The sequence below is a fragment of the Tenrec ecaudatus genome, chromosome 11, assembly GCF_050624435.1.
Source record: "Tenrec ecaudatus isolate mTenEca1 chromosome 11, mTenEca1.hap1, whole genome shotgun sequence".
Lineage (NCBI taxonomy): Eukaryota > Metazoa > Chordata > Mammalia > Afrosoricida > Tenrecidae > Tenrec > Tenrec ecaudatus.
Window position 1 is genome coordinate 67,724,949 of NC_134540.1, and position 144,179 is coordinate 67,869,127.

A 144,179-nucleotide genomic window follows, 5' to 3' on the forward strand; every position below is an offset into this window, starting at 1 on the left:
AGAGAAGATTCCTGGATGGGGGACAATATTGGGTCCTCAATGTATTAATCCCTGGGTACAGGAGACATAATTACTGTGTACTACAGCCAAACAGAAGGGAAAACACCTTCTTCCAACGCAGCCTGGGATGGGTTCCATTTGCAAGTTCTTACACAAAGAGGGGTATATGGTTACGCGAACTTCTGATTTTAAATGCTGAAAATATACTAAAACAAAGCATCACATTTTCAGATAGATGTTAATAGAAATAGTTTTATTTAAAGTCAGACAATAAAGGTGTCACAGAAAATTTTTTTTCCAGAAATTTGCAAGAGAACAGACTGCAACTTGAAAAAAAATTAGTACATGAGTAGGGAAAAAAGATATTCCTGAAATTACCAAGTGATTTTTACTCTTTTAGTAAAATAACTTAGCATCTCAGCAAATCCCACCCCTTGCTGGTATCTTTTGAATAGATGAAAGTTGTTAATCTGCTCATTTGTTATCTACTAAAACCTTCCAAAGAGAAATATCTAAGGCAGCATTTCTCTAACTTTTGAGATACAACCTAGAAGGCTGACAGAGGAACACTAGAAAGATCAAAGGGAAAGGACCCCATATTAGAGATGCAACCTAGACTTCAGCTTAGCGATTTAACAGAAAACAGGTGATCACAGTCTGGGTGTAAGCCTGCAAGCCCACCCACCCCCACCCCTCCACAGACATGTCACATCCCCATACACAAGTGCCGTTGATGCTCCTGGCAGTCACACACAGGGCTAAACCAATACGGCCCGGGTCGTGGGAATCAGGATCTATGCTGAGACCTTTCTGAATCCTGGGTAGGTGAGGCAATGGTTTAAGGTAATAGATGTATATATATATATATATTAAAAAAATTAACTTTGGTAAGTATACAAATGACTCTTTCTTGATTGTCTCTTACAAGGAAATGTCATTCCACCTCCTGAACAGATGGATACCCTATCTTATTTGACGTCCCTCTGAAATATTTGGAAGGCAAACTCTTGTAAAACAGGAGGGAACTAAAGCATCTTTATGATATTCACTTATAATAATGATTATTACATATTCACTTTCTCTATTCATAAAGGCATATAAAATGTACAATCTATCATTGACAATGAAATTCAAGATATTGCTGGCAATGGAGGTTTAGGAACCACATGGTTGTTTTATTTAAAGAAATTTGGCCTCTATATACAAGGGGGTTACAAAACGTTGGAGGGAAAAACTCAATTATCTTCTCATTTTTCCATCCAGTTTTTGAAGGCCCCTCATAATTATTTTACAGTAATAAACTGTGCATCATGCTCCTGATGAAATAACATCCTCTCGGTCAGTGTATCATCACAGATTGTCAGTGGAGTGCTGAGCCGAGAAGTACGGGCCTGATAACTCACGGAGCGGGTCTGTTCTAAAGTGCTATGATAAGTTCCATATTCACTTTTTCTTAGAGTCTTAAGTTCAAACACCAAGATTCAATAACACTAGAAAATATCATTCTAACAACTCACAGCTCATTCACAGTTAAGAAACACCTTTATGCTCACATATGCTGCTGCTAATGGGGCACGAGTGCTCGACGCATAACGAAAGGCATTTAAAGGTCAGATACAAGAGCAGTCAACTGTGACTCGAAAGCATACGTTACTGTATTCCTGGTGTCAGGATAAAAGGAAGTTTAAATGCTGCTGATAAGTCAGGTTTTGCTAAGCCTCTTTATCGTCATAAGGCTGGCTGATAATTTTTAGTACAACAGGAAGGGAAAATTAGAGAAAATATGTTTAAAAATAAAATACATGACTGGTTATGTGTTCCTTTTCTGGTGACAGAAAGAATACTTTATAGAGCTGCAGGAACACGCTAGGCTGATCTGTCAAACTTCCACCAGAGTAAGTGTTGTTAGAAGTCTGGAGGACTCTTAACCGTTAGGGATTCGTGTAGAACTTGACTCCTAAATGAAGAACCTTACCTTGCTTGGTAGGGGAAAAAGAAAAAGGAAGCAGATGTCTTATCTCTAGAGAAAGAGGTAACATTCAGAAGTTGCACACTTACCAGTACACTCATGGATTGGCTCTACCACATCTGTGTAATAGTTGACAGCACAGGGAAATCTGTCCTCAGATGTATGTGAGAGAACGACAAACAAGCAGTTACTCACTCACTGTGTCCCTAGAGTTGGGCTTGTTTCTATGGGAAGTACTCTCTCCCAAAGCACAAAATACTGTTTACAATGTGCTTACTTATTTAAAAATCAGAAGTCACAAAAACTATATTGAAGTCAACCTATATGGTCCTTTGCTAAGTCTGTATTCCTTCTAAGAAAAGTAGGCTCTTTTGGACTTTTGTTATAAAAGACAGGTAGTACTGATGACAACATACTCAAACCAGAAACTCCACAATATAGGATTGGTACCCATCAAAACTCGTTCTGAAAATCCCATGAAGGCTATGTGGGGTACAGGCATTACATAAATGCTCAATCGTAACACATTGTGGGAACAGCTTGAAGCACTAAAGCCTTGCTGGGCTGTTACATTTTCTCAGAGCATGAGTTCTTAAAATAAGCCTTAATTTGCTGTAGTTTATTAAAGGCATATATATTTTTAGACTTAATTTTGAACATATTATCAAGTGCTTCCAAACTCTATGTGAAAAGCTAATTTCAGTTCTTCACATAGAAATTCACAGAAACTACAATTTTTGAGGCGGCAGGGGAATTTACAGACTGCTTGACTATAGACTGTAGACCACTCCTCCCGGGTACAGCCATCAGCACCGACTGAGCTGAGGGAAGCATCTCTTGACTCAAGGCTGTGTGTCATGCAGAGAGATTTGGATGGCCACACCTAGACTCCCATTTAGATCCCTAAGAACTTACAAAGTTCTAGGCAATTAATATGTTCTGTTGACCTTAACCAAAGGAAATGATATGTTTATTAAGTGATCACTCAGAAATGACTGCCACATGCCTACACGGTAAACAGTAAGGTACAGGAGAAAATATACTTATTGCTTCCAAAACCCGATGGCTCTTATTTTGCCAACATGCTGTTATTTAAGCAAGCACACCATGCAACATTAACTCTTGTAGCATTTTAAAACTTTCATCAATTTCTAGCCTGTATGAAATGGATATATGGGTCAAATTTAGAACAGACACAAGTCTATGTAGCTCTAAAACAGGGAAAGCCTGTGTTTTTCTGATAAACTATTTTAAATTGTTAATTTGATGGGCTAATATTCTCTCAAACTTCTCACTCTATTGTGTCCTCAGTGGCCATCACATGAAATGTTATAAAAATTGGTGAATACCACAAAGTGGTTTTTAAAAAATCTATACAACTTAAGAAAAAACAAAGAACGATTGCCTTTGATTATCATGTGGGTGAAAAATATTAAATATATCATGAACGCCAGAAAAACGAACCAATCTGTCTTGGAAAAAGGATAGCCAGAATAATACAAGCAAGAATGTCAAGACTTCTTCCCATGTCCTGTGGACATGTTACCAGGAGGGACCAATTCCTGGAAAGTATGTGGGAAATGGTCAGCAAAAAAGCGGGAGACCCTTAGTGAAATGGATGATCACAGTGGGTGCAACAGTCAACTCAAACCCAGCAACGATTGGGAGTGAGGACGGGGCAGGCTGACCATGCAGTTTCATGCTGTTGTAAACTGAGTCACTATAGGTCGGCACCAGCCTGTCACCACCCAACAATATGAATTCCCATGGTAGTGTCACTGTCTCACAAAATTTATAAAGCATCTTTCCTATTTAAAATACTTTTGTAGCATTCATTCACCACTCCTTACATCTAGCGTGTGAACAGCCAAATCATTTCTCACAGGTCAAAGAAAAAGAACTAGCCATTCAGCTAAAAAGTTAGAAATAAACTTGGAACGATATGAATTGATTATATTTAAACTTCCAGACCTCCTAAGTGCTTTCTTCCATCTCTAATTTAGCATGTGGTGTAGATGACAGCTCATGACTGGCTTTTTATTTTTTAATTTCACTTTTCAATTGTTCTCCCACTCCTACAAGCAGCAGCAGCAGCAGCAAGAAACACTTCCTAAGGTACGGGGCCTTTTACAGGGAGGTGTAAATGGATTGGCCTTTTACAGGGAGGTGTAAATGGATTGTACTGGTACACTAAACTACGAGTAGGTAGTTCGAACGTACCCAGTGGTACGACACACACACACACACACACACACACACACACACACACACACACACACACACACACACACACACACACACACACACACACACACCCCCACCCCCCCCCGACCACTTGCTTCCGAAAAATTTCAGCCCAGAAAACTACAGGACAGCTCAACTCTAGCACGAGGTCGCCACGAGTTGGAATTCAGCTGATAACAAAAGGCATGGTTTGATTTTGGTACAACACAAAGCAAAGCGAGCATCACTTTGTAACGGGGCTGCTTTGCTGCAGGGTGCCCTAGCATCTGGAGCCCAGCGGAGTGGACACAGGGTCTACAGAGACGGCTCCCGTTGCCAGGGCAGCTTCTATAATTACTCCAACGGCCCATTCATTTTCAAGTCCAGAACAGGTCCTAATTGGGAAACTCCAGAGACAGGAGTTTGGAGCAAAAGCTAGCGAAATATGGAAAGCTAGTTGTTAAATCTAAATGATAATCATCTAGGTTATTAATCAAATTCACTGATATATATATCCCATTCTATTCAACAATGTAATGTGTATGGATATAAAACTTCTGTCATAAACCAATATGAATAATTACATCTCAATTGAGTCCAACTTTTAAGGTAACAGTTGATTGTACTAGCTAAAAATGTCTGACCTCTAAGAACAGGAACATAATTCACTTCTACTGGCATAAAACACACAAATTCTAAAAAACACCAACTTACCTTTAAAAAGGCGCTCACTTAGTAAAGTGGTTACTTACTAAATTTTGGTGAGAAAATATGAAAAATGGAACATGAAAATAATTAGATGACAGGATGTAGGGGTAGTCTCTAGATTTGGCTCAATAAAAACAACCATTTGTAATAATCATTATTTCAAACCTAAACCATTTTTAATGGTTTCAATGTATTAAATTGGAAAGTCAGTCCAAACTTTGAAAGCAAGGACAATTCAAGCAGAGTGAATACATGGACACCAGACAATCGGCGTTAATGACTGGTAAACCTTACTTTCAATCCTCTTCGGTCTCTTTAAGTAGAAAAAACATCTGAGTTGGAATTCCATATAAAAGTATCCTCTCTTGTATAGTATTTAACATATAGACTACATTACTTTAACAGAAATGCATCTAAAGTGTAAGAATAAAGATTTCTTAAAATTTTCTAAAATCAACTTTGCTGACTTTATCTTGGTAAAAGAATAAATTATACTTTGGAATACAAAGCATATTTATGGGTCTCCTTTTTTCCCCGTCACACTTTTATCCACTTTGACCTTTAAATAAACAACTGTTTGTTCTGCCAGTAAACTTAAAAATACTTCCTGTGTTGGCATGCAAACTGCATTAAGTCCACCATGCCATGGAGGGCAGTTTTGGACAAGGCAGCACAGTATGGAGAGAAGGAGACCATTCTCCCTCGACTGTCACTCGTTACCAAAGCACCTCTTCCGGCTAGGGCGAAGTTTTTGCTCACTTAGCTACACCTTATCTTAGCACCTAATTGGAGCAAGGAAAGAAAAAGCAATGAACAGAGGGCATGTACTTCCCCCGCCCCCCTATGCTCTTATTAAGCATATGCTATGAAGAGGTTCTCACAAAAATACTTTGCTGTGAGTTTTTACAATCTCTTCTCAAGAGCTTTTTTTCCCCCTCAAGAATTTTCAGTTAAGAACTGAGTAAACTTAAAATCTCCATCTTTCTCTCCTTCCATTATCTTCCATAATTAATGTTACTCTCCCTTCAGAGCAGGCATCCTCACACTGCGGCCCGCCGAGGACATTCAGCCGCCCGCCAGTGTTTATGCCCCGTTTTGTTTTTACTTCAAAATAAGATATTGCAGTGCGCATAGGAATTTGTTCATAGTTTTTTTTTAAACGATAGTTCGGCCTTCCAACAGGTCTAGGGACAGTGAACTGGCCCCCTGTTTAAAAAGTCTGAGGAGCCCTGCTGTAAAGTTTCTTATTGGAGCAGTTCCTAGCAATCATGTCTGATGTACAAGTTCGGTTTGAAGTCTGAGTATTAGTATCACATTTAGTTTCAGTGATAGGTAATATATGTATAAAACAAATAGGAATGTCACCACATACTACAACAAATACACAAGGATGAATACAAGTTGTTTTCACACACACACACACACACACACACAAAACAATTTCTAATCAAGTTAGGCGAATAACAAACTCCCAAGACATCAAATACTTCAAACACTTGGCAGTCTCCATTACAGAATGCCAGTCGAGTGAAGCCCGAAGACTTTATTGGTAGTCATACACAGTTGACTATGCCAGCAATCTTGGTGTTTTCTTGCTATCTAAGTAAAAATATGGTACTTGGACATTTAAAATATCAATGTAATAATCACTACAGTCTCACTGGATCTTTTAAAATTTTGTTAAAATTTGCCAAAGTCATGATGAAATACAATTATTGCAGCTACATTATTTGAAAAAGTTAATATAAACTATGCTAATGACAAAAATACATTGAAATACATAAACATCACAATGTAACACAGCAGAAACTCATTAATATGAAAAAATTAAATTAAAAATGTTAGAGAACTTGGGAATTTTTTCACTTTAGCAAAACAATCTATATATTTTCAACTTCTTTTATACAGATTACAATAAAATACTTTTGAAAAGTTATGACATTCAAATGCTTTATTTACACAAATAATATTGCCAATACTAATAAAATTGATGCCCTTAGCGAGAACTGTTCTGCTAATCATGATTTTAAGATGATTTCTTTACTTCATTTTATATTTTAATTAGCAGCTAACATTATATATTAATCAGTTCTGTGCTGACAAACAGAATCCTAGCCAAAATACTGGTTCTCAAAAGTAATGTACATCATATTGCTTGGAGCTAAACAACCATATAAAAGAGGTCATTTTTTTAATCTAACCATTGATTATGAAAGATGACTGTCATGTCCAGGCAGTGTTGAGTTCATGATGCTTTTATTTACAATCAATATACTTTATTGAAGCTAACATGATTTATAAGTTTCTATGTTGATTACTACAGTCTCTTAAAGTTACAAAAATATTATATAAAATACCACAGGCTTTAGGGGATCTAACTTCATGTGGTTCTAATACGAGCAGCTGAAAAGTGCTTATAATTTAAAAATAAATAAACTATCGAGGTAAACCAGTTACAAGACAGCAGAGGGCTGTAATCCTCGCTAGAGTGACAAGAATTGCTCAGTAACACAATTGCTAACAAAATGGGGAAGCAGTTGGGTCAAACGTTTTGAAAACCTCTTTCAGAGACTTGTCATCTGCTTCTTTATTGGGATCATGAGCTAGAGTTGGGCTCACCTGTCCCGGCTGCCGGGCCTGCCTTGGATCGCTGTATGGGGGTCTGATTAAGCCTGTTAATGCTGGGATGGGAAGACTATGCACTGCTGGGGCCTGAACCTTACCAGAACTCCTGACAGTCTCTGCCTGGGGGCCAACTCGCTCATCGCTCATGGCTTCCACATCTGAAGTGGTTTTCTGTGGCAGGATTGCTTCTGGAGGAGAAAGCTCCTTTTTGCCACCACTTTTCATACCACCACTCTTTTTCTGGTTGTCTGCATTTTCCCCTAAGGAGACGGTTGCTGGCTCTGATGTAGATGATAGACTGGGCTCCCGGGGATCATACAAACTAATACTACTTAGAACCGAACTTGAAGTTCCCAGTGGAAGGCCAGCTGAAGATGACAGTTTAGGGGCATATGGAGGCAGAACTCCCGACCCAGAATTGCTACTTACTGGCCCTGGAGGCTGTGATGAACCAGGGTTGGGTCTTGCTAAACCACACCCTTGCTTGCTGAACATACCCTTAGATGTGTGTGACTCCTTCGTAACCATCTGATGGGACTCGGTACTGGGCAATCTGTGAAGTCTAGGATCAAAATGTTTTTGAAGCCTGGGATCTCCTAATTTACTTCCTGGACTATGTAAGTCTCCAAATTGTTCTAGGCAACCTTCTCTGTGTGTGTTATTTTTGGCTTTGGCTGCTAACTTCATATCAGTGGGCACTGTGTTTTGATGAAGATCACTTTTTGTGTCCCATAACCTATTGAGCCTCTGGTCAGCTATGAGAGGGGGGAGAGGTAAATTGATTGAAGACACTGGATCAGGCTTAGGTAAAGGTACTGGCAGTAAGTCTTCTGGAGCCCACACGATGTGCTTTGCGAAGTTTGGCTTGCTTAGTGTAACATCCATTTTAATGTGACTGAACTGTCTCAGTTGCGACCTGGGATCGTGGAGAACTGCACCAGGTGAAGGATCCACTGGTATAAAGACAGCCTTTGCTCGCAGTTCTCTTTCTGCACCGTCATCATCGTCTCCTCCCTGGGGGTTGACACCAACATTTGCATGCCGTATATCACACTTGTTTCTACCAACAGAAGAGCTTCCATGACCACTTCCATTCCCTCTTAATTTCCTGGGATCCCACGCAAGCCTGGGATCCAGTGGAGTGCACTCAGAAGGTTTTCTAACACCTTGCCTTGGGAGAGCCCTAAGTCTAGGGTCAGCCACGTGGTGCACTTTACTTTTCTCTTTAGCAAGTCTTGGATCAGTAGGAGTGCTGACTTCGGTGGGAGGTTGTTGCTGATTCCTTAAGTTTTCTGTTTGTCTTTGTAATGTTTGCAGTATGGACTTGACACTGCTTCCTTCTTCCTCTTCACTGCTGGAATACCAGTTAACAGTATCATCTAAATGCAGAAAAGAAAGTTAATTATAACGAATGACGTATTCATATCTGGCCTTATTTAAAGAAAAAACCAGATTTCTGAAATAAATGTAGTCTAATTTCAAGTAAAAGAGCTTGGTTAAGCACTCTGCTGCTAAGTGAAAAGTTGTCACTTTAACCTACCAGCAGCACTCTCTGTGAAAGAGAAGGCCTGGCCATCTGCTCTGGGAAGGAATGCCCTGAGGGGCAAGTCTATCCTGTCCTATATATATTATTATAAGGGTGCATGGGGGAAATGCCAGTCTCAACAATGGTACTATTCAGATGTGACATGACCACTATTCTACTGTATACTATAAAGGAAGAGGTGTGACACATAAGTATGTGTGACAACCTTCCAGTCAGAGAAAAGAAATGAAAAGTCAGGTCTTCTCACTGCAACACTGAAGGGAATTCAGAAGTGAGAGGAGTGTATACGGAGGGATTGAGGGAGAAGCTGAAGATTCCTGGAAAGGAATCCTAAAATATTTGGATCTCTTTAAGCAACCCCTTAAACTTCAGAGCTCTGGATTGTTCAGGAAGAGGATGAGATATAAAAGCATTTTTGGAAAGAAAAGAAAACACTAAAAATGACGGTGAAAGGAATGTTGGAAACTGAGCAAATAAGAGATAAGGAGGGAAATCTTTCATTTATACCTTCTTATCTGTTTTGATATTTGACCCAAGTGGAATATTTAGCTTTTCAAACATTTAAAATTTAACAACAAAACTAATGTCCTAAAACTTATATGCTTCAACTTTATGAGAACACGTGGGTCTTATTCCTGCAGCTTACTGAATACCCTGCTCTGTCCAACAAGTTTCAGAAATTTAGCTACCAGGGGTCTTCTCTAGGAGAGTAGGAAGGGACTGTTCGCAGATGTTTCAGGGGAATGAGTCTACTTCTCCATTAAAATGCAGACAGGTCTGCACTAAATTGAGCCACAGAGTGAAGATCTGCCCTTCACATTCTTGTAGGAACGTACAGCCTTAGGCAAAGGTGGCAGGCTGGGGCAGAGGGTGGGCTGGCTTCCTAGAACATTTTCTATCTGTAGAATATCCTACATATTTTAGTTTTTACCTCATTTCATTACTCACAAATGTGTTTCCGCTACCTAGAACATCAATATATGTGTTTGAACAGAGCAGTGTTTATAAAACGAGCACTGATATTTAGGCTGGGGTGTGGTTTTAATTAGCATATGCTGTATCATAATGCAGAAAGTCTTAAAAACCTATTTTTAGAAACTAGAGCTCTTTTTTCTGTTTGCTGTCTAGGAAGCTTAGAGCTAGGCTTGTGATTTACTTTTTTACCTGATACAGTTATTTCAAATATTTCTGCATACTAATTTCACTCCTTAAAGGATTAGTTGCTTCTACATTTATTTTCCTTTTCACATCAATCTATTTTATAAGTAATCTTGAATCCTTTTAGAATGAACGTGCACGAATTAACGTAAGGAAAGTAGAAGAGTAAAGATAAGCAAATGGAAAACAAATTCCACACAGGAAATAAGAGTTCACAACTTTTAATCTAAAGAACCATCTATAATCTATTAAGGGGCCACAAGGGTTGGGGGGTGGGAAGAGGAGCTGATCCCAAGGGCTCAGTGGAAAGTAAATGTCTAGGAAAAAACAATGGAGTATATGCACTAATATGTCAGATACAATTGATGTGTGGATTGTAACAAGAGTTATAAGAGCTTCCCATAAAATTATCTTTAAAAAGAGATGAAATTCATAAAAGCCTTACCACGTCTAATAAAGACAAACATAAATGCACATTATTTCTCTATACAGAACAACCCTCATAGAAATATAAATTATTGTTATAAAATTTAACATCTAAAAAGTTTTAGTTTATAAACCATAAAATTCTAAGTTTATAAATTTACCATAAAATGTTTTTCTAAGTTTTTGCAATTAAAAAAGCAAATTTAAATAGTGATATTTCACTTTTTAGGATCAATTCATTCCTTGAGATATTAGATAAATGAAGAGCTAATGTTACCTTCTTTGAAAAGGTAACAAATTATGTTTGTGTAATACTTGGTTACAACTGGTTTCATCAAATTTTTACCTAGTTGTTGGTAAGTTTCATGTCTAAGAGTGGCCAAACATCAATTTTTTAATTCAGAAAAAGCCTCGACTGCTCAAAACTTTTCTCATGCTTATCTGAATTAATGAATCAATTATATAATTAAGTTATCAATTATAAATCAGCACAGTAATACAAAAAGAGAAACTATTATCTCCAAATATTTTTTATATATTAAAAGTAATGAGGGGGCTTTAAATGCTCATGGAAAAAATGTAACAATTTCATTCTCTCTTAATTTTTTTTCCATTAGCATTTTGAAGCTCCCAAGCATCTAACTAACACAGAACCTTAAGAACACAGTGTATGCTCAGAAACTTTTCTGCAATAACTGAAGCATTTTGAACTTGGGCTTCTAAAAGTCCATATCTCCTTATTGAAAGGTGTTATGTTCTGGTTCCATGTCTTTTCTTTCTAGAAAGGTGAAGGCATTCAATAGCAAGTCTACTGGTCCAGACCTAACAGTTCAGTTTTAGATCTAGCCACCGGTTCAAGCCAAGCCTTTTGCAATTATTTATTAACACAGTAGTGGAAATGGGAACCATAATTAATGCCAAGGAGATAGGGGCTGCAAGCTAAAATGGAAATAGAGAGTTCAGAGGAACACATCTGTACTATTTTAACTTATTCAAGACTATCTGGACCTAAATGACCCAAATAGGTCAAATGCTAATAGAACACCTGCCATACCTTCTTCCTTGCTTGGTGCCCTCTGCGGTTCGGTGCTGGTTGTTTCTTCATCTTCTTGGTATTTCTGAGTAAGTCTCACAAAAAGTGCTCTCTGCACGGCAGGGAGGAGGCCTGACGTGGTCACAGAGCTTTGGACCATTGCACTGCTGCCGTCAGACCCACTCCCTTGGTCATGTGCGTCTTGAGCAAGGGGAGGTGGATGCTGAGCAAATTCACCAGGCCACATCTCTTCTATGTCATTAACACAAAAAGAGAGAGATGTCAATTTAGCATGAAAACAAAACAATATAAATATCTATTGTTGTGGCATCGATTCTGACTCATAGAGACCCTTTGCGACAGAAAACAACTGCCCACGGGATTTCCAAGGCTGTACTCTTTACTGGAGCAGATTGTCACATTTTTCTGCTGCAGAGCAGCTGGGGGGTTGAAACACTGACCTTTTAGTTAGCAGCTGAGTACTGCATCATTGCACATTCAGCACCAGGGCTCCTTGATTTAGCACTACACATCGACCCACCCCCCACCACCCCCAAATGTCTTGCCATCGAGTCAATACTGACTCGGCGTCTGAGACTATAAATATGTTATGGGAGCACATAGTTCCATCTGTCTTCTGAAGAGGGGCTAATGGGTTTGAACCACTGACCTTGCAGGTAATGCAACCAAGGCTTTTTAGCACTGCTCCAACCACAGCCACTGAGTTGACTTCCACTCATAGTGGCCCTATGTAGGGTTTCTGAGGCTTATGGGAGCATCTTTCTCCTGCAGAGTGGCAGGTGAGGGTGAACTGCTATAATCCACTGCACCAGGAGCTCCTTAGCACTTGGAACCAAATGTACTGCTATAGAGTCCATTCTGACTCATAGGAGCCCTGGTGGATTATACACTGGGTTGCTAACTACAAGGTCGGCCACTCACAGAAGAAAGATGAGGCATTCTGCTCCCATAAACATTTTACTGCCTCACTCACAACATCCTTTATATGCCAGAAAGATTTTATGTTGAAACTCTAAGCAAATGGGGCTTGATCTCAAACTCACCTGCAGCAGATTTAAGGAAACTGACATACTCCCTTGGCCTTCAGGGAGAAGCAGCAGATGACTGCTATCCCAGGGTTATGGAATTGGGGGAGGGGGAGTCTTTGGGCTTTGGATCTCGTGTTTTGAGGGTGCCTAATGAATGTGACCTGGGACTACCATATATTTACTATTTTAATGCTCTCCTTTTCTTATGACATGTATCGATCTGGAAAACATGGCTCTGCCTTGGGAATGAGTTATTACAGAAAGTTTTGCCCTATCACTAACCCCATTGCTCATTAAATATTGTCTACTCACTTAAGCATTTAATCTGTACCAGTCAACAATCCATCTATTGTGGTCTGAAAAGACATCCTTTAGCTGTATAATTTCCTTTTATGAACAGTGCTTGAAATTCCATACCATTGACTAAATTAATGATATTATCAATAGAATGACATGCCTAAGGGCAGCGGTTGTCAACCTGTGGGTTGCAACCCTTTTGGGGGGTCTAATGACCTTTTCACAGGGGTCACCTGATTCATAATAGTAGCAAATTGCAGTTATGAATTAGCAATGAAAATGGTGGGGGGGAAAATTGGTGGGGGGGGGTGGTCACCACAGCATGAGGAACTGTATGAAAGGGTCATAGCATTAGGAAGGTTGAAAAGCACTACCCTAAGGGGATGATTTCTTATTTTCTCTCACAGAATGATAATGACCATTTTGATCAATTATAATGCTATATGATGTCTCTAGATTGAACCAGAGACATTTATAAAGCATAGATACACGGAAAGACTTGGGGTTCAACTTCAACTGTAGCACCAAGCTAAGAACAATTCCTTCTTATGGCCTGACCCTGCTTGATACTCTCCCTCGTGGACCACTGAAGAAATGGTGACAGAGCAAAGTGGGGTGTCCAAGGGGCCCGGCTCTCAGAATAACTTCTGGGGTCTTAAAGGCTTGTCTTGAAATGAGCGTTTTTTTTAAGTGTGGCGTCCCCTAAGCCCACATAGAAGCAACACAAGATTGTATGACACAAGGATAGTAAACAATAAATTCTAAATTTAAAAGAGGGAATGGCAACAGTTTAAATTCTGAAAATCTAGTTTGCAGAAAGTTATGGAAGACAGTAGAAGCTCAAAATTCATGAATAGGGTCCCCACACAGATGAAGCCTTTGGTGAGTCCTCTCTGGCCACAATGTGAATACCCTTGCTAACAGACAAAGAACACCATAAACTCAAATGATAGCAGATGTGATTAGGTTAAAATGTGGCATGTTATCATTTGATCTCCTTTTGACCCATTTTAAAGTTGTTTAGTATCTGGGATTTTCTGCTTTCTTTCAATTGAAGTTTTTCCTGTGTTTTTGTTTAGTCACTGTTGGGTTTTGTGTGTTTGTGAAATCCAGGATAGGTAAATGTATAGAAACAAGAACTGGATTAATAATTACCTAAGAATGTGGCAGAGTTGGTTTCGGGAAAATGGGAACTAACAACGAGAATGAGAAAGCAGAAAATGTTCTGAAATTGATTGTAGTAATGAGTGCACAACTCTTCCTAATATGACTGGATAATTTATATGGTATGTGAATCATATGCCAACAAAACCAGGAAAAAAAAGTACAACCTCCGAAACCAACGGGGCAGCTCTACTCTGTCCTGGAAAATCACTGTAAGTTCTTAGCACTAGAGAGTACTAAATTTTACTACTGTGAAATTGTACTAGTGTGAATTATGAGATTATAGTTATAATAACCACATTTCATTATCAAATTATAATAATTTCTATATATCTTTAAAAAGTTATAAAAATTCTATCATTTCACAAGTTTGGTTAAATTGAAAACCTATTTGAAGGTTTTGACTTTGTCACAATTTACTTAGTTTTATTTAAAAGATACGTTCCCACATATATTTGGCCTATTGCCTTTTCAGAAAAAATTATCCTCAGCACCCCTCTGGCTATGAAAAACGTTTGTACCATAACCCATAATCCAGGATAAAGTCTCTGCTTTTGTAAGCTTCTGGGTGACTGTAGCACCCCTCAAGGGACTGTAGCACCACTTTGGGAAACACTGGTTCAAAACATACATCTTTACCGTACCATTTTCTTTTGTCGAAAGCAAGTTTTAACTTGATTTTAGGTTAGAAATGAATAATTTTAAACTGTAAAACTTACCACTTGAGCTATTGGGAAGCTGGAAGTTTTGGATGGCGTGATGTGAGTAGTAATTATCGTAAAACTCAGCTGGGTTTTGTAGAGACTCATAATTGGTGCCGAGTTGCATTTCACTAGGGCTGTGCTGATGTGATGAACCTGGCGGAGAGTGGTTCTCTCGAGGTGCACTCATCACGTGTCCCTGAAAGGCTGCGCAGTGGTAAGCACCACTCATACTCGGTGGTGTCAAAGGTGGGCCTGGTTGAACAAGAACTCCAGATTGGTTGTGCGTGCCTGCGACTCCAGGTGGACCAGGAGGCAAAGGTGGGCTTGGTGACATTGGTAGACCAGGAGGTCCTGCACAAGGGTGATGGCCAGGGGAGCCTGGGTGCATCACAGGACTACTGCATCCCTGAGACATAGTAGGTATAGGACCTGGACTGGACCCAGAACTGTAGATGTGCTGATGGTGTGGGCTGCTTCCCTGAAATTGTGATCCTGGTGGTGAGGCACTGTTATAAAATGCTGGTGGCCTGTAGACAGAAAGAATATTTCTTAGTTCAAAGAAAAAATTTTTTAAGAATGTTGCATTCATAAATAGAGTGGTTCAATGTTTTTTCTGAATTAGAATAGAATACTATGTTTATAAGAAGCAATTTACTTTATATCTTCAACAAATGGAAATATGCACATGGGCCTTGTCTTCATTTTAGCCCACAGTTGTCTTCATTGCTACTTACTCTTATTGTGGAAAATACATGAGTATAATGAAAAATAAAAGTCACCTCTAATTCCACCACCTAGAGCCATATTTTGTAAATTGGTACTTGGGAGTTATTTTTCTAGAATGCAGACTTGAATAAGAAAATGAGGGCAAAAAGAAAAAAAAGAAAATGAGGGCACTGTTATATAAATACTTTTACACTCTTTTACTAACCAAAAGGCTGGCAGTTCAAGTCCACCTAGAGGCTAGTTCTCAGAGATCATTGGAATCCCCTGGGGATGTGATTAAACAACCAGTTCTCAGGGTTCTTTTCCCTAGAGATTGTGGTTAAGTTGCAAATAGAGTCCAGGTGATCCTCATAAGCAGCCAACTTTGGGTACCCAGGACCTGGAGGCACCCTGGAAGAAAGGTCTGCAGTTCTAATTCCAAAAATCATCCATGGAGAACACCACAGTGCACAGTTCTCCTCTGACCCACATGGGGTGCCGTGCATAACAGGAATCAAGTAAACCGCAACTGACTTAGAAAAATATGCTACTCTTCTTTTACAATTTCAAAGTGATTAGTGTTGGCGCACAAAGAGGCTTTTAGTCCTTAGAAGCTCTTTTTTCTGGACATCTTGCTAGCTCTATTATTATTATTTCCTGTGTTTGTAAATCTTTTTAGTCATTTTTATTGGGGGCTCGTACAACTCATCACAATCCATAGTTCCATCGTGTCAAGCACATTTGTACGTATGTTGCCATCTTTGTTTTCAAAGCATTTTCTTTCACTTGAGCCCTTGGTATCAGCTCATTTCCGCAACCCCCCTCCCTCATGAATCCGTGATAATTTATAAATTATTAATTTTCATGTCTTGCACTGTCCGATGTCTCCCTTTACCCCCTTGTCTGTTGTCCATCCCCCTGGAGGGGGTTATAGGTAAGTCATTGTGATTGGTTTTCCCTTTCTCCCCCCTACCATCTCCTTCCACTCCTACTATGGATACTCTCACTATTGGTCACTAGGAGTTTATCTGTCCTGTATTGCCTGTGTTTCCAGCTCTTATCTGTATATTATAATTTTAAGTCAACTGAAAGTAATCTAGTTTATTATTACTAAACCCAAAAATTGAGGGAAGAAAACTATTAAAACAGGAAAAATTAATAGCCATTCTTAATAGTAAACTTAAAAAGCCGTTTTTATCTAGTCATAAATAAATTTGTACAACAATTGGGTCCGTAGAAGATGAAAAAATAAATCAACATCTTATTTTGGTGCTTTGAATTATACATACAAACAACAATTACAGGGACTTGTTGACAAAGCACGTAGGTTTGAGAAAAGCCCACATGAACTCCTCAGCGGCAATGTGTTAACAGCGACTGCCGGGACTTGATGTTTTTTAAGGCTGAGGCCCACAGCTTGGGATGAATAATTTGCCTATGACTTTTTTGCCCTTTTCTTTTACTGCAGCAAAATGGGGCCAACGAAAGGAAACAAAACTGGCAGTTTATTCAGATATTAGACCTAGTTTCTTCTTAATTTCCACACTTCATTCTCCCAATAGCCTTAAAGTTCTTGGTGTCCTTCAGGCCTTTCTCACAACTCCCCAGATGCAATGAAGTCTTCCTCAAATGTACCAGATTTCTTACACACACACACACACACACACACACACACACACCCCACCCCCCCACTCCACCCCCTCTGGATTTCTTACACGTCAACCCTCCCCGACACACACACACACACACACACACACACACACACACACACACACACAGTACTGGAGACCCTGGCAAATAGGGAATAGGAGGCTTGTTCACAAACAGGGTTCAGATTTAGTGGCTGAGAAAACAGACACCACAATGACCTCCTTTTCAAACCTGGCAAAGATAATTTTGCTTTCTGTCTTTACAAACATATCCATCAGTTTTAGGCATCATGATACTGCTCTGGCAAAAAAGCAAGTAGAAAGGCTGGAGGGACTCTCACTTGGAGACCTTTAAGCATCGAGCTGGGAATCTAACCCATGGCAGGGACCATAATGGGAAGATGGTGAGGTCTAAAGAAGAGGCCGGATGCTCGGTGCATCAGTGTAGGTGTGGTCAGCATGTGGCTGAGGGAGACACGTGTCTGGAGAGGGCAGTGGGGTTAGAAGAGCTGTTCTTGGGGCAGTCCTCCAGCGTGTCATGAACCTGTTTGCACTTCTTGGACTTGCTAGACATTTTTCGGTTTCTGGTCTGGATTCCTTCCTTCCTCATAGTCAGAGATCTATTAATACTGTGCCCACAGGCGTTGCAGACCAGGTCTCCATTGGCATTCCTCCTCCAGAGGCCTACAGCCTTTCCTTAGGCTTAATGAGGGCTCAGTTTTGCTCATTCATTTTGTGGCGGAGGTCGCAGGCATTGCAAATGCAATGTCCTGTCCCATCTCTCTGCCCAGAACCTGCACAGAGAAAGGTGGTCTGGCTGGGAAGTTGCTGTGCTGGGAGGTTTACTGTTGTCATCGGTTGCCCTGCAGTTTACACACTCCCTGCTGATGCTGCATCTTGCCTTGGAACTCAACTTGAATCCAAAGCAGGTAGGCGAGTCTCCTAGCAGGCTGCTGGGAGGGAAGAGTCCAGAAATTTAGGAACCTAGGGCAGGTGGGTGGTGATGGAATGGTGGGTCAAGGAGGGGGCCTCTCCCAGTTAGTCATGCAGTCTCAGGAGTGCAGGGACTCATGCTGTCCAGCAGGGACACCTGGTCCTTATGCACTCCTTCTTATCCTGGCGGGCAGAGTCGGTGTGGAAAGGGACAGGACCAGAGTGGGTGGGAAGGTAAAGAGGTGGACTGGAATAGACTGCTGACAGGAAAGAAGAGGAGGCAGGGGTTAGGGGAGATAGATTGAGAGGAGGCCCGGGGAGCCATGATGGATGGATGTCTTGGATATGGTGCTGAGGTTCCAGGGCAAAGCGCTATGGTGGCTGCCTAGGGCTCTGCTGCCATCCAATCAGGACAGGAATCCGTGCAGCAGCGGAGGGCTGCACACCTGCCTCCCATGGTGGGTCGGAGAGTACTACTCCACAGCAGCCCTCACCGAGTTTCCATAGCAGGACGGGACATGGTTGGCTTGGTCATGGATGTTAAAAAGTACATCCACCTCGTCTGGCAAAGGGTACTGTGCCAGGCCCATGCAGGCGTGGCCGAGGCTTGGGTGGTGCGTGTCCAGGTGCAGTACATTGAGCACAGTGATGTGGTGGTTCTTCATCCAGAGTCGCTGGTTCACCTTCATAGACTGGGCCTGCGCTCACGTCCCTCTTGCTGGGCCCAGAACCTGCACAAAGAAGGGTGGTCTGGCTGGGAAGTTTACTGTCGTTGGATGGGGTGGTCTTTACATGATTTTTCAGTGGCAAAATGGGGAATGGGAAATTTTGGAAGGAAAAGTGAGGAAATAAGAGTTTTTTTCTTTAAATATATATGTTATATATTTAGGGGTATTTTAACAAAGAGAATGGGAAGAAAAATAAATTCAGAGGAGAAAAAATGGGGACCAAATATAAAGGAAGGTGAAGATAGCTTGAATTTTCTCAAGTGAGGCTTCCCTTACCCAGTGTGTCCTCTGGAGACTGGGTAGCGATGAACAGAAAGAAAGTGGAGGATCTGAGAGCAGATACAGCTCATCAGGTCACTTAGCTCGCTCTATTTAGCTCTCTCTGTCTCTTAGGATATACAGCATACCAAAACAAAACACACACCCAAAGTTCACCTTCAAAGTACTCTCCATTACACAATACATTTTTCAAATCTGCCATTCCATTCTTGTAAACATTTTTCAAACTCATCCATTTGGATGGCTGACAGCACCCCCCTCATTTTTTTCTTCACCTCTTCTATGTAGTCAAATCACTGTCCTTTCATGTCCCTCTTCATTCACGGAAACAAAAAGAAGTCACACAGAGCATGGTCAAGTGAGTCAGGTACAGTGGAGCAAGAGGCATGCTGGTTTTTGCCCCACGCTAGAGCACTGTGATGGCTACATGAGCAGGTACATTCTAGTGGTGGCAAAACCAGTCCCCCATCTGCCACAAATCAGATGTGATTTTTTTGTCACACGCTGTTAGGCAGTCTTTTCACAACCTCTAAATAGAAAGCTTGAGTAATAGTCTGACTTGGGGGAACAATCTCCAAATTCACTTTCTCCCTCACATCAAAAAACAAATGAGCAGCATCTTGATCTTTTATTTCATCTGACAAGCTTTTTTTGGGTGAGGTGACAATGGTCTCTTCCACTGGCTTGACTGATGTTTGGTTTTGGTGTCTGAAGAAAAGCACCATGTCTTATCACCAGTGATGACCTTGGGGAAAAGTCTGGGTCTCTTTGAAGTTGTTCTTTCAAAACACAGCGTGTTTCCACTCGACGCTCTGATTCCTGGTCAGTCAAAATCCGAGGCACAACTTTTGCAGCGACCCTTTTCATTCTCAAATCTTCTGTTAAAATTTGCTGAACGGAGCTCCAAGATAGTCCAGATAACTTCCTCATCTCTTCAGTGGTCTGTCGTTGGTTTTGGGCACAAGTGCAAGAATTTTATCAGCATTTTTGTCTCTTCAAGAAGTTAACGGATGTCCAGAATGAGGCTTGTCATCAATTGACATTTCACTTTTTGGAAACAGTAAAACCACGCTTGAGTTTTTTCCATAGCGCTGTCCTTGTAAACTGTGTTCAACATCACAACAGTTTCTGCGGCAAAATTTCACAACCGCATGTTGTTCTCTTAAATTGGTCATCCCAATAAAACGAGGCTTGCGTGAAACTGCTTGCATGAAAAAAATTCACTCTGCCTAAAGAGAGAATCTTCCCAAGCGACACCACTGGGTGCACCAACTCAGTGAGTTGGTTGATGCTAGCCCTGTGGGGAAAATGCATACTATGAAGGCTCCACCCAGTAGAACCATTTTTCTGTTTGTTTGTTTGTTTTTTTGGTACCGTGTGTGTGTGTGTGTGTGTGTGTGTGTGTGTGTGTGTGTGTGTAAATAATCAAAAGGTGCCAGGCAGTTCAGTGTTCCTCAGTTATTTCTAATAGTTTTGTCATTGGTTATTTTTAGATTTACTGGAGGAAGCTGACAATGAGTCAGCCTCTCCATTTTAGAAAATCTTTATCTTTTTTGTATCTTTCTTTCATTGCATTGATTAATACCTAATATACACTATTAACAAAATAGTGGATATCCTTGTCTTCATGATTTTAACAGAAATCTTTTTAATGATTCACATTAATTGTGAAATTGCTGTAAATTTCTTGTTTCTCTTTTGCTGAGATCCAGTACTTCTTCCCTGAGTGTTCAAGATTTTTAAAAAAGTCAAGAGTGGTATTTTATGCAAAACTGCAAACCTTGCTGGGCGGGGCTGAAGAGATGAAATGGTTTTGTTAGAAAATGCTAATCTAGATCTGAACAACTTACCCAGAAGTCTTACTCCAATAGCCTAAGGAAAGACATATCTTCAATAAATGTGATAGGGACAGAGAACCGATTGCAAATGATCAACGTATAACTCCCCCACCCCTGCCCCGGGGGACAAACAACAGAAACATGGGTGAAGGGAGACAGAGGACAGTGTTAGGAATGAAAATAACACTTTATAATTTATCAAGGGTTCACGGGGAGGGAGGAGGAGCTGGTACCAAGGGCTCAAGTAGAAAGAAAATGTTTTGAGAATGATGATGGCAACATATGTACACACGTTTGATACAATTGATTTACGAATTGTTTTAAGAGCTGTAATAGCCCTCAATAAAATGATTTGTTTAAAAAAATGTGACAGGCTGGAGGGATATTAACCCACTACTAGAAGAAATTAGATCAGCTGGCAAGTATGAGCATCCCACCCATGTGCGAATGGCCTTCAGGGTTACTTGAGAGAGAGGTTGCTGAAACTGTGTAAGGATCCCAGAGAAAAAAGCAAAGCACTTGGGTCAGTGGGTAGAACGTGGGACAAGAGGGAAGCAACTCTGTTGACAAGCCAGATGTCTGCTCTCTTTACCCGAGCTTCACTACATGATCATAAAATACAGGTTATTTCTAAAATGGGCCTTTTAGGGAAAAAAGTTCTGTCACTTTTGAAAACTTAAAACTTACTTCTTCCCAATCTTGTGTGCTAAATCCACAGTAGGCTTTACAACGATTTCAAAGAGAGATGGAATTTTTTTGAAATCATCAGAGAGATCTGTTGGAAAATCCTCTTCGGGTTCAGAGAAGGAAAAATGTTCTGCAGGGGTTGGTAGGAGCCCAACTCCCGGAGGCGGCTTGGGAAGAGGGGCTATGCCACGTCTCCTAAGCTCTTGTAATTCTCGTTCATCTTCATCTGTGGGTTCTTCATCAGTATTCAACACCTAAAGTTAATAGGTCCAGATTAGTGGTGCAAGTCAGCTGCTCTTCTTCACATTGAAAACAGTGAAGGCATTATTAGTAAACTAATTTTGCCAAGAACAAAAGTGCAATACCAACGGAAAAGGATCAGATATAGCTAAGTTTTAAAGTTGACAAAGAGAATGAGTTTCCAAGAAGAAAGGGTGTTGCTCAAGGTTAATCATCTAACATGCAATTTTAGGTTAAACAATTTTCAGAGGTCATAACAAACCATTTCTAATTCCCTATGCTTACTTTTCTAACACACTATAGTAACAGAATAAAACAAACTCTCAATTTGTCTGTAGGGTTTTGTAAAATAATCTAAGTTGTTATTACCCACTAATGTCTGAAAGTGATTCAAGTTAAATCTGTGGAGTTAAGAAGAGAGGTACAAAAATATTACTCACTTTGTCCAAAAGTTTCTTTGTTTCTTTAGTCAGATCATCATGAGAAAATTTACAGTTGTTTCCTTGGTAACATTTTGCTCCAGTATGATAGAACTTGCAGGGGAATTCACGTAAATAAAAATATTAAGGAACAGATCAAAAGTTAACTGTAAGACTGCATCAGTAAAACTATATTAGTAAGACTGTGTTAGTACTGGTTTCTAAAATTACATTAAACAACTTCTATTAAAATTTTTTACTAAGAATATACTTCAATTAAACAACAAAAAACTTTAAATCTATCGCGCTCTACTAAAACTAGAAAACTACTTTTATAAAACAAAGTGTTTATAATGGTTATAACAAATATTGTATTTTAATTGTGCAAAATGTTACTTTCCACAATAAAATAGTAACACAACAAATATTACAAGTGCTCATGCCTATGAAGAAAATAAGGGAATCTGATATGCCTTGTTAAAGTTCAATATCTGTTTAAGAGAAAACTAGATACAAATTTTAAGAGATTTTTAAGATACATTTATAAAGAAAATTTTAAATTGAGCAGTGAAAATTGTCCCACTCTCAAGTGTGCTGCTTAAAAAATTATTATATTGTTATGATAAAAGGGCTGAAAATATGATTATCATCACAGATACAAAAGCCAACTGATAAAATTAAACATAATTTTTGAGTGAAGAAAACCTCTTAGAAAATAATGTAATACAATATAACCTATTTATTGCAAGGTGTTGGAAACAATCCAAATTTCCATCAAATGATGAGTAGACAAAAAAACTATAGTACATACATACAACAGAGTACTACACATCACTAAAAAGCAGTGATAAACGTATGAAGCATAACGCTGCATGGGAAGAAATGGAGAAAATCATGCTAAGCCAAGTAAGTTAAAAGTTAAAAAAAATGCAAATGGGGCATAGGGAAAAAGCTACTGTATATAAACATTCCTGGGGTGACAACCAGGTAGTATGGCAGGGGCCAGACCAAATCCGGGGATACATTTGGTAGCCAATTAAAAAGGAGGGAGGGAAAGGAAAAAAAATGGGTTGGGGGGAACAGGGCACTAACTTACCCAAAGGGAGGGTTATTTTTTATATCTCCACAGGGAAAGAGGGACCAGACTTCAACCTAGTGCTCCAAGATGTGAATGCAACATGCCGGCCATGGAGTAGGGAATCAGTGGAGAGGTGAGGGCAGGCCCCAATCCCAACTATGTGGGCACCTGCCCCTCTCCCCAGAAGAATCTATTTCAGAGGACAGCACTGAGGGTGCAGCTCCGGGAGAGGGTCATGTCGGATCAGAGCACACAGGAGCAAATGAAGGGGAAGAAGAGAGAGTGGAGCACATCCTGGTCCCCCAAGACTTGAGGACGATATTACCACTCAGAGCAGTCAATCCACAGAGACGACCACATGACATCCCTCACTGATCCATGGCCCTACAGGGGACAACAGAGGAGACAGTGTGGGAATCCCGCCCGATCTGATCCCACCACACCGCAGCAAAACACTAAGGATGTGGAACAGAAGATCATGGGGAGCAAAGGAATGAAGTCCCCAGGGAACACCAAAAATAGACTTTGGGGCCAGGGCTTGGCGCCCCAACAGACTCAACTGGAAAACACTCCTAAAGGCCCACAAACAGTCCTTGAACTAACTCCAAGCTTTTCTTTCTTGCTGTGTTTTGTTTTATTTTTTTTTGTCATTGGCTTGTTGTTTTTGTTTTATTTTGTTGCTTAATTTTGCTATGTCTTGTTTTTGTGCTTGTTATTGTCTCTGCAGGTCTGTCTAAATGGATGAACAATCAGGAGGAGAAAACAATGGGATCGATGAGACATGGGAGAGGGGGATGTGGAGGGAAAGGAAGTGGTATTAACAAACCCAGGGACAAGGGAACAAGTGATCGCAGGGAGGACCAGCCAGTCAGGGTGCAGTGTAGGAACGATGAAACATGAAACTTTCCTCTAGTTCTTAAAAGCTTCCTGCCTACCCACTATCATGATCCCAATTCCACCTTACAAATCTAGCTAGACCAGAGGATGTACACTGGTACAGATAGGCACTGGAAACACAGGGAATCCAGGACGAATGATCCCTTCAGGACCAGTGGTGAGAGTGGCAATACTGGGAGCATGGAGGGAGGGTGGGGTGGAAAGGGGAACTTATTACAAGGATCTATATATAGCCTCCTCCCTGGGGGACGGACAACAGAAAAATGGATGAAGGGAGACATCAGACAGTGCAAGATATGACTAAATAATTTATAAATTATCAAGGGTTCATGAGGGAGGGGGGGCAGAGTGGGAAGGGAGGGGGGAAATGAGGATTTGATTGGAGAGCAAATGTTTTGAGAATGATGAGGGCAATGAATGTACAAATGTGCTTTACACAATTGATGTATATATGGATTGTGATAAGAGTTGTATGAGCCCCTAATAAAATGATTTAAAAAACAATACAACCTATGTAAGTCAGAACTTCTGAGGAAATTTAACAGAGGAGGAAAACTCAAATATCTTCCACTATGTAAGTGAAAGAAAAGTGATAACACTTGTTAAGACCTGGAAAAACAAAGGAGGCCTATTGAGTTTTGGCTCTCAAAGGTTTAGACAGTTCATATCCTTAACTTCATGCTAGAAGATAAATCTATCTTGAAACTATAATCAAAAGCTAATTCAAAAGAGGTATTTTAATTAAAACAAATAACATGCTTACTGGAATCATCTGTTTAACATTATTCTAGAAGTATAGCGTATATAACTAAAATTAAGTAGAAGGTATAAACATTGAGAATGAAGAAAACTATAACTATTTGCTGATGGCATGACAGTCAGTAAAAAAACCAAAAACAAAACTATACATAAGAATAAACTTTTAGAGGGAAAAAACCCTGCATGTTAGAATAGGGGCTTTTAGAAAAAGCGTTCAAAGAATTCAATAAGGTGTCTGTTTCCAAATAAATATCACTAAACCAAGTTCTCTTTCATCATGTGTGGGTGCTTCATCAGTATAAAGCTATTAAGTGTTAAGTGAAAAGTACAATTATAGATATTAATATTTTTTTAATTATGTGGATAAATATACACAAACATGAGGGGGCTACAAAAGGTTTGTGGAAAGGCAATTAAATGATAGATTTTTCTATGGGCTTTTTAAAGCCTCCTTATAATACATTCATGTACCTACCACCTTAGCAGAGAAGACATTTCTCAAATGACTTTAAGCCTTATTATTAACATAACATATCCCCAAAGGATTATAACATATTCCCAAAGGAAAAGATTACTTAGGATTGAAAAAAGAGTAAGTTTGGAAATTTTCAAAGTGAGTAGAGAGAATAATAAAATGAATTCCCTCATGCTGACCATATAGGTTCAATAATTTTCATCATTTAGCCAATTTTGTACCAGCAGTACATTCCTTCATGATTCTCGTTCCAAATACTGCAGTATTTTAAAGCATACTGCACATTACATAGGTACGTGTATACACACACGTTTTAAATGAGTAATTTTTCTTTATAATCATAATCCCATTATCAACCCAACAAAATTAGTATATTAATTTAATCTCCTATCCAATCAACATAAAATGTTAATGTTGTTTTAAAAATAATTGCTTTGTTTAAATCAGAATCCAAAAATAATCCACCAATTACCTCTAGTTCACGTACAAGTTTTTCAATCCCTCTGTAGGAATCCCCTCAGGGGCCCTGGTGGCATAAGTGGTTATTGAGCAGCAAAATCTATGGTCAGCAGTTCAAACCCGCATGTGAGGGACAAGTGAGGCTTTTTGCTCCTGGAAAGATGTAGTTTCAGAAATACTGTCAGGTTGCTCTGAGTTGGAATTGACCCAATGCTGGGTTACTTGTTTTGCTTTCAAAGTTTCCCATTTTTCTGTCATTTCTTTGTTGTTTTTATTTATTTATTTTTTCCATTTCTTTGTTAAAAGAAACTTGTCATTAGTGGTCTTGACAAATAAACTGGACTTTGGTTCATTGTACCGCTGTGATGTCCTATATATTCTGTCAGGTCCCCGGGTGGCACAAAGGGTCTCCACTCAACTATTAATCAAAAGATTTGTGGTTCATGTCTCTCCAGTGAAGAATAAATGTCTGGAAACGTTCTTGCATAAAGATTATAGCCAAGAAAACCCTATGGCGCACAGTTCTACTCTAGCCTGTCAGACTGACTCCAGCATTGTTTTCATCTCGAGTGTTTCCTACAGACCGGTCATTGGATTTAGACATTGGTTATATCCATACTCTGAATTTGAGCATTACTGCTTCACAGCGGGCATTTACTCCCAACTGCATCATATCAGGAGGTGTTTGTGTTCTTGTTCCTCCCTTTTCAGTGACTGATAACTTTGAACTGTTGACCTCTCAGCAAACAAGTGATTAACCTCTGGTTCCACTGGGGCTACAATCAGTTGATTCAGGTGATTACAGGCCTGATATATTCAACTTTTCACTTACTGATTTTAGCAACCATTAATAATAACTGCCTAGATTCATTAATTAACTATAGTTGTCTCTTGAACACAGGGGTTAGGGGTGCCAACTCTTCCACAGTCAAAATGCATATATAACTTTTAACTCTGCCCAAACTTATTTACACATAGCTTACTGTTGACGAGAAGCACTGGCGATGTAAGTGGTTACACATTGGGCTGCTAAGCACAGGCCAGCAGTTTGAAACCACCAGCTGCTCTTCAAGAGAAAGATGAGGCAAAGATAGGAAAGAATTATGGTCTCGGAACCCAACAGGGGGCAGGTTCTTTTTTTTCCTATAGGGTCACCATGATGTCAGAATCAACTTGACAGCAATGGGTTTGATTTTGGTTTAACTGTTGACTGGGAGCCTTACCAATAGGAAACAGTCAAGGAACACACGCTTTGTATGCTACAGGTAGTGTACACTGTATAATACAATGAAGTACATCAGAGAAATGAATATAGGTTGCTATGAGTTGGAATTGACTGGATGGCAGGGAGAGAAAACATTATTAAGAAAATGATGAGAAAGCACACGTAAAGTATAGTACTGTATTTTTTGATACAAGTTTATGTTGTATTTTTTTTAAATCACATACAGGTGGACCCACAGTTCAAATCCAAGTTGTTCAAGGGTCAACTGTAGTTAGAATTTGAAAATTGGTAGGATTGCTAGGTCAAAGGAAAAATGCCTGTGCAATATAGCTAGACACAGCCAAATTCCTCTCTATATAGTACACCATTTCTGCATTCCAACCTAGTACACCATTTCTGCATTCCAACCAAGCTAAGAGTATACCTATTCCTCATTTAGCTTGTTATCCAACATCTTGCATTTACAGAAGTTAAAAAAAAAAGGTACTATCTATTTTGTAAATTGACAATGCATGTCTAGCAGTAACAAATGTCAGAGTGCAAGGTGAGAGTAACACTGGCTGTGATGGCTAATGTTATGTGCCAACTTGGCTAGGCGATGATTCTCTGTGGCTTGGCAGTTATATCATGATTGATGTAATTTGCCAGTTATGTTATGATGTAGTCGTTCTCCCTTGTGGGAACTGATGTGATTATCCCCCATTTTTTGCATCATGCCTATTTCTGCTTGATGACCTGTATTTTTAGAACCTAACCATGTTGAAAAGTGAGGTATATGAGGGGGTAGCCCTCAAAACCAGATGTGATGTGGGGGGATAATGCATTTGGAGTTCATTCACTAGGTCCAACTGTTAATCAAGCTTTCTATTTAGAGGTTGTGAAAGGATTTTGGAACAGTGTGGAACAAAAAAAGGCCTGATTTTTAGTAGATGGGGGACTGGTTCTGCCACCGCAATGTACCTGCTCACATAGCCATCTCAGTGTGCTAGGGTTTTTGGCAAAAAACAACATGCCTTTCTTGGCTAGGGTGACCAGACATCCTGCGTTTTAACAATTTTTCAAAAAGTCCCGATTTTTGGAAAGAATGCACGACAAGCTAGGGTATACGGTTTTCAGCTGCCATGTGGCTATTTCGCCAGGATATGAATTTTATCAATGGTGTCCCGCTGGTGTCCTGCTTTACCAATGTTAAAATCTGGTCACCTTACTCTTGCCCCATGCACCTGACCTCAATCTGTGAGACTACTTTTTGTTTTCGTGAATACAGAGGGACATGAAAGGACAGCGATTTGATGACAGAAGAGGTGAAGAAAAAAAATGAGGGAGGTACAGTCAGTCATTCAAACAGATGACTTTGAAAAAGTTTCCAAGAATGGAATCACAGATTTGACAAAAGTACTAAGTGTAATGGAGAATACTTTGAAAAAATTTTAAATACATAGCTTTGGGGGGAAAATCCATTTTTTGTGGGGGTGGTCCCCTCATAGGTATATGTCTATATTCCCACAGCACTATCAACAAACTTTTCAGCCAGTTTTTACTTTTGGAAATTTGATAGCTGTACATGCTATCTTAAGTGTAGATGAATCCACATACTTCTTATGAATGTGACTGTCTTTTCAGGGTGATTTATGTTTTCCCCTAAACTATCTGTATCTCTTGCCCTGTGTTATCTCAGTTTTTAGAAACTCAGATACTAAGGATATGCCTCCTTTGTAAGTTATATACATTACCAATGATTGTTTTTAATATGTGCCTTTTTATTTTGGTTATGTCACTTTTGATATACAAATTTTAAAATTATGTAACTAAATGTTTAATCTCTTCCCTCATTGCTTCTGGATTTTGAGTCATAGTTAGGAAAATTTCTGCTTTCTGGAGTTAGAATTCATTCATGTATCCTCTGGCATTTTTTACATAGTAGAGTTTTTTATATTTAGAATCCTGGATAAAGATTGGGTTTTTTTGGTTTTTTTTGCTTTTCATTATATTCACTTCCCTTTAAAAAAAAACCAACAGAATTATCTTAAAATTTATCTGGAAAAATACACATGAGAATAAACTAAAAATAAAGAAAAAGACTTTGGAGCTAAGCTGCTCTACCAGACATCTTTGTATTATTATTGCAGATTTAACTACAGCAAAGCAATGCATGAGGGTGAATAGATGCTGGGAGTCATAGAGAAAGTTTAAGGAAAAAGCTCCACCATGTATTTAATCATTCAGGGTGTGATATAGAATTTCTAACACATGGGAAAGGTCCCACTACTCATAAATGCTAGTGAATGACTAGTTAGATATTTGAAGGGAAATTAACACAGAAAGATTCAGAATATATTATTTAAAATATAGTAAAACTCTAATTTTGGTGGGGTTAGGGGTATAGTTAAATGTATAGGTTTGTCAAAGGGCAATGTATGAAGGAATATAGTGTTTATTACTGAGTGGGAAGGCTTGATGATTTTCAACAATAATTTATTACTTCATTTTCCCTACAGGATAAAATTAATTTACTCTTTTGAAGTACAAAGGCTTTCAGGAATAGATTTATGCAATACATTATTGTAAATTTAAATGTAAACCAATATTCCCAGATTGTATTTATGAGTTAAAAAAATCCTCAATAATGTCTTAAAACCTCAATATTCTAGCTAAGACATATTTCATTAAAGGATATTATGCATATAAATACAGTTTTCTCCTTTGGTACAATATCCTTGTAAATAAAATTTGCAGATCTCTTTTCTCTTCTCCAATTCTGCATCATGGTCAAATTTGCACTGATCTCCCTGGTCACAAAGAACAGAAGAAAAAAAGTCAAACAAAGAAAAAAAATCAAGAAAACAAAGAACACTGAATTATTTTTGTCATCTTGTTTCAAAGAGAGACATCATCCAATCTTCAGTCTTTAAAATTAACTTAATTCAAATGATCCCTGAGAATTGTTGCCCAAAGGAATGGAGATGTTTAAGAGTCTATGCAGAGGTACCACTGTGAGGTGGTAAAGTGCATGGCCGCGGAGGTTATTGTCTGTGTTCTACCAAAATTTATCATTTCAAGTTCTTCTGTGAATACATAATTTAATCTTGGTACCATGGATAAAATAGGGATAATTATAGTAATTATTTAATAAAAATGCTGCAAGGATTAAATAATTTAATTTATTATAAATAATCCACTTAGAATCATACCTGCCATAATTAGATTTTACTTTGCAAGTAAAAATATGACTTCATTAAATTTTGCTACTGTCCCAGTATGTAATAAATGACCCCAATGAACAATACTCCATGCAAGACACATTTTTAAAAACCTGTTTCTTTAAATCTATGAGACAAAAAAAGATTAAACCCTCAAGCAATTTTATATTCTACTTACTTTGAAAATTTAAATATTTGACATTCTTTGATGTTCCAATAAATTTACCTTAATACATCTTCCTTCCAGAAAGTATTTACAGATTTGTTTTCCTTTGTGTTCCACTGTGTGCTGATTAATAAATTCCTGAGTCATGACCTTCCATTTTTTCCCTGGTTTATTATTCTGTAAGAACAACATTTGGGTATGAAACATTAGTAGGTATTAAAATGTATCGTCACATGGATTTGTAAAGCAATACAAATGAAAGATTAGACATTTTCTTGGAGAGAGGATACTTTTAGCAATCTGCTTGTTTCTATCAGTGATTGCGAAGAAGCTACTTCTTTCCACTTTAATGCAGATATATAACTATAATCTTTAGAATAAAATTTTGAAAATAGTACTGTGTTTACAAAAGTATATTAAAATCTGTACTTTTATGTATTATTGTTAGATATGTTATAAAAAGACTTTAAAATGTCTTTATCTTTTAGTGTAGGAGGATAGGCCCCTTGAGCCCAGGGCACCTATAACATGACTCAGAAGGAACTGTTTTCCTGGAGTGGAGTCGGCCATGATGATGTGAATGGAGTCAAACCTTTGAGTGGAGCCTTCGGAATCTTCATTTGCTGATGGACATGATGATGAAATTTAAGAAGAAACAGCTATAAACATCTGCTAATGATTGGAATTTTATGTGAGGAAATATGAATCTAGGAAAATTGGAACACGTAAAAAATGCAATGGGATGTATAAAGATTAATGTTCTAGGTATAGTGAGTGAAACTGGACTAGTTTGGGCCATTCTGAATCAGAAAATCATAAGATTTACTATGTTAGGAATAACACAATCAAGAGGAATGGAGTTACATTCATTGTCATAAAGGATATTTCAAAATCAATCTTGAAGTGCAATGCTGTGGTAGAAATTTATCTGCCTTCAAGGAAATCAAATCAACTATTATTCAAATTTATGCACCAATCACAAAAGCTAGTGAAGAACTGAAGAATTCTACCAATGTCTTCGGTCAGAAATTGATGAAACATGCAATCAAGTTACTGATAATAATTGGCGATTGGAATGCAAAAATTGGAAACAAAGAGGAAGGAACTGAAGTTGGAAAGTATAGTCTTGGTGATAGAAATAAGCTGAAGAATGTATGATAGAATTTTGCAAGACCAATGACTTGTTCATAGCAAATATCTTTTTTCAACACCACAAAAGGCAACTATACACATGAGCGTCTTCAGAAAAAATACACCGAAATTAAAGTGATTCCATCTGTGGGAAAACATTGGCAACTAAAATCAGGCCAGGGGCTGACTGTGGAACGTACCATCAATTGCTCATAGATAAGTTCAAGTTAAAGCTGAAGAAAATGAAAACAATTCCACTAGAGCCAAAACACAACCTTGAGTCTATCCCACCTGAATGTGGAGAACATCTCAAGAACATATTTGATACATTGAACATTAATGACAGCAGACTTGATGAACTGTGAGAGGATAAGAATATCATTCATGAAAAAAAGTAAAAGGTCATTTAAAAGACTGGAAAGAAAGATCAGTTGATGTGAGAAAACACTGAAAAACTCTTAATCATAGAGTAGCTGAAGTAGATGGAATAAATGATAAATTCAGAGTTGAATAGAAAATACAGATATATATACATATACATACATATGTATGTATATCCTCTAACATAAAACAGTGCACAAGAAATGGGAAGAGGAGATGTTAACCAATGATTGTAGGCAGCCTAGAGGGACATTAGACCAGATTTTATGTTCCCAGATAAACCCTACACAAATGTTTCTACCTAACCTTTGGTGAACCACACCATTGACTAAGCACTATGATGATCTTGGACACTGGCCTTGCAGGCAACATGGCATCCTCCAAAGGCCACACCAGAGAGACTCAACGTAGAGACCGGACTGAATGAACTGAGCCCTGCCTCACAGCTGTCTCTGAGGACGGGGATGCTCTGATGGGAGAGGGAGTGGATGGTGGATGCCCTCGGACTGTGGAAGTAGTGGTCATTGGACCCTGGGTGGGACTTCTGACCTGATGGGTGTCCAGTGGAAAGGAATCCAGAATCATCACATATTTAGTACCTTAATGCTCCCTTTGCATTGATATGACAAGTTTTGATCTGTTGGGCAGGGATCTGCACTTGTAAGAACTGACAAAGGAAGTTTCCTGCTGGCACCAACCCCATCAGTGTAAACAGAGATCAATTGACTGGGAGATCAATCTGTGCAGGGCAACAGCATACTGGTTGCGGTTTGAGGTTGAATTGTACTCCCATAGACTCCTCATATCAACAGTGTCTTGAGTTGTGTCATTGGAAAAATTGTTGATGTTATCAATGCAATTGCCTTAAGCCCCAGGGCAATGAGGAACAATATTTTTATTTGCTTTTTGTTTCTCTGCCTTTTGTTGTTGTTCTTGTGAGGTTTTTTTAAAAATCATTTTATTAGGAGCTCATGAAACTCTTATCACAATCCATACCTTGTGAGTTTTTGTATTTGTCATAATACGACCGTCAAAGTAAACCAGAGTTGTTCATAACCCACGGACAAGCAGATGGACTCTGGGCTCCCACTTAACTCCAGCCCCAATCCAAGAAGTTAGTTCTTATAATAAGGCCCTGCTCAATATACATCTTCAGTGAAATGATCACTGAAGATACGGATGCTACAGAAAAGTGGTGAAAAAAGCAGATGGTGCCTGGCTATCAGTTGGAATAGTGTCTGGGGTCGTAAAAGCTTATATGCAAACAAGCAACCATCTAAGGAAGGGAGGAGTCAACTAAGCCCACATGGAAAAAGCACACCAGTCTGTGTGATCCAGAGATGACGATAACAAAATCCAAATACGATGAGGGGGAAAGTATCAGAGCTTACATTGGGAACATCCAATTAGTAGAAGGCTGTGGAGGGCAGTGGAGGCCCAAATCCATCAGCAGAATATCCAGTTTGATCAAGTCTCTGGCAGATCCTCTCTAGGCAAGGGACTCCAGCAACTTTACCATCAGGCAGACATTATTGTAAACATGAGTCAAGTGGATCGAACACGGTATAATTTGATACTTGGTGAGAAGACCTCCCTGTTGACCCAACCTGAATTTATTCTAGCCTCCAGCATTTCTTGCTTGTTACACGACAGAAATTTCTTCTCTGGATTTTAAAATATTGATGGTGGCCTTTTCTTTCTTACTTATTACTTGTATTTTTATAATATTATTTTCTTCTTGCCATTTAAAAAAGTATTGTTTCTGTTGGATTTCCCAGTTTGGGAAGCACAGAAGGAGTAGATTAGAGACAGTAACTGATTGAAAAGGCTTATCATGGATATGAGGGGGGGCAAGGGGATTTGGGGAGCAAACAATGAATGCAGGAGGAGGGGAGCATAAGAACTGATGGTGATGCTGTATATCTAATTCATTTTAAAAGCGATTTAACCATGGGAGTGTATGATATATGAACACTGTATCAAGAAAACTATATATAAAACAAAGACATCCTTAGACGGGCCTTTATTGTTCTAGCTGCTTGCTCATGGTCCAAGTTGTTTCTCACAGTTACCGTGAAGCCTGGGTTATTGTAAAACATCTACAGGTGACTCTCCAATGTATAAATTCCAAAGGATCTTTATTCTCTATGTATCCTGATTTCAAACAGGACACCACAAAGACAGCTTTGCACTGCTGTGTCTCCTTGCTGTTATGCCTTCTAAATAAAACTTCTCTTTCAAAATAAGAGGGGGCATGGGGAATGAGAGAGGGAGGAAGACACAGAAGAAAATCAAACTATATACCTACCTGGAAAAGCAAAAATGAAGAAATGGTGAGGTCAAGAACTAAACAAAAAATTCAAAGAGGGGCTCAAAGTGCTCATTATAATGAGCACTCATTGTTTCTCCAGGTGGAAGCCTCAGAATGCAGTCTCAGAGGATTCCATGGGCAAAATTGGAGGGCTGGGTATGCTGTCAGCTAAATATTGGGGTGTTAACCACAAGTTAGCAGTTCAAACACACTAGCTGATCTATAGGAAAGAGAAGCCTATCTGCTCTTGTAAAGATCTACAGCCGTCAGCACCCGATAAGTCTGAATCAGCACAAGGCAGTGGTTTTGTTTTTGTGGGTGTTTTTGTTTTCAATAGTCAACCTATGAAACCATGACAGTATCATTGAAAGAACCTGGAACAAATACACAGAGTAACTGTATCCAAAAGATCAGTCGACTTCCAACCACTCCAAGAAGTACCAGAGGATCAATAACTAATGGTATTCATGCAAACATCAGTCTCTACAACCCAGAAATACATGGTGCCCACTTAGCACTACTAACGACTCTGAAAAGAATCACATTAGATGATCTTGGAAGAGTGGCAGGAAATATGGAACAAAACCCAAAATCACAAAAAAAGATTACTGTATATACTCGATATAAGCCAAGTTATTAAGCACGCTTTTTATGCAGTTTTTGTGGTAAAATTAGGTGCCTCGGTTGATATTCGGGTTGGCTTATACTAGAGTACATACGGTAATTAGGCTTCACAGTCAGACTGGAGAAATCCCTTAGTCACTTTTCAGGTCTAGAACTGCACTCACCTCCATGTCAGAATAATTACCATTTAAGATTTAAAGGGCAGCATTACACACCAGGGCAAAGGTACACAGGGTTAGGAAGCTGGTTTGATAGCAACAACAGTATAATCTCTGAAAGGCCTAGTATGGAAAGTACATATGGTGGCTACTCTAGTGGCAACCCCAAGTTCACTCTACTCGGGACTGGCCGCCTTCAGACTGTTCCTGCACTTAAGATGCTTTGGCACTCCCCTATTTCTTAGGAATTCTAAGAAATAGTTTTCCTGACAGCCAGTAAACAGGCATCATTTGTAATGTAGTTTAATGATGATCAACACATGGAAAAGGATTTTAAATGTGATAAATGCAAAAAATGAGAGAAGCACGCAAGCCTGTGTGCTCATGAGGTGTCAATGGGAAGAGGTCTAAGAAGTTCAAAAACAAGCAACCAAATCGATGTGAAAGGTTGTGACTGTAGTAGAGACTCAAAACCCACCTGTAAGATAATTGGACAGCCTGTAAGATAATTGGACAGACCCTCTCAGAATGGCCACCCAGGAAGGATGCTAAGTCCAGCAGCGGCATGGCACTGATGAACCACATTAACTGTCCTCTAGTTCTTTCATAGGCTTTCCCCTTTCTATTATGTTTTTTTATGTGTTTGACCTCAGTAAGTATCTCAGATTTGCATATTTTCATTTGTATATTTAAGACTGTTCGGGACATGAAAATCAAGATTAAAAACCCTTCAGGAACAGTAACAGGAATAATGGCTCTCTGAAAGGATGGGGGTGGGGAAGAAGAGGAAGGGAGAGCCCATAGTACTGAAGATTGTATAATTCCACTCGATGGGGCTGAGTAACAGAATTGTATGTGAATGGATGTATTGGATTGTGTAAGATATAGAAAATTAAAAAAAGAATAAGGGTTCCTAGGGGGTATGGTGGGAGAGGGAAGGGACAAGGGGGAAGCTGTTATCAAAAAAGAAAATGTTTTGAGACTAATTGTGGTAGCAATTTTATATTACTGCTTGATGTGATTTAGCTATGGAATGGTACGATATCTGTAAGAGTTCCCAATAAAATGATTATTTTTTTAAAAACAGCTATAATCCAGCAAACAAAGAAATTATTTTTTAAAATTACAACATCAAGTAACACATTCTTGCTCCATATAATTAAATCAAATGCTATTAGAACAGTAGCAGAATACAGGAATGGGACTACTTAATTCAGAAAGTGACTACAAAGTTGAAATATTTATGTCCAGAGTTCAATTTTTTCAAACATATTTATTCAATATCTACTATATGCAAGGTACTTCAATTCATCTTTCCAACCATTTATATCCCCCTTTTTGCTCTTTCAGTTCTAATATTTAAGTTAATTTCCCACCGCCTCCCTTCTTGGGCCTATTCCTTTACTCTTTGATTCCTCTGCAGCTGCACTTAGGAAGGTGCCTCCTGGAAAAAGGGAACATAGCCTGGGGTTAACACAGCATAGTGCTTTGCTTTCAAACATACCCATTTTATTTATGCCTACATATTAGTTTCATGATGAATTAAAGTAAAATCCTACAACTCAACTAATCTGAGACAGAAAGCTTTCATTTATTAGAAGAGTATTAAAACCACAATGCTTTCTTTGAAACCAAACAGGTTCAAAGATTTTAAAAAGCTCCTCTCATATGAGGAAGGGGAAATAGATATGTGAGGAATCGCTGAAACCGTGGTGGGGAATGAGCATGATAGTGGAACAAGAGAAAGGTGAAGGGAAATAGAGGAAAGAGCTGGGAGGCAAAGGGCATTTAGAGAGGTCTAAAGACATGTACATATGCAAATATATTTATATATGAGAATGGGGAAACAGATCTGTGTGCATATATTTATAGGTTTAGTATTAAGGTAACAGAAGGACATTGGGCCGATTACAAAGATCTACATATAACCTCCTCCATGGGGGAAGGACAACATGGAAGTGGGTGAAGGGAGTGGGTAAGATGTGACAAAATAATAATAATTATAAATTATCAAGGGTTCATGAGGGAGGGGGAGCAGGGAGGGAAAGGAAAAAATGAGGACCTGATACCAAGGGCTCAAGCAGAAAGCAAATGTTTTGAGAATGATGATGAAAACAAATGTACAAATGTGCTTGACACAAAGGATGTATGTATGGATTGTGATCAGAGTTGTATGAGCCCCCAATAAAATGATTTTTTTAAAGTTCCTCTCAGTACCTCGTGAAAGTCATCTACTCCTGAATAAATATTAGGGCCTTTATTGGATCTTCCCCCACGGTCTTTGCGTTTGATTTTCTTCTGCAGACCACGTCCTCGACCAACGTAACTTTTAATCCTGGGTTCTAGACCTAGAAAAGTTAAAACACATTTAACATAGTTTTAAAAAAATACATTTCAGTCTATTCGCTTACAAGAAACAGTGTATTTTATATAGTCAAGGATGTACAGTGTACATCCACCCGCCCCACCAAGGGCTGCTGAGTAAAGACTACACTGGCTAGCTGCAAGGCTGGCAGTTCAAGACCCCCAGTCACTTTGTGGGAGAAAAAAGAGGCTATCTGCTCCCATAAATATGTAGTCTTGGAAACCCTGTAGAGGGCTGATATGGGTTGGAATTGACTCAATAGCAGTGGCTTTGAGTTAGGGTTAGATTCATTGGGAAAGAAGTAATCTTTTTATTTTACTTACTAGGTTATTATTTTTGTCCCTGTTTGTTAAGGGATGACATATATATGCAAATCTAGTTTTATTGTTTTCAATCTTCCTCATAATACGATCACTAATAAGGTCCCAATGGTTTACTGTTGTTAAATGAATTAAATATTTTTATTTCTAAGGAAGACCTTATCGCTCTTATCCTCATGGCTATCAAGTTGATTATGACTCATAGTGACCCTAAGGACACAGAACTGCCCTGTGGGCGTCTGACTCTGTACATCCTTATGGGAGTACAAAGCATCTTTCTCCCACAGACCAGCTGGTGGTTTTGACATTAAAAGTAGTAATGGTTAATTTGTAGCAAACTCAGTTTCTATGTAACTTTAAAATGGAGCTTCAAAAAGTTCATGGAAAAATGGAATTGACAGATAAGGGAAAATATATTAACATTTAGCTTTAAAGAACTTTGTATTTCTAAATATCTAAAATGATACTAATTGATAAAAATTATGTAAAGTTACCAGATAATTGTTTTTTGTTTTACCCAAGTTGTATTAATCTAGTAAATTTTCTAATGCCCTTAAAACATAAAAGTTAACACAAAAGTTTCTTGGATTATATTATGATGTAAGAAAAACTAAATATCCAATGTGCTCCTTACTTTGAAAGCTGTGTATAAAAATCAATCTACTTAGAATGTATAAACCGCTTAGTATTATAATAACTTCAAAATGTTCATGGACAAATTCCACTCTTTTTATTCCAGTTTCTCTTGAACTTTGTGAAGCCCCCCTCATACAAGGAGAAGTGTTTTGGGGAAATACCAAACAGACCAGACCTGCTGCTGGTCAGTCGATTCTGACTCAGAACAACTTTATAGAACAAAGCGGGTTTCCAAGGCCGTCAATCTTTATTGAAAGTGACTGCCACATCCTTTTCCTGTGGGCTGAATGGTGGGTCTGAGCGCTAACCCTTTAGTTAGCAGGTAAGTGCTTCCCCACTGTGCCACCAGGTTGCCTTCTGGGGAAGACAGGAATGAGTACAGCCTCTCAAAATCAGAGTGAGAGACTTTCACACATTCATTTGATAGGGTTCATGATTAGGATCTTATACCACTATATCCTCTGACTGATCAAGAACTTTCCTGGATCATGTTTGTTATTTTTTTATAATGAATTTTTTATTGTGAATGAAGTGTAGGCCAGGCAGAACATGTCCCCCCCACCAGAATATGTTTTTATTAAATAAAAATATTCCTGATAGCATTCTTCAAATGAATTAAGTTTTTAATTCAGCATGAGCCATTCAAACATCTAGAACAGCAGTTCTCAACCTGTGGGTTGCAACCTTTTTGGGGGGCAAATGACCCTTTCACAGGGTTCATCTGAGACCACTGGAAAACATATTTCTGATGGTCTTAGGAACCGAGAAACAGCTCCTCTGTCTGTCTGCAGGTTGGTCTGCCCACATGCAGATATGTCCACATACGAGTACCTGGCAGGAAAACTATTACCCATGCTACACCATGCTTCAAGCCAAAATTTCATTTATTTGTATTTAGAAATAAATATTTCACAATATGATGACATGTTGTTTTTGTGATTAATCACTATGCTTTAATTATGTTCAATTGGTAGCAATGAAAATATATCCTGCATAGAAGATAGTTACATTACGATTCATAACAGTAGCAAAATTACAGTTATGAAGTAGCAACGAAAATAATTTTATGGTTTGGGGTCACCACAACATGAGGAACTATATTAAAGGGTTACAGCATTAGGAAGGCTGAGAACCACTGATCTAGAACAACATGGGCATCACTGAAGACCTTGTTAGAAAGGCAAACTGTGGGGTCCACCTTAATCAGAGTCAGACACTCTGGGCATGTCCAGCCAGCGTTGTCTTAGAAAGCTCTGCAGATTTCCATGCACTCTGTAGTTAGAGCCAGTAGTCTAGAAGAATTACTTGGATGGCTTATGTACAACTACCTGAAGACAAATATCAGGAGCTCTGGCGGTGTAGAGGTCACGAGTTGGGCTGCTATCCCCATGGTCAGCAGTTGGGTTTTCTACTACTGTAAATAGTCTCAGACACCCACAGAGGGTTGCTATGTGGCAGCACTGACTTGATGCAGTCAGTTTGGTTTGGGGCCTACATAAGCTTCCAAACCAAGCCATCTGTCATCAGTCAATTGCAACTCAGAGTAACACTGCATAGTGTTTCCAAGGCTGCACACCACCTTCAGGAGAGCAGACAGCCCAACATTCCAACATTTACCCAACCAGGGCTCCTGAGCTACTGTAAAAGAAGACTCTTTGAATCAGAAAGAGTATGAAGAAACATGATAGCAAAATTATCAACAAAGGCAACTGACAGAAAGGGGCAATTTGCTATATATAATTTGCTATTTATAGCAAATATAATGAATATTTTTTAATTGTTTCAAAGTAATTAAAAAATTTTATTATATCACTTTTTCACCTCAAACAGTAAACCTCTGTGTTGGGAGGATTTAGAGATACTCGGATTTACACACATTGGTGAGGGTATTGTAAGCTGGAATATCATCTTTGTGTAAATCAACTTGGTATATGGATAAAAAAAATTACATGTGTAACTATACCTTTCGATCCACCAATTCTACTTTTCAGAAATTACTTTGAAAAAAAAATTTGCCAAAATGTCTTCTGTGATATTTATAAAGAGTTTACTGAAACCCTTTTTGGTTTACAAACTAAACAAATTGAAGGTAACGTAAATGTGAAATGATTATAACCAACAAACCATACACTTGTTAAAACACATTATGGTATATGTTATTTAATCTAATACAATGAAGATATTAAAAATTATTCATTAACTTAAAAATAACAGATATAATTCACAATTAAGAGAAAAGTAAGTTGTACCATTATATGCAGTTTGGGGTTCAAAATAATGATTAGAAAATTTCTAATTTCTAAAAGAATATGAACCAAACATAGTGATAGCAATTATTTCTGCCATCATTGGAATTCCAATTATCTTTGTTTTAAGCTTGATTTTTACTATTGGCCCCTCCTCAGTTTTCCATATTAACCACATATTACTTTCAAAATTCAAGGGAAAAACAAATGGCGAAATAAAATGTGATACACAATTCCTTAAGGAACAAAGAAGAGCTTAGAAGGGTAAACCTCAGGTGAGAAGGGTGAGCACGTCCTCTCTACAAATGGACTGGTCTCAGACTCCACATCTGGACTCAAGGACAGTGATTACTACAGTGTAAGTCAGAGGAATTTTGTTAAGAAATAAAATCCTAAAAACAGTTTACTCAAGCTTAGTTATTTAATTAACAATAACTAAATGACAATTACATTAAGAGTGTCGCGACCCATTACTTCACCTCAAAGAGTAGAGAGAAGGGAAAAACATGACAGTTTGATACACTTTTAAAATATAAGTATCAAGGGGAGGGTACTGTTTATATCTCCACAGGGAAAGAGGGACCAGACTTTAACCCAGTACTCCAAGATGCGAATGCAACATGCCGGCATGGAGTAGGGAACCAGTGGAGAAGTCTGGGGGGCTGGCTCCTATCCCAAATACTACGTGGACACCTGCCCCTCCCCACAGAAGAATTTATTTCAAAGGACGGCATTGAATCTGCAGCTCCGGGAGAGGGACATGTCTGATCAGAGCACACGGGAGCAGATGAAAGGAGGAGTAGGAGAGAGTGGAGCACATCCTGGCCCACCAGCCCCTGAAGACGATGTTTCCGATTAGAGCAGCCAGTCCACAGAAAGGACCACATGGCCAGACATGACGTCCCTCACTAACCCATCGCCCTACAGGGGGCAAAACAGGAGACACAATGTGGGAATTGCACCCGATCAGATCCCGCAACACCGAGGTAAAACACTAAGGGGTGCAACAGAACAGCAAGGCAACGGAGCAGCGAGGTCCCCAGGGAATGCTGAAGGTGAACTTTGGGGCCAGGGCGTGGTGCCCCAACAGACTGGACTGGAAAACATTCCTAAAGGCCAACAAACAGTCCTTGAACTAACTACAAGCTTTTCTTTCTCGTTGTGTTTTGTTTGCTTTTTTGTCATTGGTTTGTTATTTGTTGTTGTTTTCTTATATATTGTTGCTTGATTTTAATCTGTCTTGTGTTTGTACATGTTATTATCTCCACAGGTCTGTCTACATAAGATAGGATGGATGAACAATCTGAAGGAGAAAACAACGGGATCGACAGTTCCACGGGGTCATGGGAGAGGGGGAGGTGCGGGGAAAGGTAGTGGTGTTGTTAAACCCAGGGACAAGGGAACAAGAAGTGATCCAAATCGGTGGTGAGGAGGGTGTAGGAGGCCTGGTAGGGCATGATCAAGGGTAATGTAACCAAGAGAAACTACTGAAACCCAAATGAAGACTGAGCATGATAGCAGGACAAGAGGAAAGTCAAAGGAAATAGAGGAAAGAGCTAGGAGGCAAAGAGCATGTACATATGCAAATATATAAGATGATGGGGAAATAGATCTATGTACCTTTATTTGTAGGTTTAGTATTAAGGTAGCAGGAGGACATTTGGCCTCCACTCAAGTACTCCCTCAATGTAAGAATACTTTCTTTGATTAAATTGGCATTCTGGGATGCTCACCTTCCCAACAATCGCTGAAGACACCACAAAGAGGGTGAACAAGCAAATGTGGTGGGTGCCCGGCTATCAAAAGAGATAGCGTGTGGGGTCTTAAAGGCTTGAAGGTACACAAGCGTCCATCTAGCTCAGAAGCAACAAAGCCCACATGGAAGCACACCAGCCTGTATGATCATGAGGTGTTGAAGGGATCAGCTATCAGGCATCATCGTAACAAAAAAATCATAGCATAGTGAATGAGAGGAGAAGTGCAGAGTGGAGACCCAAAGTCCATATGTCGGCCACTGGACGTCCCCTTACAGTAGGGTCTCAGGGAGGAGACAAGCCAGTCAGGGTGTGACGTAGCAATGATGAAACATACAACTTTCCTTTAGTTCCTAAAAGCTTCCTCCTCCCCCACTATCATGATCCCAATCCTACCTTGCAAATCTGGCTAGACCAGAGGATGTACACTGGTTCAGATAGGAACTGGAGACACAGGGAATCCAGAGCGGATGATCCCTACAGGACCAGTGGTGAGAGTCGCACTACCGGGAGGGTGGAGGGACGGTGTGTTGGAAAGGGGGAACCGATTACAAGGATCTACCTGTGACCTCCTCCCTGGGGGACAGACAACAGAAGAGTAGGTGAAGGGAGACATTGTTTAGGGCAAGTTATGACAAAAAAATAATTTATAAATTATCAAGGGTTCATGAGGGAGGGGACAGCCGGGAGGGAAGGGAAAAAATGAAGAGCTGATGCCAGGGCCTTAAGTGGCGAGCAAATGTTTTGAGAATGATGAGGGCAATGAATGTACAGATGTGCTTTACACAATTGATGTACGTATGGATAGTGATTAGAGTTGTATGAGCCCCTAATAAAATGACTTAAAAAAACAAACAAACAGGGATCAATAATTGATCCAAAATTAGTAGCAAGGAGGGTGTGAGTGGCCTGGTAGGGATTCAGCAAGGGCAAGGTAACAGAGAAATTACTGAAACCCACATGAAGGCTGAACATGATAGTGGGACAAGAGGAAAGTAAAAGGAACTAGAGGAAAGAACTAGGTGACAAAGGGTACATATAACTTTCCTCTAGTTCTTAAATGCTTCCTCCCTCCCCTCCCACCCCCACTATCATGATCCCAATTCCACCTTACAAATCTGGCTAGACCAGAAGATGTACATAGGTACAGAGAGCAACTGGAAACACAGGGAATCCAGGACAGATGACTCCTTCAGGACCAGTGCTGAGAGTGGCGATGCCGGGAGGGTGGAGGGAATGTGGGGTGGAAAGGGGGAACTGATTACAAGAATCTACGTACAGCCTCCTCCCTGGGGGATGGACAGCAGAGAAGAGAGTGAGGGGAGACGTCGGACAGTGTAATATATGACAAAATAATAATTTATGAATGATGAAGGGTTCATGAGGGGTGGGAGTGGAGAGGGAGGGGGAAACGAGCAGCAGATATTAAGGGCTCAAGTGGAAGGCAAATGTTTTGGGAATGATGATGGCAACAAATGTACATATGTTCTTGACACAATGGATGTATGCATAGATTATGATAAGAATTGTATAAGCCCACAATAAAATGATTAAAACAAACAAATAAACAAAAAAACAAACAAAAATATTAGTATCTTTTTCTAATTAAAGTATTAGGCCAAAATGCAGATCAATATATTTGTAGACTTTTATCCTCAAGAACTGGACATGGTCTATAAAAAACAAACAAAAATTCAGGTACAACAAAAGAAGCTGATCTTGAGAATGGGCAAGTCAAGTGTCTAAAGCTTTACTTGATCACTAACTGTTTTGGATAAAGAGTTAATAAATTGTTACTCTCATACTGACCTTGCTGGGGTGCTTTCATTCTCTTTTCCCCTGGAGCTTTAGAAAATGATGCTCCCACAGCAGAATTGGAGGTTTCTTTGGCTTGTCTATACTGCTTCAGTTGCTTGACAAAATCTCCCTCTGTTTCCTGGCTGTAGTTACCACAGTTGTCATCGCTGTAGGTACTGTATTCATCATATTCCTTATTTTTAAATTTTTTGTTATGTGGATCTTTGGGGGACGTCATGTACCCTCCTGATATATGGCCACGCTAAGTGAAAATGGACAATGAGGATTAGAATCTTTCACACATTCAATACAAGTTATCTTTCTTCCCAGAACCCTGGGAGGAAGAAGAGTGAACAGATAGTTATTTGTTCTGCCTCCTCATTAGTATTTATCTACAACACTATTAAAACTTGCCTCTGACACTAATAAACATTTTAATGTTCATGCTTTAGTGTTTTCACAGTATCTATATTTTCATGATACATAAGAATACTTAAAAATTCACATCATACAGGAACTCCTTCTTTTCAGTAATAAAAAGGTTCTTCTGACAATAAGACCAAGAATAGTTATGGGGAGTACTGGGTTGAAAGCCATGCACAGTCTCCTAACTTAGTGGTGCAGCGACTACACGTTGGGCTACTAACTGCAAGGTCAGCAGTGACAAGCCATCATGCGCTCTGAGGGAGAAAGATGAGGCTTTTTACTCTCCTAAAGGGGCACACAGTCTCAGAAACTCACAGGGGCAGGTCTAACCTCTCCTATATGGTCGCTAGGAGTCAGCGTTGGCTCAATGGCAGAATGTTTTGTTCTTGTTTAAATGTATGGAAAATTTTATTAAAAGGAAATGTTTACACTTGAAGTCTAACAGAAAAAGTAGCTCCTTTTCTATAGTTGAAAAAAAAAACCCTGATAAATAAATTAACAAAACCCAACGCCATCGATTCTGAATCAGCAACCCACAGGACAGGGAATGCTCCATGGGATTTCCAAAACTGTCAATCTCTACAGGACCACACAATCTCATTCTTCTACTGTGGGGTAGTTAGTGACTTTGGACCATTGACCACGCAGACAGCAGCCAGAATGTTTAACTAACTATACTGCCATTTCTCCGGAACTTGCCCATTAGTAACTGTTGATAACTAGATAAATAATTGTATTGCTCCTTTTCAAAACCAAATGAAAACAAAGAATATTCTTTAGACCTGGAAGTTTATTTAATAATAGTATTCAAGTACATCTTTAGTCATTAAAAAATTTTCATTAGTTCCACATGTCTTATGTCAGTTAAGAAGAAACTGCACATGCGTACAACCTGAGGGCCTGACAATGCCAAGACTATGACTTACTTTGACTTGGTGCATTTTAAATGTGACAGAATAACACTACCTGGGGGAAAAGACTTGTATGTTTAATTCAGAAAACCATTATGATCTTTACTCATCATAAAACAGATGGAAAATAAATGAAGAAAATCAATTAGCCTATCAATTTTAAACTGTAAAGGCACTGTCTCTTTTCTGACTTGTTTTAAGAACTTTTATTAAAAGCTTTAAAATTCTTTGTCTGTCTCTCTCACTGTCAAGTCAGTTGTGGCTCATGGTGCCCCTCTATGATAGAGCAGAACTGCCTGTGTCTGTTTCTGAGGCTGTACATCTTTAAGCGAGCAGAAAGTCTCATCTTTCCCCCACGGAGATGTTTTACATGCTCATCACTGAAATAACAAAATGCACTCATCAGCAAGGGTTTAGTAAGTGTTTTTTTTTTCAAACCTGACTAGGAGGACATAAAGGAAATTTTAAAAAGATTAATTCTGTCCAAATGTATAATTTATTTGTCTTTTCAGTAATTACTAAGTTCTATGTGCTACTAGAATATCTATGGGGACAGATGGTTTCTGTAAAACAGAAACTGAATCCATGATAATCAAGGGAAAAGAGTCCATTAGAAAGAAGAAAGAAGACAAGGGAAATTACGTAACGTCCTCTCATTTAACTACAGGCTATGACTTCAATATTCAATCTGGAATGATGCATGTTAGTTATATAACAGATACCTGTTATCCAACATAATGGAATTTTAAAATGTACTTGGGGTATTTTCTAATCCTCAGAGTCAACTCTAAAATACATGTGGAAGATATGCTACTGAATTTTCTCTCATCACAATGTAGACAGACTAAGTAGTTCAGACCTACCCCTAAAACAACAGGAAAAGTAGGAACCTGGGTGGTGTAGTGGTTACGCATTGGGCTGTGATCCACATGGTCTGCAGTTTGAAACCACCAGCAGCTCTGAGGGAGAAAGAATGGGCTCTCTACTCCCATAATCAGTGACAGTTTCAGAAACCTGTAGGGGGGGGTCACTATGAGTCAGCACTTACTTGATGGTTGTGAGTTTGGTTTAGTTTAAGACATACCAGAGAAGACAAATTAGTGATGGGTACTGAAAAAGGAGCACTAAAGAATCAATTGAACTGGATACCCCCTTACAGAAGGGTTGTGGGGAGGAGATGAGTCAGTCAGGGTGCAGTGTAGCACCAATGAAACATACAACTTTCCTCTAGTTCTTGAATGCTTCTTCCCCACCCCCCATCATGATCTCAGTTCTACCTTGCAAATCTGGCTAGACCAGAGGATGTACACTGGTACAGACAGGAACTGGAAACACAGGGAATCCAGGAGGGATGATCACCTCAGGGCCAGTGGTGAGAGTGGGGATACTGGGAGGGTGGAGGGAAAGAAGGGTGGAAAGGGGGAACCGATTACAAAGGTCTACATATAACCTCCTCCCTGGCGGACGGATGACAGAAAAGTGGGTGAAGGGAGACGTCGGACAGTGTAAGATATGGCAAAATAATAATTTATAATTATCAAGGGTTCATGGGAGGGGGGAACGGAGAGGGAGGGGAAAAATGAGGAGCTGACACCAGGGGCTTAAGTAGAGAGCAAATGTTATGAGAATGATGAGGGCAACGAACGTACAAATGTGCTTTATACAACTGATGTATGTATGGATTGTGATGAGTTGTATGAGCCCCCAATAAAATGATTAAAAACAAACAAAAAAGCATCAGTTGAAAAGCTGACTAGCACTTCTGACTCTCCCTCTACACACACACAAAAAAAAGAGTCCAACGTCTAGTGAGAATAGAAGTTGACAATGTGGGTGGAATTTCAAAGCATGAATCAAGGGCTGCAGCCCTATTTTAGATGCAAAAATTTTAGGAAAGGCCCAGAAGTCTCATATTCTGAAATTGTAATAAATTTAGTTCCCAGAAACCTGGCAAAAAGTGAAAATCCTCTCATGAAGAAAAAAAGTCATCCTAAGTCTCAAATTATTTTGAAAAATGCCATACACTCATTCCTCACTTATTGACTACCTTGTTGTCTGACACTCTGAATTTACGACCACAGTAAAAAATACCTATTACCCAAGTATTTTGCATATTTATGACATAAATCTGGCAGTAACAAATAGCAAGGAGCAAGGCAGGCGTACTGCATGGCTGAGATGCTTAAAGTTAGGTGTTCACTTGACTGGACCATGATTCTCAGTGATTTGGCAGTGTAATGATACAATCTGACATCTATGTAGTGATGTAGTTATTCTCCATTTTGTGATATGATGTGGTCATCCTCCATTTCCACATAATGCTTTTGCATAACAACCTTGTCTTTGGAAGCTAATCATGTTGGTAACTGAGCATTGCATTTCAATGCAACACTCACTGCGTACATCTGCAGACACACTCAGGCTTAAGACATGAGGTGAAAAAGACTATAAATGAAAAGAAAAAGAAAGAATCAAAGACTGATGACCAGATTGAGACTCAGATTAAAGGAAAGAATGAAGAACACTGAAAATGAATGTAGACCATTCTTTCTCCCTTTGGCAATTTCTTTAACTGGTTTTCTTAAAATAAAAGAGTAACACTGAATCTGGTGATATACTTGTATAGCAGCCAATGTTAAGATGACAATAAGTAACTGCATAATGCTGAAAGAATATTAGACATTTACAACAAATATACTATTGTTTATGCATGCAAATTAGCCTTGTCCTTCAGAAGAGTCACAACTGAAGGTTGTGTATTTATTACAATAATGCTTATGGGACACTGAGGAATGGGAAGAGAGTCTATGCGGACGAATTCTTTATTCTCATATTTAAGAAGCCTGGGAGGTCAGGGTTCTGGGTGGAGGGAGACCTACACACTTGTGAGTTAGAGATGATTAATCCCCACAATATCCTCACACAACAGTGCTACCTTAAAGTTGCCTCTTAAGGAAATGGTTGGTGACCATCAGGCAGGCAGCTTTAGTGCTGTTCTCCTGCTTTGGGGACAGTCCCTCACTCCCCTTACCTGCCCCTAGGTCTGGTTACTCCTCCAATGAGCTCAGGGGCCTTAGAGTAAAGGTACTTTCCACTTTGTTATGTAGGTATTACTTGCAAGTAAGGGGGCTTCCATGCTCTGAGACTATATAAATTGATGTGAGAACACATTTTCTCACTCTCTCCCGACCTAGCTCCTGATACCGTGGAAGAGGTGAGCACCTCAATACTTTTGTCTGCCTCTTAATTTCTTCCCTTCAATTATATAATCATCCCTTACGACCCATCTGCATGTGGGCTGGATCCCACAATGCTGCCCCTGTTTTAAATATTTTTTACTTCCTTCTTGGGATTTCTTACAGTAACTGCTATGAATCAGGAGCTTATAAATCTCATTACTTGATATTTTAAAATGTCCTCTTGTGTGAAATAGAAATGTCCATCATGAGCATCTTTTTATACACTGGAAGAGTCCACAAATAACTTCTATTTCTAAAAAAAAAAAATCCAACTGAAATTTGGGCCCCAAATTAATCATTGACGAATTCAATGGATTTAAAACAGTTCTAATGAATAATTATAAAAATGTTCTGAGTATAGCAGTACTCAAGGACGTCATATTGAATATAGATACATTCGAATGTTCACCTAACTTAATATAATTACTAATGAGAATATCATTCCTTCTCAAATTTTAAAGAGACATTTTTATAACGACTTATATTTTCAGTATTCACTTACTGAACAACTTCAAGCAAGTCAGAATTTAGAATTAACTCTAACTAGCACAGTGAAATATATTTAAGAAAGACAGAAAGTATGCTATGTTTTAAAATTAATTTTCAAAATACCTGAAATAATTGTTACACTTATAGAGGTAAATATCACCTAAATATCTTCAAATTTTAATACTATATCTCATTCCCTAATAGTTCTAGATTAAATAGTATTGTTATATAGTCTTTATCTTTAAAGACTTAAAGTTTCTAGCATATGTCTTATAAAACATTATTCAAAAATACCAAAAAGGACAGCCATAAAATGGAAAGCTTCGACATTCTCTTTAAGAGGTAATACCTGAGGAAATGGAATGTGATAATCCCTGTAGAAACCAGTTCCTTTTTTACGGGAGCTTTCTGTATGTTCAACATCTGAAGCAAAGCTGTCGTCTGAACTGTTATCACTAGATGGAGAATTGTGCTGAAAGGGAAAAAATAAATACATTACATGTACAAAAGGAAAAACATTTCATTAGTAACTAGATAAGCGTGTTTCACTCAGAGGTGCCAATTAAGATTGTAATGTTCGAATACACTCTGAAAGGCGAGCTGGAAAATTCTTACTCCATAGGCCATCATCACAGTGTATCTCCCTATCTGCTCCGAGGCTGTATGTCAGCATTCCTTTCACCGTCCCTTTGGCCCAAGGACTTCAAACAGAAATACTGAGAACCTACGCTCTAAAAAATCTAGATTAAAGCTCATTTTAATGGTAGTAAAAACTGGTTCCTTATCAACAGAATAATCCAATAATATCAGTAAAGTATGCACACACAGGCTTCAAATAGTTCACAGCAAATTTCACTGTTTCTTAATTTCATTTTTCCATGAACTTTTGAAGTCTCCTCATTTTAGTTTATCTTTACTTGGCTTTAGAGTTCTTTTTCATAACAACCCTAATGCTAAAAGATAGCAAAATTAAAATAAGAAATATAATCCACAATTGAAGAGAAGTTAAATTAAAATACGACATAATAGAAAAATATCAAAAGCAAGCTTTTTCAAGGATGAGTGTAATTCCCCTCCAAAATATGTCATTGAATCTTCTCCACTTGGTTAGAGTTAATGACCTTCAAAGAGCTCTTGACATCCTTATCAAGTGAAGACACGGGGCCTGCATTTTATCACCCTTGCATTCCCAGCATGCAGGTCTAGAGGAAATTCACTTAAAAATCTGAATGAAATTGAGTTTTGATGCTTAAACAGGGAAAGACTCTGTTTTCTTTTACTTTATTCTTCAATTCTCCTTCGTACAGGAGGGCAAAGTGTTTTCCTTTGCTTTGTTCTTAAAGGTATGGAGGTTTGGTTTGCAGTGTTCATTTTTTGTTCTTGAAGGCATGGAGGTTTTGTAGTGTTCACTTTCAATTTGATAAGTGATATAAGGAAAAAGTTTTATAATTATTCTGTGAAACTTCAACTGCACTTAATTATTGTTGGTTAGGGTTTGAACTAAATATTGCCCCTTTATTAAAGTCAAACTTACTCAGTGATTAACAGAAGACAACTCCAATTCAGAAAAATCTTTTACTTGAAAAACACTATCAGAGCAAGACTTGCTTAAAAAGAATAAATGAAGAGATTGCTGTAGTAAGATTTATCAGAGAAGGACTTGTTTAAGGGAGAAGATTCCTCTAAAAAAAGAAACTAAGACATACAGTATTTGTAGCTCACATACACTATTAACAAGAGTAGGCTTATCACACCATCCTTTCATAAGTCGAAATGTTAAGAAGCATTTACCATGAACTTAAATTGAGAAAGTTGTTGAGTGTTCCAAGATCTCAAAAATAACCTATTGCATCATACCAAATAGCACATAAAATTAAGCTAACACTAATCTGCAGTATTTGCACCGCTCATAGTTATGGCAACTTGCTGCTGAGATGCGTGAGGGAGTGCTGGCAGGCACAGGAAAGGAGCTTGCTGATGCTACTCTTGCGGTTCAATGTGCACTGTCCCTTTAATGGTGCCCTACAAAACAAATGCTAGTTTTCCTTTTTGCCTTTCTTTAGGTAGGCAAAACCCACCCAGTGCCATCTAGTGCATTCTGGCCCATAACCACCCTATGAGACAGTATAGACCCGCCCCTTTGGGTTTCCAAGACTTCAACTCTTTTCATGGAGCAGAAAGTCACATCTTTCTCCAGAAAAAGTGCTAGTAGATTAGAATCACTGACCTTGAGGTTAGCAGTTAAATGTGGAACCCACTACTCCACCAATGTTCCTTTCACTTATACCCAAAACAAAAATGAAGTGGCATAAACCGAATGTTCAAAAAGCCAAGGATAGTATCAAAGAATCTCATAATTACACGAAAAGGCCATTAAAATACTATTTAATTTTCCGACATCCTATCTTTGCCAAGCCAGATTTTCCTCAGACTTGAACCAAAATAACAAAGCAACTGTGTGAATGCAGAAACAGATGCGAAATTCTAGTATTTCTGTTAATCCAGATGCTAAAAACTATACTAAAATATAAAATTATATTAGCAACTCTTTCTTTGTTTAAATGGTGTAATTATTTTTTACTGAAAATATATTACTTAGTGGGCTATGAACTGGATTAATCACAAGGTCAGCAGTTAAAAACAACCAGATGCTCTGTGGGAGAAAGATTAGGCATTTTACTCCCATAAAAAATGTTTCAGAAACCCACAGGTGTAGTTCTACCCAGTCATATAGGGTGGCTATGAGTCAGAACTGATTCAATGGCAGTAAGTCTATGTTAACAAGAGAAAGAAAGAAAAATGGGGGTATTTACCTAAAATTAGCAATTAAATTACACCGAAAATATCTAGATAAAATAGAGAATCCTTACATTTCGCTTAAAATTTAAGTAAAAAAAAAACTGTTTGGAGTAAAATAAAATAAAGGAACCCAAGGATCAGAAAAGGAGCCAATCTACAGCACTGTCTTCATGAATCATGGCTTCTTCTACTTAGTGATCAGAAGAACTAAGACAGTGCTTGATTCCCAAACCCACTGCAATCTAGTGGATTTCAACTCGTAAGTACCCTAGCTAGGGATTCCAAGGCTATACATCTTTCTGGCAGCCTCAAAGTTCTCCTGGGAGCAACTGGTGGGTTTGAACGGCAATTTTGTGGCTACCACTACCAAATGGTCTATTCACCGTTTTAGCAGAAGGCTCCTAAGCGAAAGAGAAAATCATGGAACAAAGCTTTGGCTTCTTTTTTTTTCTTTCCTTTCAATTCTTAAAGAACCAAGACTTGAAGAAAAACCAGTGAGGCTAGAGAAATCCCTGAGACTACAACTTTGAGATATTCATTAAACTTTCATCAAAATTATCACCCGAGATACTTTTTAATCCAATAGCAGATTAAGTAAAAAATCAAAGACTGCCGCCGTGGAGCATTGTGCTCTTCTAAAATTAACTTGTGCGGCCAGATGACCAGCAGTTACACTAAACAGAGATGTGAAAAGCTGGGGGGTGACGTTAATGAGAATGAAAAACCAGAACATAAATAATGAGAATGATAACACAATTTAAATAATGTAACCAATGTCACTAATTACCACATGAGGTAATTATTGAATAGACCCATGCTTTGCTATGAATATTGTTTGTTTGTTTGTAATCATTTTATTGGGGCTCGTAAAACTCTTATCACAATATATACATCCATCCATTGTGTCAAGTACATTTCTATCTATTGTTTGTTTATTGTTTTAAAGTATTCCTTGAGTTTTTGTTCTTACTCATAACAAATTGGTAGATTATTTCCTTCATTATACTCGATTAATGTCAAGTCTAAATTATTAGGCTTACTATAGAACTCTTAACAAGCAGTATCAAATCACCAGATAATGAATAAAGAAGGCAAAAAGACATACTGTTCTGTGTTAGGTTGGGTTGACTAGACAAACAAATCCACAGACATTCATGTAGTATACAAAAGAACTTTCTATCAAGTAATTGTATATGAGGAAACATCCCAGCCCCATCCAAATCAAGTCCATAAGGCTGATATTAGCTCATAAGTCTAATTCTAATCCATAAATCCCTCTTCAGACTCACAAAGCCACATGTAATGATGCAGGACGATCACAGGCTGGTGGGTACAAAGTCTTGTGGATAATTTATAAATTATTATTTGGCCTTAAATCTTAGCCAATTTTTCCTAAGTCTAAAACTCCTGCAGACTCTGTTCATAATATTCACCATTACTGAATATTTTCTCCTCTTTTTAAATCCCATTTTTGTTTTTACATTAATTTTAACCTTTCCTGCTCAATTCTTTTTTTCTTGTTGCACTGTGTATATTATCTGAACTGCGTGATTAGCAACAGCAAAATACTTAATTTTCTCTCTATATGTAGTTAGTACTTTATTATATACTGTTGGCAGTCCTCAGAGATGTTGAATATGGGTTCGAACCGCCACAATAAAGCAAATATCACAATAAACCGAGTCGTACCTGATGGTGCTGTGGGTTAGGCATTGGACTAATAACTACACGGTTGATGGTTCAAATCCACCAGCCACTCAACAGCAGTAGGTTTGGGGTTTTTTTGGTGGTAGTCTATTAAGTGTGCAATAGCATTAATAGTTTGAAATGCTATAAGAATTACCAAAATGTGACAGAGACATGAAGTGAGCATATGCTGTAAGAAAAATGGCATTGACAGACTTGCTCATTGCAGGGTTGATATAAACATTTTAATTTGAAAATATGCAGGATGTATGAAACACTGTAAAGTAGAAGTACAATAAACAAGGTGTGACTATATTTTGTTTGATCACTGTTTTATGTCTATGAATAACCTCCCTAATCTTACCAAATAAAGTCAAAGATGCTTGTGGAAATAGTTTCATGTACGTGTTTCTTCTTCTTTAATCAAGGTATGTAACGTAGCAGAACTCAGTCAATGCTTATGCATTACCCAGTTTGTTCAGGCTAAAGATTTTAAACATGAATCAGGTAATCTTACAAAGAAGAAGTTTAATAAACTTATCCTGAGGGCAAAGAAGCTTGAGGACTAACTATATTACATAACTGTTGAATTGACTTTTACTCATGGCAACTCTCCAAGACAGAGAAGAAGTACCCTATGAGTTTCTAAGACTGGAATTTCTTTTGAAACTTTTTGATTTGAGTGAAAGTTTACAGAGTAAACTGGCTTTCCATTCAATTCATGACACTGCAGGATCCACAATGTAACAGCATTCTTTGTATGGTTTGTTTTTGTAAGTTCATACCTCCTGGTGTTTTTTAACCCTATAGACCTTATAGACCTGTCTGTTGTTTGGCTAAAAGTAGAGTCATGTGGCTGAGATATTTCACACCTCAAGAGTGACCAAGAGCCATCATCTTGTCTTGGGGCAACCCACCAGTCTGTTAGACTAGTACGCTTAGACTTTAAAAAAAAAAAGAAAAAAGATTTTTATGATCCTGTGAATCATTCTAGCAAATTACTGAACCAAAAGGAAGAGTTTGGAATCTTGGAGGCGCACTGGGTACATGTTGAGCTGCAGGGTCAGTAGCTTAAAACCATCAGCAGCAGCACTGAAGGGCACACCTGAGACTTTCTACTCCTGTAAAAAGTTAAGTGTCTTGGAAACTCACAGGGGCAGTGCTAACCTGCCCTATTGGGTCGCTATGAGTTGGCACTGACTTGACGGCAGTGAGTTAGTGAGTAATGGGACAGTGAAAGCTGGCAGGTCGTATGTGAAGTGGTCTAAAGCTGGCATCTCAAGTCTTGGGCAGAGTTGGCAGTCTGGAAGACTGTGATCTTTCATTTGTGAACGCTGACCTAGATCTGGTAGTTAGAATCAGGAAAAAGAATTGCATATGCAGTTATAAAAACAATATAAATTTTATTTTCTCTATAGCGCTGCATTTGGTAATAATGGAAAGCTGAAAATGTGTCTAATGTAAACTGGGAGATCTAAAGGTTTCAGAGCAAAATGTTCTAAGTGCCTTACACATTTTCTTCTTGATGTTTGTGAGAGAGAGAGATATAGTAAAAGAAGGACTGTTTATTTTTATTTAAAGGAGTCAGGATTTAACGGTTTTGACAATTGCCAACCTTTGTAGAAGATAAACAATATGGAATTAAGAAATGGCTCCTTAGCAAAGACCAAATTTAGAGAACTGTTAGGAAAATGTGGTCTAAGGGTTTAGTCCAGAATGTGATTACAAAATCTCTTGTATCTGAGCACTATTAAATGGGGAGAAGGCCCTCTAAGAAGATAGAAAGTATGGCTCACCGATTATCTCAATTGACCAATTGAGACCTCTACAGAGCTTGCTCAAGAAATGTCTGTATGTGGCTGTTATCTGACAAGATCAACCACAATTAAACTTAAAAGAATGTACAACAGAAGCACTGCCAACTTGGGCTGAAAGGAGTAGACTGATTACAAAATGAAAAGAGGCTACTGAGTCCCCCCAAATTTTAAATGGCAGAAAGCAGGCTAAAGAAATGCCTCGTAAAACAGGAGCCCCTGGGTTCAATATTAGAATAACAATCAACATAATCGACCACATAAATAAAACAAAGAACCACATGATTCGAAAGGCACTGGACAAAGTTCAACACTTATTATTCCTGAAAAAAAAAACCACTCAATAAATTGGAATAGAAAAGAATTCCTCAACATAATAAAGGACAAACATACAAAACCAAAGGCCAATATTACTCTCAACCTAGAGAAATTGAAAGCATTCACCTTGTGAACAGGACCAGACAAGGATGCCCTTTATCACCTCTCCTATTCAATATTGTGCTGGAATTCTTAGCCAGAGCTATAAGGCAAGAAAAGGAAATTAAAGGTATCCAAATTAGCAAAGAAGTAATACTCTCTCTACTTGAAGATACGATTTTATACATTAAAAAAATAAATAAAAGACTCAGCAAGAAAATGGTTGGGATAACTGAAAGATTCAGCAAAGTGGCAGGGTAGAAGAACGACACAAAAAAATCACTCAGATTCCTTTACACTAAGAGAGCTCTGAAAAGAAAATCAGGAAAACAATACCACTTATAATATCCATTTAAAAGATGAAATACTTAGCAATAAATCTAACCAGACAAACAAAAGACTAGTACAAAAAAACTACAAAATGCATCTACAAGATACCAAAGGAGACCGACATAAATAGAAGAGTATACCATGCTCATGGACTTAACATTGTGAAAATGTCAACATTACCCAAAGGCCTGTATTTTTGTTTCTTATCTCTTTCATACTCCCTCTCTTTAGTCATTCTAGTTATTTCTAAAAGAAATAATGCAATTAGGCAATAACCTTGTCTTCCCCTGTTCTCCTTCATTTCCAGGATGTCATTTGAAGCAATATTCTTTTATTCTCTGCAAATAACCATATGGTAATAATTTAAGATCATTAATACCAGACTAGTTCCAAAGGACTGAAGATTAAAAGATGTCCCAAATGTCCAACTCTTCCAAGAGCCTATTCTCCATCCACCCTTGATCCTCCCCCTCCTCCTCTTAGTACATTCCCTCACATCCCTGGTTCTGTGATTTGCTGCAACAGTGCACAGAACCTTAAGAAAATGTCTCACATGATCCTGTGTGTTCAGTCCCCGATCTGATGGTCAGGCTGATGCAAGCCAAATGCAAGGTCCAGGGCCAGAAGCCAAAAAGGTCCGAAAGTCACAGCAGGTCTTCTTGCTTCTACCCACACTCAGTAATACAAATGTGGCTTTCTAAGCAATGTGATGGAAGGGAAGTGCGTGGTACCAGCTTATGTACCCCCAACAAAGGAAAACAAAGGATAGTATCTTAAGTCACCGTCTTTATTGTTGTTAGGTGCCATTCTCGTAAGTGTGTCTGTCCTTGGACCCATTGCCTGCTGCAGCTATGGTGTCAATCTAACTCACTGAGGACCTTCCCTCCTTTGTTGCCTCTCAACTTTACCAAACACGATGTCCTCCTCCAGAGTCTGGTTTCTCCTGACAATATGTCCAAAGGATGTAAAATGAAGTTTTGATATCCTTGCCTCTAAGGAGTACTCTGAATATATTTCTTCCAAGACAGACCGGTTTGTCCTTTTAGCAGTCCATGGAACTTTCAATATTCTTCTCCAGCACCACAATTCAAATGCATTCTTGTATCTTCTTCCTTGTTCATGACCTAACTTTCACAAGCATATGAGGTCATTGAAAATGGGTGCACCTTAGTCCTCAAAGTAACAGCCTTGCTTTTCAATACCCCAGGGAGGGCCTGTACAGATTTACCTAAGGCAACACGTCTTTTGAGATTCTATGAAGCAGCTAAGCAGTTGTGGAAAGAATAGGGTGGGTACTATTTTCCTGGTTCCAATTGAAGGTGGCTTCATTCAGGATGTGGCCAACTCTTTTGTATGAACTATCAGTGTGCAGAAGCTAGCTCACTTCTAAAGCTGGATCTGGATCCTGCATCTGGTTCCATGATGACATATTTATACAGTGACTGCTGACTCCAGGAGACACCAGCACACTGCTGACTGTGGATTCAATCAGCTATGTATCCACCAGCCTGTGGTTTTCCTGTGTCATCTTCCTCCTTCTTGTTCAGTAGCTTCTGAAACTATATCTGACCCACAGACTTGAGCTGGACTAGACGCTCTCCCTTCTACAACCATGTGAGCAATTTCTTGATCTAAATTTTTTGCTATAAAACTTACAAACGTCACCAGTTTTGCATCTTGAGAAAACCCAGCCTAACACATTGGGAAAGAGAAAAATCAGTCTAGTGTGTAGCATCCTGACCTTCACTTGGACTTCCTAATCAGAAGCCATAGACACAAAGCATACCCATTGGAGGGAATGAAAAGTCAGTTTGGATGCTGGAAACTGAGTTTCTCTCCCAAATTTTTTTCCTTATCAAGGGAGCCCTTCCTTCTTCTTCTGGGTATACAGTAAATTTCTCTTTTCTACTCAGGTACTATACATATATGGCATGTGGCCAAACTCATTTCCATGTCTTTTCCTAGCAGGCAGAGGAAGATTCTCTCGCACCTGCAGCTCAAGAGGGGAAGAACAGTCTACCAGTTCTGCAAAGCTGCAGAAAATGCTCTCATGGCCAGTGCCCTCAGATGAAGCTGACCTTCTCTAGTGAATAAAATGTTGCAGCTAATGCCCAAGTGGGTTAATTCATGCTTGCTGGCAACCCCAGACCTTGGCACAACAGTTTGGCACAGCAAGCAGCTTAGACACCGTTGATCAGGGGTCTTTACAGTGAAGATCATTATGTGGCTGGACAGGAACCCTGACGGCATAGTGGGTATTGTGGTGTGCTGTCCGCAGTTTGTAGACACCGGCGGTTACACGGCAACAAGGTGAAGCACTCTCCCAGAGCCTTCCACGGCAAGCGCTCACCAACACAATGAATGAATACATACACGAGCGGACATGCTACAGACAAGACTACCAATTCACATCTATGCAGGATAAAGTGCTTTATCCTGAACTTCTCCAAGTATCTTTGCATGTAATATCTCATTAAAAGGTTACTTTAATTTGCATTAAAGGTTACTTGCATTGTTTTTTAAACTTTAAGATAATTCATGAAATCTTAATGTTCAGAAAATATATTAATCACATAAATAACAAGGTCTAATTCATATTTTTAAAAGAATATGCATTTATACTTTGTAACAACCAGTATGTTATATTTCACACAATTTTCCAAAAAAATAAAAAGCAGATTCTAACTAACCTTATGTTTTTCACGTTTTCGTCTTTTGGCTTTCTTCTTCTCTCTTTCTTTCTTGTGTTTTTTTCTTGATTTTCTATAGGCTTTCTCATTTTTCTGCTTTTCATCCTCTTTTGTTTTCTGTTCTTGTGTTTCTTCAAATCCTGCATCATCTATTTCACCATCTTCTAATTCACCATCTTCTCTGTAGAAGACAATAAAAAATTTTAATTTCAAATGTCAATTGTAAAGTAAATCTAAAAGCTGTAAGTTCCAAAGGAAAAATGCTTATGCCAAGAATTTACGTTACATATATTTAAGAATTGTGAAACTTTTTCCATAAAGGGTAAGATGGTAAATATGTTGTATTTGCAGGCTACATAGCCTTTATTGAAAATTGTTTTTCCTTTTTATAACCCTTTAAAAATGTAAGACCCATTCTCAGCACAAAAAGATTGCCTGACTGGTTTAGATTAAAATTACTGACTGTCACTAAATGAAAGAATTAATTACTGCAGCGTTATCCCTATAAAACTACCTTCAAATGGAAGTTTATTAAAATACTTAAGGAAAAACACAGAATTGAGGTCTACGGTTTTTTAACTTAGTGCTCTTAGACAACCATGAATGGCTTTCAACTAAAAACAATCTATGATTAATTCCTACCAGCAGAGTAACTTTTAGTAAATAAACAAATTTCAACAGGTAGGCGAGTAATAAAATTCCAGCTACAGCAGCAAAATGTAAACTTCATTAACATGAATCTATGAAAATATTCACAGTAAAACCATAAATCTAGTTCCATTTTCCAAGTGTTAGTATCTTTATTATTATAGAGGCTGAATTTTGGAACTAAACTTATTTTTATATTGATTTTAACACTTTTAAAGTTATAAGCTAAAATGCGCATTAATACTACTTTATATGAATAAACCAGCTAACCTATATTTGAAGATGAATACAAAAAATAACTTTAGCATTTAATCATGCTTCAATAACACTATAGTTTGAAAATATAATACCCGAGGAGCAAATGCCAGGGGCTTAGGTGGAGAGCAAATGTTTTGAGTATGATGAGAGCAATGAATGTACAAATGTGCTTTACACAATTGTATGGATTGTGATAAGAGCTGTATGAGCCCCTAATAAAATGATTTTAAAAAGGAAAAAGAAAAAAAAATCATGTGACTGGTGGATTGTTGCTACTCAGACAAAAACATGAGTTCAGAGTTCAAGCAAATTTACACTTCAATTTCCCTAATACCTCTTAAGTATATTAAGCATTAAGTAAAGGCAGGAATACAGAAAATAAATTAAAATGAGCTTCCTTGAAAAATTCTCTCTGATCTCATTACTTGGGTTTTTATTTCTTGTTAAAAATTATATTTTGTAAGAGTTGTACAAATTCCAATAAAATAATTTAATTATTAAAATTAATAATAATAATAAATAGAGGTAGTACAAGAAGATAAATACTTTGTAAGATTGCCAGTAAGTGAAAGACATATAAACTATAATGTGTACATTTTAAAAATAATTTTAAAGTACTAGGAATATGCAACTTCTTAAATGCAAAACTGATGTTTTTTCCTGCTAAAAATAACATCTTGAATATGTTTCAAAATAATCTACAGGGAATGGAAGACGTGGTCTCAACATCGAGTTGGTAATTGCTGAAATTGTAGCATGGGCATATGAGAATTCATTCTATTAATCTTTTCACAAGTTTGAAGTTTTAAATTAAAAGAAAGAAAGAAAATTCCATGGTTCCCTTCTGACCTGGGAAGATTCAAGACTCCTTAACACTGCTGAAAAGGTCCTTTTTATAACTGAGTTCTTACTTACTATTTTCAATTCTTTAAACCCCCAAACCTTAAACATTGCCTATAAACCCTGCTCACTGCACCAATTGTACACACCAGTCCAGGGTTTCTGAGATCATTCAAATGTGTGATGGTGAACAAATCCCACTCTACATGCTAGCTGCATCCTGTTGTCTGAGCTTCCTTCCCACCCAGTCCTTTTTGTTCAAACCCATTCACCCAGGGCTAAGTCAGTGGACACTGGACATTTTCTTTTTCTTAAATGCAACATCTACTGGAAATGACTCATAAACCCCTGGAGAAGGGGCTATTTTCACCATCTAGCAGAAAAACGGATACAAACATACAGGGCAAGGTCTGAGAGGCAGCTCTTGTACAGATGTTCATGTTTCCAGGGGAAATGCCTAGTCACCAGAAACCAGATGTTTGCCCTGTCCACCCAGAAGGTCCACTGATCCTACATCTTTCAGGGCTTTTACTGGCAATTTATAGGACTGTATCATACCTCCTGATACTTGGTGAGCTTGGGTTCACAGGTGATCCCTCTTCGTCTTGTCAGCCCCCATTCATTGGCCTCAAATAATATGGTTCTCAAGAACCAGCAACAAAGGCCAAATGATGTTGTGATAAAAATTGTATGTGCCCCCAATAAAATGATTTTTAAAGATTTTAAGAGTTTAAACAAGCACACGTCACCATAAATTGGTTCTGAATTCAATGGCACTTATTATTAGCTTCCATTATAAAATCAAAGAAGCATACATCCATTTCCAAAACCAAACTCACTGCCATCGAATCAATTCTAACTAAGAGTGACCCTACTCTGTCCTACAGAGTAGAACTGACCCTTTGGATTCCCAAGACTAAATCTTTACAGGAGTAGAAAGTCTCATCTGGTTTTGAACTACAACTCACTGCACCACCAGAGCTCCTTATGTGTCCATCTGGACTCTTGAACATTTCCTGTGAGGCAACTTCACATTCTGGCTGTTTTAATGAAACATTCTGAACTTCTATATACTTATAAAATTATGCAGCCCAAAGGAATTGATGCATATATTCATGAAAAGACAAAAAAAAGCAGCTTTGATCATACTAGAAAAAATCCGAACTACAAGTCTCTATGGAGAAGTGGTGGGATAAATTATGATTTATTTACAGAATGAACTTTTAAAAAAACCATTACCCACGGCCATAATATCAATTCTGACTCACAGTGATCTTATGGGACAGAGTAGAAGGCCCTATGAAGTCTCCAAGGGTATATATCTCAATGGAAACATACTGCAACTTGTTTCTCCCTCGGAGCAGTTGGTAGTTCTAATTGAAGGCCTTTCTGTTAGCAGGTGAGTGCTTTACCCACTGAGCAGAGGGATATCTATTTAATGAAATACTGAGGGGAAAATGATAATTAACTACTGCTACACAAAATAGATAAGTCACAGAAAACACACCAGGTTGAATCCTTATACTGCATGATTCCATTTATACGCATGTAAAGAACAGTCAAAACAAGGCTATGACTATAGAAGTCAAAATAGTGATTACCTTTTAAAGCAGTGGTTCTTAATCTTTGGGGGTTGAACGACCCTTTCACAGGGGTCACCCAATTCATTACAGTAGCAAAATTATAGTTATGAAGTAGCAACAAAAATAATATTTATGATTGGTGGTCACCACAACATGAACTGGATTAAAGAGTCGCAGCATCAGAAAGGTTGAGAACCACTGTTTTAAAGTAATGTTACAAACTAAAAAGAAGTGCTAAAGTCTTCGGGGGTGTCAACCTGGTATATTTTGATCTGTGTGGTGGTTATATTATCTATTACATATGTGTAAAAACTCAGAACATTGCCAAGGGTTTGTTTTGTTGTGCTTTTTCTTCCTTATTCTATTTGTCATTTCAGCATTTATAAAGTAGGTTTATATTTATGAATTTATGTTTGGTCACAAGAAATGGAAGGGGAAGCACAAATAAAGAATAATCCATACTCTTAAAAATAGCTTCCAAATTTTTTCAACAATCAGCTTTGGGCACATACAGGATCCCTGATGTGGTTACCTGTTGGGGTGCTAACCACAAGGTCAACAGTTAGAAACCACCAGCTACTCCGAGGGAGTAGCTTTTTACTCCCATAAACAGTTCCACCTCTGAAATCCACAGGGCCAGGACTGCTCTGTGCCGTAGGGTTGTTACGAGTCAGCATCAACTTGCTAGCAGTGAGTGAGCTGGGCACATATGAAAAGCATGTTGTGTGGCATAATAGAAAGAAATCGTGATTTAATAATAAAGAAAACTGAATTCTAATTTCAGCTGTCAACCAGAATAAAATAAAACATTCTTGATTGAGCACCTACTCATTTATCAGATATTAACTTAGCTTTGTGGTCTTAATGCAAAAACCAAACTTGCCATCAAGTTGATTCCAACTCCTAGCACGCTTATTATCTAGGGTTCCCAAGGCTCTAAACCTTTAGAAGAGCAGATAGCCTCAACTTTCTTCTAAGAAGTGACATAAGAAAAATAAAACTAGAAGCGGTAATATAAATAATTGACTGTCTTTCTCTAGGTTTTTAATTAGCTAAACACTATTATTAAAACTTACTTGGTAAATCTGAGATATCTTTTTTCAATTTGACAAGGCAAAAAGAAAATTTTAGATTAACTGTATGGGAAATTTGTTATTAATTAAAAACAACAAAATAATTATGTACTTTTCAGGATACGAAGTTTATTAATGTTCCTATAGTACCGACTGATTTTTTTTTAATACTTTATTTCTTCGGAAAATTCAAAGAAACAAAAAACAGATTTGTGGTTGCTAAGTAGATTAGAGGGAAGAATGGGGAGTTACTACCGAAGGGTAGTGTGTTTCTTTTGGGGGTGATGAAAAATTCTGAATTATGATAGAACTGATCTGGTTATCAGACTGTATGTATTTTTAATTTGTATTGTTCTGTTTGGTTTTTGTTTGTTTATATTAGGGAGTAATCTCAGGGGTATCGTGTCATTGGAGATCACACTCTGGAAGTGTTATATGTTGTTCTGTTTGTAGATATATGAAACCCAGGATTGATGAACCTATAGAGGCAACAAGTAGAATAAAGGTTTCAAGGGGTAAAGGGTACAGTCGTGGAGGGGGAGTGATGAGGAGACGATGTCAAGGATCCCATGTAGAAAAAGAATGTTTGGAAACTGATTGCGGTGGCAACTGAATAATTAACGTATACTGTAGGATAGAAGTAGGTTAAATACAAATACTAAATTATCTTAGAAACTTGAGCATCATGGAATTTGGTACCCACAAGAGGTCCTGGGGCCAATCCCCTCCAGATACCAAAGGATAATGGTATTCTGTTTATATTACAAAACTTTATTTTGTAGCTGAAAGAAAACAAATTAACATTGATACTCAGTCTGGCTAAATACCAAGGCCTTCAAACAGAACTCATACAAAAACATCATAGCACATACAGCAGTGAACATGTAATCCGCCGACTTCCCAGCATGTTTATACGAAAATGCTGGATATATGAGGTTAGCAGAACCCCTACTGACCCACCTTAGACTTTATTAAAAATACCTATGCTTACAGCTAATAGCAATGTATACAATAAGAAAATGTTCTAAAACTGATTGTAGTGATGGTTTTTAATATAACTGAACTACTGAATTACATGGCATGTGAAGGATGTGGCAATAAAACTGTTGAAAAAAACACAAGAAAAAAGCCTATGCTTTGGGGATATAAATAAAAACTTACTAATACCTAGAAACCCTACCAATTTTGAGAATTAAACATTGTTTGTTCTCTATCCATTCCTTCCACTTTCAGAGTTGTTTCTTATACATGCAGATAAACTTGGCTTTCCCCCCTCAGTCTCTGGTGAAGTTTTTTCATTCTTTGATGACTATTTGTAGAACAAGATACATATTAAGAAAATAAATCTCAAAGCTGTAAAGACTAAGATGAAACAAAGACTGAGATTAGTTTGCACAAAGGTATACCAAAAACTAAAAACCAAACTTACTGCCATCAAGTCATTTCCAGCTAATAGTGACTCTTTATGGACAGAAAAGAACTGCTTCATAAGGTTTCTGAGACTGTAAATCTTTAGTGAGCAGACAGCCTGACCTCTCTCCTTTGGTATGGCTGATGAGTCTGAACTACCAACCTCGCTGTTAGCTGCCCAACACTTAACACCTACTAACCCGCCAGGGTTCCTTAGAGGGATACCAGAAATTCCTAATTTTCAGATGTGAGCTGTAATTTTAGCACTAATTTTCCAGGTATCCAAAGGAAAAAAAGGAAACAAAAACTAAGTATGAAATCATGCTTCCATGACAAAAATAGCTCAGTTACTTAAATTTTCTTTTTCTTGGAATGAGACCAGTGAGAAATTCTTCTGAGTCCTAATAAGTTACTATAGTCTAAATACACAACCATCTGATGGTTTGACTTACCCAAAGGATGAAATCAGAAACACCTAGAGCAGCAACTCTCAAAAACTGTATGTATAGTTTTTTATCCCCACAGCAAACAAACAAAAACCATCCTTTATTTATTTATTTATTTTAGGCATCCTTTATTTAACTTATATATCTCCTACCTTCATTTTAAGTACGAACACCATGGTGAATAACAAGAAAGATCTTAGTTTCTTCTCTCTTTCAATATTAATTTAGTGGTGGGTGATATAATCAATGAAAGAATCCCACAAACACAGAATAACCATACCTAGAATATATAGAAGGTAAGTACTGCTATGAGATTCCCCATAGAAGAACATCATCTGCTACAGCAGAGGCTAGAAAACTTCCCATTTGGAAATCAGATTGAAGGGGACGAGGAGTTAGTCTGAGAGAGAAAAGGTTTGCAGGGCCCCTGGTAGACAGAGGCAGTAGAATGTATACACTGCTTGCGACAGAAGAAAACATGACCAATTATGGCCAGAGGGACAAGACCAATGTCACAGGATCATAAAGGGGGGGGGAGCATGTTCAAAATGATGCTTAAGTGATAAGTAGTACTGGATCATGCAGGGATTAGACGAGTATGTTTGGACTTCATCCTAAGGAAATGAGAATGCACGGAAGTGTTCCAGGAAAAGAGATGATGTGATTAAATTTGCATTCTGAAACATAACTGGGAGTGAAAATCTAGATGGGAAACTAAAAGATTCAGGGAAAGCAGCGAGGAAGCCATGACAGGAGAATGAAACACATATGCAAATGTATTTACTAGGGACTCCCCACTCAAATATACAATGCTTTTTTCCACAAGATCTCCAGAAATGCCTGTTAGATGAATTTACAATACACTAGGATATCATCGGTGACACAGTAAGATATTCAAAGGACATGTGATGATGGGTAAGTGTCCAATATTCCAGTCCAGATTAACTATCATCACGAAGCAGTGGTACTCCAGGATTTGGGGGTATAGATTTTTTTTTTTAAGAACTTTCAAAGTTAGTCTCTGGCCTAAGTATTCTAGTAAAATATGTTTCCTTGATTCTGTGCTGGCCTGCTTTAAGTCATTTCTGGTATTCTTGAATGTGGCATGATTAGAGACTGTCTGATCACTTAAAAACAAACTTCTCACAGCCCTCGAGTTGATTCCAACTCACAGTGACCCTAGAGGGCAGGGTAGACTGCTCTTGGGTTCCCAAGACTGTAACTCTTTATGGGAGTAGAAAGCCTCACCTTCCTCACAAGGAGCAGCTGATAGTTTCAAACTGCGGACTCTGTATTTAAGCAGCCCAACACATAACCACTATGCCCTCAGCCCCCAATTTATGAACATTAAGCAATTATTATACCTGACCAGTAGAACAAGGACACACATAAAAAAGACATGTCATATGGATTCACTGCTACTATCTGGCATTCATTTTTCAAGGAATTTTAAGTATCATTTAGAATTAAAATTCAAATTAAAAATTTGAAGTGCATATTTATTATTGCAATTGATGGTTGTAAATGCTATTAATCTTTTGTATCAAAAATTTAAGAATTTTCAATAGCCAAATATAACAATAAGACAAAACTAAACCCACTGTTATCGAGTAGATTCCAACCCCTAGTGACACTACAGGACAGAGTAGCACTGCCCGATGGGGTTTCTAAGGCTGTGGTTTCTACAGAGCAGATTGCCACATCTTTTCCCCACAAAGCAGTTGATGGGTTTAAACCGCTGTCTTTTCTGTTAGCTGTCAGTACTTTAACCACTACTACCTACCAGGACTCCTTACAAATATAGCAATAATATATAAAGAGAAAGGTTAGCTAATGACTTGGGAAGACTACTACCTCTTTTTTACGCTGACAAATAATTCTAAAATTTAGATGAAAACTCTCAAGCAGAATCATAGAGATTATATGTAATAATTTTAACTTTACTCAATTGTGTGCATACTAGTATTCATAAAATTAAACAAAATAACTTCTAAGGACCATGATTCATTTTTATTTATATAATTTCATGAATCCTTTTAAATATACATTTGATAATACTTCACATCTTTTATTGATAAGTTAAAAAAATGTTAACTATTGGCATCTAGAAAAAGGAGCTCCAAAGTTATACACAATCTATCAATTATCTTTGTTCCAAAATATTAAGAGAATATAAAAAATAAAATGTAAAAGGAAAAAGTTTTCTTTAACTGCGGTACTCTAAAATGTGTACTTCAGTTAATTTCAAATGAAAATTAGAATCCCTGGGTGGTACAATGGATAACATGCTCGGCTGCTAACTAACAGGTTGGTAATTCAAGTCCACTCAGAAGCACCTTGGAAGAAAAGCCTGGTGATCAACTTCTGAAAAAGTAGCCATTGAGAGTCCTAATGAGCACTGGTCTACTCTGACACCCGTGGGCTCTCCATAAGCCAAAATAACTCCATGGCCACAGGAGAAGATGAAGGGGGATTAGGAGAGCGTGCAGCATATCCTGACCCACCAGGCCTTGAGGACGATGACCCCAATTACAGCAGCCAGTCCAGAGAGAGGACCAAATGGCCAGCACCACTATGAGATGTGACGCCCCTCACTGACCCATGGCCCTGTGGGGGACAGCACCGGTGACAGTGTGGGAATTGCGCCCGATTTGATCCCGCCACACCAAGGCAAAGCACTGGGGGAGTACAGCGGAACAGCAAGGGTATGGAGCCGCAAGGTCCCCAGGGAATGCTGAAGGTGGACTTTGGGGCCAGGGCATGGTGCCAACAGACTGGACTGGAAAACACTCCTAAAGGCCAACAAACGATCCTTGAACTAACTAACTACAAGCTTTTCTTTCTTCTTGTGTTTTGTTTTGTTCTTTGTCAGTGGTTTGTTGTTGTTTTGTTATATATTGTTGCTTGGTTTTGCTCTGTCTTGTTTTTGTGCATGTTTTTATCTCCGCAGGTCTGTCTAAATAAGATAGGTTGGATGAACAATCTGGAGGTGAAAACAATGGGACCGACAGTTTGGGAGGACAAGGGATAGGGGACGTGTGGGGAAAGGTAGTGGTGTTAACAAACTCAGGGACAAGGGAACAACCAGTGATCCAAATTGGTGGTGAGGTAGGTGTGGGAGGCCTGGTAGGGCATGATCAAGGGTAATGTAACCAAGAGGAATTGCTGAAACCCAGGTGGGGACTGAGAATGATAGAGGGACAGAAGGAAAGTCAAGGGAAATAGAGGAAAAAGCTGGTAGGCAAAGGGCATTTGTAGAGGTCTAGATAAAGGCATGTACATATGCAAATATATTTATATATGAGGATGGGGAAATTGATCTATGTGCATATATTTATAGGTTTAGTATTGAGGTAGCAGAAGGACATTGGGCCTCCACTCAAGTACTCCCTCAATGCAAGAATGCTTTCTTCTATTAAATTGGCATTCTATGATGCTCACCTTCCTGACACAACTGCTGAAGACAAAGTGGGTGAATAAGCAAATGTGGTGAAGAAAGCTGATGGAGCCCGGCTATGAAAAGATATAGCATCTGAGGTCTTAAAAAGCTTGAGGGTAAACAAGCGGTCATCTAGCTCAGAAGCAACAAAGCACACATGGAAGAAGCACACCAGCCTATGCGATCAAGTGGTGCCAAATGGATCAGTTATCAGGCATCAAAGAACAAATAATCCTATCATTGGGAGCACACCTCCATGATACGATCGCTGAAGACAAATGCGTGCATAAGCAAATGTGGTGAAGAAAGCTGATGGTGGCCGGCTATCAAAAGGTATAGCATCTGGAGTCTTAAAGGCATGAAGGTAAACAAGTGGCCATCTAGCTCAGAAACAACAAAGCCCACATGGAAGAAGCACACCACCCTGTGCGATCAGGAGGTGTCGAAGGGATCAGCTATCAGGCATCATCAGAACAAAAAAAATCTTACCATAGTGAATAAAGGGGAGAGTTCAGAGTGGAGACCCAAAGCCCATTTGTCGGCCACTGGAGATCCCTTTGCAGAGGGGTCTCGGGGAGGAGACGAGCCAGACAGGGTGCGATGTAGCAACAATGAAAAATACAACTATACTCTAGTTCCTAAATGCTTCTTCCCCACTCCCCCCACCCCCGCCACCACTATCATGTATCATGATCCGAATTCTACCTCGCAAGTCTGGCTACACCAGAGGATGTACACTGGTGCAGACAGGAACTGGAAGCACATGGAATCCTGGGCGGATGGTCCCTTCAGAACCAGTGGTGTGAGTGGCGATACTGGGAGGGTAGAGGGAGAAAGGGTTGGAAAGGGGGAACCAATTACATGGATCTACTCTACATGTGACCTCCTCCCTGGGAGACAGACAACAGAAAAGTGGGTGAAGGGAGACGTCGGACAGGGCAAGATGTGACAAAACAATAATTTATAAATTATCAAGGGATCATGAGGGAGGGGGAATGGGGAGGAAGGGGAAAAATTGAGGACCTCATGCCAGGGGTTTAAGTGGAGAGCAAATGTTTTGAGAATGATGAGAGCAATGAATGTACAGCTGTGCTTTACACAATTGATGTATGTATGGATTATGATAAGAGTTGTATGAGTCCTAATAAAACGATTTAAATTTTTTTAAATTAACTCCATGGTAACTGGTACTGATTATAATGTGCATTGTAGTGATCACCAAACAAACAAACAAAAAAAATCTTAGCCATCAACCAGATTCCATCACACAGTGACTCTGTAAGACAAGGTAGAGCTGCCTCTTTTTAGAGTTCCAAGACTTTAAATCTTGATGGGCATCAACAGCCTCATGTCCTGCTGAGTGGCTGGTGGGTTTGAACCACTGACCTTGTGGCTAGCAGCTCAGTGTGTAGACTACTCTCTCAACACTAGGGCTTCCATAATAATCATAGGAAAGTTTTAATAGAAAATTATAATTTGGGAGGTAGTATTTTCAGATCTATTCACATGTCAAGAAACTTACTCTATGATAACGTTATTGGCTTCAGGCTCAGTATGGGTCAAATAGGGTTTTCATCTTGGCTGAAAGCCATTTGGGGGGGGGGGATGAATAAATAAATAAATAAATAAGAATACTTATAGCAATATATGTACAGCTGGAATATTAGGTATTTATTATTTGCTTCCATTTTTATTTGCTAACATAAAATGTAATTTTAAACAGAATCTAATGTACTATGAGTACACATTAGCCTAAAATCTTTCTTATAGACCTAAAAGCAGTCGCTATATAGAATTGAACCCACCACAAATACGTGATTTACCAACATTTTACTGTCAACTTCCAATAGTCACCAAAAATCCAAGCAAAGGAGCTGTCTATTCTTTTTTTCTATTCATTTTTAATTAATTTCTTTAACAGATGAAATACGCACAAGAAAAATCCATTTTCTTGAGTCAGATTAGCTAGCTACATTAGCTAGATTTAACTGATTTCATATTCTCTTAAAATATGACATCAAGTCAGACAGGGCAAGATATGACAAAATAATAATTTATAAATTATCAAGGGTTCGTGAGGGAGGGAAGACAGGGATGGAGGAGAAAAAATGAGGAGCTGATACCAAGGGCTCAAGTTGAAAGCAAATGCTTTGAGAATGATGAGGGCAATGAATGTACAGATGTGCTTTACACAATTGATGTACATATGGATTGTGGTAAGAGTTGTATGAGCCCCTAATAAAATGATTTTAAAACTATGATGCCAAAGTAACAAGTGTGTCAATGTCCCAATTCAGCATCTGATACCCGATTAGCTATCATTATAAGTTACTTTGAATCTGTTTCCTAAAATGTAAAATGACAATATTAATACCCCTGTTTATCAGTGTTTCCCAAAATGGGCAACATCACCTCTTAGGGGGCATTGTAACCACCCAGGGAGGCCACAAAAGCAAATACCCAAACTTTATGCTGGGTTGTGAGATGTAGGACAAAAGTTATTAATTGCCCCGGGGTGCTCAGTGATTTTATTTTTCTGAAAAGGGGGCACTTTCATCTGAGAGAAGTGTCAACTATGTCCACACCAAAACAGCACACCAGTCTGTGTCATCCGAGGATTGTAAATGATAAAATCCTGAGGAGGGAACTGTTTATTATATAAGGCCTGAGGAGGGAACTGTACTAGAGCTTAAATTATGAGCACCCAGGTTGTTGAAGGCTGTGGATGGTAGTGAAAGCCCAAAATACATTTGCAGCGTTCCAGTGAAGAATCCTGTCTGACTACTGAGAAGCCTTCCTGTCAAGCAGAGTGCGATGGAGAGTGGATTAGTGCAGATGTGGTTGCCTTATCATTTGCTTTCTTTTTTGATCCATTTTTAATTTGTCTGGTTATTATTAAACTTTCTGCTTTCTTTTGGATTGAGGTTCTTCTGTGTTTTATTTTGTTGTTACAGGGTTTTTTGTATGATGTTCATTTATATGAAAAGGTAAAGCTATATAGACAGTAAATGGATTAATAGTTTTTAGCATTATGACAGGAGAGATTGGGGAGAAACAGGTAGCAAATAACAATGAGTACAGGAATGAAGAGAATGTTCTAAAATTGATTGTGGTAATGGCTACACAACTCTTTTCAATATATTTAAAACTATTGTACTGTGTGGTATGTGAATTATATGTCAATAAAACTATTAAAATTATAAACAAACACCCAAAATATTTTGATAATTTTTATAAGCTGTATTAACTCTACTAATTAAATATTAAACTTTCCTATATAGCTACAAAACAAATTTGAAATTACAAAAGTAATTCTGTTTTAGGATAGAAAAAAATGTATAAAAAGTCTTTTAAAAGAAAATTTCTATAGCCCTTTTGCTTATAATTCTCTATTGATTATATAAAATTATAATCCAAATTAAAAAGAAAATAAGGAGAAAAAAAGGGGCAGTTGACCAAATAAGTTTGGGAACCTATGGCCAATATGAACCAAATGAAGTAACAGCTAATTATAAATTGTGATATCTATATAAAATATTGAGTATTAAGGAGTTCTAAATCTAGGTTTTAAATTTCTATACCAACTTTACAAACTGATTATGATTGATTTTGTATGGTATTGTTATAATTTTAATAATAATTAACTTTAAAATTATTTGGGACTTGCTTTGGTCATGTATTTGCCATTCAAGAATCTGGGTAAAAAAAAAAGAATGTGGGTAATATTTAGAAAAAATGTAATGCATTGAAACAGTTCATGTGATGTTTGTATGAAGCTATAAACTAAAAACAAAGCAAAGCAATATATATTACAAATATATATACATAAACTAGAGAAAGTTCCTTGCTGAGATTAACAATTATATGCTGAAATTGCTCTTACCGAGGGCATCAACTGACTACTGGCTGAACTGGTATACGGCATTAGCATCCAGCAACATCTTCCAGAACTCAGTTACTCCAAAAAAGACACTGAGCATAAAAGTGCCTTCACAAAACTGAACCATAGAACCAGAAGATCAACTAGAACCAACTTTGGGAACCCAACACACAGGGTCAAGTAGAGGATGAATGCAACAGAGTTTAAGATCTTAACATGCAATGCAAAGAAGTCATCCAGCATAAAGTGGGCCTCAAAGAAAACAAAAAGGTGGAGACAAATGTGGGCAAATGTAAACATGGGGGAGAGGATATCCCATAACACAGGTAGATACAAATATCTGTTGACAGGTGTATTATGGAGAAACTTACCAATTTCTTAGTATTTGTTCCCTCATTTGTTAAAATAAAAAAGGACTAACAATAAGAATTACTTGCTGGATTGTTGTGAGGATTAAACAAAACGCAGGGGAAATCTTCCAAGGCCCCAGAATAAAGAAGTGTAAACTCAAATAATCTTACTCCAGAGCCTTTGTTTTTATCTGAGAAATAACATCCCCACCACGAGAATGCAAACCTGTTCATTTGTAACAAGAACAGGGAAGGTATTCTCTGCGAAAACACTATGTAGAAAGTCAAACCATGAAAAAATGTTTAATGAACAAGAGCACAGGATCAGAACAAAGAGAGTGGTTATAAATCATTAGAAATTCACAGGAAAGATTCTGCGGGATATCCCATCTCTGTGATACACCTGTTAAGAAGCAAATACTGGAGCAATGCTGCCTTACAGAGGTTCTCTTCTCCTTGGCTTCACTATACAGCAAGGGGTCACCAACACTGAGCCTACAGTGGCCAGGCATGCCATCTAATTGAAGCAGAGTCAGTCCCCAAGGTTTGAGGGATGGAGACTGTAGCACGTGGAGAACACAAGTCAAGTCTAACTGGATCCAAATTTGCGCAAACAATCTGTCAGGAACATAAAGGTGGGCAGAACTTTAGGCCCGAAGGCCACCAGTTTACAAACTGCAGCATTTTCTCACTTATATTTCAAAATGTGCTAATTTAGTGTGTCTCCTGTGGCCTAATTTCACTCCTTTCGTTCGCCTAGTCTGTGATTACTTTTTATGAACCTTGGCTTTCATAAAACAGTTGTCCTCTTCGTATACTTTTGCATAGACAGACAGCCAAGTAATCTAATTCATTGCAACTAACATTTCTGCTGAAACTGCAGTGTTGGCTCCAGTTCTATTAACTCTAAGAAATATCTCATGAGTTGCTTCCTCATTTCCAGTGTCTCTGATCAGGCCCTCATCTTCTGAACTGCAGGCTTTTATAGCAGCAGGGAAAGCCCTGGCAGTGCAATGTCAAAGCACTCAGCTACTAATAGACAGGCCTGCAATTCAAACCCACCAGCTGCTCTACCAGACTTTACAGTCTGCTCCCACCAAGACGGCAGCTCAGGAAATCCCACGGGGCAGTTCTACACTGTCCTGTGGTAACCAAGGAGTTGGAACAGACTTGACAGCAGTGGGTTTGGGTTTGGGTTTACCACAACTCTTGCTCAGGACGGCTCTTGCTATAACCTTCCAGTGGTTCTCATCTCACTCAGAGTAAAAGCCACGGTTCTAACTTCAGGACTTTACTTCAAGTGTCAGTTTTTCAGAAAGTACTTCCCTGAGTACTCCATATAAAACAAAAATACTCTCCCTGTACCCACAGGACCCTCATCTCTCATTCTGTTGTATCACCAGCATTAGGGCAAGAGCTTTCCCCATTCCTGCTGTTTCTTCGAAAATACTTTGTTGTGGTTGGGTACCATCTAGTTTCAATGTATAGTGACTCTATGTACAAGAGAATGAAGCACTGCCCAGTCCTGTGCCAACCTCGTAATCATTGCTGCTGTTTGAACCCATTGTTGCAGCAACTGCGTCAATTCACTGAGGGGCTTCTTCCTTTACACTGACCCTATACTTTACCAAGCATGACGCCCTTCTCTAGAGACTTCACCCCCTCCCGCCCCAATAACAAGTCCTAAATATGTGAGACAAAATCTTGCCATCCTTGCTTCTAAGGACATTTCTGGCTGGATTTCTTCCAAAACAGATGTGTTCATTCTTCTGGCAGTCACTGGTATGTTAATTATTATTCTTTACCAACCCCATAATTCAAAGGCATCAACTCGTCCTTAGTCCAGTTTTTGTAGGCACGTGGCTTGGGCTGGGTGCACCTTAGTCCTCAAACTGACATATTTGCTCTTTATCATTTTAAAGAGGTCTTTTGCAGCAGACTTGTCCAATGAATTCTATCATTTGCTTTCTTGACTTCTGCTTCCATGAGTGCCAATTATGGATCCAAGTAAAATGAAAGCCTCCCAAACCAAACGCAATGCTATCATGGTGATTTCAACTCACAGAAGTCCTACAGGACCATGTAGAACTGCCCGTTGTGGGTTTCCAAAACTGTACATCTTCATGGAAGGAGAAGCATCATCTTTCTCCCAAGGAGCTGTTGGTGAGTTCTAATTAATGTTACTGTTGCTGACCTTGAAATTAACAGTCCACCTTGAGTATAACTTACTAAGTAAGCCACCTGGCCTCCCGAAATGAAATCCTAGACAGCTTTAATCTTTTTCCTGTTTACTGTGATATTGCTCACTGGTTCAGTTTTAAGGATTTATTTTTGTTAGGTGCTTAATATTTAATGAAAATGATCAAAAAGCTCCCCTAATTTACTTCTTTCTACTCACCCTCCTTTTCATAGTCCATTTCCTCCTAGACCCCAGGTAACTTACAGTAAATGCATCTGATCATTCTCCTACACAGACACCTTTGATGGGCTTCCTAGATCCTACAGTGTTTCTACCCCGGCTCCCCCAAGTATGCACAACTTCCCACATCTTAACACTTCATCATCCCTATGCCTACCAGTAGGTGTCATTTCATTCCCAAGCAGAGTCATGCTGGGCCACTGTTACTAGTCCTTGAGCCCTAGCTATTCTGTGAGGACTGCCTAAAGCCACAGCCACACAGTCCCTACCTCTACTAGAGTGCTTGTGCTCTATGTATTTAGCAATCCATTTCTCCCACTAGATTGTAAAATAGTGGAGAACATGTCCATTGATGTTCTCTTTAAATGTGTTTCTCCAAAACTGAACACTGTACTTATACAGAGAAACCTTAATTTCTACGAGGAGTTGGGAAAAGTAAATGTCTTCCTAAGAGTCAAAGTGCTTTCCACATCAAATTTGAACCTGATGTAGAACTTGAGTTTTTACATTTGCTAAAGAAAAACTCACTTTGATAGTTTCAACATTAAAAGTTATTTGCGTTTTTATATTTAAAATATCTATTTGTTAAAGTGAGAAGGGAGATTGAAGAAAATCTAGTACAATTAACTTATATTAAAAATATTCAAGTTGGAGAAAGGACCAGGGTCAGAACTCAAGCCTTATGTAGAATACAAGGCTCTATCAAAAATATACTCAATTCCAAACTACTCAAGAACTAAAGATTAGATTTCCATTATTTCCTTGTATAAACTTAACAAAGGAGGCACATAATATCCTAAGTGTTTGCATAACCAGTTGTCATATGGTTAATTCCAACAATGTGGGTCAGAATAGGTAGAACTGAACATAATTGTATTTCCAGTGGCTGATTTGTTATGTTGTCAGTTCTTTCCTTTGTGGTCTGAGTGGACTTGAACCTTTTGGTTCGGCACAGAAAGTTAACTGGCTGTATCACCCCTAGGCTCCAACCTAAGTTGCATACTTAGGTTCTTATCTAGGCTATATTGGTGGGATCTCTGACAAATCAATGGCTCTTGTAGTACTATCTTGATTATCTCCTCCATGGGATGCATGTGAGGACAAAATGAAAACAGTATCACAATCAAAAACATAATCATCTTCTCCATTATCATCCATTTAGATGAGTGATCAACCAACCAACCCACTGTCTAATGACCCCACATAGGTAGGCTCTTCACGGCTGCTAACATTACAGAAGCAGCCAGTCTTTCTCCCCCGGCCTGGCTGATGGGAGTGGACCGCTGTCCTTGTGATTAGCAGGCTATTACCTGACAGTGCTATGAGGGCTCTTTTGGATAGGAGGTGCGCAAACTTGTACCATTCTGATTGGTTAGAATTTCATTGTCTTGTTTTACAATACAAAGGAAGCAAAGGCGAGAAAAGTAAGTAGCAAAGTTATTTATAAAACCAAAGCAAAGTAGGATCCATGTTCCCTAACAATTAACTATACGAAGAATGAAAGTTCTTATATTGTTCATGTGAAAATTATCGCCCCCACCCCCACTGAAGGCCCTGTAACCCTTTACTCTTAGAATATTTCAGAAAACTTTATAATGGGCACTTGGGTCTTTCTCTCTCCTACTCTACTGTACTCATAGTGACCTTCTGACAGGACAGAGAAGAACTCTCATTTTGGGTTTCCAAGACTTGAATCCTAACAGAAATAGTCTCAGTTTGAACCAATGACCACTGAGCTTTGTTTTTTGGTTACTCTACTGTTGGAATCCTCACAACAGGATCAGTAAGTAACACGATAGAGAGAGAAAAAAATTGACATTGTCAATGATATAGTTCTACTTGGCTGCAGATCAACATCAACACCCACAGAGGCAGCAGTGAAGAATCAAATTGTATACACACTGCATGGAACGAATCTGTGCAAAAGACCTCTTTCAAATGTTGACGAGAAAGATGTCACTTTGAGGACAAAGGTGCATCTAACTTAAGCCCGCAAAAGCTTGATCTTAACAAGGAAGTTAAAAGAATTGCTGCCTTTATAGTATTGATTTTAAAATTTTATTATATCCTAGACTGGCAAAGAGTGAACAAATTTGTTTTAGAAGTATAGCTTCTTAAAATCAAGAATGGTAAAACGTTCTCTCACATACTTTAACCTATCATCAGGAGGGATCGGTCCCTGGAAAAGGATATCCTGCTTGGTATAGAGTTCAGTGAAAAAGAAAACCCTCGACAAAATGGATTTACACATGGGCTGTCATGGGTTCAAATATAAGAACGGCTGTGAGGACGGTGTCGGCCCAGTGACAGCAACTTGACTGCACATGTGTCTAAAGCAGGGCCTCACAGCATTTAAACTTCCAGGGTACTTTGTGAATTGTTTTCATTGAGTCAACATCTAGCTGAAATGTAAAACTCGGTAGCTGGAGTTGTGTTTCAGAGATTAGAAAGAACAGAAAAAAAAGATGAACATTTTCACTGATTTTCCCCTAACTCCTAATTCATTTATTTCTAAAATCCTTTCAAAAATGGGATTCAGGTCTATAGACTGCAGGCCTACTAACATTCTACATATGCACATTTATTTATGGTTTTCCCACATACATTATAATTTATCACAACATCATGTTTTAGCTTTAGGCTTGAAACAATTTAAAGTGAATATTTTCAATGTTCTGTTTTGTTTTTATTGGGCAAGTAAATCTAGCACAATGGTCATGTTACAAGAAAACATTTCTCAAATAGGAGGGGAAAAGAGAGCCTGTGGATTTCTATTTCTATTTAAAATCTTTCTTCTGTAAATCATACTAATAATATTTTAATTTACATAAAATCAAAGGGGGCTATACATATAAATCACAAATTTTACTTTCTTCCTACATTCACAAAATACTTTCCAAATTCTCAAAAAGGAATAGTCTTGAAACAAAAACCTGAATTCTTCAAAACCAGAATTCCTATAGTACTATCTGAATATTCTTCTCTACTTAATTCATAGGCTTATTACCGTATAAAATAAGACACAGAGGCTTCAAAAGGTTCACAGAAAAATGTAACTGAAAGATTATGGAATTTTCCTATAGACTTTTGATGGCCCATTGTATAATACAAAAGCAAAGACTATTTGGGGATTCCACAGATCAATCAATTTCCTTTTTTTTTTTTAATTACTCAAAAGAATCTGTTAAACATACAGATTACCAGGTTCCTCCCCTAAAGATTCTGATTTGGTTCTTCTGGGCAGGGCAAGATCTGTATTCCTCAAAATGATCCTGAAGTTTAGTTAAGATTAGGAAACATCCATGTAGTGTACCTAGAGTGACCCTACTGGACAAAGAATAGTCCCGTGGGGTTTTCCAAGGCTGTCAATCTTGATGGGAGCAAATGTGCCAAGTCTTCAAACGGCAGGCCTTTCAGTTGGCTGCTGAGCACTTTAACCACTGTGCCACCAGCACTCCTTTGATCTAGTAGACTGGTTCTCAATTTGACACATAGTATGATTACCTAAAACCAAACTCACTATCACATTCTGAGTCACGGCAATCCTATAGGATAGGATAGAATTGCCCCTATGGGTCTCCCAGACTGTAACTCTGACTCAGCAACAGGACAGAGGGACCCTTTGGTTTGAGGCTGTAAATCTTTATTGGAACAGAAAGCATCTTTCTTCCACTCAGCAGGTGGTGGGCTTGAACTGCTGACTTTGAGGTTACTGCCCAACATGTAACCCACTACACCACCAGCACTCCTTAGATTTGCCCTCATCAATGGAAATGGCATCAGTATTTTTTTAAACTCTTCAGAGATGGCTGAGAGCCACTTGAGAACTCTTGGAGAGGCAGCAAAATTGGAGTTAGGGCCGTTTCTCCTGGCTCGAGCTCACTTTGTTTCTTGATGACCCCTGTTTGTCCTGTAGGTTGACAATAAAGTCTAAAAAAAGAACACCCACTTCTTGCCTCTTGAGTAATTAAAATTGAGCTAACCTTTTTGTTTCAGAAATAACCAGAAAACATTTTCTTAGTCCTAATGTGAGATAGTCTAGATTACCACTACTTAATCTAGCATTCCTGCCATTCAACTGTTCCATCTATTGCACAAGTAATTATTTTTTAATAAATTCTTTTTAATTTCTTTAAAGACTGGCCTCAGTTTCTCACTAGTAAAATTATTTTGTTATCTATATTTGGTGACACTTTCTTCTTCCATAAAATACTATCACTCTCAGAACAGGTAAGTACAGGTTTTCCTTCCCCATCCAAAAGAATGCACTTTAGCTGCTCTGCCCAAATTTGTGATCTGTCCATGAATATTTTGAATGGGATATCTAAGGTATTAATCTATTCAAAAATATTTCATAACAAGGTATTTTAAAAGCACAAACATTTATGTATCCATAATTTCTTAAGATTGGGTTAATTTTCTTAAGATTATTACATAAATTGACTAACCTTCAAGGGAATCTACTTTTTTTTCCCCCCTGGGAATCTTTTATAATTTCAGTAGTTGCCAGCTATTTAAATATCGCAAACTTCAGTTGGTTGTAATTTTTTGCTTCCAGAATTTAAAAAGTGTTTGGAATGGTTTACCGAGAGGCAGATTACATTTCTCCAGAGTTAAAACTTTAGCAATTTGTACACTGTCAGAACAATGTACGCTTTTAATGACCTCTGTTCACAAGCAATTTTAAGGGTTCTAGATTCTGAAATTAATACTTAAATGAGAACAAGGTTAAATGTGTTTTGTTCCTGTCATTTTCGTGAATAACAAGCTCCGTGTTCCCTCTGTCCACTCTAACTGGAGGCAAGCTTATCTTGTGTGCTTCTGGGGAAGTTCACAACAGCTGACTTTTGCCCCACCCAGGTCTCTTTCAACGGACAAAAATCCTCCCATTTTACAGATCAAACTACCGCAGATCTGCCATTTAGATTCTCAATGTCAACTAGAGACCTAACAAAACTTAAGTGAGCTATTCACACGGATCCAAACATGGCTTACGAGGAATTAAGAAGTGGGCCTGAAGGCAAAGTAGAAAGAGAAAGATTAAAAAAAAAATCAGTTAAATGTTCAAGTGACAGTATCTTGAAGATCTGCTGGCTAGAGTAATCCTTGGTTTTTACTTTAGGAAAAAAAGATGCTACAGAAATGTTTGCAAAGCCTAACTGTTTTGTTTCCCCCCCCCTCTCCCTGCTCCCCTAACTTGAACCTTACAATTCATTTCAAATCCCATGGGGTCACGCGTGGCCTTTGGGGGTTGCTGCGAATTTCCCTACCGACCCAACGTGTTTATTTTTAGGAGTGGCGAGGGCAGTCGTCAGATCGCAAACCGCCAGAGGCTCACGGTTTGGGCTGGACTTCGGGCTCGCGAGCGCCGGCCCTCCGCCCGCAGAGCCGGCCTCGAAGGCCAGCGCTGGACCGCAGCCCGGTGCCGGCCGGAGCCCGAGCCCGAGCCGGAGCCGCAGCCGGAGCCGAGCCCGCGCCGCCCCGGCCCGGGGGCGGGGGGCTCGCACGTGCCCGGCCGGGGGCGGGGCCGACGGGAAACGTCGGGCAGGGACCCCGGCTCGGCGCGGGCGGCGCGGGGAGCGGGCGCGGCCAGGCCGCCCTCGCGCGCGGCCGCGATCCGGGGGTTTTCCAGCGGGGCGCACGTCATGGCAGTGATGGAGCCACCCAGAGACGTCCGAGTCATGCAGGAGGCGCCCGGCCCCGGCCCGCTCCCGCCGCCCGGCCCCCTCCTCTCATCCGACAGAAAGACAGACAAGAAGGATTCCCGACCTGTCGTGCCCTGCGTGTTCAGAGTCTGTCATGTTTGGTCAAGAACGGGGCGGGGCTGGAGGGCAGGTCTGCGAGGCCGGCGGCGGCGGCGGGGCGCGGGGGGATCCCTGCGCCGCCTGCGGGCACCTGCTCCCGGCCGCCGCCGAGAGGTGACGAAGTGGTAAAAACTCACGGTTACTAGTGAGCGACACAGACACAGACTTTCCAGTCTATTAACAACCACGCCAGAGAGATGGGGCTCTAACTGCAAACACTGGGCAACGGGGCCCGCGCTGCCGGCGCTGCCGCGTTAGTCTCTATTCGCCGCCGGTGGCTGAGGCTTGGGAGCGGGCGGGCGGCGGGCGGCGACGCGGGGATTTGGACAGTGGCCGTAACGGTGATTTCTCCTCACCAACAAGGCGGCACCCCAGACCGAAGGCTCGGCAAAATGGCGCCGGCCGCAACACTTCGCCCGGGACTAAAGGGCGAGAGAGATTCCTCCGCGAGCCGCGGCCCTGGCTCAGCCCGCCGGGACGGCGCGCGTTGCGCATTGGAGGAGAGGGCCCGTCCGTCACCGCGAGGGGCGGGGCTTACGCGCTCCCCGCGCCGCGGCGGAGGCGCCTCCCGGTGGCGGCCAGGCGGCGGGAGACGCGGCCGGGCGGTGCCCGCGGGGGCTGCGGGCGGGGGAGGCCGTCCACGGGGCTCGCGCCGCCGGGCCCGCGCCTCCCTTCACGGGAAGCCCCGAAACCCTGCGCACACGCGCTCGGGCACCGCGAGCCGCTGCCGACTCTTTAGAACCCAAGATCTTGTGTTCTTTTTTTAACCCCCCTGGGGAAATAGCGTTGAGGTTGGCCAATACCGTATCTTTCAGTGCTTTCTTTTTGTTTTTTTTAAAGATCATTTTACTGGGAGCTCTTAAAGGTCTTAAAAACAATCCGCACATCAGTTGAATCAAGCATATTTGTGCATAGGTTGCCATCATTATTTTATAAACGTTTTCTCTGTGTTTGAGACCTTGGTTCCAGTTCCTCTTTTTTCCCCTCCCCCCCCCCCCCCCGGCCCCCCGCCATCCTCGTGACTCCTTGATAAATTATCAATTATGTTCATATCTTACACCAACCACTGTCTCCCTTCCCCACGGTTTCTGCTCTTGGTCTGGGGAGGGGGGTATGCATTGCTCATTGCAGAAAAGTTCCCCCTTCCTCCGGCACCTTCCCCCCACCCTCCTGGGGTGGCCACTCCCATGCCTGTTCCTGGCGGGTTGTCTGACCTGGATTCCTTGGGTGGAGTCATGATCTCTTATCTGTACTAGTGCACATGCTCCAGTCTGGCCAGAACTGAAAGGCAGCACTGGGGTCATGATAGTGTGGGGGTGCGGAAGCCTCAAGGAGCCAGAGGAATACTGTGTGTTTCGTCTGTGCTATATTGCACCCTGGTTGACTCAATCCCTTCCTGTGACCCTTCTGTGAGAGGATGTCCCATTGGTTACAGATGAGCTTTGGGTCACTTCTCTGACATCCCTCCACAATTCTCAGCAAGATGTTTTTTTGTTTGTCTTGGGACATCTGGTGACTATTACCTGATTCCATGGACACCTCATGATCACACAGGCTGGTGTGCTTCTTCCGTGTGGGCTTGATGCTTCTCTGTTAAATGGCCACTTGTTTAACTTCAAGCCTTTAAGACCCCAGATGCTGTATCTTTTGCTAGCTGGACACCAACAGCTTCCTTCACATTTGCTTGTGCACCCATTTTGTCTTCAGCGATTGTGCTGGGAGGGTGAGCATCACAGAATGCCAGGTTGTTAGAACAAAGTGTTCTTACATTGAGGGAGGGCTTGAGCAGAGGCCCAGAGTCCATCCATTACCTCAATGTATTGCCATATAAATATATGTACATAGGCCAATACCTCTATTTTTATGAATTGATATATTTACATATGTACACACCTATGTTTATACCTCTAGCCATAGCTTTGCTTCCTAGATCTTTCCTCTGTTTACTTTTACCTTCCTCCTGCTCCGCCATGCTCACCCTTCTTCTGCCCCTTAGTAATTCCTCTCAGCCAGATTGCTGTTGCTCCAACCCCCCCAAGATCTCTACGTCCTCCTCGTTGTTGATTTTGATTCCCTAGTTCTTCAGCAGTGCTTTTAATGGTATAAATAAAATAGCGATTAAGACAAATAATCAAGTTGTGTAAAAACATTGAATCGAATGTAAAATTCTAAATATTTTATAAATAACTGCATTCTTATCTAATGATGTGGCCTTCAGAAATTATCTTTAATCACAAGCTTAAATTTTTGAATATTTACTATATAATAATAGGTTAATGGAGCCCTGCAAGGTCAGCAGTTTGAAATCCCCAGCAGCTCTACAGGAGACAAGTGAGTCTTTAGATTTTGGTAAAGAGTTACAGGCTTAAAAACTCAAAAGAACAGTTCTGCTCTGTCCTACCAGGTCACTATGAGTCAGAATGAACTCAGTGGCAGTGGGTGAGAAAGTTACAGTCTGGGAAACACGTAAGAGCAGTTCTAACTTGTATCAAAAGGCTTCTACGTGTCAGAATCCATTGCATGGCAGTGAGTTTGTTTGTTCATTTATTAGCTCTGAAGGAAAGTTCCTCGCATCTTATTAACGTGACTGATTTAGGAGTTCCCACTGCCATCAGCCCTGCCTTTGCAGGCCAGGGCAGAACTGCCACTGCCCATGGAGTTTCTGAGACTGTAACGCTTTATGGGCACAGATGGGCTCATCACTCTCCAACTGGTTGGCAGGTGGGCTCAAACTGTGGGCCGTGTAGTTAGCAGCTCTACAGATAACCCCCGGCCCACCTGGCTCCTGATTTAATAATACTCGCGCCCTCCTACCATTGAGTGGCTTCCGACTCACAATGACTCCATGCCATATTAATGGTCTCTCTGATCCTCTTCTGGATCGGACTTGCCTTTCTGGCAGGTGTACCATTGAAAAATTACCTTCAGCAAAACATTGTTTGTGTGTGACATTAATGATATTGCTCAATAATTTCACAACTGAACCAACAAGGGACATCATTATAAATGGAGGAAATACTGAAGTTGTCAAGTGTTTAGTTTACGTGAAGGAACAATGAATGCCCACGGAAGCAGCAGTACACAAATTAAACTACGTGTTGCATTGGGCAAATCTGCAAAAGACCTCTTGTACATGTTAAAAAGCAACGTTGTCACTTTGGCAGGGAGAGACGTGGAAGTGTGCTCAACCTGAGTCATGGTTTCTTAATTGCCTTACACGCATGAGAAAGCTAGACAGGAAAATGAACACATCTGTATGGAAAGGTTACAGCCAGAATACTCCATAGAAGTGACGATGGTGAGACTATTTTTGACATATTGTCACGAGAGACCAGTCCCTGGAGAAGGCCATCACGCGTGGTAAAGTAGTGGGGCCGTGAACAAGAGCAAGGCCCTTGACAAGATGGATGGACACAGTGGCTGCAACAATGGGCTCAAACATTGCAACAATTGGGAGGACAGAGCAGGACCAGGCAGTGTTTCATTCTGTTTCAGATGGGGTCACGATGAGTTGAAATCAACTCAGCAGCACCTGTAACAATAACAATGTTTTCTTTTTGCACAAATCAACAAAGTCGTGTATTATTTTTTTACATAAGAAAGTATAGCTTCTCTTTTGCACATAGTAACACCACACACACACACACACACACATACACACACACACACGCAGATTGCTTAACAAAGTATTACAAACTTAGTGGCATAAAAGAACACATTCATCATCTTGGTTTCTCTGGATTTCCCAGGAACATTTGAGGGCAGCAGATGATACATTGTTGTTAGGTGCCATAGAGGGACTTCCTCTTTTTCACTGCCCCCGTTTTACCACCAGGAAGTTCTTTTCCAGGGACTAGTTTCTCCTTGTCAGGAGTCTAAAGCGTGCAAGTATGTAAGACTAAGTCTCAACTCTACCGAGCAGTTGGACTGTAATTCTCCCAAGACAGATTTGAATACAGTCACTGTACAAAAAAAAAATTGGTTGACATCCAACTGTTTCCACAGGTAGCATATGACCTGACCTGATGGTATTCAAGGAACAAGCCCAAGTATCGCCAAAGGCATTAGTGAACTTTAAAGTAGAAGCTGAACTATGTGGCATGCATATTGTTATTGTTGTTAGTCTCGATCCAGTCCTTTCCAACCCAGAGCAGCCCTGTGCACGACAGCAAAGCACTGCCCAGCCCTGCCCCAGCCTCCCACTCGTTCCTGTGCCGGACGGAGCCCATCGCTGCAGCCACAGTGTCCGTCCATCTCCTTGAGGGCCTTCCTCGCTAGCCCAGGGCAACTATTGCCCTCTTCGTCTAGTATTGAACACTTACAACGATATCCCTTTTTACGGTTCCCCGTTTGGTAGGTTACGCTCTTCTATTATCGAAATCTTCCATCTTGTATATTCTGGTCCTTGGAATTCCATCGCCAGACCCTCCTGCAAAAACCAAGGCCCCCAGACTCCTTCCAGCTTGAATCAGTCCCTAATGCACGTGCAGTCCCTATGTCAGTGTCCAGTTAATCCTGGATCCAGAATCATCGGAAAGGAACACATTATCTGACCCCTGTCCTCCCCAAGCACGTGGTCCAACGAGAAAACCTCCAGAAGAGCACGACTCACCGGCTGGACTTCTGTTTGTGGGCACAGGTGGGTGAGAGGGGGAGAGAGGCAGGAAGAAGTCAGAACCCCAAAAGTCTAAAGGGATAAAATACCGAGGTGCACCCAAATCTGGGGTCTGGAGGTTTGGGCTCAGAGGATCTCACGCTGCTGTGTAATTGCGCAGGCAAGAAAATCCCTTTTGGTTTCTTGCATGCAGTGTCTGCTTGATTTAAATTGCAAATAAAGTTGGACAAGAACCTCAACAGTGTGGTTGATTATTCTAAGAAGTGCCTCCCTGATGCATTGTTCATGTTAAGGGTCTAGCAAGTGGCTGAACGTTGTGCTACAAAGGCGAATTCAATTTAAACCCGAAAGATGGCTAAGGGCCACAGTGTCGGGAGTTCTATCATGTCAAAGCAGTCTCTATCAAACCAGTAAGCCTGGCCTTTTTAATGATTTTGAGTTGTTTATTACATTTTCGTTCACTGTATCCAGGACTTGCTGTGATCCCTTTTAGAGCTGTCAACAGGAGTAGCCCGGCACCATCTAGTTATCCCGGCCTCAGGGTTGTGGAGGCTGGGGTTCACAAGATGCTTTGGATCACTTTTCCCTTCGATCTTTGAATTTCTTCCCTCTCCATTGCTTTGTATGCCAGGGATGGTCAAATCTTGTGTCTCAGATGGCTGCTCACAGCCTTTTAAGACTCCCGCTGTTACTAACCAAAGAAGGATGTAGAAAATTGCCTTTATAAACTATGTCATGCCATTGACCTTGTTGTCTGTGAGACTATGGTCCTGAGCTCCCAAGTGGGCTTTGATGATTTTTCCATAACTTTCGTAAAGCAACCTTCATACCTGTTTCTTTAGACTTCGTGTGTGTGTGTCTCACACTCTGTCCTTTGCTTTTGTAACTCCGGTAGAACACAGGTTAGATTGTTGGTATTGATCCACAAGTCCCCGAGGTTCTGCTCTGTTTTGTTTTGAATCTTTTTCCTCTGCTGTACAGATTGGATAATTCTTACTGGTTTATCTTCAAGTTCACTGTCATATTTCTTCTACTACTGAGACCATTCAGTGAGTTTTCAATTTCAGTTCTTATATGTTTCATTTCCAAAATTTCCAGATAGACTTTCTTTATATTTTTATATTTGCTTAGATGATCTATTTTCCAATTCTTTAAAATGGTTTCTGTGTTTCCTATAATGTTTCCAATAGCTTTTTCCAATTCATGGTTAGGGAATTCCAACGTTTGACTCCAACATGGCATTTGTGATTGTCTTTTCCAATGTAATTTGAGAGTTTTCTTCCCAGGTCTCTGTGCGCTAAATAATTCTGGGCTGCATATTTTTAATATTGTGCCATAAGACTGGGTGGTAAAGGGAACATTGATATTTTTGTTTTCATCTGTATCATAATTACCGAATGCTCCTGTAATCACAAAGCCACATGGGGGTGACTTTAAAGAACAGACATTTTATTTTCTCATACTGTTGGGGGCGGGACGTTCAGATCGGGGTCTCAGCTGTGTCTATTCGTACTTCGTGGTGAGCCCCACGCATTCCTCGTTTCCTGGACTTGTATGTCGTTACCCTATTTACATGTGCATCTGTTTCTAACTGGCTTCTTGTATAACTCAGAAGTGATTAGGTTTAAGACCCACCCTACACTGGTATGAGGGGATGTCAAAAACTTTGTGGGAAAATTCCATTATCTTTCCATTCCATTTTTGATTAACTTTTAGCAGTTCACTCATAGGACCTTACCTTATTCATAATTAGATCACATTAAATTACATGATGGAAGGAAACGAAATTACAACTTGAGTAGCAGAATTGCCAGCATGCGTGGGTAGATAGTATGTAGGTAAATAGCTTTACTGGGTTTACCCATATAACTTGTGAGCGCTCATTTAAAGATGCTCTATTATGTTATTTCCTGATGCTAAAATGTTAGATTTATTCTAGAAGAGAAATTGGATGTAAAGTAGGGCAGAATGAGGAAACATTGGAATCAATGTTTTTGTCTTAATTTCTCATTACCTCCACCTATGATTCTGTGGAATCCTGCAATTCTGCAAAATTCTGTAGAATCCTTTGTTCTTTTACCTGAAATTATACAAATACCAGAACCAGAATTTGGAGAAGCAGAAGGTAGAGCTGAGAAAGGTGCAGCAGTTGTGGGCCTGGTTGTTTCCTCTTGCCAACACATGAACCGGCAGATAAATGAGAACATACATGAATTGTAACAGTGTCTACGGCCCCTTCACTGATCTTTTGCATATAAAAACCATATGGCTGCTGCTTCACCTCCACCTTCCAAATGTGCAAAATCTCTCTTATCGCCAAGCCTAACTGGAAACATGCAAGAATAGGAATTCTGGGAAAGAGAGTTCAGGCTAGTCAAATTGATACAATTTAAAGTTCTTTGATACATGCTAGTCAAAGGGATACTTTATAAAGACTTTTAACAATTTGATACCCATACATTCCTCTTTAAACCATACTCAACTTCCCGGAAAAGCCAATAGCAAAGTAATATCTGAAGCTCAGATCAAAACACAGGAATGGCCTACCCACTCCGCTGCCGAATGACCAAAAATCAAAACAAAACAAACCAGCCCAGCTCCATCTAGGGATGATGTTGTTCCTTGTTCTGAGTCACATTACTCCTTTTATATCCAGTAACATAAATAATGAAAGATGACATCAACTATTATCAACTGTCTTTTGCCAGATGGTAGAAGAATAAAAGAAAAGAAAAATATATATATACATAATTATATAAGAAACAATAGCTTGACATTTTCGTTTACTAAAAGCTTCTATGATTTTGTAGCAATACTTTTTTATAACAGCATATATCAGTGAAGGAGCCCTGTTGGCGTAGTGGGTTATGTATTGGGCTGCTAGCCACAGGGTGACAGTTCAAAATCCCTGGACACAGCGTGGGAGAGAAACCAGGCTTTCTACTCCAGTAAAGCGCTACCGTCTTGGAAATCCACTCTGTCCTGTGGGGTCGCTGAGAGTTGGAGTCTCCACAGTGACAGTGAGAAGGAGTGAGAAGTGGTGAACCCCCTGCAGATGCGTGGAGCCCAAAGGTGAGGAGGAGAAGCTCACATTTCACTAGGAATAATGAGAGAAGCCGCTCCTCCTTTCATTCCTGATTTCCCAGGCCCATGAGTCTCAGCTGTGACTGCAACATGTTGATTGGTGGTGCACAGCGTATAGGACATCCTGGAGGACGTTGCTCTACTGCATCTTCTCATTGTAGCCAAGCCTTCCAAGGACTGCTGTGCCAGTAGACATCTTCCTGCAATTTTATGAGCGGTTTCAGGACAGAACCATCCAACTAAGCAGCTCCGGAATTCCTGAACACATACAATGTAGGACAATAAATATTTTCAGTTTTAAAGGGAATGTGCTAAGCAACAATGAATGAATAATGTTTCTATCATTATGAAACAGCTGGCATAATAGGAGTTGGAGTAGCCTCTTGAAGTCTCAGTTGCAGCCCTAGCTGGAAGCAGCAAAAGAAGATGGAAGGACTGTACAGAGTCACTGTGCCAAAAAGACGTGGTCAACCTTTAACCGTTTCCAGCGGCAGCTTATCATCAAGAACCAGTGGTATGGAAGTGAATAAGTCCAAGCTGCAGTGAGGACATGAGAGAAAAATAAGACTCCAGGAGCTGACGGAATGCCAGTTGAAATGTTTCCACAAGCTGATGCAGTCCCAGAAGCACCCACTTGTCTATGCCAAGAAATTTAGAAGACAGCCATCTGACAAGCCAACTGGAAGAGATCCCGTTCCAAAGAAAGGAGACCCAATAGAATGTGGGGATTATCATATAATATTATTAATATCTCACAAACAAGAAAAAATTTGCTGAGACTAATTTTAAAATGGCAGCAGCAGTGTATCTATCAATAGGGAGCTGTGAGAAATGCAAGTGGGATTCACAAGAAGACATTCGACAAAGAATACCATTGCCAACACCAGATGGATCTTGGCTGAGAACAGAGAGTACCAGAAAGATGTTTACTTGTGTTTCATTACTATGTAAAGGCATTTGACTGTGTGGATCATAAAAAACTATGGAGAACATTGCAAAAAATGGGAATCCCCAGGCGGTTAACTGCACGTGGAACCTACTCACAGACCAAGAGGCAGTCCTTCAAACAGAACAAGGGAACGCGGTGTGATTTAAAGCCAGGAAACAGGTGCATCAGGGCTGTATCCTTTCACCATGTTTATTCAACTTGTATGTTGAGCAAATAATCCTAGAAGCTGAACTATATGAACAAAAAATGTAATATTAAGATTGAAGGAAGGACCCATTAACAATCTGCTATATGCAGATGATACAGTCTTGCTTGCTGAAACTAAGAGAAGTTGAATCACTTATTGATGAAATAAAAAACTACAGTATTCAGTCTAGATTACAACTCACCATAAAGAAAATAAAAATCTCACAACTGGGTCAATAATCAACCTCATAATAAACGGATAAAAATTTGAAATTATCAAGGATATCATTCATTTGGATCAACAATCAATGCTCAGTGAAGCAGCAGTGAAGAAATCAAATGATGTATCACACTGGGAAAATCTGCACAAGAGCTCTTAATATGTTAAAGAGCAAAGATGTCATTTTGAGGACTAAGTTGTGCCTGATCCAAACCATACTAGGAGCTCTGGTGGCTTAGTGGTTATATGTTGGGCTACTTACTGCAAGGTCAATAGTTCAAAACCACCAGCTGCTCCACAGAAGAAAAAGTAAGCGTTCTACTCCCAAAGATAGTTACAGTCTACCACAGTTGCTGAAGGCAAAATAGGTACATAAGCTAATGTGGTGACGAAAGCTGATGGTGCCCAGCTATTACAAGATACAGCATTGGGGTCTCAGAGTCCAAGTGGGGTCACATCCAACTGGTTGTTTGTTTCAGGTCTCAGAGTCTTCTGATGCCTGATACCTGATCTCATTGATACCTTGTGATCACACTGGTTGGTGTGTTACTTCCATGTGGGTTTCTTTCCACTTGGAACACTCCTTTTCCAGCAACTTCATCTCTTCTATGAAATTCCTCCAAAGGCCTTCCCAATTGCTATGCTATTTTCCTCTTTAGAAATCTTTTGGCATTTGGTACTGTTTAGTGGGCTTTCCCTCTTAAGCTGAGTATTTAATGGTATTAAATTGTAGAGACCCTACAAGTTACATAACCTGTCTGCACTTTTTCTCCCCACCATGTGAAAATTGTAGAATAGAACCTATTTTATAAGTTGTAAACTCAAACACACTGATATCGTCAACTCCGAATTTCTTTAAAAAAGCATTTTATTGGGGGGTTCCTATAACTCTTATCACAATCCTATGTACATCCATTGTGTCAAGAAAATCTGCACATTTGTTGCCATTATCATTCTCAAAACATTTTCTTTCTACTTGAGTCTTTGGTATCAGCTCACTTTTGCCCCTTCCTCCCCCACCCTCCCTCACGAACCCTTGGTAATTTATAAATTATTATTATTTTTCCATGTCTTACAATATCCGATGTCTCCCTTCACCCACTTTTCTGTTGTCCTTCCCCCAGGGAGGGGATTCTATGTAGATCATTGTGATTGGTTCTCCTTTCCTCCCCCACCTTCCCCCCCCCCCCCCACTCTCATTCTTGGCCCTGGATACCGATTCTGAATGACACCATAGAACAAAGTAGAACTGCCTCTGTGGGTTTTAGAGATCTTGCCCGGCCAACTCCTTACAGACTACCGCAGGTAGCAAAGGATTCTAAAGAGTTAATGGCTGAAAACATGCTATTGCAATCACTCCTTAGAACCATTCTAGTCTGCAAAGAAGTTTTCACCAAAGTGAAGAAAGGAGATTCTAAGAGTGCTAAATTTAAAGACACTACTAACTTAAGGTGACCAGACTTCCCGCTTTGGGCGGGAGAGTCCCGAGTTTTAACTATGTGTCCTGCGTCTTGCGCGTTTTTAAAAAAAGTCCGATTTTTGGAAAGAATGCACGATAAGCTAGGGAACAGCGGGAGAACAGCAAGGGAATATACGTTTTTCGGCTGCCATTTGGCTATTTTGCCAGGATATGAGTTTTATATTATTTTTGTTAATTTTATAATGTTAAACTTTAATAATAAATAATTGTTGAGAACTGATTATGCTTATCAAAGTTCGCACTGTTAGTTGTTAGAATTCGAGCACCACTGTTTGGACTTAATGAACAATAGCATTTTTTGGCATTGGTAACAACGAAAACATTTTGTAACTGTCTCTCAGATTATACACATCATACTGCGTGCTAGTGCTGGTTAAACAAGTGATGTCAACAAATCAGCTATTCAGATAATTTAGGTAAGTAATTTATTTATTTCATAAATACGTAAATTTTCTTGAATTTAGCAGACAGTACTCGTATTATTTATATTTTATACTGGCGGCAAAAGTCTAGTGCCGGCCTTGAAAGTGACACTTAAGATTCACGTTACGGTAAACTCAGAGAAAAAAATATTACAAGTTAGTATTATTATTTAGAAAGAAATATAGGATTAAAATTAAAATAATTAAAAATATATAGTTACTTTATAACAATCAAATTAATTTAATTTATAAACTAACAATAAAATACATTCATGTAATTATGTACCTACTTGCTGTGTTTTTAAGCAATATGTATATAATAGCTTATAATATCATTTTTAAAAATTTAGGTTTTTAACATGAGTAAAAAAGAGGATGCAAATTCAATGATGATCTAAGAAATGAATTTCCTTTTATTAAAAAACAAAACAAAAGAGATTACATGGTAAAATGTGAGAAATGTAACGGTGAATTTTCTATTTCGCCGGGGGGGAAAAATGATATTTCAAAGCACTTGGAGACACAGATACATAAAAGATATTTAAATACTGCTGCATCTTCCTCCAAAATACAGGAATTTTTTTCGGAAAACAACTTATGAAGACGAAGAAAATAAATTAGCATTAGCAGAAAGACTTATCTTTTCATGCTATTAATCAAAATCATTCCTTCAGATCTATGGACTGTACATGACAAGTTGTCAAAAAGTTAATCAACAAAAAGTTTGCCTATGCTAGAATAAAATCCGAGGCAGTTGTGTGTAATGTGCTTTCCCCATATGCATTTTCAGAATTAAACAAAAATCTAGAAAAAATTAATTTTATATCCATATATTCTGACACAGCTAATCAGAAGGATATAAAGTTATTTCCAACCATTATTAGATTTTTTTATTCAGAAACTGGAATAAAAATTAGAATTTTAGATTTTGTTTCTGTGCCCAGCAAAACTTCTGAAATAATTTTCAGTTCCATTATTAATATTTTTTGGGGAAAATTAAAACATAAAATGCATATTGTGCAGACAACACAAACACAACTATTGGAGGAAAAGCAAGAAGAGGTACAAATAATATTTTTTATAAATTAAACAAAAACCTTAATCAAAATATTGGTGTTGGTTATGCAGCACACATAATACATAACGCCATTCAAACAGCTGATTTGTTGCCTGTTGATGTGGAAAATATTGTTATTAAAATGTATGCTTATTTCTATATATGCACTGTGCGCATTGAAATGCTTAAAGAATTTTTGTGAAACTGCGGAAGTCGAGTATCAAAATACTTGGATATAGTAAAACGCGCTGGTTAGCTCTTTTGCCAGCTGTCGAAAGAATTTTGAAAATATACGATCCTTTGAAATCCTACTTTTTTTCTTTTACATTTTATTAGGGGCTCATACAACTCATCACAATCCATACATATACATACATCAATTGTATAAAGCACATCCGTACATTCTTTGCCCTAATCATTTTGAAAGCATTTGCTCTCCACTTAAGATCTATTTTCTATCACAGGATAAATGTCCTAGAATTTTAGAAGTTTTTTGAAAAAGAATCTTCAAAAATTTGGCTAGAGTTTGTACACAAACAGCTCTTTTTCAAAATGCTATAAAACTTATTGAAGGTGACAAAATTTTGGTAATCAAAGTAGCAAATGAAGTTAATTATTTAAAATTTCAGTGTCAAGAGCGGTTAGAAAATAATTTTATTCCGTTAACTATCTGTAATAGTATAAGCCAGCTAGAAGAACAAGGTGCAATAAATCGTGCAGGTATCATGAATCACGTTAAAAAGTTCTATAGTAACTGCATAGATTATTTAGAAGAGTGGACGGTACATTACAATGATATTGGACATTTTCATTGGGTTATATTAAAACAAGAACTTAACTGAAATGATGTGTAAAAATCATTCGATCATATTACTCAAAATTTCCCATATAGTAATATTTCCGAAAATGATCTTTATAATGAGGTATCATTATTAAAAACATATATTTATAAGGAAAAGGTTAAATCTTGGGCATCAGCAAAAACCACAATAGAGAACAAATGGTTAGAAATATTCCATCATTTTGAAACAAACCGTGTTCCATACAATAATGCACTAAAAATTGTGGAATACGTGGTGTCCTTACCAGGAACTAATGCTGCGACTGACGCGTTTTTTCTACAGTAAATAAAGTTTGGACATCAGAAAAATCACAAATAAGAGTTGAGACTTTGAAAGCCATTTTATGTGTGAAATATAACTTAACAAATTCTTGTGAAAATTTTCATGCATGACCTTTTAAACGACAGCAATCCACTAAGAAAATTCACTCAAATGAGAAATATGCCAAAGAATAAAATAATACTATAATTTTAATGTATTATATTTGTAAATTGTACGTATGTTGAAATTTTAAAATATATAATACTATTTTTGCGTTCTATGAAAATTTTTGTTGCTCCATATAGACCAAAGTTTCAATCAAGAAACCACTCCACCCCCACCCCACCCTCACTCCACCCCCGTCAATGGTGTCCCGCTTTACCGGTGTTAAAATCCGGTCACCTAACTATTTGCGACAAAGAAGGGGCGGGGCGAGATTGTGGGATGCAATTAGGCTTGCGCCTGCGCAGAGCTGCGGCGCCGGCGTGCGCAGAACGGCCGCGAGCGGAGCCCGCGACGCGTGCGCGGGCCGGGGGGCGGGGCCTGGAGGCCGGGGGCGGGGCTTGCCGCCCGGCGCAGGGCGGACAGGGGCAGGTCTCGAAGCCGTGCGCCTGGAATCCTGCGGTGACCCGGCTCGCATCTCTTGGCCTGCTGCTCGTGAGAGCCAGGCCCCTGGACTGGGTAATGGATTTTGAGAACCTTTTCTCCAAGCCCCCCAACCCGGCCCTCGGCAAAAAGCCAGCCACGGACTCTGACGAAAGGTGACCCCCTATTCTTTCCATCTTTTGGCCGCCGGGGCCCGGGAAGGGTTCCTTCCCCGCCTCTCGCTGGGGCCGTTCCAGCGGCGCCGCGAGGCCCCCTGGGGAGCACGTGGGCGAGTGCTCGGGCCAGGCCAGCCCGGACTCGAGGTGTGGGGGGGCAGGGAGGAAGGGAGCCGGAGAAGGGGCCCAGTGTGTAGGCCTGCGCAGCCGAGAACCTCAGCTCCTGGACGTCCGGGCCGGGTGGTCATGGGTGGGGGGTGCTGGGGCCGGCAGGAACCCCTTGGTCCGCGCGTGTCCCCCGGGCGGTGTCAATCGCTGTAGGCCCGCCTCCGGTTGCTAGGAGCGCTGGTACCCACGCCCCGTTCGCCTGTTGCTACCAGACTGCGAGCTCCGAATGACAGCTATTGACTGACACGCCCTCGGCTCTCCTGCTATAAATTCATTAAGCGGTATTGGAAAAGTAGTGCAGCACCATGTTTTGCACCGAAAAATCCTAAAGACCGTAACAAAACAGCCAACTCTTTTGGATTGAGGATTTCCTCTATAAGTCAGAATTGATTCTGGCTTTGAGTTCATTTTTTTGTTTTGACTTGGAAAAACATGGGTGAACCTAACTTATCAAAAGTTACTAACTAATATGATAACTTCGTACTTAAAGGCGTGGAGAGGGTAGTTTACACCTAGATGGTCATTGGCTCTTTTAAGTGTGAAGTGCTAACCGGTGGAAACCCAACCTTTCTCCGTGTTTCTTGTTTCCCTATACTTTTAATTCCCTCATAACTGGACATTTTCTTTATTTTTCAAAGTTTTGTTTTAGGTGAAGGTTTACTGGGCAGATTGTGAATTAGGTAAAGGTTAACTGGGCGGATCATAGTTTTACGGTCCACAATTCGTACACATTCCGATTCATCTCATCCATTGCAGCCCCTCAGTGTACCATAATTTATCCCGCTTCCTCCACGTCTTTCCTGTGGCCATTCCTCCCTCCCCCCCCCCCCCCAACCTTCTGAACTTTGCCCTTCGGCAACTGCTTCCCTTTTGATCTTAAAAGGCTGATTGGGTAGAGGTGAGTTAAGTTCTAGACCAGAAGGATACCTATCAGTCTTGTGAATCTCACCAGTCTCTATCCGACTTGTAAGTGGTCTCTGATGATTTTGAGTTGACTTTCACATTTTCTCCCACACTATCTAGGACTTTCTAATGGGATCCTTTCGAAACAGGAGTGGTAGCTGGTGTTTTTGTGGTCCATTGGGCCATTGAACTAATTGTGTCCATCTGTATTTCAGTTTTCATCCCTAGACCAGTAGTTGCCACCAAGATGGCTAATCGTAGGCTTTTAAGATCCCAATCAACACTCACCAAAATAAAATGTAGAACATTGTCTTATGGACTGTGCTTGGCTAATCAACCTTGGTTTCTGCTAAGACTCTGGGCCTGATCCCCCAGGCCCAGCAACTAATTTCCTCAAGGTGTTTGGTTATATCTAACAATTATTCATATCCCATAAAGAAGCACAGTCTTGGAAACCCACAGGGACAGTTCTACCCTGTTCTATAGGGTTGCTCTGAGTCCACTTCAACTTGATGGCAGTAAGTTGTTTTTTCCTGGATGTTCCACTGGTCATGGGTGTCTTTGTAGCAAAAGTATATGCACATGTACAATACCCTCCAGCAAGTATGATTATACTCCCACTGTTTCCCACTTGTGCAGCCTGCATGTCTATCCAGGCCTCTATTCCTGGACCTCGACAGTTGCAGGATTGTGTACGGTCCAGTATTTGCCTCTGGTGCCTTTAATTATTGCAAAACTCCCAATGTCTCCCCCTGCCTCCATTTTTCCGTACCTCCTCCTGTATCACACATTGCTGTCCATCCCCTTCATCCAAGTTCACTGAACAGTTTTACTTTCTTTGATTCTAGAGACTTTTACTCATCTCTCTTTCCTCTCTATCTCAAGTGCTTAATTGCCTGAGATCAAATCAGAATACCATCAAGAAGTTTAGGATGCGCTTTATATCAAACTACCATCTAATTCTCAACAACCACCTCAAAGAGATGATAGTAACTTCACTTTAACAGAGAACTTTGGAACCGGTTAAATAGCATAGCAGTATGGCCCAACCAAAGTGACAAAGCTAAGATTAGGTTGCACAGCCAGTCTGGTTCTAGGACCCATGACTTTACGAAATGACCAAAATAGAATAACAAGAAAACAAAAGCAGCCCCACCTCCCAGTGCTGTCAGTTCTGACTCCTGATGACTCTAAGAAGAGAGTGGAACTTCCCAGTGTATTTCTGAAGCCGTGACTCTTTCCAGGAGGAGAGGCCTCATCTTTCTCTCAAATGGCCAACTGGTGGAGTTGGTCAGGTTAGCAGTACCCAACTCTTAACCCACCGGGCCACCAGCTCCTCTTTAAATGGAGAACGCCGACACTTAATCATATGCCTATTACCTGACCATTTACAGAAAACAAGTGGATCCAATTGGTAATCTATTAGGATTCTTCAAGGTGAGCCATTAGGGAAAATACAGTAAGTACATAGAAAAAGTAGTAAGAATGACATGTTTGAAACTTTGTTGGATACAGTATCCCATTCATAAAAGCCTTATTGAAGAGTATAAGACACCCAAATAAGTAAACATGTGGTGTGGAAACGATGTTTAATGACCATTATTTTAAAATATCCAAAAATGAAGGCTCTTTTTCCCCTTTTGTCCTCAGACTGAGGCGACTGATTCTGTAATGCTTGTGTGGTTGGGTTCTTTGCCTGGATGGTGCAGTGGTTAAGCACTTGGCTCCGACCAGTCAGTTATTCACACACCTCCTGCCTTTGGTCCCTTAGGCAGTCTTTCTGAATTACCTGATGTATCAACACACAGTTGGATGAGCTGTTTCATCCTGCTACAAAGTGAACATCATCACTTTTTCTTCCCCAGAAACAGTGTTGTTCTTGTCAGGTGCCGTCAGGTGCAGCAGACAAAATGTCTAGTCCTGCACCATCTTCCCAAGTGCTCTTGTGTCTGGAGCCCTTTGCTGCAGCCACTGTGCTGATCCATCGGGTCGAGAGCCTTCCTGTTTTTGCTGCCCCTCTGCTTAACCGCGCCTAACATCCTTCTCCGGGGCCTGGTCTCTCCCGTTGACATGTCCAAAGCACACGGGATGACGTTTCGCCATCCTTACTTCTGAGAAGCATGCTGGCTCTTCTTCCTCCAAGACAGATTTATTTGGTTTTTGACAGACCGTGGTACTTGAAATGTTTTTCACCAACACCTTCATTCCAATGCACCACTTCTTATTCGGTCTTCTTTATTGTTTGTCCGGCTTTCACATGCATTGGAACTGATTGAAAATAATTTTAACTTGGCTCAGGCCCACCTGCTCCTCAAAGTGACATCCTGACTGTAGCATTTTAACGCCGTCTTGTGTAGCGATTTGCCAAGTGCAGTATGGTCATTGATTTCTTGACTGCTGCTTCCTTGGGCGTTAGTTGTGGACCCAAGTCAAACGAAGTTCTTGACCATTTCAATCTCTTCTCTGTTTAGTTATTCAGATGTCAAGGTTTCTGTTGTGGTGGGGTACTTCTCATTTATTCAAAAAAATTTATTGAGCATCTACTCTGTACCAGACATTATGCTAGGCCTTGGGGATACATTTTTAAAAAGAGGATACATTTACACGATAAAAATGTACACTGGAGGGGAGGCAGACAACGCATCTATAGTATTAAAAATATTTTGTTGGTGCCATCAAGTCGGTGTGACTCACAGGGACCCTGGTTACAATGGAACGAAACCCGGAGGGTCCTGCACCAGCCTCACAGTTAGCTGTGAGTCTCTTGTTGGCATCCGCTGTGTCCGCTGTTATTCATAAGGTTTTCAGCGGCTAACCCCTCAGAAAGAGCCTGTTTCTTCTTCAAAGTCAGTTCTTGGTGTTTAAGCTCCACTGAGGCCCTGCTGACATTTGAAATACACGTGACATAGCTTTTTCACGTCACAGCTACTATGGCAACCTGAGAGATGAACGAGGACTGAACACTAAGGTTATACCATTTAAATTTTCAGCATGTCCTCTTTCTCATAGACACTGATTTTTACTCTCTATCATAATTTTGGCCATTTCTCTGGGTGGTTTGGAGTAGAATTTGAATTTGGAATTTCTTTGTGGGCAAGTTGAAGATAAGCCAGAGCGAGTGGATCTAAATGCTGCAGTAAGAAGGCTTTCCGGGTTGAAAAATCCTCTCGTGTTATTTGATGTTTTTCCTACAGAGTTGATGATGCAAAAGGTATTTCAGACATAGAAGAAGTACAAGAAGAGAAAATAAAAGTGGAATATGAGCCAGTTCCCAAAAAGGTAAGACTAATATGACATAGAAACCAGGCAAGAAGATGTTTTATTTTAGTCAAGATTTAGGGCCCAGTTGTTTATGTCAAGGAAACTTGTTTAGTTTTTAAAGGAATTATCATTGAAGAACCTTGTTGTCATTTTTTTCCTTGTTGTCATTTAACATGAACTATTCTTAGTGATATTTTGTTTTTTTCTGTTTCTGAAAATGAGTTTTAAACACCCAAGCACATTTTTTCTTCCAAATTAGATGAAATATTTTAAAGATTCTCATACACTTGCTTACCTGCTGTAGTGATTTAGAGTTAAAGCCAATGTCTCCTCCTCTTTTCCCTCTGGTTTTCCTTTTTAAGGCCTGATTTTTTTTGTGGAAATTTTCACACATGCACAGAAGAATGGGTTTGACCCAGCAAGAGACGAGACACAAGTAGGGTTTCACGTGATGCTCTTTTACTTATGAGAGACACGCAGCGTTGGTGGCATGGTGCGTGAAGCAGTTGACTGCCAACCAAATGGTGGGCCTTGGACTCACCAGGCACACTGCCGAGAAAGACGCGGCAGTCAGAACGTCCATAAAGGCTTACCGTCTCGGAAACCCTAAGGAGCACTTCTGCTCTGTCCTGCAGGGTTGTGATGAGTCAGAATGCTGCTCCATCTGGACGCCTTGGTTTGGTAGCTATCCCTAAAAATATACCGTAGTTGGTTTTCTTTCCTGGTCTCTGAGCTTTATAAAAATAGAATAGTATTGTGTGTGCTCTTTTCTGTCTGGCTTCTTTTGAACCACGGTATGTTTATTTTTTATTTTATCATTTTATCGGGGGCTCATACAACTCTTATCACAATCCATACATCTATCTATTGTGTCAAACACATTTGTACATAAGTTGTCATCGTCAATCTCAAACATTTTCTACTTGAGCCCTTGATATCAGCTCATTTTTCCCCTCCTCCCACACTCCCTCCCTTATGAACCCTTGATAATTTTTTTATCACCTCACTGTAATTTTTTTATTTGTCTTTTGGAAACCGGCATTTATTTGCCAAGAAGGATGATCCCATCATACTTCTGCTGGAACCAGCGCATGGCCCCCTCTTTGCTGCCGATTCTGTGTTTGGCCCCGATGCAGCCTGTTTGCGCTTCTTGTTGGCAATGCTGAAGCCGGCCTTGCCAGCACCACGTAGAAGTCCAGGCCGTAGATACCGAGGCTCGGGTCATATTTGATCCCCAGGTCGATGTGTTCCTGGATCCCAAACCCAAAGTTTCCAGTATCGGAGAAGTTATTTTTTCCGTAACTCTACTCCAGCACCTTCAGACCTTTCTCCAAGATTTCCTCTGCCTTGGCCCCACGGACTGTGCATTGGATGGCAATGTTTTCATTTCTCCTAATGTCAAAGGATCTGACGGTGTATCTGGCTTTGGCGAAGACCGGGGTCTGGCCAGTGAGCTGCTCCAGCACCTTGGCCGCCCACGTCAGCCTGTCGCCACTCTTTCCCACGCAGATGTGAGGCAGAACCCACATCGGGTTCTCCTTTTCACCTTGATCCTGCACCATGATGGAGACCAGGAAGAGAGAATGGAGTTTCCCAACCCTTCACCCACTTTTCTGTGGTCTGTCTCCCTGGGAGGGGGTGATACGTAGATCATTGTGATCGGTTCTTCCCTTTCTCCCCCCACCTTCCCCTGACCTTCCTGTGGTATCACTACTGATAGTATCTTTTTAAGATCTATAAATGTGTTGGTTTATTTTCACAGCTTCATATTTTTTTCCTTATCTGAGTATACCAAATTCTTTGACTGATGGATATTTGATGTGTTTCTGGTTGTATTGGGTGGTTATGGGAAATACTGCTCCATTTGTTAACTTTGTAACCCGTGCTCACCTCCTAGTGGAATTGCTGGGTTCTCTGCACGTCTTCCCCTTAACCAGAACGTCAAACTGATTTTAAGCTCTGATGGTGTTGTGGTTACATTTTGGCGGCAATCCACGAGGTCCGCAGTTTGAAACCACCAGCCGCTCTAAGGGAGAAAGACAGGGCTTTCTACTCCTGTAAAGAGTTACAGTCTCTGAAACCTGTAGTGGCAGTTCTGCCCGAGCCTGTCGGGCGCTGTGAGTCAGCCTTGACTTGATGGCAGTGGGTTTGGTTTGGTTTTATAACTCTTCTTATTCTCAGAGGCAGTGTGGGAGACTCTTTCTACTGCTCCACCCATTGGCCCCACTTGGTGTCAGCGTGCATGGGGTGAGGGCACAGAGGTGTCGGACTGTCGCTTGGTTTGCATTTTCCTGAGTGCTGATGAGATGAGCATCTGGGGATATGTTTGGCCACTTGGATTTCCTTTGGGTGCAGTGTTGCACCTTCAGCTTAACCCTTTGCATTTCCATCTACATTTTACAGTCGCTTTCTCCAGTTCCACAGAGAAGCCTAACGGAGATGTCAACAGAATGCATTCAGTCTCCAGATCAGTGCTTCTCAACCTTCCTAATGCTGCGACTCTTTAATATGGGGGCTCACGTTGTCATGACCCCCAACCAGAACATGATTTTCATTGCTACTACATAACTTTAATTTTGCTACTGTTATGAATTGGTGACCCGTGTGACAGGGTCACAGGTTAAGAATGGCTTCTCTAGATAATTCAGGAGAAAATGGATATCTTTACAATATTGAATTGTTCTGTCTTTGATTTCTTTCAGTAGTGGGTCGTAACTTTCTTTGTAGATGTTTTGCATCTTGTTTGATTGATTTTTGAGGTTATTGTGAGTGATGCCCTTTTATAGAATGTCGTTTGCAAACTGTCAGTTTATTTGACTAGGATACATGTTTATGTAGGAATGCATGGGAGATAAACTTCTGGAATGTTACCACTTTTAAAAATAATAGTTTATTCTCAGAGCTGATAGGTCATCCGAAATAGAATTGTGGATCGAGTGAGTATATTTCTCCTCACAAGTTTGACATTATAGCGTCCATGTCTTCTTCCACTGTCCAGCATCCCCAATGTGAAGTCTAAACAATTTGATTCCAGTTACATTAAATGTATTCTGTTCTTTCTAGATGTTTTCTGGTCTTTCTCTTTAACCATAACATTTTCAATTATGTGAGATTTTGTCATCCTTGCTTAGTGTTCAATGAGACCATTCACTCATGTCTTTATTTAATGTCTATCTCTTTCCCTTTATACTCTAAGAAATATCCTCTACTTCCATTTATCTTTACTTCCTAGATCATACATAGCTATTTAAGAGCTTTGTATTGTTCAGTTTTGTTTCTACAGCTTCCTAGTACATGTTTAAATATCACCTCTGATTTGTTAAAGTCATCTCAGATATCTTTGTCTATTAATTTTTTGTACTTTTTCTTTGAGACATGTTTGAGTCTTCTGCATTAGCTCTGCTTTAGCTGCCTGCCTTTGTTTTGTTCTTGTCCTCTAAATCAGAAGTCAGAAATGTCTTTTGTGAAGGACCAGACCATGAATATTTTAGTCTTTGTAAGCCAAGCAGTAGAAGTGAGGATTTTTTGTGCTTATAAAATGAGTGAGAGGGAGCCCCCCACCCCCCATTTGTCAGAATGCTGCATAGAATAATGTAATAATGGATCATTGTAGTATAGGTTAACTAGTGAGAACACTAGGGAACCTGATGACACTGCGGGTAAGTGTCCACCTGCTAACCGGAAAGTGGACAGTTCGAACCCACCTGCCGCTCCCCGGGGAGAGCTATGACAGGCTGCTTCTGTAAAGATTAAAGCCTTGGAAAGCCAGGGGGCAGTCAGCTCAGTCCCCAGACGGTCACTCTGCGTCAATCTAATGACTGCCAGTGGTCATGAGAAGCGTAGCGTTCTCTTTTGGATGACACCTCGCTTAATTGGAAATTTTAAGTTAATATTCTTTATAATCAAAATGAGCTGCAGAGGTTGATCTGTTAATACAGATCTATAGTGAGATTTTATATATTTCATCTTTGAAAACAGTTTTTACCATATATAAGTACTGCCAAAAGATTGATCATAGTCCACAAGTGTATGCGCATTTATTGCTTGGAAGGCATTCACAGTATTCTAGTAGATTCTCGAGATTTGTCATGTAGAATGCCATTACACCGCAGATTAATCACGCCCAGTCGGCGGTTATCGGGAAGTCTCCTGAGTTGCACAGTTGAATGTTTTGAAATGAAATGTCCTTTGTATTTGCCTACAGGCCTGAAAAACACTGCTGGAACGATAGTTTGAGCTTGAAAAAAAACTCCTTTGTAAATTTGTGTGGGAATGGCAATTTTGCTGCTTGTGTTAGTTTTGGGTAGCTCAAGAAACTCATTTTTTGCAGCACAGCTTGTTGTGAACATGTGAATTTTTTACCCTAAACACAGTCCATTGATAATGTGAGGGAACAATTTAATCAGAATGTTAATTTCACATTTGCTTGTGCAAGATTTCATTTGTGAGAAACATCAAGTAAAACAAGTGCATCTGATGAGACCTGAGCCATATAAGAACACAAAACACACCCCTCAGACATTTACCAGACCCTGCAGCATCCTATGCTTATTCTGAGCCACACTGTGTTAGTCCAGGTAGACTAGAGAAACAAATCCAGAGACACTCACGTGTGTATAAGAAAGAGCTTTATATACAAGAGCAGGTGAATAATGAGAAAACATCCCAGCCCAGATCAAGTCCATAAGTCCAATATTAGCTCATGTATCCAATATCAATCTATTATTTCCTCTTCAGACTCACAAAACACATGCAGTGATACCAAATGCAGGAAGATCACAGGCCAATGGGTAGATAGTCTTGTGGATCCAGTGACAGTGGAAGCATCTCCGCGCTGGCGTGGGTCTCCACGTGGCTCCTCCAGGTCCAGGGCTCTTGTTGCCATCAGCATAGCCCCATGTGTCTGTCAAGAGTCTCTCAGGAAGTGAGCATGTGTCCCGCCTCCAGCGAGCTAGATATCTCCTTTGTGTCTCCAAATGAGGTCATCAAGCTGGGACCTGATGGACAGGCTAAATTCACCCCTGCACTCTTAATACTCCAATTGACAACATATTAAGTAACTACCACACATACTTTGATTCCAGTGTACACATTCAGAATCTCCCTCAAATCATCTTTGAGGATGAAAATGCTGTGCTTTTTCCTTCTTCAAGTCTGGAAAGTTTCAAATACACGAGATGGAGAGAGTCGTCCATGAATGCCTAGGTACTCATTGCTACCTCTAACAGCGACCTCGTGGGCGCTCCTGTTTTTCAATGGAACCGTCCCACCTGCCCTCCTGCTTTGTTTTGTGCTGGTTTTGTTTTGTTTTTAATGGGCATTTGATTTTTCCTTAGGTCCGGCACTTGGGACACTTTGCAACACTGCCAAAGAGTTCGCAACACAGAAGGAAATCAAGAAGTAAGGACTATGACCCCTATATCGACGACAATGACACCCTCAATCAGGAACCAGAAGACAATTTTGCCGAAGAGCTTAAACGGTACATCCAAGCTAAAGAAATGGCAAAGGCCTCTCAATCTCCCCCAGTTCCTGAAGAAACAGTGATGAAAGAGAAGCCCAAAGGTACCCAGCCAGGTACGTGTCACACTGTTTTGCCATTTTAAATGTCTCGAGAGAAGCAATCATAGTTGTCCGTGGAAGGATGGGAGTTTTTCTCCCGCACGTCGTCGATGGCGAGAGCACAGTTTCCATGCAGGTTTACACCACGTCTCAGCGTGCCCGGCCCGAGACCTGGATGCTTGGCGTAAAGGCCAACTGGTGTCAGGAGCAGGTAAGGGAGCAGTCAGTTAACAAAGTCCACGAGGACCCCAAGAGAGAAAGCCAAGTCCTTCGCCTGTCCGTACTATTATTTCATGTAGGATTGGCCTAGTGGATGTCGGGAATGGCTGTTTATCAGACTCCCTCTCAGGAAGATGCTCTCTTACACTGCTCACCTGAGGTTTGGCTGCAGATAATGGAGTAAATGAGGGTAGTCAAGGATTTCAATCTCTCACTATTTTTTTTCTCCCTCTTCTAAAGTGTTCTTGTTCCTTATCTAATTGTAATGTCTCTGAAGAGTGACTTAATGCACAACATATCTACCTCTGAAAAGTCCAACAGGTCATGTTTAACATCTGAAGTCTTCGCTGCTCCAGTGCTATGACCCACTGTTACCCTCTGGGTGATTCAGGAAGTTCTGGCTGGCCAGATAGGTTCCCTTCATCATTGACTGTTTATTTGTTGCTTGAGAAAGCTTTACGTATTTACCAAAAAGAATGAGCTAGAAATCTAGATTGTGTTATCAGAAATCTCAATTTGGTCTCTCAATCCCAGAGCTTCCAGCAAGAAAGGACAACATTTTATCTGTTTTTCCTCCATGGGCTGTAGAGAGTTTCTCCCAGCTCAGTGGTTCTCAGCCTTCCTCATGCCGTGACTCTTTCATACAGTTTCTCATGTTGTGGTGACCCCCAACCATAAAATTATTTTTGTTGTTATTTCATCACTGAATTTTGCTACTGTTATGAATCGAGCGATCCCTCTGAAAGGGTCATTGAGCCCCCAAAGGAGTCACAACCCACAGGTTGAGAACCACTGCCCTGGATAATGGAATGTAAATTAAAAAAAAATTAATTTAATAAATCTTTTTATTGGGGCTCATATGGAATGTGAATCTTAAAGGCAAACTGCTATTATATACATCTATGTTATTGACAAAGTTAACCTTTCTTGTCTTTAGCTGTGAAACAAAAAAATAAAAATTTCAAGGCGGGCAACAAGAACAGCAAACAGAAGAAAATGAAGAGAAAATGGACTGGCCCTGGAAACAAGGCAGCAAGTGCTGTGCTGGGAAAAAAGTCACAGGAAGAGGTAGAAGAACTTAAGTGTAGGAAGACACCACCGTGCTCTTTGGTTTCTATCTCATAACTCAATGGCAGAAGTGCTAGGTGACACCAAGCAGGGAGGCCATCCCATGAAGTCAGGGTTGGCGTTAGTGGAGACCTCTTACCCTCAGTGGGTTTCCACATTCTTCGTTCTTATCAGTGCAGTGACTTCCACTCTCGCTCATGAGCTTCCGGCACCTGGCTTCAGCCAGAGTGTTCTCCATGTGCTCCTGAAGACACACACATGTCTGGTTGAGAGTTGTGGTTGAGAGTTGTGCTGTTGATGACTGAAGAAATAGGGAAGTAGAGAGCAGGAAAAATAACCCTCTGACGTTTCAGAGGTCACAGAGTCCGGCAAAGCTTTTCATGTCTCGGCTCCTGTCTATCCTATTAGTTAATGACTGCCTCTGGGAACTAAAAACAAGGTCTCTACCTGCAGTCCTCCTAAGCTTTGCTTTATAGAAGCGTCTCTCCCTTGGTCTATAGATACAAGGGCCTTGAAGAAGGACATTTTCCTGAAAACTCTCAGGGCCCCTCTCATATTATCAAGATAGGACAGGCTATCACTGCCCTGGACTTTGCTTTCTGAAGGCTCCCACTTCGGATGGCACCCTTAGGTGCAATCACAAGAGGATGAGGATTAGGGGATGCTTTCCAGTTCAGCGTGGGAGCCCTGGTGGTGGAGTGGGGTGTTAGGTCAGTTTGACTACAGAAACAAATGTAGTGACACACACACATATATATGTGTAAGATAAAGCTTTATATCAAGAAGAGGTTGTATATCAGGAAAACATCCCAGTTCAGTGGAACTCAAGTCTGTAAGTCCGATGCTAGTCCCTAAGTCCCTCTTCAGACTCACACAGCCACATGTAATGATGCAGAGTGCAGGAAGACCACAGGCTGACGGGTGAAGAGTCTTGTGGATCCAGTGGTGGTGGAAGCATCACAGGGCGCTGGCAGGTCCCAGAGTGGCTTCTCAGCAGGAAGGTGAAGGCAGAGAGAGATGGGCATGTGCCCAGGCCTCCTCATTGAAAAAGACATGATGATGATGCAGCAAATGCACATACGTGCCTGACACAATGGGTTGTGATAAGAGTTGTGTGTATGGGTTGTGATAAGAGTTGTACGAGCCCCCAGTAAAGTGATTGAAAAGAAAAAGCCACGCCCACAGGAGGCACCATCAGGCTGTGACCTGATTGACCGGTTGAATACCATCCCTCCACCATTCCTACCTTCACATTGACATGAAATTATGTAACTACCACAGGGGAGGCGCATTGGGCCGCAGTCTACATGGTCAGCAGTTTGAAACCACCATCGGCACCGCGGGAGAAAGACGGGGCTTTCTCTTTCTGCAACGGAACCCACCGAGGTGGGGGGGTTCACTATAAGTCAGTATTGACTCGATGGCAGTGAGTTTGGCTTGCTTTGGTTTCTAGTTCAGTGTCCTAGTGAGAATTTGCATTTTCAGTGTAGTCACTCCACAGATAATCCGAATCTACATCTTAACGAGGTCTCCAGATGGTTCTTGGGTATTCCTAGTATGAAGTTCAACAAGATTGATCCCCAAGTGATTCTGATAGATCCTCAGGTGATTCTTAGGCATTAAACTAGATTCAGATTTAGAATAGCAGGAGGGTAAATACACATTCTCACCAGGGGATAGAATTGGAATGCACCAGTTTGAAGCCCTTTTTAAAAATGAGAGTTTGCACAGCAGAAGGAAATAGTTGATGTTCTGTATCTCACATTTAGCTATTGGGTTTTGTCTTCTTTCCAGGCTGGTAAACCTGAAGAGAAGCAGCAGTGTGTGAGAATGAGCCAGGGCTTCATCAACCAGCACACAGTGGAACGCAAAGGAAAACAAATTTGTAAATACTTCCTTGAGCGGAAATGTATTAAGGTATGCAAAATAGAACTGCACTAAACGTATAACAAAAATAGACTGAAACCAATTACCATTTCTATTTGAGACTAAACTTACATCGATAGATTTATGATTATTGCCTTTTGAAAATGGTTCAATCGAACTCTTTAGTGAAAGTCTTGTATAAGAAAGTAGATAAAATGGATAACAATTTTAAAATATTTTTGTATGAAAATGTTTCGGGTTTTTTTGTTTACCCCAGGGAATAAATAAACTTTAATAATAGCGAGAAATCGTTTTGCCCGTGTTTCTCGGCGGGCAGGCCTTCATCACATCATTGGGGTGGGTTCCCCGAGATATAAAATCCTGATTCATTAGCATCAGATCTCCAGGGAAAGCGGAAGAGTGGAACAGCCACCGGTTCGTTAGGCCAGTGATGCACCACTCCAGTTTTCTTGTGGGGAGAAGGAATCTCCGTTCATTCACATTACAGGGCACAGATATGAAAATGACATTCAATTTTATTTCTTGTCTTCCTGTATGTCTGTCATCTGTCTTTTTCTTTTCCTGCTGCTCTGGGATTCACGCCACGGTTCTCATCCATGCCTTGGGCTTTGTCTTTTGCCAGTGGGTCCAGGCCTGCTCCTGATGAATATGAGAGCTCCTGAACCTTTCAGAGCAGGGTGAAAATTGCCCGCTGCCCAGGACTCGAGCAAAGCGTATCCTCTCTGTGTGCTCGTCGATGTTGGTTCTTTCTCGGGGTTACATTGTAAACTCCCCTGGAGGCACAACCACCTTTGATGTCCGTATTTTTTCCGAGGGTCCACAAAAATGTTTCGGTTTTAACAAAATTATATGCAGAGATATATGATGTGGTTCTATGATAACTCATTAAGAATCCATCCATAATGGTGATAAGAGTTGTGTGAGTCCCTAATAAAATGCTTTTTAAAAAATCACTAAGAAGAACCTGCAGGACAATAGAACATAAAAAAAAAAAGACCTTTCATCTTTCTGGGATCATTTGCTTATCTAATATTTAATTGGAATGAAAATGTAAGATTTAACTATGAAAAGTAATGGATTTTCCTTGTTATTTTTTTGGCCCAGGGAGACCAGTGTAAATTTGACCATGATGCAGAACTGGAGAAGAAAAAGGAAATGTGTAAATTTTATGTACAGGGATATTGTAACCGAGGCGAAAACTGCCTGTATTTGCATAATATCCTTTATTTCAAGTTATATGATAACTTTACTCTTAACAGGTTTGTTTACCATTTTTTCATATGCAAAATTTTGTAGTCGGTGTTTTTTATATGTGGCAAAATGATACTGTCTGAGCTGAATTCTATCAAACTGATTGTTACATCCAGATTTTTCCCAAGAAAGAAAATAGAGGTTTTTTGGGAAATCTCTTAAGTGAAGATCCTTTCTCCTCAACATGAGTAGTATTGTAGTTTTGTGGGACCAATTCAGATTGTTTTGGTATTGCCTAGTTGAATCCGTATTCAATTAGGTTGTAAAACAGCCAAGGATTTCCTGGTTTGGGAGTACTAGGTTTCTCTGTAATTGGTTACATATTAGTTAGCTAACCTCAAGGTCAGAAGCTTGAAACCACCAGCTGCCGTGAAGTAGAAACGTATGGCTTTCTGCTTCAGCAAAGATTTCTAGCCTCAGAAACCCACAGGGACAGGTCTACTCTGTCCTTAACGGTCACTGTGATAATTAATTTTTGTTGTGTTTTCTGTATGTCGTACATTACATAAGGGACTTCAGAAACCCATGGAACAAAGTGTTCCACAAAGGCACAAATAGTTATGGAAAAGTTGATGATCATTTCATTTTCCAAGAACTTTATGGAGGGCCTTTATATCTTCTAGAGGTTAACACTCCCTTCATCTGAAGCGCAATCTTTGCTCTTCAGTGCTTGTGGCATAGACATAAAATGTGATTGCAGGTTGGGTTGCGAGCTGCAAGGTCAGCAGTTCCAACCCACTAGACTGCGCTAGATGAGGTTTTCTACTCCTGTAAAGAGTTACAGATTTGGAAACCCACAGGGGCAGTTCTACCGTGTCCTATAGGCTCACTACGAGTTTGAACCAACTCCATGGTGGTGAGTTTGAATGAGTTTTGTCACCACTAGTTTTTTCCTTTGTCGGTCAACACACATCCACTACCATCGAGTCAATTTTGACCGATAGCGATCATATGGGGCAGAGTAGAAACGCCCATTGGGTTTCCAAGACTAACTCTTTATGGAACAGAAAGTCTCACCGTTCGCCATTCAACTCAAAGCGTCATTTCTAATTGAAGGATTTTTCCCCTTGAAAATAATCTCTTTTACACTAGTCTGATACTGGAAGGATCCAGATTTGTAAGGTTAAAGAAGGGGTTGACTTTGTTTCCCCACCTCAAAAGAGTGCTTTGAAAATAATCTTATTTTCCCGAGATTTTGAAAGTACCTGGCCACGTCTTCCATCAATGAAGCTTGCCTGTAGTCTGTTACACGAAGGAAGAAAGTCATAGTCAATAAACTTTGTATAACCATCCAAAAATTTAGAATTCTTGTACATAGCTCACTGAAAATGTATTTTCTGTGTGAGACTTCATCTCACATACTTTGGACGTGTTGTCTGGAGAGGGATGTCATTTCATGTTGGATAAAGAAGTAGCAGGCAGTGGAGAAAGAGGCAGGCCTGCAGCAGATGAATGGACACAGTGGTTGCAACATTGTGCTCAAACAACAATAGTGACGATGGCCCAGGGCCAGGCAGTGTTTCACTCTGTTGTACACAGTAAGAACTGACAGACGGCACCTAACAAGAACAACAAACATGTTTTAAATAGGAATTTCAAAGTTTATATTAGAAAAGCCTTTGTATAGAAAAGAAATTAGCACAGTTGAATAGCATTAAATTAATAGCATGCATTCTTTTAGTTGGATTAAAATTGTTCCCTTAACATTGGAGTTACATGAGTACCCGTGCAAGTTTTACCACACAGGAACAAAGTGCTACCAGGGAGAACACTGCAAGTTTTCTCATGCTCCGCTGACTGCTGACACACAAGAATTGCTGACTAGAGTAAGTACGATTTTAACTGTCTTTCCTTTTTCTTACTTAAACATATGTTTGAACTAAATGTGAAAATTTGAAGGGAGCTGTGTATTTGAGAAGGGTGTCTTATAGGTTCTCCTTTGCGATGTACTAAGAGCCCTGGTGATACAATGGGTTATGTGTTGGGCTACTAGCCACAAAAGCATACAAATGGAAACATTTTCTAAACTGATGTCTATCCTTAGATTCTCATTCCTCTTGAAAAATAAAACAAACTCGAGGCCATCAAGTCAATTCTGACTCATTCCGACCCTGTAGGACAGAGTAGGATTGCCCCCGTCAGCAGTTCAAAACCAGTTGTCCCACGGGAGAAAAATGAGGCTCTCTGATCCCTTAAATATTTACAGCCTAGGAACCCCAGTGGGACAGTTCTACTCTGTGCACGTGTTTTGCATATGTCTATACATGTATAATTTTTCCATTCGTTTCTTGTGCAGTAGTAAATCTTACTTGATGAATAGGATGAGTGGTAATAAGATCATTAGAAGACTTTAAGAGTGTTAGGATGTAACTGTGTTAGACATTTGTGAATGACAATAATTGAGTTTTTTGTTTCTTTAAAACAGGTTTTGGATACTGAAAAGTCAAGTAAATAAGATACAGCCATAGCAAGGTAAACTTAGAATTTAGTATGCTTGTTTTTTCTCTGAAGCCTCTAGAAGTGGAGGTTGGCTTGGCAGCCGTAGTGGAGCATTTTCCATTTCCGTTTTCTCCAGTAGAAGTGCTTTTCTTCATCTACTGAAAACAACATAAAGTATTTGATTCAGATACCTAGAGAGATGTAAGTTATGGCCACACACAATGAGAATGGTACCTGTGAATCCACCAACAGGCCAAGAAAGAGAAAACTTCCTGTTGGTCTCCACCAACCTTCCTCCCTACCCGGGTTTATCAGGATATTTCATATTTTTGCTCTCCTTTTTTGTTTTTAGATCTACCATACCTAATGTACATGATTCATCAGTCAGTCTGTTAGTTTTGCGTGTGTGTGTGTTTTATTAAAGTGTGTCATACTTGGAATGTGAGTCAGTGGCTGCGATTCAGCCTCCTGTTTCTGCTTCTGTGGACGGAGCTGTCATTCTTTCATTCCAGTCTACGAATGTGTCATGGTGCAGTCATTCTACTGTTGATCCACATTCACATTACTTGCAGGTTTTCTTATTACCACCTGCCATTCTAAATACTTGCAGGCATGTTTCTTGGGGTAAAACATGTGTGAGAGTATGTACCAGGGCGTAAATTGTTGAGTCATCATAAAATTAATTTTTTTCCTGAAGTCTAGTCCCATCAACTGTGTGTAAGAATTCCTCTGGCTACACTTGCCAGTATGTTGCAGTGTTGAGAGTTCAAACTTCCTTACCAATTGAGTGAATGGAAAAATGGCACGTGTTGTAACTCATGCCTCATTTACATGAAGTTTAGCATCTTACTGGCTTTTGAGTTTTATCATTGGTCAAATGTCTGTCATGTCGTTTGCTCGTGTTTCTCTTGGGTTGATTGCCCTTTATGAACTGATTTTCTATATCCCATTATAATCCTGTACAGGGGATACAATGGCAGACCTTCTTGCATTTGGGGGGCTGCCTTTTCACATTTTCGAGGTGTTTCCATGAACAGAATTACTATTTGGCAACCTTTTTCTTTATGATCAGTTTTGTGTCTTGTTTCAGAAACTCCGCTGCATCACCAGACCATAAAGTAATTGAATATATTTTTAAGGTTTAAGGGTTTTTCTTTTGACATTTATATTTTGCTCCACTGGAATGTTATCAGTTAACTGTTGACATGGTAATGGTGCTTAACAAACCAACTTCATGGTTCTCCGTAGCAGTCACCAGTAGCTATAGATGTTTCATGCGCGTGTAGATTGGCTGGAAGTTGGCCCAGCTATACCCATCCTGGCCGGGGCTGGTTTGACACTGCTTCCCATGGCAGCTCTGCTGGTCCATTCCTGCCCGAGGTTTTCTCATTCTTCTCCTGGGACCAGTGGGCTCCCCGGGAGCATGCGTGTTCTCATGTCGTTAGCAAAAATTCAACCAGGGAGGGCCCCGGTAGCAACACATCTCCTTGAAACCTGCAAGCCAAAGTCAGTCCCCTGGCCAAGTCCTCAGAGAGTGGAAGCAGAGTGTGCTCCACCTTGCTTCCTGTGTGAGAGGAACTGCTAAATTACATGCGACAGGGGTGGCTGCTCCTTTAAGGAGGAACAACTAAGACAGGAAGAACTGAGCTAATTGTACTGGTTTTCATTTAATTTTCAGACACTTCCCATATGGATGCCAGTTTTTCAGCACGTTTAATTGAAACGACAACCTTTTCCCACTGGTCTGGGGTTCTCCCTCGCGTATTTTGACCTTTCTGTCAAGTGAAGGCCTGGTTCTGGGACCTCTTTTCTGCCCGTTTGCCGCTGTCTCTGCTGCCATTCTGCCTCGACCATGGTAGCTTTATTCCATTTTCCGATCTGATAAAACCAGTTTCTTCATGTTGTTTTTCAGGGCTCTTTTAGCTGTTCATGGCCCTTTTACAGGCATACAGGTTTTTTTAAGCTTTATTTTGGTAAATTTTATATATCATTTGAATTAAATGGTTTTGCTGCTTTTTGGCAAACTTGCAAAGTTGTGCCGCCATCACCACGATTAAATTTTAGAATTCCATCCCCACGCTTAGCCATTGGCAGTCACTTCCTGAGCACGACCACTGTTCTCCTTTCTGTCTGTACAGATTGGCCTTTTCGGGGCATTTCATACACGTTTCATTGTGCAGCCTCTGGCTTCAGGCGTCTTCATGCGCTATCATGTTTTGAAGGTTCACCGTGCTGTATTTCGTATTGTGTGGCTTAAATCACGTTTTATTTTACCATTTTTCATTTGCTGGGTCTTTGGCCTGTTTTACATGTTAATTACTATGAAACGCTGTGCATCTTTATGCAGATATGCTTTTTAGTTTCTCTTTGAAAGATTCCAAAGTATGAACTTGTCCAGTCATATGGTAAATGCATGTTTGATTTTTTTTTTTTAAGAACTGCCAAACTGGCTTCCCGAGTGGCAGCATCACTTCTCATTCCAAGCTGAATGTCGGCTGGTTTCCATTTCTGGACCTCCTCCTCACCATCTTGGAGGATGACTGCCCTAGTAGTGTGAAGTGGTATCTTACTGCCTTTGTAATTTGTATTTTCCTAATGATCAGTGATGTTGAACCATATTTTCATGTGGTTATTGTCCATTTGTATATCATCTCGGTGCAATGCCTCAGATCTTTCTCCCATTTTTACATGGGGCTCTTGTCTTAGCGAGTTGCAGTAATTCTGTTTCATGTATCAACTGACTCAGCTCACTGCCATCGAGTTGATTCCGACTCATGGATCTTATCAGACAGAGTGGAGCTGCCTCAGAGTTTCTGGGACTGCAAACATGGACAGTAGTAGAGAGTCTTCTGTCTGTGGAGAGGCTGATGGTTTTGAACTGCTGACTTTGCAGTTACTAGCCCAAGACCTAAGCCCATGAGCCCTTTATCAATGCATAACTTAGAGATATTTTGTCCCAATCTGGGGCTTATCTTGATTCTATTAATATAAGAAACTTGGGTGGTGCAGTAGTTATCATGCCAATGCTCACTGAAAGGTTGGCCATTCAGACCCACAGAAGGAAAGTCCCCGAGCTCTGCTCCTGTCACCGTCTATCGTAAGCAAGCTTTGGGGCAATTCTGTCCTATTCTAAAAATATTGCTGTGAGTTGGTAACTGACTCAGCGGCACACAGTTAAAAATCACAACAATGCAGTGTGAGAGTTTTCCATTTGGATGTAGTACCATTTGTCTGCTTTTCCACTGTGGGTCCTCCTTTTGGTGTGTGTGTAAGAACTCTTTGCCTGGTCCACGGTCACAGACGTTTGTGCTTAGGTGTCCTTTTAAACATTTGATTGGTTCAGCTCTTAAAGTGGGGTCCGTGATTCATTTTGAATGACTTTTGGGGACTGCAGGTGGGGATGTTCTGTTGTGCATACGGTCCTTATGAGTTGGAACAACAACATGAGTTAACAGTATATATTTATTTATGTTGGTATGTCAGTGACCAATTGTCCCAGCACCAGCTTTTGAAAAGACTACCCATTCTCCACTGACTGCCTTGGCAGTTCACTATACTTTAGTTTTTCTCAGTAAGTTTGTTTTAGATTTTTCTCTTGCATAGAACATATAGTTGAATTTGGTTCTCTCAGTGAAACCAGAAATCTTTTTATTTTAATAAGTGAGTTAAGCCCATACACACTTTAATGAAAACTATTGTTTTGTTTTACTTGTCATTTTATGTTAGTTTTTTGTAAATGATGCTACATTTGCCATATTTTTCCTATGTTGTGTTTCCTTTGCTCTTTAGTACATTTTACTTTCTTCACTTCATTTTCGTCCACTTTTGTATAATACCCCTTACTAAGTTTTCATTCAAATCCATTTTTTCTTGAGTACTTTCTAAATGTTCAGTTTTGATGGGGAGGGGGATTACCTTTTCTGGGGGTTCACTTCAGATCTTAGTATTTAGAGAAAAAAATGTTTTTCTCATACCCCTAAACAGGATATTTAACTTAGTTTAGAGCAGTGGTTCTTCACCTTCCTAATGCCTCGACCCTTTATTACAGTTCCTCATGTGTGGTGACCCCCAACCATAAAATTATTCTCGTTGCTACTTTGTAACTGTAATTTTGCTACTGTTATGAATCGTAATGTAAATATCTGGTGCAGGATGTATTTACATTGTTACATTGAACATAGTTAAAGCATAGTGATTAATCACAAGAACAGTATGTCACTATATATTGTGAAATATTTATTTCTAATGACAAATAAATGAAATTTTGCCTTGAAGCATAGTGTAGCATGGGTAACAGTCTTCATGCTGGGCACTCATGTGGGCGTAGCTGCATGTGGGCGGACCCGCCTGGAGACAGATAGAGGAGCGGTGTCTCGGTTCCTAAGACCATCAGAAATATGTTTTCCAGTGGTCTTAGGCAACCACTGTGAAAGGGTCATTTGATCCCTGTAGGGGTCGCTCGACTGTGAACTGCTGGTTTAGATTTTAGTTCTGCAGTTTTACAAGCTTGTTTGGGGGGAGGGGGGAGGGACTGCGGCAGGTGAGCAGGGTACACAGCACTAGGTTGGTGGTCCTCCCCAGCTGATGCATTTTTGTTCTGTTCTCTGTAGCTTTGGATAGCTGAAGAGTACTCTTGCCTGTGCCTGCTCAAGACTGGTCCTCTGGAGTGGCGTTCCAAGAGTCCTCATTCCAGCACCCTCTTCTGTCCTTGTGATGAAGTGCACCTGGGATTTGGTGGACAGGGGCACAGGGGAGGGGGTTGACCTACACCATAGTTTCCCACACCGATTTGGCCTTCCACCCCTTTTCAGAGAAAACAGTACTTAGCACCCCCTGGGCAATGAGAAACTTTTTGCACTATATAGTGGATAATCCAGGGTAAAGTATAGGAACCTGCTTTTGCAGCCCTCCTGGATCTTCCCAGCCCCTCCCAGGGGTGTGGTATCGCCCACATTGGGAAACACTGGCCTCTGTGAGGATCTTCCAGCCATTAGAGCAGGAGAGGAGGATGCAGGGCCCAGCTGTCTGCTGGCTAGTGGGTAAATGCTCTGGAAATAAATTGCATATGTCTCTCTGATTGACTTGGTTTTTTTCAAATAAAAAGTTAGATTAGAATGAATAAGGATTGGTGTGGTAGTTACATAATCTGGTGTCAATTTGGGACTTGAGAGAATTAAGAGTGAAGGGGTAGAGTCTAGTCTGTCAATCGGGTCATAGCCAATGAGGCCACTGTGTGGAATGGCCTTCTCCTGAGGATTCTGGAAACTCTTAGATTTCCTACTTGGAGGAGAGAGATTCTCTCTCTCTCTCTGGATTTCCTGGAGTGATGCTCTACTGACAAGGCACTATGCTGATAGACCCCGTGCCCTGGGAACTGGAGGAGCCACGTGGACCTACCTTGATATAACCAGACCTGGAGCCAGAGAAGCCACGTGGAGATCCCTTCCAGGGCTGAGATGCTCACAATGCCAGTGGATCCAGAAGATTTTCCACCTACTGGCCTGTGATCTTCCTGCATTCTGCATCATTGCACCTGTCTCTTGAGTCTGAAGAGGATTTTATAGATATATGGACTATTAGCAGATTTATGGACTTGATCTGGACTGGACTCAGATGTTTTATCAATATTCAATTGCTCTTTTATATATACCTTTTTCTTATTCACATATGAGTCTGTGAATTTATTTCTGTAGTCTACTCAGACTAATACAAAGGGTAAAGAGATATTTTGGAGAGAGAAACTATTCAGTAATTATCTAGGCAGGCACTGTTATATAAACTATGAAAAGGTCTTTTTATGTCATACTTTTGCAAAATTTTTAATGGTTCACAGTTCTCTTTTCTGACTTAGATTCTGGTTATATTATTATTATTTCAGTTTCTTTTGAACTATTGAATGTTTGATTTGTTTTCAATTTCTTGCTGTTATAAATAAAGTGAACCAATGTCCCTTTCTATACTTATTTCTATACCTAAGTGTTCTTTTCTGCTGCTAAGATATAAGTACTTATCCTACTTCGATGAATAGCAGGTGGAGGCTTACAAGCTTTTGACTGGCCATCTAAGGTGCACCTATTGGTCTTTTCCCACCTGGAGCAAAGGAAGTGAAGCTCATCAAAGCCTCATAAGCCCCAGCCTCCACTTTACTGAGACCCGAAGAACTAGATGGTGTCTACCTCTCTCTGCTGACTGCTCTAAAAGAGATCACAACAGGAGGTCCTGGATGGAGTGAGAAAAGTGTGGGACAAAACTCAGAATCAGAAATACATCCAGCTTATTGGTCCAATAGAGATTGGTAGAACACCGGAAACCAAACTCACTCCTGTGCTTAAACCTGCAGCCAAATAGGACTCAGGTGGGCAGTACCCACAGGGTACTGAACCTCTGTCAGCCATACAGATCCAAGGGGCAGCATGTGCCCCAGGATGAGGTTCAATAGACAGGAAGAGCTAGGACAAAGGGTGAAGGGAAATTGTAAACACAGAGGAAATGGGAAGAACGCTGTTACATTGCGATGGTGACAAGTCCGTAAAAAAATGAATTGGTGACTGAAAAACCAATTTGCTCTACACTTGCACCCAAATCACAAAAGAAAAAATAGATGGGAAAAAAAGCTGTTTATCTTTCTCTAGTCAGATTATGGACTTGTGTAAAATACAAATTTCAAGAAAAAGTATGGGTGTTCTTAATATACAAATACCTAAGTTTCTAAATTTAATGAGGTCTTAAATTCCTTTTACATAGTGGTATGATTACTATCAGGAAAATACTGTCGAACAGACCATCTTTGTTATGTTTTCTAATTGCTGGGAAAAATTACAGCATCACCAACCTGTCATAATACATAAGAGTATGTCACAAATACTGACACTTATAAAAAAAAATCTTATTTGAAAAGAGTTATTTTGGGTAGCTTAATTCTGGTAAAGCAAGGAAGGGAGTTGCATGTGCTCCCGATAAGGGTTTATCAGACATGACTTGGGAAAGAAACCGTGATAGCAACATGGGTCTGAGCTGTGCCCACTTCCTGGCGACCTGCTGCCAGGGGAAGTCACGGAAGAGAAGCTAAGTCAACACTCTCAAATGAAAGGCCCATTACAAAGACTTCAGTTATTAAGTTGCTCAAGGGAGTGGTTATATGACCCATAAAATCAATACTTTGCATCTTAGAGATGATGTGCAAATGAGAAGGATGCAGAATCCTGTCAACGCACAGCTTTATGGCAAACTTGTGTATAAGCTAACCATGGCAGATGTAGAACAAGCTAACAATGCACTAACTGTGTGGTCATTTATTTTTAAGAATTAATACCAAACTTGCCTCAAATAGTTGGGGATTGAAAAAGTCCCCAAAGGCTAGTTCTCAACAAGACCCACTCCTTAGGCCTCTCGTGGATATATACCTTTACGTTTCTGGGTTCACTCTTGTCCCACGGAACTCAGGGAAGTTTGAGGAAATGTCTCCCATGGTGGCGAGTGCTGTTCAGCACAAATTCCGAAGGTCAGGAATAAGCCAGATACAGGGGCCAGAGGACACGCTCCACTCCTGGGTCTTCCCAGTGAAGAGATCACACACCTGCTCCTCAGTGGGTGCATTTTACACAGCCGGAGAGCATCGCGGAGAATCCTGTTCACAATTACAAGGGAATCCTACCTTTTAAACAGATCCATGCAGGGAAGGTCATTTGGTGGGAGTTAAAACATGGTGCAACCAAATTTCACCCAAATATGACCATCTATTTCCCACCCCTATACTGTCTTAGTGATGCACATCTGACCTGCAGCCTTTGGCAGGATGCTTCCAGTAGCCATTGGCCTCTTAATCAGCCAGCCTACTCCAGAAATAAGCTTTCTCCCCTCTCAGCTGTAGCATATAATTCCTTACACCTATTGCAAGTACAGTAACCAAGATGGTAACTATTAAAGAGTGTCCTATGATTCTCACCCTCGACTAAGGTCAGATCTTAATCTCATCCCTTTCCTGTTAGCAGATAATGGCCTCCAAAATGGAATTAAAGCCATGGTGCGTGAAATCTATGTCACATAAGGGATAGGCTAGAGCGGCCACATTAATGTAGTACAACTCACTGTATACTACTATGCTATTTTATATCATATTTAAGCCTTATATTAACCTTCTGAAATGGATAATGTGATGATTGTGTAGAAAGGGAATACATAGGACTATTTTAATTTTTTTAATTGAGCCTTGTAAAAAAACCTATTTAATCTTATATGACAATTCAGTTTATTATATGAAGAGTCGGTTCAATTCCCAATTAACTCATGTATATTTTAATACTTGTGAAGTATACATTTTCATAATGCATAAAGTTTATGTGTAAGAATAAAGGAATTATTCTACTTCAAGAAGCAGTACCCACTTTACCAGTAAATGTAAAAGACCTAGCAGAAATTTGATGAAATGAACTAGAGAAGTAAAGAAAGCTCTTATTTCATAATTATTTCCATGAGGCCAGCATACCTGTGATGGTAAAATCTCTTGGTATATTAAACCAAATGGAGGCGGAGATTCAGTGTGCTCTGTGCACCCAAGCAGCCATTAGACCATTGCCTCTCATTACCTGGGTTACTGCAGCACCTTCCTGCGGCACTTTGGCCTCACTCCATTCTCCATCTCCATTTACACCGTGCACCCTGTTTTCCTCAATTAAAGCCAAGCCTCCACTGTGATGCCCTGAATCAAGATCCACTTGTCTGCCTGGTTCTTAGGATTCTGCGTAGTCCGGTTCTCTTGGCCATACCACGCTTTCCTTCCATCAGTGATGCAGCTCATCGCCAACTGCTCATAATAAAATTAAAATTGGTTCAAAATTAAAGACCAGGGAGAATTACAGGTAAGAGCGTTTTAAGGGGAAAGTGTTACATGTATTTCTATGTCATACGACCAGCATGACAGGCATGTGGTTGGCAGGGGCTATCGGTTTGATTCCAACTCGGCAATCTTGTGTACAATACAACAAAACACCATCTGGTCCTGTGTCGTCTTTATAATCTTTATGTTGGAGCCCACGGTGGCAGCCACTGCGTCAATCCATCTTGTAGCGACTCTTCCTTTTTTTTTTTTTCCCTTTAAATCATTTTGTTGGGGGCTCATACAACTCATCACAATCCATCCATCCATCCATCCACTGAATATCAAGCACATTTGTACATTTGTTTCCCTCATCATTCTCAAAACATTTGCTTTCTACCTTAAGCTCATTTTTCCTCTCCCTCCCCACTCCTCATCCTTCAGGAACGCTTGACAATTTATAAATCATTATTTTGTCATATCTTACACTGTTTGATGTCTCCGTTCACCCACTTTCTTGTTGTCCATCCCCCAGGGAGGAGGTTATATGTAGATCCTTATAATCAGTTCCCCCTTTCTACCCCACCTTCCCTCCACCCTCTGCTTTCGCCACTATCACCACTGGTCCTGAAGGGACCATCTGTCCTGGATTCCCTGTGTTTCCAGTTCCTATCAGTTCTAGTGTACATCCTCTGATCTAGCCGGATTTGTAAGGTAGAATTGGGATCATGATAGTGGCAGCGAGGAAGCATTAAAAAACTAGAGGAAAGTTGTATGTTTCATCGTTACTACACTGCACCCTGACTGGCTCATTTCCTCCCCGTGACCCTTCTGTAAAGGGAAGTCCAGTTGCCTACAGATTGGCTTTGAGTCCCCAATCTGCACTCCCCCTCATTTACAATGATATGATTTTTTTGGTTCTTTGATGCCTGATACCTGATCCCTTCGACACCTCATTGTCACACAGGCTGTTGTGCTTCTTCCATGGGGGCTTTGTTGCTTTTGAGCTAGATGGCCGCTTGTTTACCTTCAAGCCTTTAAACCCCAGATGCACTATCTTTTGATGGCTGGGCACCATAAACTTTTTTCACCACATTTACTTATGCATACATTTGCCTTCAGTGATCGTGTCGGGAAGGTGTGCATCATGGAATGCCAATTTAATAGAACAAAGTGTTCTTGCATTGAGGGAGTACTTGAGTAGAGGCCCAATGTCTATCTGCTACCTTAATACTAAACCTATAAATATATGCATGTAAATCTATTTACCCATCATCATATAAATATATTTACATATATACATGCCTGTATTTAGACCTCTATACATGCCCTTTGCCTCCCAGCCCTTTCCTCTATTTCCTTGTACTTTCCTCTTGTCCCACTATCATGCTCAGCCTTCATTTGGGTTTGAGTAATTTCTCTCAGTTACATTACCCTTGATCAATCTCTACCAGGCCTATCACACCCTCCTTGCCATTGATTTTGGATCACTTGTTGTTCCCTTGTCTCTGGGTTGGTTAACACCACCTCCTTTCCCCTGCCTCCCCCTCTCCTGTGTCCCCGTGGAACTATCGGTCCCTTTGTTTTCTCCTCCAGACTGTTCATCCAGCCTATCTTATCTAGATAGACCTGCAGAGATAATAATATCAACAAAAAACAAGACAGAGCAAAACAAAGTAACCAAAAAAAGCGAAATGACGACAACAACTAAACAACCAATGACAAAAAAAAGGAATAAATATATTAAAAAAAAGAAAAACCTGATACCCACCTTCCTGACATGATTGCTGAAGACAGACGTGTGCATAAGCAAATGTGGTGAAGAAAGCTGATGGTGCCCGGCTATCAAAAAGATATAGCATCTGGGGTCTTAAAGGCTTGAAGGCAAACAAGCGGCCATCTAGCCCAGAAGCAACAAAGCCCACATGGAAGAAGCACACAAGCCTAAGTGAATACGAGGTGTTGAAGGGACCAGGTAGCAGACACCAAAGAACAAAAACCATTATTGTGTGATCACCTTCCCCATATACACGCTGTAGACGAATGTGTACATAAGTAAGTGTGGTGAAGAAGGCTGATGGTGCCTTGCTATTGAGAGATTTAGCATCTGGGGACTTAAGGGCTTGAAAGTAAACAAGCAGCTTTCTAGCCCAGAAGCAACAAGGCCCACATGGAAGTAGCACACCAACATGTGTGATCATGAAGAGCCGAGGGAACCAGGTTTCAAGCAACAAAGGCAGGGAGGTGGCGGGGAATCATAGCATCGTAAATGAGGGGAGTGCGTGATGGGGACCCAATGTCCATCAGTAGACAACTGGACATCCCTTGCAGAGGGGTAGTGGGGAGGAGATGAGTCACTCAGGGTTCAGTGTAGCAATAATGAAACTCACAATCTTCCTCTAGTTCCTGAACGCTTCCTCCCCTCCCAATTATCATGACCCCAATTCTACCTTGCGGACCTGGTTAGACCAGAGGATGTACAGCAGTGCAGTAGGGATCTGGAAACACAGGGAATCTAGGACGGATGAACCCCTCAGGACCAGCAGTGAGAGTGGCGACACCGGGAGGGAAGGGGGTGTAGAAATGGGGAACCGATCTTGGGGATCTACATGTAACCTCATTTCTGGGGGATGGGCAACAGGAAAGTGGGTGAGGGGAAATGCCAGGCAGTGTAAGATAGGATAGAGTAAAAATTTATAAGTTATTAAGGGCTCCTGAGGGGGAGGGAGGGGGAGGAAAAAAAGGAAAATGAGCTGATTCCAGGAACCCAAGTGGAAGGCGAATTTTGAGAATGATGAGGGCAATGACTGTTTAAGGGTGCTTTACTCAATTGATGTATGTATAGATTGTGATAAGAGTTGTATGAGCCCCAATAAAATGATTTATTAATAAAAAAAGAAAAACCTGTAAATAGTTCAAAGTCTGTTTGTTGATCTCTAGGCATGTCCTCCAGTGGATTCCGATGGGGTGCCACACCCTGACCCCAAAGTCTATCCTTGGCACTCCCTCGGGACCTCCCTGGTCTGCTCCCCCCGTTGCTCTGCTGCATGCCCTTAGTGTTTTGCCTCGGTGTGGTGGGGTCAGTTGGGGCCGAGTCTCCAGTGTTGTCCCCTGTTGGGCCATGGGTCAGCGAGGGGTGTCGTGTCTCATAGTGGGATCAGCCATATGGTCCACTCTGTGCTTTGGCTGTTCTGAGCAGGGATATCGTCCTCGAGGCCTGGTGGGCCATGATGCGCTCCATTCTCTCTTCCTCCCCAATCATTTGCTCCTGTGTGCTCTGATCAGACATGTCTGCTGCTTCAGTAAATTCTTCTGGGGGAGCTCTTCCTCTTTTTTGCTCTCTCTCTCCAAAGCATGGTGGTCTTTTCCAGGGACTGATCTCTCCTGATAACATGGCTAAAGTCTGTGAAAGGGAGACTAAATCTTGTCATTCTTGCCTCTAAGGAGCATTCCAGCTGTCCTTCTTCCAAGACAGATCTCAGGGGCATACTTGATCTTCAGCATCCTACAGAGTCCTTGTGAACACTGACCCAATACAATTTGCGGTTTGGTCCCATGAGCATTGTTTGTGGATATAAGTGAGAGAAAATCCGTGACAACTTCAGTCTTTTCTCTGCTCATTATGATGCTCCCCATTGTATCTTGGTACCAAGCATATAGTTTTAAAGAAAAAATTCGAGTGAGTCAAGGGTGTAACGGTCACTGAGCCGCTAACACTGAAAGGCCAAGAGTAAGAGAAGCGAGCACAATAAGCCCAGGGACACACACAAAGGGTGGAACTCCTGCAAGGATCAGGCGCACAAGACCTACAGACAGCAGTGATGAACGGAGACAGCCTATACAGACGACCGGGGCAGCGGGCAGACTGGCCCGCAGAGCAGAGCTGGACACCACTGGACAGAATGTCATGGAGCAGAGGCTTGACATACACTGCAGTTGTGAATTTCACATTTCCCCTCTGTTAACCATTTCTAACTTCACTCCATTGTGCTTTGAGAACATATTTTGTATGATTTCAGTCTTTTAAATTTTTTTATTCCGACTTATTTTATGACCTACCATATGGCGTGTCTTGGAGAGTGACTGGCATTCGGTAAAGGAATGTGCACTCTGCAGTTGTTGGATGGAATATTCCGGTCTGTTCAGTGCAGTAGGTGTGTTGTTACATGCTCTCAAGTTGGCGTTGACTCACTAACAACCCTGTGGACAGCAGAGCGTGTCAGCGCTTGGTTTTGCATCAGCCTCATGATTGGTATGTTTGATCCTTCCTCCAATCCTGCAGCCATGTACTTCCTTCCTCATATGGTGCAGCGTCTCCAATCATTTGCTCAGCATACAAATTGAATAAATGTAGTGAGAGGACACAACCCGGACACACACCCTTCCTGGTTTTAAAACATTCAAATGACAGTTTTTCGGTATGTGCCCAGGCTCATCGTGAGCACATTTAAGTCTCCTGGAATTCAGTCTTTGTAATCTTATCCATTGTTTGTTATAATTCACACAGTCAAATACCTTTGCACCATCAATAAATCACAAGTAAGTATCTTTCTGGTATTCTCTACTTTCAGCCAAGAGCCATCAGACATCAGCAATGGTGCCGCTCCTTCCTCATCCTCTCCTGGAGCTGACTGGAATTTCTGGCACCTCCCTGTCAGTGTGTTGCTGTAACCATCTTAAACTCATTCGCAGCAGAATGTTACCTGTATGTGACATCAAGGATCATTTGGGCAGTGGGCACAATGTGGATTTCTTCCAGTCGGTTGATGAGGTAGTTGTTTTCCAAAGTTTTTGGCATAGACTGGCAAGTACTTTCAGTACTTCATCAGCTTGCTGAGACAATTCTACTATTAATCCATCCGTCAATTCCTGATGCCTTCTTTTTCGTGAATGCCTTCAGTGCAGCTTGGACTTCTTCCGTCGGGAACATTGGTTTTGATCATATGCTACCTCTTGAAATGGCGGAAAGGGTACCAGTTCTTTTGGAATCCTTCAGGCATGCAGCTCGAGGCCGGTGGGTGCTTTCCTTCAGTGGCTTCAGCTTGAGATAGGCTAAGCACAGAATTCCTCGTTACGGGTCTTTTCTTTCACCACTCCAATATGGCATACCTATGATTTCTGATGAAAAGTCTGGTGTTGCTTTCTTGAAAATCCTCTGTGCTAGATGATTCATTGTTCTCTTATGCTTTTAAAAGTGGGTGATGGTATGCAGGCATGAAATTTGAGTTTATACTGCTTACAGAACTTGGAGCTTCTTAGTTGTGCATATCAATAGCTTTGTATTAAATTTGGAGAAATGTCAATTATTACTTCTTGAAAAGCCATTTCTATCATTCCTTTATCCTCTCTTATGGAGATTCATATTATGTATACTAGGAGCCCTGATGGTGCTGTGAATTAGGCATTGGGGTGCTAACCTAAGGTTAGTGGTTCAAACCCATTAGCTGCTCTGCAGGGTAAAGACGAGACTGTTCCAATAAAGATTTACAGTCTCATAAATATAGAGTTGCTGTAAGAATTGACTTGATGGCAATGGGTTTATTAGATATGTGTGTATATACATATACGTATGTATGCATGTTTGGTGATGGCGCTATAATTCTCTAAGGCTCTGTTTGCATTTTCTTTTTAACTTTTCTTTTTTTTACTATTGTTCCTTAAACCGGATGATCTCACTTGACCTGTATTTAAGTTAGCTGGGTCTTTCTTCTACTTGATCATATCTGCTTTTGAACCTCTCAGTGAATTTTTCATTTCACTTATTGTACTTTAAAATTCCATTCTTTCTATTTGGAGTTCTTTGAAGTAGTATTTTTCCTTAATTGATATTTTCTATTTGGTGAGACAATGTTCTTATACTTTCCTTTGATTATTTAGAAATGATTTCCTTTATTTATTTGAATATAAAGATTGATGATTTAAAGTCTTTATTTATTTAAAAATAAGTTTATTGGGGCTGTGTACAGTCTTTTTTTTTCTTCTTTTTTTACATTTTATTAGGGACTCATACAACTCTTATCACAATCCATACATATACATACATCAATTGTATAAAGCACATCCATACATTCCCTGCCTCAATCATTCTCAAAGCATTTGCTCTCCACTTAAGCCCCTTGCCTCAGGTCCTCTTTTTCTTTTCCCCCTCCCTCTCCTTTCCCCCCTCCCTCATGTGCCCTTGGTAATTTATACATCGTTGTTTTGTCATATCTTGCCCTATCCGGAGTCTCCCTTTATCCCCTTTTCTGTTGTCCGTCCCCCAGGGAGGAGGTCACATGTGGATCCTTGTAATCAGTTCCCCCTTTCCAACCCACTCACCCTCCACTCTCCCAGCATCGCCCCTCACACCCTTGGTCCTGAAGGTATCATCCACCCTGGATTCCCTGTGCCTTCAGCCCTCATATGTACCAGTGTGCAACCTCTGCCCTATGCTGTGTACAGTCTTATCACAATCCATACATCCATATGTCAAGCACATTTGTACACTTGTTAGCATCATCATTTTCAAAACATTTTCTTTCTACTCGAGCCCTTGGTATCAGCTCATTTTCCCTCATCCCCCCATTCTCCCTCCCTCATGAACCCTTGATAATTTATATATTTTTCCCATATAAACTCTTTGTTTCTTGAGTCCAAAATCTTGGCTTTCTTGGGGAACAGTTTCGTTAACTTCTTCCTCTCTGTGTATGCACCACACTTTTATTTCTTTGCCTGTTTGTCATTTTTTTCCCATCGAAAATGGGACTTTCTGAGCCATGTTTGTAAACTTTGGAAATCAGATGATCCTCCCCCGGAGTTTGCTGTGTTTTTTGTTTGCTGTCATAATTGTTGTTTGTATGGGTGATTCTTGGGGTTGGGATGCATTCTGTAAAGTCTGTTTTCTTTAAAATGTATGTATGGCTATTGAGACCTGTGCTTACTTCTCTTGGTCAGCTCCTGACTGAACAGAGGAACCCTTGTGATATGCTGGTTAGAGGAATCTGCTGCTAACCAGAGTTGGCGGTTTAGCTCCACCGGCCACCCGAAGGGAGAACTCCGTGGCAGTCTGCGCCAGGTGAGACCACAGCCTAGGAAACCCTGTGTGTTAGTTCGACTCTGCCCAGGACTATGTCTGAACAGAGCCTCTGAAACTCCTTGAAGATACGAGTGTTCCGAGCTCTGCTCAGGGCCCCTGGTAGCTCCCACTTTCAACATTCTGGCAGGCAGTTTCTCTCTGCCCTCTCCTTCACTTCCTTGAGCAGAATTCAGCATAACTAGAAGAGTCTAAGGTCATCTTCAGTCTTTCCTGGGCATGCCCACTGCCCCGGGCACATAGGCAGATTGCCTGTGAAGTGCTGGAGCTTGTCAAAGGCCCCTATAGATGTCTCCTGGTCCAGTTTTCCCATTTCAGTCTGAGTTAGCCTCTGTTTGGCCTAAAATAGCCTCAATGTTCAACAATGCTGCTGATGGCTTTTGGTCAGTTGTCCAGTAGATAGGGCTGGTCGCAAAGTGAGCGGGGAATGTTGTCACATGAAGACATAGCTTCACAACGAGCTGTAAGATCAAACAATGACACCGCTGGGTTGGATGGAGCCTTTGGGGAGCCTCCTGCAGGCGCTACAGCGCCCTGATTTTCACAGATATCCCAACCGTGCCGCTCTTGATCTTCAAGGCTGCTGCAGAATGGGGAGAGGGAAATGCCATTGGGGCAAGTTAAAATGTAGCACGGCTTGCTTTTCTTGCACGATTCAGCTGTTTTCTTAACTAAACTCTTCTTGAACTGTGGCATTCTTTTGGTGAATTTTCAGAATTCTGAATCAGTGGATTTTGTTATATGTGTTTTTGCCAACGTTCACATTGCTGTTATAGAGGAGTGGATTTTTGGTGATCTGTACTTTGCCATTCTAGAAGGTGAGACCTGATACACTCTGAAATGAAATAGTACTTGACAGCACAAGACAGTAACTTCACTCCTATGTGTTTATACTGGCACAGAGACGCATCTCTGCTGTCCTCTAGCCCTTTCGTTGCCAGCTCCCTGCGCCCCCTTCCCTTCCAGCAAGTGCTCTTCTGAGGGACTGCAATTGCACCCTGAGGAAAGAGGCAGTAAACAGTTAGATAAAGTGCACTTGACAGTTGGGAGGATGCTCCCAGTTCACGAGCATCCCAGACTTTCACTCCTTGCTCCAGAATGTTAAACTACCTTTTTAAGGGTTCCACAGAAACAGCCCACTTACCATTCCCATAACTTTTAAATACAAGCTTTGTATCCCAGCCCTATCCGACCCGAAAATATTTCACATTTATTTGCCCTGATGTGTTGCTTGGCAGGTATGTTTGTTACATAATAGTATAAACTGAACTTTCATCTTGGCCTTCCGGAACACATTTGTGATTCAGCCCCCTATCTGCTGACACACAGCTCTTTTCACCCTTCCCTATGCGTGCAGACTGCAAGCCAATTGAAACTTCCTCGGGGAGCTGAATTCAGTTGGGTAAACCTGGAATCAACAGACATGCTCCTTATTTCAGCCCATGAAACAGCCACTTCAGTCCATGGTGGGGAGAGCCTGGTCCCTGTGAATTCCTGACTGTCTCTCAGGCTGAATGCCTGTCCTTGTGCACTTGTGAAGGGGTCTATGTTCCCCTCCAACAGGCGAGGTGACGTGAGCGGCCCCTCCGAAAACCTGCCCACCTTGCTCAGATCCCTGCTGCTCCGCACTGAGGGAAGTCCTGGAAGGTTGAGTATGTTCTCGGGGATGCGCCTTACAGCCGAATATGCAGCAACAAAGAGAATAAAGGGAGGTGGGGTGAACGACCTTGACTTATTAAATGAGACATACAGGCCCTTCTATCTGTCCAAAGACAAGGCAGAAGAGTGGGTACATGTAACAAAAGGGAGGTGTAGGAGGCACTCTGCTGGGGAGACTTAGCTAGGGTCCGTAGGCTTTGTTCTGTGGAGTCTCAGGAGGAGTACTGTCACTGTGAAAAAACACTGGGGCGAGAGCTGCATGAAGGCCTATTGCCTTAGTTTCCTGGTCCTGCTATAACAGAAATGACCACCAGTGGGTGGCTTTAGTGAACAGAAATTTATTTTCTCACATTTTCAGGAGGCTAGGATGTAGGGCACTGACTTGAGGGGAAGGTGCACAAGGTGCGCCTAGGTTTTCTGGGAATCAGAAAAGTTATTTCCCAGATTGTCCCCCATAATATATGCCAAACCTAAGGTGCTATTTGCAAACACTGACTATACATTTGGAAGTCAACTGTTTAAAGGTTATCTTCCCTCTAGAGCAATCAGACCCTATAGTCTGTCCCACCCTAAGTAGAACCCACTCCCTTCTAATAAGGATAATGCGTTGTTCCCCTGAAGGAGAGCCCAAAGACACCTAAGGTCAAGCCAACTCAGGCACGACCAAGTTTAGGCTGCCATCTTGACTCTAGAGCCTGTCCATCTGTTACATGTATGCCTTCCTGTGGTGCATATGTATGTCTATGTACAACTCCTTCCTGTTACGCATGTGGTTACCTAGAAGTAGGGGAACGAGTGCACCCCTACAGTATCTATAAGCCTTCGTTGGAAATATCTTCCCTCTCTCTGCGAGGCTCTGGCTTCTGAGGTCACGATGGTCCTGGAGGTGAGCACTTGTATCCTTTATCTTGTCTGATGTCGTTTGGTTGTGGAGGCTGGTACCCCACAAGGTGCATGCTCTCTTTCTCTGCTTGCCGGGGGGTGGGGGGACCTTTGTCTGTTTCTGAGCTCCTTGGAGGTCTTCACATCGCATCCATCATCACCTAGTTTTCCTCCCTTGAATCCGTGCCTTATCTGCTCTTCACTAACTCAGAAGTGACCGTTCGGACCTCCTCTACACTGATAGGGCCTTGTTAATGCAACAGCGATGATAATAGTCCCGTTCCCAAATGGAATGACATCTACCAGTGTAGGGTAGGATGAGTGAAGGTACTCGTGTGGCCCTGCTCGCCATGGCTCCTTGTATGCTGGATTACGGTTCTGGACTTGATGCAGCTGTGGCTATGGCCTCATTGAGGAGGACAGGTCACCTTCAAGCAGTTGACCTCCAAAGGGATAGTGAGTGACCATGTATGTGCAAACAGCACCTTAGAGTTGGCACTATTATGGGGGACATCGTGGGGAGTAACTTTTGCTTAGGAGAATGTGGGTGTGACACATCTCCAGCCCAGGAACGTGAAGGTTTCCTCCACGGGCGCTGTGGCCTCCCAGACTCCTTCGCGTAGGGATGTTGAGACTTCTTCCCATTTCTGTTTCCCCCAGGGGTGGACCAGTACGGCCAGCTTCCTGAGGAACCTCAACTAAAGTGGGTGGTCCGCATGATTTATTTCGCGGCAGTGTTTTTGGTTTAGAGAGCTACCGAATGGGAGAGGGTGCTTGGGTTGATGCAAGAGCCCCAGCTCCCTAGGAAACAGTCGTGAATGGTAATCCTCGATCTAGACACAGGGAGGTTTGCGAGGTTTCTCAAGTGGGCAATGCCTCCATTCTTGAATTCACGCCGAAGCCCGTTTGTAATCCAAGTGGGTTTTTATGAAGGACTGGGGAAGTTTCCGGTTTCTGTCTCAAAAGGGTACATGCTTTTAGGGAAGCGTGTCAAGTCCAGAGTAAGTTCACAGGTAGATGCGAGCCACCTCGTGGAACTGCGCACCCACACGTGCGGAAATGCGAGTGAGAAGAGAGAGAGAGTGTGGGCCTGAACAGGCCCAGCGCGGGCGCAAGCAGTCCCAGAGCGGGTCCTCAGGGGCCCACCCAGGCTGGGCATATGTGCCCCCAACCTCCATCTTCCTCTGACCAGGAGGGTGGTGAAAAAGAGACCAGCCTTCCTGCCGTCAGGGTATTTCAAACCTCTGGCCGGGGAGGCATGGTTTAGCTATTGGTTTACCCCGTTGATTGAATTAAGCCCACCTGGACCTCGTTTGGGCAGCCCAGGTGTACTGCCCACCTGGCTTGGGGCCTGAATTCGAGCGTGCCCAGTTTGGGGGTCTTCATGGGTGGCTAATGCTTGCCTGATTTCCTTCCAACCTCGTCTAGGGGGCCTGTACAGGCATGGGAGGGACAACGCCCTGTCTCTAGCTACCTAACGGGTTCACTCAGGCTGGTGGACAGGATAAAATCTGCAGCGCTGTGCTTACCCTGAGAAGGGAACCCTGCAGAGGAAGCAGGACAGACACCAAGGATGGCTTGTGGCAATCAGGAGAGCCACCAAGGAGTGTGCTCACGTGCAGGTCCGGACAGCTGGGGGAGCCCCTTCTACATGGGCGCCCCAGGAGACTTTTAGACGGCTACTTCTGTAAAGAGTTACAGTCTTGGAAACCCATCGGTGCTGTTCTACCTTGTCCTATAGGGATGCTATAAATCTGGGAGATCGTTAATGATGGGAATTCCCACCTCGGACTATAAAGCAGACTCGGGTAGTTGATGAAAGTACGGATTGGGGAGTGGGCAGGGTGTCTGGTCCAGCTCCCCGCAGGCAACCTGAGGCCATCAGCAGATGTGTTGGTAAAGTGGTCTGGGGCTGGGAAGAGACCTTGGGGCTCCTAGACACTGGGGCCCAATGCACTGTAATCCCACAACCTACCAATAAGATAGTAAAGGGGCTAAAGGTTAGACTTGGGGGATGTGGAGATACAACCATTAATGGGATGAAGGTGTGAAAGTTCGGAGGGGAATGGAAGCTTTAAACAGATCTTGTGCAAAGTAGTTGCCTCTCCCTTAATCTGAATGTATTATTGGTATGGATGTTATGTTTAATTGGAAATCCGCCCTTAGATCGGTATCGATTAGACATGCTAAATGGGAACTATTACAGTTTCCCTGAACCCATTCAGATTGTTCATCTGAAACGGTGTAGAATACCTGGTGGACAGTGGAGTTTGCTACTTTGATGAAAGACCTGCTAAGGCTGGAGCATTCTTTGCAAGCAGTTCTCTGGATAAGCGTCCTTATGGGCTGTGACAAAGGCAGCCAGCTCACGGGACCTACAGCAGCTTATTGAGGAAGTTCTGCGCGGGGTGGGGGCCGTGTTCTGCCGAGGGCCATTTGGGATAGTCGTGGCATCGTTCTTGGGACATACCGCTCAAACCTAATCATCTCACCCAGTGTGATGGCTGGAACGGCTTCTCTCAATTGAGGCGTGTGGTGTCATGCTGTTAGCAGGCATTAGTGACTTTGAGAGCCTTATCCTCTGCACCGGAGGAGCCCCTGTGGTGTAGTAGTTAAGCTTTGGTCTGCAATCTGCAAGATCCAGTTGGAAACCACCATCCTCTCCTCAGGAGAAAAACTGTTTTTTAACTCCTGTAAATAGTAACCGAATCAGAAATTCACAGGGGCAGCTCTGCCCTGTCCTAGAGGGTCGCTGTAAGTTGGTATCGACTTGATGGCAGTGAGTTTGGTTTGGGTTTTATACAGCCCACCGGCCAACATTCCCCACCCCTGAAAGGGTTAAGCCCCTGCTCTACCTGTCTGAGAGCTTACATTTTAAAGCTTCTGGCTGTGGACACTTAAACAGTTTACATCGGAAGCCCTAACTCCATCTTTAGTCCTGATTATAGATATTTACACTCTTTTTGAGTGATTTGGGCCAATAACCAGCAAAGTGAAAAGCTAGGCTCTCGCGTGGAGTATGGATCTAGCTTGAAGCCCCTCCTCCCCCCACGTGAACCAGACTTTACCTTAAACACACCTGTTATGCAAGCTCCACGCTCTCTACCCAAGCTGATTCCCATTCATAGCAATCTTATAGAACAGAGGAGAGCTGCCCCTATGGGCTTCTGAGGCTGTACATTTTTCCTGGAGTAGAAAGCCTTATCTTTCACTCTGGGAGGAGCTCGTAGTTTCAAACTGCTCACCTGCTGGCCTGTGGTTAGCAGCCCGGCATGTAACCCACTAGCCACCAAGGTCCCTCTTGTACAGATGAAAGGGATTGAAACACTCCTTTGAACTGAGATGCCCTATTGTGAGAACAAGCAGAGCACTGTTTTGCGGCCCAGACCCTTATAAAGTCTTCCTGCTTTTGTTTTGTTTTGCTTGGTTTGGCATTTGAGAACTGTTAAAAAATGTTGTCTCCAGGTAGAGGTAGACACTGCCTTTGATGATCACTTAGATGATTAAGGGGGGTGGGGGGTGGGGCAGAAAGCAGGCAAATTTGTAAGAAACAGATTCTCAGATGCAGCTCTTGGCTCAAGATTGTGTGTCAGCTGCTCTCTGAGTGTGTGGTGTGGCTATAGACTGACAAATTTCAAGAGAAATTGCACATGTGAAACTCTGGCCTATTAAATAGCTTGTTGTTATATCCCCCCTTCTCTTTTTCTCTCAAAGAGCTTGTTTGGTCCCTGTTGGCAGCAGTGGTGATGGGTACTGGCTCTCTCTTGCCAAGGGTTTTTGTTGCTGTTTTCGCTGCTGGTGGGACCAGCAAGGTATTCTTTCTGTGTAAGTCAAGGTGCTAGAAGTTTTCACATTTCACAAAACTAAGGGCCCCAGGATGCATCTTGAAGGGCTGTGAAGTCTTCATTGTGTATATGTCCCAAACCTGGTCCTTTCCCTGCTCTGTCGTCCGCCTGCCACAGGGAACACTGATAGGATGCCAGTCGTGTTCTTGTGATGATCTGCTTCCCATCATCTATAACGACTGTCAGTCCTTCAGACACCACTACGGCCTCAAACAGGAGTCCTGGGGCATAGTGGGCCAGCAGTTCAAAACCACAAGCTGCTCTGCAGGAGGCAGATGAGGCAGTCTACTCCCATAAAGATGTAAAGGCCCTGAAACCCCAGGGAGCAGTTCACTGCATCCCATCGGGCCCTGCTGGTAGTGAGATGGCTTCGTTCACTCCATCCCATGGGGCCCTGCTGGTAGTGAGATGGCTTCGTGCTGAGGAGTCCCCTTAGCCGGATGATTTGTCTTTGTCTTAGCTTTATCCTGTTTAAGGCTTAATAAAGTGGTCTCTACAAAGTATGTGGGGAGCAGGGTATTTCCCCCCTCCTAGAAGAATCTTAACTTCTTGCTTTGGGAGAACAGGCCTGCACTTAGTCTCCACTCCAGGACATGAGCTGAAGGCCAATCACCTGTGCTTGCCGGAGAGAAGGTCTTCCCCACGCGGGGGAACAGGAACAGCCACCAGCTGCCCACCAGGCACTTCAGTCTACCCATCGGTCCATATCCCAGCTCAGTCATGCTTTTCTCTGTCAGTAACAATGGAGCAAGAAGGCCACATTGTTGTTGGAATTGCTGTTAAATTCAGTAAGGGGCCTTTGTCAATCATGTGGAGTCAATTTGGGGTATTTAAGAGGCTGATTCTTCAACATTTTCTCTTTTTTTAAAAGAGAATTTGGCTAGCTTGCTAACTAGGAATGGCACAACTTTACTTATTTCAGCAGTAAAAAGCTGAAATGAAGAGATTAATCGGCACATATGAGAAACATTTCATTGATTCCAGAGCTAAGGAAGGAATTTAGACTCTAATCCCCACCCTGGATTAGCTTGGAAGACTGCAAACAAAATCTCCTCAGGATCTGCAGGATCAAACTTCCCTTCTTTCTCACCCACTTGACCTCCTCAACCCCTTATACTTCTGTCACACACAGTTTTGTGCCTCCCAAGTGATATTCTTGCAGCAGATGGTGATTCGGCTCTCACCCCTGCAAGAAAGCCAGAGAAGCTGCCTTCCTCTGTGTTTTCTCACATGCCCTCAACTCCAGTCTGAATCTCTGTTGTCAACCATCACACGGCGTCATAAAGCAAAGGAAGAGTCATGCGGGTCCCATCCACATACGAATGAAAGCTAGGTTCTGCCTGGAGAACCAGGATGCACGGCCCACATCTCCCCTTCCTCTTAGCCACACAGAAGGGACGGCGATGTATAATCTAAATCAAACGTGAGTTCAAGGACAAATGGGTAGGATAGGATCGCACAGCCAACGATGGTAATTGCGGTCAATAAGTGTACCCTGTAAAACACGGAATTAGCAAAAGTTGTGTGATAGAATCTTCACCACAAAGGGGAATAAAAAATAGCTCCGAGACTGCCATGTCATCATGGAGGATGGAAACGTCTGAACTTATCTTTAAAATGTCAACCGCTCATTTAGCTTAAGTAGTTAAAAAAAAAAGTCTGCCTTGAGCATTCTGCTCTTTTAAGAACTACCCATGTGGGATCAAACCGACAATGGCAACTTGAAAGGTTCGATGGGAACCGTCGGTGGCAGTGAGTAGATTATAATGAGGGAGGGGCGACGTAGAAAAGGAGGGTGAGGAGGATGGGGGCGCAACTCAAAGGTTGTAATCAAGGTCCCTGAACTGCACGTGGAGAAATGGAGTATCACTGGTGGTGCATGTTCTCAACAACAAAATGACTTAAAATATTGGTGGTGGGGCGGGGGGAGACAAATGAGCAGGAATTCCACAGAAATTCCTTTGAAGTCAAGGCCTTCTCCCAACCCAAGAAATCGCCACGGGCTATTCTCACTGGCAGTGCAGCCTGGGGAGATTGTCAGGTAGGCGAGGCCATTTCCCCAGGGCCTTCCACCTCTCTAATTTGTCAGACTCTTCTCATTTTAGAAGGAAAAGTGGTCCAGCTGGCAGATAAGTTGTTGGGACAAAACTGATCATTCAAATGGAAACTTCAAAATGGACTGTTCCCAGACTCACAAGATTTACAGATTGGACCTAATTACACCTTTGATCACAAAACTAAGTGTAAACTCTTCTCACACCAGCTCATTTACAGCTAAACAAAGATAAGATCACTGACTTCTACTTACAGAATCTGACCCATCCCTGTCAAGAACATCCCATGGCTTACTCTAAACTCAAAACTATTAAACATCTTTCCCTAACTCCACCTTCTTCATCTGTCCCCCAGGATCCATTGTCTCTCCTGCTGCAGAAACTAATAAGCCTGACTGTGTCGACTCCAGATGGATTCCTGGTCATCTTTGAAGGATGGCTGTCAACTCCCATTTCACCTCATCCCGGGGCTTCCACTGAGAACTCCCGTCTGGTGTGACCCGTTCACTCATATCTCTCTAATCTCTCCTTCCCCAGTCTAGTTCCTTGGGCCCTACCACCTATTATAAACCACCATTCATACTCGAGTATAAGCAAAGGCATCTAATTTTACCACAAAAAACTAGGGGGCTTTTTCAGCATAAAAAATGTGCTGAAAACACTCGGCTTATACTTGAGTACATATGGTACATTAAAACGAAGTTGCTACTTGTCCAAGGACAAATAACAGAAATGTAGGTGAAGGGAGAAAATGGACAATGTAAGATATGAAATAATAAAAATATATAATTGATCAATGATTCACGAGGGCTGGGGAGGGAGGGGAAAAAAGAGGAGCTTATACCAAGGGCTCAAGTAGAAAATGTTTTAGAAATGATGATGGCAATATATGTGCAAAATACAATTGACATATAGAATGTTATAAGAACTGTAAGGGCCCCCAATAAAATGGTTTTAGATAAATAAATACAGTCTAAAGTCTGGGGGCGGAAAAAAAGTTAAGTTGCTTATGGAAGTGATGGCTGACCCTCTTAAACACTTCCATGTTGGTTCTCATGATCCAAACATGATCCAAAGGTCTTTATTTTTCAGTCAACAGACAAGTACTGTGTACCTACTGTGCGTCGGGAAGATGCTGGATCTGCCTACCTCAGCAAGCAAGTCAGACGAGTTGTCTGCTCTTGGAAAGACCCAGGAGGGTGCTTTTGGCTGCAGACGTCCACCTCAAACCTACTGAACTCTTAACCGTGGCTTCCCACAAACAGGAAGTTCAGAAACAGGAAAAATCCCAGGTGTCTTTCATCTCCGACTGCAACTCTATTCCTCTTGGCTCAGCCTTTTTTGGGAATAGGCTCTTTCCTTATGCTCGCTTCGTCATATCGAAAGACGGCTTCTGGCAGCAACCGTGACAACAGATTCCCTTTTATTCAGTCAAAAAGAATCTTGCCTTGCAAATAATAAAATCCAAGGCGAAAGGACAGAATTGTATTCGAGCTTAAATTCTGAGCACCAAATTTTCAGAAGGCCTTGGGTGACAGACAGTGACAGCCCAAAATCCAATTGCAGAGGTCCCACATGGTTTGAGCCTCCACACGATTTCCTCTGACTGTGGACCAGATCCATGAATAGCGTTACTCTCAGACACCCACACCGGGCAGTGGCAAGTGGCTTCATGCAGATGTAGTTAGGTTAAAAATGAACACCTTATGATTTGTTCTCCCTTTTGACCCATTCTAAATTTGTTCTAGTTTTAATTTTTTCTGCTTTCTTTTGGACTGAGGGTTTTCTGTGGTTTTGTTTTGATGTTGGTTATTTATTTTGTATACTTTTCTTGACATTAAATCCAGGATAGGTAAATTTATAAGAGACAGTTATTGGATTAATAGTTTCTTAGGGCCATGCAGGGGAGGTTGGGAGGAAATCGGGAGCTAACAATGATGAGTATGAGAATGAAAAAAAAAATCCTAAAATTGAGTGTGGTGATGACTGTACAGCTCTTAAATATATTTAAACCATCTTTCCAATCATATAAATTAAAAGAAGCCAAAGCTCTCTTTTATTTTCACATTGCCTAGGAAAATCCCTGGAGAAGTAGCTGTCACTGAGGCATGATGCACACAATTGCCTCGAGCCTGGGTCTCACACCATTGACAAGGATGATGCACTGTGGTAACCTAGGGGTAGGGGGTAATCGGTTACCTCTCTCAAGGCACATAGGGTGCAAGGGGGAGGGAAGGAGGTCTGAACAAAACCATCTATTGGGAAGGTAGACAAGGAAATGAGGACTAGATGAACAATCAACAATGGCCATGGAGAGAGAGAGAGAGAAAAAAAAACCCAACAAACACGCTGAGCCAGACAACAAAAGTATTTTCCAACCTAGTTGCAACAGAGTAATGTGAATCAGAGTAACTAGAGAGAGATTCGTAGCATGGGCAAAGGTAGTCTGGAAGCCTCTAAGGAGAGAACATTTGGGCCCACCACAAACGGAGAGCAGCAGGACCAGCACCAGCAGGGAGGAAGCACCAAAGGCCCTCCGTGGGAATGAATTTGGCCGAGTCAAACTGTAGAAGGAAGGCCAGTGCATTGGGAGTGCTCAGCATGGTGACGGTGGTGCTAGGGGAGGTCCAGAAGTAGGCAGAGGCTGGATCACTCAGGGATTTAGGCCATTTAAATTGCATTCTAAGACCCTGCATGCACATCCCCGCATGGGAAAAAACACATTTCAATTCAAGGAGTGTGTTGAATTACAAGATGATCAGGGAACTCTGCAGAGATCACATCTGCCCCTTGGACACAGGCTGCCCAGATCATCTGAAAGCCAGCATTGGCATGAGAAAAAGTAGCGGAGCTAGGGGGCAGTGTTCTGGTTTCCAACAGCTTCAGTCCCGCCCCATCAGGTTTGAACGAAGGAGGGCGTACAGCAAATTACCTTAATGTCCAGGCACTCCACGAGGAATGAGGAGCAAATTCTTTGGGCGATAAAATTTGACAACTTTGGTTGGAAGAAAGGATCACCGGGGTCACGGTGAGCTGAAATCAACTCCTTTACAATGGGCTCCAGGTTTTTATGAAGTTGGAAGGTCAAATGTGCCTCACAAGTAGAGCTGCTTATAGAAATAGTTCTGATTCTTTCACTTGCTGCCACCGAGTTGATTGTGACTCAAAGTGGCCCTAGAGGGATAGAGTCCCACAGTCCTTTTTGTGTTTCTGAGATCTTAAATCTTTTTAAAAAAATCATTTTATTAGGGACTCATACAACTCATCAGAATCCATACATACATCAATTGTGTAAAGCACATTTGTACATTCATTGCCCTCATCATTCTCAAAACATTTGCTCTCTACTGAAGCCCCTGGCATCAGGTCCTCATTTTCCCCTCCCTCGCTGCATCCCCCTTCCTCATGAACCCTTGATAATTTATAAATTATTTAGCCATATCTTGCCCTGTCTGACATCTCCCTTCACCCACTTTTCTGTTGTCCGTCCCCCAGGGAGGAGGTCACATGTAGATCCTTGTAATCGGTTCCCCCTTTTCAACCCACCCTCCCTCTACCCTCCCAGTATCGCCACCCACACCAGTGGTCCTGAAGGGATCATCTACCCTGGATTCCCTGTGTTTCCAGTTCCTATCTGTACCAGTGTACATCTTCTGGTCGAGCCAGACTTGCAAGGTAGAATTGGGATCATGGTAGTGGGGTGGGAGGAAGCATTTAGGAACTAGAGGAAAGTTGTATATTTCATCGTTGGTACATTGCACTCTGACTTGTCTCCTCCCCGAGACCCTTCTGTAAGGGGATGTCCAGTGGCCTACAAATGGGCTTTGGGTCTCCACTCTGCACTTCCCCCTCTCATTCACTGTGGTAAGATTTTTTGTTCTGATGCCTGATACCTGATACCTGATCCTTTCGACACCTCATGATCACACAGCCTGGTGTGCTTCTTCCATGTGGGCTTTGTTGCTTCTGAGCTAGATGGCTGCTTGTTTACCTTCAAGCCTTTAAGACCCCAGATGCTATATTTTTTGATAGCCGGGCACCATCAGCTTTCTTGACCACATTTGCTTGTTCACCCGCTTTGTCTTCAGTGGTTGTGTCAGGAGGGTGAGCATCAAATAATGCCAGTTTAATAGAAGAAAGTATTCTTGCATTGAGGGAGTACTTGAGTAGAGGCCCAATGTCCTTCTGTTACCTTAATACTAAACCTATAAATATATGCACATAGATCTATTTCCCTATCCTCATATATAGATATATTTGCATATGTACATGCCTTTATCTAGACCTCTATAAATGCCCTTTGCCTCCCAACTCTTTCCTCTATTTCCTTGGCTTTCCTCCCATCCCACTATTATGCTCAGTCCCCACCTGGGTCTCAGAAATTCCTCTTGGTTATATTACCCTTGATCATGCCCTACCAGGCCTCCCACACCCTCCTCACCACCAATTTGGATCGCTTGTTGTTCCCTTGTCCCTGGGTTTGTTAACACCACTACCTTTCCCCACACCTCCCCATCTCCCATGTCCCCCCAGAACTGTCTATCCGTTGTTTTCTCCTCCAGATTGTTCATCCAGACTATCTTATTTAGACAGACTTGCGGAGATAATAGCATGCACAAAAACAAGACAGAGCAAAACCAAGAAACAATATACAACAAACCAATGACAAAAAAAAAAAAAAACCAAAACGAAACACAACAAGAAAGAAAAGCTTGTAGTTAGTTCAAGGATCGTTTGTTGGCCTTTAGGAGTGTTTTCCAGTCCAGTCTGTTGTGGCACCACACCCTGGCCCCAAAGTCCACCTTCAGAATTCCCTGAGGACCTTGCCACTCCATTCCCTTGCTGTTCTGTTGCACGCCCTTAGTGTTTTGCCTTGGTGTGGCAGGATCAGATCAAGTGCAATTCCCACAGTGTCTCTGGGGTTGTCCCATGTAGGGATATGGGAGACCTTAAACCTTTAAATGAAGAGTCAACCTCATCTTTCTCCTGTGGAGTTGTTGGTGGATTTGAACCACTGCTCTGGGGCTAGCTGCTCAGTAAATACATAAACCATCATGCCAAGTCTGAAAAAGGAAGAAAAGTTGGTGTATACTTGGTGGCTATTGTGAGTCTAAATAAGCCAATAGAGTCTATTTTTCCCATAAAGAGCCTATCTAAAGAGCTTCCAGGAGATAAAGCTCTGATTTTTCATAAGATGGTGGTCAGATTCAGACAATTCAGTCAGCCCAAATCCACTAAGTCCTGTCTGCAAGTCCTTGATGTTTCTGTGGCCTTGCCAATGCTGGATTTTGTTGGAATCTGCCTTAGAGCAGTGGTTATGCCAGGATGCGGTCTGCATTTCTGGTTGGGTTTCCTCTGAGAAGATCTATTTTAAGGCCCGACTTCTCCAAGAAGACGTCCTGGCCCCCTTGGTGGCCCCTGGAAAGCTGGCAGCAGCTGCACACAGTTTTATTGTCAAGGGCTCCCCCTTGGACATATGTGTTGCACTTTTCTCTCAACTTGAGTATCGCCCTGTCTTGGACAGGGATCCTTTATTTGAAAACAACACCCAAAAGAGCTTAAGCAAAGAAGGACGGAAAGGATACAAGTCTAGCTAATGATCACTGGCACGCTAGAGAGGAAAGCAGCAGGGACACCGGTCACCGGTTAAGCCCCACCAGGAACCCTTGAGCTGCCTCTGGCTCATGGCGAACCCACGAGGGTCAGAGTAGAAGTGTTGCCCCGAGGGCAGTGGTTCTCGACCTGTGGGTCGTAAACCCTTTGGGGGTCGAATGACCCTCTCATAGGGGTCGCCCGATTCATAACAGTAGCAAAATTACAGTGATGAAGTAGCAACGAAAATAATTTTATGGTTGGGGGCTTCACCACAATATGAGGAACTGTATGAAAGGGTCGAGGCATTAGGAAGGCTGAGAACCACTGCCGTAGGGTTTCTAATGGCTGATTTGGGGGAAGTAGATAATCAAGATGTCCTTAAGAGTTAAAGTATGACTTTAATTAACTCCTTTGAAGTTTCTCAACTTTGGTCACTATCTACTGGACCATGTCCATTTCCCATGACTTTGAATGACTGCTTGTAATTTGACCAGTAGGGTCTAGTGAAAGTGACCCTATGTGAGTTCCGAGGCGAGGCCCTAAAGGCCATGCAGCGTCCACCTTGTTTCCTGGAGCACTTACACTTGGACCCCTGAGTAAAACGCCCAACTAATTTGAGGCTGCTGTGCGGTGGAAAGGCTAAGCCACAAGAAGACCTTCAGGACAGGTGATCTGGCTGTCAGTCCTAGTCCTCCAGCCCTCCCTGCACAGATGCCACATACATGAGTTAGTGGCCCAGCAGATAGGCTGGGCCCCAATCAGTCTTCTCCCACTAACGGAGGTGCAATATGGCGCAAATATAAAACACCCTCCATTCTGCCCTGTTCAAATGCCTGATCCACAGACTCCATAGGTATTAATAAACAAATAAACAAAAAGCTGTTTCATGGTGCTCAATTTTCAGAGGTTACTTTCCGCAGCAATATCAACCAGAACACAAAACGAGGCTCTGTTGCTCCTTTCCTCATGGTCTCCTGCATCCTCTCTTTCCATTTCAGTCTCGTTGTTCTCTCTGTAGACATCTTTCCTGCATGCCCAACATGATCATTTTAGGGCCTGTTTTACATCATTATCCCAAACAAACTCTCTCAGGTGTCCTCAAACTACGGCCCGTGGGCCACATGCAGCCCACTGAGGACACTTCTCCGGCCTGCTGGGTGTTTTTGCCCCGTTTTTTACTTCAAAATAAGATATGTGCAGTGTGCACAGGAATTTGTTCATAGTGTTTTTTTTAACTATAGTCCAGCCTGCTAATGGGTCTGAGGGACAATGAACTGAGCCCCCGTTTGAAAAGTTTGAGGACCCCTGCTCTACCACCTCTAGACTCTAGAGGCTGAGGAGAGAGTCTGAGTCATCATTCCAAAGGGCTTCCTAGGAAAGGGAATCCAGCCATCGTGACACACAAGTACAGTTTACATAATCCAAGTTACATGGATACGATACAGGAGCAAGTCAAAAAGGACTGCCACAGACTCATAGAAACCTTTATGAAACAAAACATCTAAATGGGAAGCTATGTTTCTCAACATATCCCCCATGTAGGTCTGTGGACATCTGAAGGCAGCGTTTTCATCTCTCTAGCCCTTCCCGGAAGAATACCTTCACTCTGACTCACATCACATCAAATCAGCAGTCTTGACATCCTTGAGGGATCCAGCCCGTATTTCTCTTACACGTCCGTTGAATTTGGGGAACGAAGCGAACTTAAGAGAGGGACTGATTGGGGCTGCAGTGAATGGGGTCAGGTTTCCCGATGAAGTGCTCATAGGACCGCACTCACTCTCCTTGAAGAATGAGCAGGCGCGTGGTCAGGAGGGGGAAAAATTCATCCACACCTTTCCTGGTCTTTTTCTTACTTATGCAGTTTGCCATTTTCTTAAGATGTCTTCCTAACGAGTCTCCATGATTATCCCAATAAAATCTATCAAGATTGTTTCTTTGGGATCCAGAAAACAGTCATAATCTTCTGCTTTGACCTCTCTGTCTTGAATTTAATTGGCCCAGCAGATCCACTCTGAAGCCACTATTTTGATTGGAACTTTTTTTAAAAGGCCCCATAATGAAATGAAGATACGTGTAATCCTGAATCTGTCGTGAAGTGCAATTGCTTAATATGACCCTTCTACACACTCTTCTACCCAGCATCCAAATAAGGTCTGTCTGTCCCTGTCTCTCTCATTTGTCTCTTTCTACCTCTCACTGCCACTGAGTTGATTCCAACTCACATCACCTCTATAGGACAGGATAGAACTGCCCCTGTGGGTTTTGAAGACTGTAGCACTACGGGAGTAGAAAACCCCATCTTGCCC

General features: G+C 40.9%; 2 protein-coding genes and 2 pseudogenes across 2 annotated transcripts; 1 reads left to right on the forward strand and 3 right to left on the reverse strand.

Annotated features, from left to right (window-relative positions):
- Window positions 1-6,384: 6,384 nt before the first annotated feature.
- ZC3H6 (zinc finger CCCH-type containing 6) lies at window positions 6,385-81,705 on the reverse strand. The gene is made up of 12 exons (XM_075563133.1): window positions 81,279-81,705; window positions 59,164-59,344; window positions 49,777-49,899; window positions 44,375-44,624; window positions 37,462-37,592; window positions 30,700-30,816; window positions 29,951-30,062; window positions 22,402-22,511; window positions 21,722-21,975; window positions 14,918-15,429; window positions 11,710-11,940; window positions 6,385-8,904 (listed from the first exon to the last, which is right to left on the reverse strand). Exons 1-12 carry the CDS (start codon window positions 81,308-81,310, stop codon window positions 7,418-7,420), a joined length of 3,540 nt encoding a protein of 1,179 aa, XP_075419248.1. The 5' UTR covers window positions 81,311-81,705; the 3' UTR covers window positions 6,385-7,417.
- Window positions 17,628-18,878, reverse strand: LOC142461550 (trans-acting T-cell-specific transcription factor GATA-3 pseudogene; annotated as a pseudogene).
- Window positions 81,706-94,986: 13,281 nt separating the features above from the next.
- Window positions 94,987-117,438, forward strand: ZC3H8 (zinc finger CCCH-type containing 8). Its single transcript, XM_075563134.1, has 9 exons — window positions 94,987-95,190; window positions 99,456-99,540; window positions 104,859-105,099; window positions 106,241-106,371; window positions 108,166-108,288; window positions 109,363-109,474; window positions 111,226-111,335; window positions 111,935-111,981; window positions 116,559-117,438. Exons 1-8 carry the CDS (start codon window positions 95,114-95,116, stop codon window positions 111,962-111,964), a joined length of 909 nt encoding a protein of 302 aa, XP_075419249.1. The 5' UTR covers window positions 94,987-95,113; the 3' UTR covers window positions 111,965-111,981; window positions 116,559-117,438.
- On the reverse strand, window positions 100,565-101,084 carry LOC142460755 (large ribosomal subunit protein uL5-like; annotated as a pseudogene).
- Window positions 117,439-144,179: the final 26,741 nt, after the last annotated feature.

What these genes read in the sequence shown, in the direction of transcription:
- ZC3H6 (XM_075563133.1), bottom strand. Translation starts at nt 81,310, where the DNA reads ATGACAGACTCTGAACACGCAGGGCACGACAG. An exon ending in GAGTAGATGACTTTCACGAG is followed by an intron (nt 30,817 to 37,461) that starts GTACTGAGAGGA and finishes TTGTTCTTACAG; the next exon opens with AATAATAAACCAGGGAAAAA. An exon ending in TGGAAGGAAGATGTATTAAG is followed by an intron (nt 30,063 to 30,699) that starts GTAAATTTATTG and finishes CTTTGTGACCAG; the next exon opens with GGAGATCAGTGCAAATTTGA.
- ZC3H8 (XM_075563134.1), top strand. Translation starts at nt 95,114, where the DNA reads ATGGATTTTGAGAACCTTTTCTCCAAGCCCCCCAACCCGGCCCTCGGC. An exon ending in ATGAGCCAGTTCCCAAAAAG is followed by an intron (nt 99,541 to 104,858) that starts GTAAGACTAATA and finishes ATTTTTCCTTAG; the next exon opens with GTCCGGCACTTGGGACACTT. An exon ending in AAACTGCCTGTATTTGCATA is followed by an intron (nt 109,475 to 111,225) that starts ATATCCTTTATT and finishes CATTGGAGTTAC; the next exon opens with ATGAGTACCCGTGCAAGTTT.